At 30.9% G+C, this 120,225-nt stretch overlaps 11 protein-coding genes across 14 annotated transcripts; 3 read left to right on the top strand and 8 right to left on the bottom strand.

Moving 5' to 3' along the window:
* Nucleotides 1-15,965: 15,965 nt before the first annotated feature.
* On the bottom strand, nucleotides 15,966-34,323 carry LOC126846238 (lysosomal alpha-mannosidase-like). Its single transcript, XM_050585511.1, has 17 exons — nucleotides 34,061-34,323; nucleotides 29,693-29,795; nucleotides 27,103-27,184; nucleotides 26,730-26,915; nucleotides 24,396-24,601; nucleotides 23,980-24,119; nucleotides 23,751-23,884; nucleotides 22,473-22,693; nucleotides 21,935-22,124; nucleotides 20,665-20,849; nucleotides 20,387-20,601; nucleotides 19,865-20,081; nucleotides 19,682-19,799; nucleotides 19,264-19,534; nucleotides 16,677-16,910; nucleotides 16,450-16,599; nucleotides 15,966-16,325 (listed from the first exon to the last, which is right to left on the bottom strand). The coding sequence occupies exons 1-17, from the start codon at nucleotides 34,223-34,225 to the stop codon at nucleotides 16,125-16,127; spliced, it is 3,018 nt and encodes a 1,005-aa protein (XP_050441468.1). The 5' UTR covers nucleotides 34,226-34,323; the 3' UTR covers nucleotides 15,966-16,124.
* Nucleotides 34,324-39,578: 5,255 nt separating this feature from the next.
* On the bottom strand, nucleotides 39,579-44,393 carry LOC126846246 (uncharacterized). Its single transcript, XM_050585523.1, has 6 exons — nucleotides 44,156-44,393; nucleotides 42,834-42,883; nucleotides 41,415-41,479; nucleotides 40,253-40,328; nucleotides 40,054-40,162; nucleotides 39,579-39,756 (listed from the first exon to the last, which is right to left on the bottom strand). The coding sequence occupies exons 1-6, from the start codon at nucleotides 44,159-44,161 to the stop codon at nucleotides 39,655-39,657; spliced, it is 408 nt and encodes a 135-aa protein (XP_050441480.1). The 5' UTR covers nucleotides 44,162-44,393; the 3' UTR covers nucleotides 39,579-39,654.
* Nucleotides 44,394-46,348: 1,955 nt separating this feature from the next.
* Nucleotides 46,349-49,509, top strand: LOC126846243 (uncharacterized). The gene is made up of 5 exons (XM_050585520.1): nucleotides 46,349-46,475; nucleotides 47,712-47,883; nucleotides 48,094-48,283; nucleotides 48,752-48,912; nucleotides 49,033-49,509. The coding sequence occupies exons 2-5, from the start codon at nucleotides 47,770-47,772 to the stop codon at nucleotides 49,237-49,239; spliced, it is 672 nt and encodes a 223-aa protein (XP_050441477.1). The 5' UTR covers nucleotides 46,349-46,475; nucleotides 47,712-47,769; the 3' UTR covers nucleotides 49,240-49,509.
* Nucleotides 49,510-50,422: 913 nt separating this feature from the next.
* On the bottom strand, nucleotides 50,423-58,768 carry LOC126846245 (uncharacterized). Its single transcript, XM_050585522.1, has 4 exons — nucleotides 58,628-58,768; nucleotides 57,698-57,850; nucleotides 57,075-57,212; nucleotides 50,423-50,652 (listed from the first exon to the last, which is right to left on the bottom strand). The coding sequence occupies exons 1-4, from the start codon at nucleotides 58,700-58,702 to the stop codon at nucleotides 50,452-50,454; spliced, it is 567 nt and encodes a 188-aa protein (XP_050441479.1). The 5' UTR covers nucleotides 58,703-58,768; the 3' UTR covers nucleotides 50,423-50,451.
* On the top strand, nucleotides 51,770-56,139 carry LOC126846244 (uncharacterized). Its single transcript, XM_050585521.1, has 5 exons — nucleotides 51,770-51,895; nucleotides 54,452-54,610; nucleotides 54,821-55,010; nucleotides 55,474-55,637; nucleotides 55,765-56,139. The coding sequence occupies exons 2-5, from the start codon at nucleotides 54,497-54,499 to the stop codon at nucleotides 55,954-55,956; spliced, it is 660 nt and encodes a 219-aa protein (XP_050441478.1). The 5' UTR covers nucleotides 51,770-51,895; nucleotides 54,452-54,496; the 3' UTR covers nucleotides 55,957-56,139.
* A 2,667-nt stretch (nucleotides 58,769-61,435) lies between the features above and the next one.
* Nucleotides 61,436-70,810, bottom strand: LOC126846239 (ataxin-2 homolog). 3 transcript variants are annotated; one of them, XM_050585512.1, is made up of 14 exons: nucleotides 70,206-70,810; nucleotides 69,892-70,125; nucleotides 68,628-68,757; nucleotides 68,331-68,541; nucleotides 68,120-68,256; nucleotides 67,895-68,016; nucleotides 67,311-67,409; nucleotides 66,816-67,240; nucleotides 66,495-66,743; nucleotides 65,655-66,079; nucleotides 65,232-65,553; nucleotides 64,970-65,133; nucleotides 63,281-63,873; nucleotides 61,436-62,448 (listed from the first exon to the last, which is right to left on the bottom strand). In XM_050585512.1, exons 2-13 carry the CDS (start codon nucleotides 69,960-69,962, stop codon nucleotides 63,334-63,336), a joined length of 2,895 nt encoding a protein of 964 aa, XP_050441469.1. In that variant the 5' UTR covers nucleotides 69,963-70,125; nucleotides 70,206-70,810; the 3' UTR covers nucleotides 61,436-62,448; nucleotides 63,281-63,333. The 3 variants fall into 3 exon arrangements, with proteins under 3 accessions (XP_050441469.1, XP_050441470.1, XP_050441471.1); XM_050585513.1 differs by having other exon boundaries at nucleotides 70,453-70,810; XM_050585514.1 differs by lacking the exons at nucleotides 69,892-70,125; nucleotides 70,206-70,810 and adding an exon at nucleotides 69,245-69,842.
* Nucleotides 70,811-71,937: 1,127 nt separating this feature from the next.
* LOC126846237 (WASH complex subunit 2-like) lies at nucleotides 71,938-78,373 on the bottom strand. Its single transcript, XM_050585510.1, has 13 exons — nucleotides 78,148-78,373; nucleotides 77,949-78,068; nucleotides 77,445-77,621; nucleotides 77,033-77,175; nucleotides 76,627-76,774; nucleotides 76,334-76,508; nucleotides 75,985-76,254; nucleotides 75,822-75,880; nucleotides 75,670-75,752; nucleotides 74,054-75,570; nucleotides 73,789-73,949; nucleotides 72,656-73,727; nucleotides 71,938-72,462 (listed from the first exon to the last, which is right to left on the bottom strand). Exons 1-13 carry the CDS (start codon nucleotides 78,151-78,153, stop codon nucleotides 72,383-72,385), a joined length of 4,011 nt encoding a protein of 1,336 aa, XP_050441467.1. The 5' UTR covers nucleotides 78,154-78,373; the 3' UTR covers nucleotides 71,938-72,382.
* A 1,820-nt stretch (nucleotides 78,374-80,193) lies between these two features.
* On the bottom strand, nucleotides 80,194-90,243 carry LOC126846236 (ubiquitin carboxyl-terminal hydrolase 32). The gene is made up of 31 exons (XM_050585509.1): nucleotides 89,744-90,243; nucleotides 89,548-89,675; nucleotides 89,387-89,492; nucleotides 89,190-89,311; nucleotides 88,904-89,063; nucleotides 88,152-88,391; nucleotides 87,758-87,892; nucleotides 87,566-87,690; nucleotides 87,252-87,425; nucleotides 87,039-87,170; nucleotides 86,795-86,886; nucleotides 86,339-86,567; nucleotides 86,086-86,275; nucleotides 85,829-86,001; nucleotides 85,595-85,751; nucleotides 85,351-85,489; nucleotides 85,180-85,285; nucleotides 84,938-85,111; nucleotides 84,587-84,761; nucleotides 84,355-84,506; nucleotides 83,430-83,637; nucleotides 83,217-83,281; nucleotides 82,963-83,127; nucleotides 82,288-82,478; nucleotides 81,993-82,200; nucleotides 81,744-81,926; nucleotides 81,510-81,676; nucleotides 81,387-81,442; nucleotides 81,017-81,198; nucleotides 80,810-80,902; nucleotides 80,194-80,743 (listed from the first exon to the last, which is right to left on the bottom strand). Exons 1-31 carry the CDS (start codon nucleotides 89,799-89,801, stop codon nucleotides 80,573-80,575), a joined length of 4,656 nt encoding a protein of 1,551 aa, XP_050441466.1. The 5' UTR covers nucleotides 89,802-90,243; the 3' UTR covers nucleotides 80,194-80,572.
* Nucleotides 90,244-92,836: 2,593 nt separating this feature from the next.
* Nucleotides 92,837-97,531, top strand: LOC126846240 (TRAF-type zinc finger domain-containing protein 1-like). Of its 2 annotated transcripts, none has more exons than XM_050585516.1 (10): nucleotides 92,837-93,256; nucleotides 94,192-94,384; nucleotides 94,474-94,663; nucleotides 94,730-94,996; nucleotides 95,652-95,836; nucleotides 95,900-96,139; nucleotides 96,640-96,715; nucleotides 96,837-97,056; nucleotides 97,125-97,252; nucleotides 97,336-97,531. In XM_050585516.1, exons 1-10 carry the CDS (start codon nucleotides 93,210-93,212, stop codon nucleotides 97,371-97,373), a joined length of 1,584 nt encoding a protein of 527 aa, XP_050441473.1. In that variant the 5' UTR covers nucleotides 92,837-93,209; the 3' UTR covers nucleotides 97,374-97,531. The 2 variants fall into 2 exon arrangements, with proteins under 2 accessions (XP_050441473.1, XP_050441472.1); XM_050585515.1 differs by having other exon boundaries at nucleotides 92,839-93,256; nucleotides 96,640-96,775.
* Nucleotides 97,381-100,444, bottom strand: LOC126846242 (uncharacterized). Its single transcript, XM_050585518.1, has 4 exons — nucleotides 100,148-100,444; nucleotides 98,785-99,225; nucleotides 98,224-98,720; nucleotides 97,381-98,134 (listed from the first exon to the last, which is right to left on the bottom strand). Exons 2-4 carry the CDS (start codon nucleotides 99,223-99,225, stop codon nucleotides 97,873-97,875), a joined length of 1,200 nt encoding a protein of 399 aa, XP_050441475.1. The 5' UTR covers nucleotides 100,148-100,444; the 3' UTR covers nucleotides 97,381-97,872.
* Nucleotides 100,445-102,542: 2,098 nt separating this feature from the next.
* Nucleotides 102,543-106,276, bottom strand: LOC126846813 (TBC1 domain family member whacked). Its single transcript, XM_050586613.1, has 9 exons — nucleotides 105,895-106,276; nucleotides 105,545-105,749; nucleotides 104,829-104,928; nucleotides 104,533-104,747; nucleotides 104,282-104,462; nucleotides 104,141-104,215; nucleotides 103,954-104,068; nucleotides 103,708-103,871; nucleotides 102,543-103,516 (listed from the first exon to the last, which is right to left on the bottom strand). The coding sequence occupies exons 2-9, from the start codon at nucleotides 105,679-105,681 to the stop codon at nucleotides 103,394-103,396; spliced, it is 1,110 nt and encodes a 369-aa protein (XP_050442570.1). The 5' UTR covers nucleotides 105,682-105,749; nucleotides 105,895-106,276; the 3' UTR covers nucleotides 102,543-103,393.
* Nucleotides 106,277-120,225: the final 13,949 nt, after the last annotated feature.

Here is a 120,225-nt window from a genome sequence, read left to right as displayed (position 1 = left end):
AAACATATAATAATTGTGAGGTTGCAAATGATTTGGTTTGCGTTGTTATTGTTTTACTGGCAAAATACAAACCATGAAAAAGTTTCACAACGATAAATCAACACTCAATTAATTTTAGGAAAATATATTACTGATTGCAATTAATAGACATAAGAAATAGAACTTAAATAGTGCATAGACGTAATATGTACTTCGGGTGTGAGACTTATTTTTTCTAAAATATTTTGTTCAACGGTTGCCTCTGGACCATAGTGGAAGAAAACAGAAAAGCGGTTAAGAGAGATTAATGTAGAGGAATTTGGAGATAAGGTGTACCATAAAAAAGATGGCTGGTTAATGTTATATATACAGACATGAGTGTGTGTGTGTGTAGCTATGTGGAAATAAATAAAGAAATGCAGAGATAGGGTAATTGGCTGGCCGGCCCCATTTATGTTAAGGATCGAGGATGCGGCTATTATATCATTAGATTTAGTTTAAACTTTACAATATTAATGAGCCAAAAATGCACCAGACGTCCTACGGATAGAAAATTGATTTTCAACGTACACAATGATTATTTAAAGTTACATTGTTTTTTGTACACAATACAGTTTTATAAAAAGACAATAATAATTACACACCTAAACAAAAATTACTTTGTCCGCCAGTTAGTGAATATTGAATGAGTATATAACGCGAAATGAGGTCGTGATAAGACGGTCTTTTTTTTATCTTTGAAACAAGTCACGTCACATTAATAAGATAAAAATAAATGTTTGTTATTTATGAAAGGGCTTTGACTTTTTTACCGACAATTAAAATTGACCCTTGAGTGCGCTAAAAAAATGGCCTCTTTCAATTCGGTAATAGTTGTTTTTTTTTACTGCTAAAAGCCCACGAGGGCCTGAAACCCGGTAAATGTAAAAAAATAATTTTTTTTTAATATTATAATTACTTGAACTTTTAAATGGAGTAAAAGAACAATAGTTAGCTATAACAATTTTGATGTGTTCAACATGCGCGCTCTAAAGTGATTTAATTTTATTAAGCTACGATATCGAATAAAAGACAATTAGAACTAACACTAAATACAAGTGTCTTATCAATTAAAGGTTAAGGAAAAACTTTTTTTTTTACCAATTGCATTCTATTTTTAAGCTTATAGCATAATTAGAAATAGTTAAAATATCTCGTTTTAGTCAAGGGTAACTACACGGAATTCCAAGTCTTTAATATAATAAGTAATATTTGGAATAAAAATATTGTACTTTTGTCGCGTTAGTGAATTTTAAACGTAATCTCTGAAAGCTTTTAACTGAGTATTATTTAATTATAAGACACTTTTGTGAAACAGTTTAATTAAATTAGCGAAATACCGAATGTGTTCGCCTCCTATTTATACAATTATCCGATATTACATAGCGTTTTTATTTTACAGTTCGAGTATTATGTATTATAATCTCCAGAGAAACTCAATTAAGTAGAGCGACAAACTGTTAACACTAAAGTCTAAAAGTAAAATAATATTAACACTGCATAGGTAAATATTATTATATAGGTAATAACTTATAAGTAGTAAGTAAGTAATGTAAGTATGTAGTTAGTATGGGTAAAATCTTGTAAACGAAGTAACCACGCCGCTTTATAATTGTTACAACTTTGTTTGGCAAAATTTAGGGATTGCCGTTTCAAAAGTTTAGTGACAAAAGGTGAACGCCTGACTTACCACAAAACTAAATATTAATATTATTACTGTTGGCGTTATTCAGCAAATTCGGCTGTCTTTTTATTATTATTTTATTTTTTTGTACCTGGACTCACAATGGTTTTCTAAACTGCTAAACTGATTTTTCATATATCATTGCGTTCAAAAGAATATTACATTTTCCTCAAAAGCAAAAAACAGGTATGGTAAAAATTAATAATGCGTAAGTACCTACATTTCATATACAGGTACGTCGAAAACGAATATTGCTGTTGAGTTGGATTGGTAAACACAATTTTGATCACAGCCGCGGTTCTCGTAGATCACCAATAAGCATTCGAAAAATAATCGGTAATACGCGAAAAACTACCAACATAACATAAAAAAATTTATAAATTACTAAAAACGTTAAATTAAAAATAAACGTATTTTAAAATGTTTTATCGTCTTACAATACATATTTGTAACGGCGAAGGATAAAATATTTCAAAAGTTTTGCTATAAGAGTTGTCACTATATTTTAAAAAAAAATTGTTTTGAAATAATTTGAATTGCCTTGATAAGCCAATGGCCAGTATTTTCGAGAAATTTTACAACCGAGTTGTTGCCGTTTGTATATATTGACTAAGTGTGATTATTGTAGCTGTTATTTAATATTTTTTTCGCGAATACAAACTGTATCATAAACAATACATTTTGTTGTAAACAACTTTCATTATATTGTACACGTACAATATACACGCATCATTTTTTTGTTTTTGCGCTGTAGGTGTACACCTTACAAAAGTCGCGTTATGCAAATAAAACGTGGCCCCAGAAAACGTTACCCATTTCCCTCTCGTCGTGCAAAACTAATTCAACGTCGACAAACTACTAATATCGTTTTTTTTTGTTAGATACGCGACACGTAGGCGCGACATTGTCATATTTTGTCAATTTCATTATACATAAAAAAAAATTCGGTCAATTCGTCTAGTTAATCCGCATCAAACATGAAGTTCTCTTTAGATTTTTCGGCCGTACACTTGTCGTATGTGTTGTGTTTTATTGCGTTTTATTGCGCTGCACACCCCGCGGACACGATAAGAGAGCTGTTGTCGTGTTCCGGATGGATCGAGCTGGCCTACCCGAACGACAGTCTCCACATTATAGAGCGACGAGGCGATACCGAGAACCGATTGTCCGTGAACCAAATGCTGGCGACACGGGTGACCGAAGCAAACGCGGATGACAAAATCCGACAAGCCCATCATTTCTTGAGCTGTGCGTACGCCAGAGTGCTGATGGAGTTGTGTGACTACGAGGTAGGCATAGGACCTCAGTGCAGGAAGACGGGCGCGGATGCGATATTGTTCAAACGTCTAGAGGATTACGCGCAGGTAATCCGGAATAAACACCCGGTGGTTTCGCGCATGACCGGCGCCCTTTCGTGCCTACAACATTTGTCGTACACTCAAACGGAATTCCGCAGAGAAGTGTACGACATTTTGGTAAATTTGCAGAACTATTACAAACACAAGACCGTCGCCAGACCAGCCGGTGACCACGACCGGACAATCCGACAAACCGTGAACGAGGAGAGCCTCGACATCGAAAAGCATGCGCACCACATGTCCAGTCAGTTGCTCGCGTTTTACAATGCGTTTTGTACGCCAATTCCCGAATTATATCGAGGCAAATTAAAAGCTACGCATAATGTTAGGGTAATCGTCGAGCTTGCCGAAGTCGTCGACGATTTCGACGTTTTCAATAACATAGAAACAGAATTAGAAAAAATCATCAAACAATTTACTGAATCGTACGACAATACTTCCGGTTTTGAACACGACCCCGAACGGAACACCACTCGGATAATACCGTACGATCCGAACACTGCGGAACGGGTGGCAAAAATGAACCAACTTCTGGCCAACGACAAATGGATGCGGTTGGTAACAATAGACATCAAAGAACACGGTAGTCCCTATGTGACGCAGGTTGAAGATGTACTCAAGACCACAGACGGCCCCGACGGCACTACAATAGTCACCAAAGAAAACGTGTACGCCAAACTCAAACAAGTGTATTTGATTTTGAGCTGTCAGTACTCTTCAATTTTAAAGGAGTGTTGCAACCACGTGACGGCCATGTGGACTCATTGTCAGCACGGTCAGGATTCGGTTTGTTTGGGCAAATTCCTGCAAATATTAAAAGAAAACGATAAGTCGGTGGTGCGCATGATCGATGCGTTGACATTTTTTCACAAATTGTCTCCGGACACCGTGTACAACAATGGTGTTTTTAACTCGCTGACGAGTTTCAAAAGCTCCTACGACGACAGAACCGCACAGGATTATGAAAACTTGAAGAGTCGGTGTACGGCAATCATAACAGGTATTTCGGAAATCGAAGAAACTTTGCCCCAGTTTTATGAAAAATTTTGCTACCCAGATGATTCGTTTGATATTTGTATGGTTCGTCACAAAGGCACGATCGATGACAAAGGAAACATTTTCAAAAAAAGTATTTCCCAAAAAACAACCTCATTTGCTGTATTTAGCTCTAGAAATATTCCCAATATATTTCACACCTTATAAATCTATATATATATATGCGACCGAAATTATAATAATAATGATTTGTAAACAATTACATTTCAGAAATATATTGTCATTTAAATAAAAGCATAGTTATTTTATTGTTACGATACCTACATTTATACTTTTAGCCGTTTTACATCTTAAGCCAATAACTAATAAAATAACGTTAAACCAGATCGAATAGTATAAATGAAAAACATGGAAAATTATACTTTACCAAATTTACAATCCGTCCATTACTTTATTAATTTTTTTTTCGTAGTGTTTTTATACAATGTTTTACAATTTTTAATTTTTTTTCTTTACCCTCACCGATTTTTAAAATAACTTAGAAGTTTTATCTGATAAGTTAAGATAAATAAGAGATAAGAGAATATAGAGAAATGTTTTTACTTTGACACAAAACCTGAAAAATCGACAGTTAAAAAAACCTAAGGGATAATGTTTTACATGATAAGTTCTTTTGTAATTTAAATTTGGTTTAATATTTTTGTGTGACACATACATTTCATAATACTTGTGGCAAAAATTGAACGCCTGACTTACCACAAAACTAAGTATTATCATTATTGCTGTAGGCGGTATTCAGCAAATGTTTTTTTTTTTAATAAGAAAAATATAGTGCAGAGGAAATGAAGCATATTGAGGGGGGAGTCACAGGTTTTTAGGAATTCGCTTCGATGTGACACACGTGTGTTGAAAATTGTATTTTCAGTTTTAGAGTTAATTATGGTCGATCGGCTGTCTTTTTATTATTTTTTTATTTTTTTGTACCTGGACTTACGATGGTTATCGAAACTGCTAAACTGATTTCTTCACGTAGCTACTATATATATATATATGAGAAATCGTACCTGCAAGGTCATATTGGGCCAAACTGCAAACATTTAAAAAGTTCACTTTTTCCTGAAATCGTTAAGGCAATTTGAAAGATATAAAATAAAAACTTATCGTTGTAAAAACAATACCTTTTTAGCTATGCTTTGAGGCTAAAATGATTCTACAAAAGACGTTCGGAAATTGTAGAAAAGATAATACAACACATTAACGGTTATGTTAAATTACTTTAATTTTATTTAACCTACTCAATGGATACATGAACAACAAACATTCATGATGTAACATCGTTTTTCGTTTGGACGTTTCCATTCTTTTTCGGTTTATTCCAAACCGTTCCCAGCAGCCCAGTATAATTTAATACTTTAAGCTCGGAAATTACTCATTTATTGTTGTCCTATTTTTTTTTTTTTTTTTTGTAAATATAAGACGTCACCATTTACGGAGGACGATGTTGTGATTGGTTTAGTTTGAATAATAATATTATAAACAACAAAAAAAACTAAAACAACTGATGGGCTGCCGACTGCATTACTATCAGTACTGTGTTGTTTGTGATTAAACTTATAGCTATAACTCTTGTTGTGTTTCGTTAAAACGCTGTACAACTACAAAACAAATTTAATTTAATTTAAAAATAAACCCGACTGTAGGAAAAAATTTTAAACTAAAAAAGTTGTCTAATACACTTTGAATTTCTTTGATACATGTTAGAATATCGAATTGAATGTTGCTGAAAAATTCACTTTCGGTATTCTAATATATTTTTAAAAAATTTAAATTCATTAAACAATTTTTTTAATTTTTAGAGTTTTTACAGGCCCCATCTGCAAGGAGAAAGGAATATTTTAATTAAGATTTGAATTTTTCATTTTTTTGTAAGCAACATAATAATAAAACCTCACATAGAAAAGGTTATAACTCGAGTTTGATAATGCAAGTGATTTCTGTAGTTCTATATAAAACGAACTTGAGCATAGTAATGGCAAAAATATTCATTTGAATTTATTGCTCAATTTTTCTTTTATTTTAATAAAAACGTTGAATAGTCTAGATAAAATTTGACAATAACCGTTTTTTTTTCTAGTTACGACACTTTTTCTTAGCAGTATGCTTGTATAATAATAATATTTAACTAAGATCAATATTAAACTTTCAATTGTACCTGACCCACTCAAAGACTAAATGTAAATTACTAAAAAACAATTAATAAGTAATAATGTATTTTTAAAAACGCCTAAGTAGAAGTATATTGAGTTAAATTAGGTGTCTAAACTAAAGGTTTTTGAAAAATGTACAGTCTACCTAAAGCCTAACTGCTAAAATGATAAAACATGGAACATGCTTCAGCCTGCTGGCTCCTGAATAGTGATTATTTCTAATCTATAATCATCTTGCGATTTAAGACCATAGTATAGTGTTAATTATATGATCTAGCCAAAACGTTTGCATGACTACGACGACTTCAATGGGACCTTATATGTTATCTTATACATTTAAAGTAGGCGCGCTACTTTCGTGTCGCTATTTTGTGTCGTTTTCGACCTGGGAGGCCAAGGCTAAAGCAGAAGGAATGGGTGTGGGATTTTTTATTATGCTAATGATTTTCCGAAAAGTCCCTCTTATTACCCGGTCATTTGTAGTTATTTCCTATCTCGCATACACTAATTACATTTATTTAAAAGTTTTTTTTTTGCAACCACTGGATCATTTTACTTGATAAGCACACATCAACCACAGACAAGTTTTCCTTTCACCCTTTACAATGAATAAACCGGAAAAAGTAGGGATGCACTTAATAGTTTTTCATCTAAAAACGTACGGTGAACGATTTCTAACTTATAATATATATAAGTTACTTATGTATATACATGTATACTATAAGAATAAATAATCCGGCAGAAGTTTCCGGTGCGTCCTAACAAAACAAAACAAAAAGTTTTTCTATATTAATATCTCTAAACAAGGTTAAACCGATCACATTATACGGGTATAATTATATGTTAGGATAGTTTAACCCATTTAAAAACTACCGTGCATCACATATACCTACGAACATTTGCAGCCGATAGTCTTATGAAGTTGTATCAGTCCTCGTGTATACTATACTTACCAAGTTTCTTACCGAAAACCTGAGTTATAAGTAGATACGAATTGTCGTGTATTACGTTACCGATTGGAAAATATCGTCGACTTCGTAAAACACAGGTAAATAAACAAATTGATGAGTGACAGAAAAGAACTCACCTCCATGCATTGTAGTCATCAATAATAATAAAATTGTATTTATTAGTTTTAGTCTAATTAATTAAATGAAACATTTACAAAAAAAAAACACATTATTTCTCTAGAAAATATTTCAATAATTGATGTATCCTCGTCAAGTCGGACGCATTGAATATACAGTATGTCCAAAAAAATGTTCTTACTTGCCTCTCGCCCCAGTTAATTGTAGCCTATTCGTATAGGAGCCCTAAAATAACTATAAGTACTCACTCGTTTTCTTTTTTGCATTTGATTAACATGGTAAATTTAAATTTTACGTTTAAAAAGTCTAATAATTTTAAATATGACACTTCAAAATGACTTACTTGATATATCACGCGATATAAATTGTTTTTATCAAGTTACAGTCTATTGAAACAGATAAAATTGATAACTTGATAGCTTGCTAAAAAAATGCACGAGGAAGTACATAGAGTTGAGCTAGAGATCTGAAATTTTAGGAATCTCTTATTTGAATAGGCTACTATCGATTGAAAGGGTTAACCGTAAGAAAAATAATATAAATGTTTTAAAAAAAATGTATTATGATTTTATGTTATGTACATATTTTTATTTAAAAAAAAAAAATATTTTATAGTATTTTTACAGTAAGTAACATTTTTGTTTAGCTGATACATATGTTCACCATTTATATTATGAGTTAGAATTCTTTTAGTATTATTTTGTTTCTTATTTAACATTTTCAAATTATAGGGTTTCAGATAAAAGAAAACATTTTGGTCGAGTGTATAGTATTATAAAAGGTTCGGAATTTATAATTGTCCAATCGAGTACATCGGGTTCAAAAAAATTAAAATAGTACAGTAAATAATTTTACTTCCACAGTCCTTAACAGATTTCAAACTTGAATTCATTCTAAACCATATTTTAAGTAGGTTAGACTTTTTTCAACTGATATTAAGCAGTAACAAGAGTGAATATTTTTATATTTTCCATATTTTCTTCCGCCAAGATATCATCCGGAGAGGGTTCTTAATTTTTAATATTAATTAAAATAAGAAAAAATGAAATAGAATATTACCAAAACTAAATATTATTTATAGTAATTAAACTAAGGGTATGATAACCATATGGTTTCATTAAAGTATTAATTATGTTACCTATTTTGCATTGGAAAGCCATTAATAATTAAACAATTTAATTATTACTTATAGTTATTAAAAAGTTTTTTCTAATAACAAAATAATAATTGTTTTAATTATTATGTTGAAGTGACATATAATTAAATAATTTTCCTCGTCCTAAATCAATAAAAACTATCAACAATGAAAATTGTTATACTCGAAAAACTAAATTATGTCAAAAGTAATAAGTAAATATCTATAGTAAAAAATCGATAATGTCATTATAGTCATAATGTTTGTCAATGCAAAACCGACAAACATTACGACTATAATATCATATGGCTAGGGAATAAGGTAGTCGGATGCCTGTGGCTTTAAGTGCACCTAGTCCGCTCTTATCTATTGTGTGATTATATTTTAACCACGTGCCCGACAGCCGGCTTTCAGTATCCGTGTAACATTAGGATGTTGGACAAAAGCGAAGCGGTCAAATACATTTTCAACGTTCCTCTGGCCGTGTACACCGGTCAATACCGTGTACTGGATCCGAAAGGCCCGAAGATATTCGGTTATAACATGCTGCACGTCACGTTCATTGCGGTCACTGTGTTCATGATGACGATCACGGCGGTCACAGGTCCACTCGGGATTTACTCACTGGTCAACGACACCAATCAACTGGCCGTAGAACTATCGGTTGTGATTAACTACACGTTCGTCAGCTACAAGATCGTCTCCGTCATCAGGAACTCGAACGACATATGGAAATTTTTGGACGTCACCCGAGTGGACTTCACGGGCCACGTCGGGGTCGAGTCTCTTCGGAAATGTCGGACAAAATCCATGAACATCACCTACTTGTACGCCAGTGTTTGTCTATTGTCGGTGCCGGTGTGGACCATAGTGCAATCGGTTTTCATCAACGACACCGTGTTGACGGTCAAATGCAGAGACAACAGCTACAAGGAGTACAAAACCACCTTGGTCAACATCTATATGCCGGTGTCCGAAGAGACTTTCAACAACGAGTACTACATTTTTTTCAAAGTGCTCGAAATCTTTTTGTGCATGGCGTTTTTTTACTTCACCCTCGTGTTCGACACCATAGTCATTTCCACGTGTCTGGCTCTATGCAGCCAACTGGAGGCGGTCGGATGCGCGTTCTCATCAATTGGCCATAGCACCACGCAACAAGGCGGTAAGTTGTCAATCGTATCATAGTAAGTCAAATTTGCATATTTTGAGATCACTATTCTATCCGCTGCATACAGTTCTGCATATTCGCGTGTAGTAGGATAGCAAAAGTTAATGGCTCAAATGTAGTTCCAATTTAACAGCCCTCTGCTGCGACGTACATTTAACGAACAGAAAATTATAATATTATTTTAATTTAATTTATTGGTTTTATAATCCTAGCAATGTAGTATCTCAGCAGCTTGTACAAGAGCCAGCTGGTCGGTGACAGTATGCATATGAAGCCACACCCCGATTTTATATGTACTTTCAGAATTAATTGTTTACACACACACATATATATATATACAGATTCCACATATGATTATATAATATACTAATACTGCTCCAAAATAAATTATATATTTACAGAAATAAACAAAAACGATCAACTAAATTTAACGCCGATTAGTAATTATGAAGATTTAAAAAACACTATTATAATTCATCATAGAATATTCAAGTGAGTAGTTTTATTATATTAGACATATGATTTATATCCAAACTTAACAACAAATATTTTATTACTTTTATTATCTAAAATTACATAAGTATATAAATTAATAAATTAAATATAAATGAATACATTACATTTAAGAACCAAAAGAAACAAGCTCTTTTATAAGCCTCCATTTTTACTTCGACTTTCATTAAGTACAATCAGAACTAATTGACAGACGACAAGTAATACATTTAAGTTATACCATATAGCAATTATGTAGACTATGGAATAGAGTAGATAGAGTTATCTATTCTGTGGTAGATGTGCCAGTTTTAACCACCGTGCCAATAAACAAAAGCAGCTCTTTTGATTTGTTTAGGCTGAAATTGTTGCAGAAAACGGGGTTAAAATAGCAAAGGGTGTATATTTTTATTCTTCAGATGAATGATATGAAATGTTACTTAATTGTATATGATAACACTTTATTATCTGCTAATGCCTTTTTACAATCGTTATAAAGCAAATAATATTCTTTTTCATTTTTTAAGATAGGTACCTTTATTTATTGAGCATATTTTTAATATGTATTTATTTTAATTTTGTAGTTTTTTCAAGTTTTTTAAGAAACAAATTCACTGTGTATACGGAACGCGGATATCAATAAGAAGGACATGTAATTCACATTTTGAGGCTATAAAGGGAGTTAATCTAAGGATACCTAAAATAAAACCTAGTTACATAATATTTGGAGACTATTGAGTTTTTTAAGAAGTTTTACAGGTGGGACCGTAAATAAATGGACAGTAATCTATCATGAAGCCAAATAATTATTTTATAAATTAAGTATTAAGATGATTGAATGCGGACGGATTTTAAGAGGTTTTATATAGGCAATATTTAAGGGGGAAAAGGAGTGTTAAAAAATGCCGACCGTATTGATTTATTTTCAAGTTAATTTGTGTAATGCTCAGAGTTTAACTTACTTATTTGTAACTTAATATGCATTTTTTTATACGAGTTAAAGTCATTTTGTTTTCAAAAGAACCCAATTGAGACCTAAGAGTCTGACAAAATAACGCCTGCTTAGAATGATTGGATTTTAATTTTGCAAAAATAATTTAGCTGGTTGACGTTTTTTCCAATTCATTGTGGAAGACTGAATTCCAATTCATTTTTGAAAAACTGTTTCATTTACCTAAAATAGCCGATGAAGTGAATATTAAACATTTGATATGGGATTTAAACACAATTTCAATTGAAATATCAAACGTCGGTTCCTACAATAGCCGACCTCTGTTAGCCTGTAAAGCTAATGAAAAGGGTCATATCATATCTTTATGTTGTGAATAAATTACAAGGTCGTCTAAGGTCGGTAAGAGAATTTATAATAAAGGAAGACTACCTCGAAGAGATAACCGCTATAGCTAAATATCTTTTGATCTGATGAACTTTGCGAAGAAGACAAGATAGGGATGCGGTAGGATGAAACACTATTGCGAACGTTTTTACCTGTCATGCAACGTTGCCGTGTCGATGACTACACATTAATAATGTATTAATAACGAAACTAAACCATAAATATTTGTAATCTTCCATTATATTCCTATATCTCATCATACCGACAAAGTATTTTAGCTTCGATGCGAAGCACGGAAGGTATTGGTTCTCTTCTGATGTGGGCTTTTTTGTTTTATCTGTATACACTGTAACTTTTTTAATACTGGACCAATTCCTTCGGGTAGCAACTGTATAAATCACAAATTTCATCTAGTCGGTACTTTAAATCCTTCGTGGACGTCATTGGTAAAAAATAAAAATGCTTAGACAATCTGTCAGTGGCATAGGAAATAACAAGACGGTGTCTATTCGCTTAAAGAAAAAAAATTGATTTGATTTATAGAAATTTGCAGTAATTTGTTTGGTCGTCTCGCCCACCTTAAAATAATTATATAGTAATAGAACATCAAAACACAATATTTACTTAAACTTACTAGTGACCGTTACTCAAAATTGTCTTTATTCGCAGGAAAATGCAAGAGTTTTATAATATATTCGGTCGAATTATTTTGACACATATAGCCGTGGCTTCGTGTTCGGTAGTGTTTCTGTTGTCAATAATATCACTGGTAAAGATTATTTTAAATACATACTCTAGAGTCTATAATATATTTTTTTTTTTTTTTGAAAATTGTATGATTTACAATAAAACTTGTACAAAGAACTATTTCGAGGGAGGAATGCTAGACTTCATACATTCTTTGAAAATGCTCACGGGGCTTGCGGTTTGTGCGTTCCAATTATTCGTGATCTGTTACTTGTATGGCATTTTAAAAGATCAGGTAATTATGCATGTTGTTAAAATGTATGTTACATAATGTATTTGATTTATATCGTTTAGAACGAGTCGATCAATTTTTCAATATATAGCTGCAACTGGACAACGATGGATTTAAAATGTCAAAAACTGATTCTTTTATCAATGAAAATGAACAACGCGTACCGGTTGGAAATGAAAATCACCAACAAAAGGATCGTCAACTTGCATCTATTTGTTTCCGTGTGTTCCATAATATAATAATTAGATATTCATAATTTTAGTTTTATTACAAAGCCATTTGTTTTATTGAAAATTGTTCAACAGGTCATGCGCACATGTTACTCGATCGTGTCAGTGATTGTGAATTCGACAGTCAAAATACATCAATAGTTTTATATATTATTATTATAACTAAATATTAATTAAACTATTATTGCTTTCATTTAATATAAATAGTACCGTCGACATTTTTTTTTTTAGGATATGTATGTATTTTTTTGGTTTTTGTCTAAATCATAATATTGTAACAACAATGAAGTATGCACTATTTTATTATAATCGAGTAATGAAACTTGATACCGTCATGCAATTAATGTAATTTTTCGTTTTCCTAATTATATAATTATAATTGTTTCAAAAAAAGTACACGACCGACTTTATGTTATATTTTATTATTGCAGAAAGTACACAGAATATAACATAAATGGATATATATTATACATTATGTATGACATATATTGTATGATAATAATATCTACATAATAATCACAATGGAAGGGAAACCAGGAAGAGGAAGACCAAGGCAGTCGTTTATGAAACAAATTATGTTTGATATAGGAAAAGAATTCTACGAGGAAATTTTAAAAGGGAATCGCTACAGATAGAGAAGAGTGGAGGAACATTGAATATCATTAGACCAAGATACGGAATGAAAAAAAAAATGCAGGTGTAATGCGAGTAGGAAAATATTTCATTTCCTACGAATCCCAAGACATTTGTCCTCTCCAACTCTGATATCTATTTGTGTTTGCAATTGCAACTATTATAATAAAAAAAGGTATTTTGTTAACGAGCATCGGTGTTGCAGGACAATTAACTTTTACCCGTCTGCACAAGTAAACGAGTGTTTTTGGTCATAAATCCGTTGTTTTTGCAATCTCGTTGGTATTTTCTTACAACCGCTTTGTATTGTTTAATAGCAAAATTGTACGTTTGCCGGCCTAAACAGAGAGTTCAAAATGGTATCTAAATGAAACTGTTATTGTGCCGAGTCCGGAAAAATTCAAAGCTCAAACTCCTACTGCGTTGTACAGGCTTATTAATTGAATAAAGAAATTTTAAATTATAAAGTCTACGCCATTTAAAATTTCCAGTAAAATAGTGTTGAATTTAGAGCTGTACGTTTAAAGCTGAAATGTATTTTACCGTTTGCTTTAGGCGTGCTTTGCTCGAGTTATTTGATTGCAACCGAATATTGGAAAGCGGTAATGCATCAACAATGCATCCTAGGAACTCCGGGATAATAATAATAATGGATAATGGCGTAATAATATGAGTTTGTGATTTTGATATGTACAATGTGAAAAGGAAAACACAAGAATTTCCAAAGAAAATCACCGAGATCATATTGCAAATGCTTGTACAACTCCCGCTTTCGTAGTACCTATTTGAATAACAGTTTCCGAGTCATTCGGTCTCGGTTTACAACAACATTTGTCATTTCCTGTTATTTGTGTAGGTTCACATCCAAAGGGGGCCGTTTTAGTACGGTTTTTAGGAAATTTACGAAATTCGTTATTTTATTTTTATTTTTTAAAACTAATATTTCAACATAAAAAAAAAAAATATGATAAAAATCATTTTTCCCAACGTACCTAGTATGACGTAGTGTTATTGTATTTACTCAATAGATAAAAACAACTTTCTATTTGATAAAACAATTTTAAACACTGAACCGTCGAAGATGAAAATAATATTTAAGTTAGGTTAGTTAAAGTTTTTGAGTCCAAAATTAACTATTAGCGTTTTTGCAGTTGGATATGCCCCAAATAAAATATTTGAATAATTTTTCGGGACAATGCAAATGCTGTGCATATACCTACTTGAACTTAAAAAGCGAATTTAAAATGATAAATAAGTTTAAAAATAAAAAATTATTGGAGAAAAATTCTGGGTATTTTTTTTATTAAGCATTTTTTTGTATTTACCTATGTATTCCTTATTATTTGAATCTATCATGATAAATTAAAAATACAATTATTGATTGTTTTCCTAACGGTAATAATAGAGATGGCTACTGGTTTTGTTTCACTACCGCACTAGTCTGTTCACTAAGATTTTTAATTATGAAATGTATGATAACAGAAAAATGTAGTATGAATTAGTAGCTCATAGTGGTTTTACCCCGGAATGATTTTTTAGAAATTTAAAATTTATACATTTCACAACAGTCCAACAAAATAATGTAAAAATTATTAAAAAATTTAAAATATAGTAAATTATTTAGAAATTATTTATGTATATTTTTCATTTTTGTTTTTGTCGATGGAACTTATAACCCTATAGGATTTTGGCCGTTAACTGTCATTAAAATAATTGTCCTTCCTTTTCACTGACGTTATTATGAACATAATTTCATTCGTTACCCAGTAGGAAAATTAACAAGTAGTTTTATTGTGTTAACTAAATTGTCAGAATAAAATATTGATCGGGCATAAGTCTCGTGGCTATTTTTCTCTGTTTCCGTGGACTTCTGACCACTGTGGGCGAATCTAATGACCTATTCTGACCAAACTTTCTAATTTATGAGCCATAATATTGTTTAATAAATACTAATAAAAAATGGTTGAAAAACCTGAGAAATTTTTTTCCAGTTTTTCCTGATTTCAGGGGTGAAGGAACTGATTTTTTCCACTTTTGACCCACTAAATTACCAACCGCATACGATTTCAGATCTATAGAGGTGCTACACGAGTAATCCGGTCCACAGGAAAAATAATTTATCGTCTCTACAGACACACAAAAAAAAACACATCAATTGAAAACCAATAACTTCTCAGCTAACACATCAAAGCTATACAACAACTTTGTCGCGTTGGTTACCGCAATAATTGCTGAACAACATTTTATTATAGAAATATTGCTTCCATTTATTACATTCTCACTTCTCCTTATAACAATAATAATTATTGTTTCAAATACAAGAAATAAGATCGAATGTAATTCTGCAAATTTGTAAACATAATTGCAAGGGCGAAAACTCGTTTTCCACGGAAAACTCAATTAAAACGATAGGGTATTATTCTTGTTTTTTTTTTTTTTTTAAATAAATTACATTTTCGTCGAGTCACATTCCATCCAACACATACAACTACACTAAAGTGTCTGTACATCTGTGTTATGGCTGTAACTGTGTAATTTATTTTGGGCAAACCTTTAAAAAAAAAAAAAAAAAAATATAAAAACGTTAGCTCGATGTAACCAATTGTTTTATTTATATATTTCACGTACTATAACTCTAAATTTGTTGTTAGCTTATAAAAAAAAAAAAAAATTGTTTAAATAATAATCGTACATTAGTTTTTTAATTAAATAATAGTAATAAATCTATAATAATAATAATAATAATAATAGTAATAATAATAAAAAAATCAAATAATAATTAAAACAAACATGTACGTCATCGTGGTTTCACTGTCAGCAAATAAGTTTTAATGGCCATTGGTCTTAAGAGGACGACGTCTGGTGCGTCTGAATCTTGCTGCCGTGGCTGAGGCTTATTGTCGTGATTCCAACGGTAACGGTCCAAAGATTCCTTGGCCAGGTTCGCGCTTAGGGTCAACTCTTTGTAATCCGTCACGTTTAAATGAGTAAACAAACTCTGAAATGTTAAAAAATACCATACGAGTCCCTTGATGTATTGGAACGCGAGGGGGAAGGAGATCACAGACCTATAGATCGGTTAATTTGTGTAATCGAATAATACAAGCAAGAATTATGCTTACTCTGAGTTTGACGTATTCGGGTAATGATAAAAACCGATCTTCGTCTTTTTCGAAAACGTGTTCCAGTCTTAACAACACTTGATCTTTTCGCCAATGTTCCAACGTCAACACGTGAATATTTAACGGCAGAGTGACGTTCAACAGGGTAAACTGTAAAATGCATATATTTAGTGAGTGTGTTACCATATTATATACATACAATACGACCGTAGAACAAAATCCAATACCGTGGCGTTAAACTTGGAGTTCCATTCGGTCGACCACAGAGTCGTCGGAGCCAATGTAATAACAGGTGACATTGCTGTGTGCAATGCAGACAACCGATGTGCACTGCCAGCCTTGTCGAGTTCATTCAAGTGCAATACATGTTTGCCCCTCGAGACCATTCCTTCTCCAAATTGGTTCTCGTCCAACGGTTCACTGACTCCTTGGCTGTCATCGTACAAAAGTCGACGATGAAGCTGTAACGTACAAACGTCATCATTCACGTTTGAAAACTTTCAAAGTTCTCGTCTTCTACTGGAATTCTGTGTCTAGCGCGATTCAGTCATACAATTCATCTCACATTTCCACTACTTATTCCTCGCCTTTATACCTCAACTATTGCGGGTCGGCCACTCTTATCCTCGAGCCTACACTCGACACGATCTCCCATATCATATCATTCTCAAACCATTTCAGGGTCTTCATCTTCCCCTAGTTTTTCCTACGTTTATTTTCATTACCATTCTTATAGCTTCCGATTCCTCTCTAACCTCGTGACATTTCCAAACCATCTCAGTCTATTTCTCATTTTGTCCGCTGTAGAAGCCACGCGTTACCTCTTATGTATTCGTGTTACCTAAGCATTCTCATCACCGATATACTCATCCACCTATTCCTGTGTATCGCCCAACACTCCGAACCATACAACATAGTCGGCCTCATCGTACCCTTGTAGAGCTTACCTGGGTCATTCCACGTGAAATCACCTAATGGGTGTGCGACTATATTCCAAAAATGTTTGAAATTTTTATCATACATAAATTTTATATAAACAAAATATTTGTTTTTAATTTTTAACTTTTTGACCCCAAAAAATTTTTTTGAAAAATTCAAAAATTCTAGGGTTAAAAAATAATAATAATTTATTAAATTATTAAAACACTTAATTAGAAATTTAACTGTGCAGGTTTCATGTCTATACCACTTCTTCTTCTTCTTGAAGTTCCTCTATCCGTTTCGGATGTTGAAAATCATAATTAATATTGCTTCTCTTTCTAACGACGAACGAAATAGTTCAATTGTTGTTGTACTAAACCAGTCCCGGAGATTTTTTAACCAAAATATCCTTCGTCTACCAACATTTCTCTTGCCTTCTATTTTTCCTTGAAGTGTAAGTTGCAGCAATCCATATCTTTGGTTATTTCTCATTGTGTGACCCAGGTATTCTAATTTCCGTGTTTTTATAGTCTTCAGTAATCTGTCCATGAGATATTTAGGATACGGCGGTACAGCCACATTTCTAATGCCTCAATTTTCTTACTCGATGTTTCAGTTAATGTTCATGTTTCGGCACCATTTAATAAAATTGGAAAGATGTAACATCTTAATATTCTAATTTTAGCGCCCAGTGAAAAATCATGACATTTAAATATCTTAGACATTTTTACGAATGCACCTCTGGCCATGTCAATCCGGCATTTAACTTCCATCCCATGTTCCCAGTCCTCATTTACCCATGTACCGAGATATCTATACTTTTGAACCTTTTCTATTTGCTGTCCCCTAATTAATAGCTTTTCTCTTACATTTTGTTTTTTTCGAAATTACCATATATTTGGTTTTATTTATATTTAGAGACAACCCAAAACTTTCGCTTATGTCCATTATTCTATCTACAATTTTTTTGGAGGCTTGACATATTATCCGCGAATACAACTGTATCATCAGCGTATTTCATGTTGTTTATGCACTCACCATTTACTTTTATGTCCTCGTTAACTTCATCCAAAGCTTTTGGAAGTATGAATTCCGAATATAAGTTAAATAGTAGAAGTGGTGACAGGACGCATCCCTGTCTCACTCCTCTTTTTATTGGAATATCGTTTGACATTTCTGTTTCTACTCGTATAGCAGAAGTTTGGTTCCAGTATAAATTACTTATTATACTCAAGTCTTGATCGTCAATTCCAGTTACTTCTAGTAGTTTTATAACTTTATCGTGTGCAACTCTATCGAATGCCTTTTGATAGTCAATGAAACAAAAACACTCAATAGAACTGAACACGATAAGCTATACCACCATCGGCGGTTAAATTACAGAGTCGGGAACATGAGGTGTTTTTGAATAATTTTTTTTAAAAAATCGACCTCCCTAGGTCCAAAAAAATATTTAAACAATTTTTTTTTTAGATTTTTTGTTATTAAGGGCCTATAAAGAATGTATGATAACAAATTTTAAACATTTTTGAAGTATAGTCGCAGACCCATTAGGTAATTTCACGTGGAATGGCCCACCTATAACTCTCATTGGAACTCTCTTTTCAAATAAAACACTTGACACTACTCTCCATTACTCTCTACGTACATAATTCCTACATTCTCAAACATAACTGAACCCAAAAATTGTCTCAGCTTTATTAGCCACTTGCTCTTTAAAGATAGCAGGCTCCGTCTATCTCTGCCTCTGTTACTCTTACAACTAAACCTTTAGACCAACTTGTTCTCGAGTAATATCACTAAAATTCAAAAATGCCACAATATATAGTATATACTATATAAAATTACTTATATACTTTATGACAACGTTAGAATAATACAATGGAAACTTACCATTAGCTCTAACGTTCCGTTCACTACGCTGGTACCACCTTGTGCTCGGTCAGTTACAATGGTGGCCTGGTGCACAGAGTCTCTGATTGCTAAGCTTGAAGTTACTGGGTAATAATTAGACGCTACCGGTTCGGTTAGGGTCAAATTCCACGAAGAACGGTGATTTAACTTTCTCTTCATCCACCTTCTGCCATTGGAATCCGTGTAAAACGTACCGTTAGACGCTATCTTAGTCGTGTACCGAGTGATCACTTCTTTTCCAATCCATTCCCTGTGATCATTTTACAACAAAACAAGTTAAGGAAATAATAATATACAGATAACGTTTTATTTTAATTTCATTGCTAAACACGAAATAGATCTTACAACTATTCATCAATAGTTCATCAACGGTTTGACGGTAAATGATCGGACTTACATGATCGGCACCGGTCCTACGAGCCATTCGAATTCAATAGACTCCTGTTGGTCATAGATTCTGACTACTTGACTTAGCCAAGAGCTGAACGATTGGTGGACTTCGCTGACATTTTTTCCTACGTCAAAACTAATTCAAAATCCGTTCACAGTTTTACCGAACTCTAGCACAATAGTATTCTACCTTTGTAAACGGTCAATTGAACTTTTTCGGATATGGCGGTTGGCTGGTTTTTCGCCGGTCTAAATATGTACGCCCCGCTGGCGCGATTATCCGCATTAAAGTTGTATCCCTTCATGGCTTCGTAGTAGAAAAAATTCTGTTGCAGCGAATGTCTAGTGCCGTTTTTCTCTATCCATTCCACGAGCCCGCTGGTGCCGTTGAAACCGACGGTCAATTTCTTTTTAAAACGCAAGCAAAAACATGTAAGTAATATTTTAGTATCCAATAATTATCAAAATACTTTTGGGCGAATTCTAAGCGAGGGTACAGTCCGTACTTTTGTTCTTCGATAATTTATAAATTAAAAAGAGACAAATAGTGTGAGGGGCATATCAGTGTCGGTTGTCTGAGATTAAATAAATGTAGCGAGGTCATCAACGGCGCACGGAAAGTAAGTATCAAATGGCAGATGGGTTTTTTGAAAGCAATCGAGTGGACTTTCAGTTTGTCAATATTATTATTCTATTGGTTGATGCATCTCACCCCGTTGCCGATCGTCACCTCCTCGGTCGAGTTCAGCGGGATCGGTCTCGGTGGAGGGTCCAAGTCTTTGATTTTTTCCACATAATAGTTTTTAATGCCCAACGGCGGTACCGCGGTGGCCAGGAACACCAGTTCGTGGGTTGCGTTTGAAGTGCGACCACCGAGCCGGAAAATTTGCCCGGGCAACGTGACCAGCTCGTGTTCGATATTGGCTTCTGTAAGTCTAACACACGGTTATATTACCTAAAAATAAACGTATAGGAATTGTTTAGCATTACCGGCGGAGTTGGCGATTTTGTACTCTGCGTATTTAACGGGTATTCGCACTGGCGTGGTGACGTTATGCGACAGTGGGTTGTACAGTGTGATCACGAATTTCGAATTGTTTTCGGATATTTCACATTCGCTGATGTTGAGCAGCTTACAATAACGTTGTTCGGGATAATCGCTTCCGACCCATTTCCTGGAAAATAAAACACACTGTTTTTATGTTTTTGTAAAAATATACCGACGAAACAATACAATATTGTATTATTATTACTATTATTATCGGTTTGACAATCTTTGGCAGTACATAAAAAAAAAATTACACGTTAAATTTGAAATGGGGTTTTTTTTTTTGCTTTAAGGGGGCTCCATACAGACCATTTTTAAGGAGTTTTGTGTAAGCAATATTTAAGAAAAAATTGGTTTAAATAAATGTCGACCATGTCAATAAATTTACTGGTAAATTTTTATAAGCTTCAAGGTATTATTTTTAATTTAAATCATTTTGTCTATGAGTAAAAGCCATTTTAGTTAATATAACATACATTTTTTGTTCCGTCGCACAGGCTCAACCAGTGATCCGGATAAGTAATATGAAAACAGATTTGAATTCGTCATGAAATTTACTTGAGATCGGTCGGCGTAATTTTTTGATATCTTATTCCTACTATGTATAAAACACGTTTGAACATTTTATAAAATTTCAACATTTTAAAATAAAATTTAGAAAGGGTTAAAATTAAAAATTGATAAAAATGCCTCGACCGATCCTAAGTAAACTTCATGACGAATTAAAATCTGTTTTTAGATTGCTTATCGGATCACTGGTTAGGCCTGTGCGATGGAATGAAAATGATGTGTTTTGACTGAAAAAATGGTCTGTATGGAGCCCCCTTAACTTTTTAAAACAACCCTCGTTAGTCTAACCATCGCGTTCGTTCCATTTTACAATAACATAGGATTGTGACGATACCGATCTGAATCCAACTAAAACAAAGTAAATTTACATTTCCTACTCACGGGCAAGTTGAATTTAATTTAAACCCCTATTACAATATCACACCCAACATAAGCGTTACTCCTTACAGTGGGTGATTTGCATATTTGTATTATATGGCTTAATCTAATGTTAATCTAAAAAAATTTAAGATAGAAAAAGTTATACACAGATATATATTTTGCTATATGAAAAAATCGGTTCGGGGGGTTTGGAAAATACCGCGGGTAGTAAAAACAATACCTAGCGTCGAAGCTAAACAAAATTAATAAACAAATACCAACTTGTATGCAGCCGTAAGCACGTTTTTCGAATCGTTTATTGCTTCGTCCAAGTACAAGGCATAGTCATCAGACACGTGTTGTTTTTCCGTACCGGTAATAGAGTCGTGGTGTTGAGATTGGGCGACGACCATTGCAAGTTTCTGCATTTCTTCGTCGTGTTCTGTACCTAACGCCGAGCCCACTTGCTTCACTGCCTATAATTCCCCAAAAAAATAACGTTACGGTATTTAAATACCCAAAAAAAAAAAAAAAAAAATACTGCAATCGTTACAGCCGCCGATAAGGGTTTAATGATATTTCTACACGCAGTTCTAGAGTGTAAGATCTGAAAATTAACCATTGGGTAAATCGAATTCAGTATGCACCGAAACAATCTATAGTCGGCGGTGTTTGTTCACTCAGTCAAGTTCTTCCCCGAGGCGATTGTTGCTCCTTGTGATTCTTTTTTGGGTTTAAAAACAAAATTTTATCCCTTCTGGCCCGTTAAAAAGAAACGAGTTTGTCAAAAAACAAAAATAGAATCGAAATAATGTCGCACTCGCCTGTAATAAGTTGTTGGCTTTGGAAATCATATACTTCAAATTGGAACGGGACGTGAAGTATCCAGTCCAATAGGAGTGCTCGTCGTGTGCATATGGGAAAAAATCGTCGGTGTCCTTCACGGGCCAAGTGACGTTTTCGGTGTTCTGTAAAGCAGTTAAATAACACTCTGGCGTCGAGTACAGAACGTTTATTTTGGGCTTCATCGTGTTCACGTGTCTGGAAAAAAAACGCAGTTTAGTTGTGGTCGGTGATACTGGGTTGGCCGAGTTAAAAAAATATACATTACTACAATTGATTAATTAATTGTTTAATATAAGAACACAGATAACCACTAAAAATAATAATTATAAACCATATTTTTGAGCTTTAAGTATAAATTGAAATACAAAAAAAAAACCGTTTAAAATTATACATCATAATAAATTATAAAAATATATTTTTGTCCTTGAACAAACATACCAAAAATATACATTTATAGATTTGTTTCTATTGAAATTAAGATGGATTTTCCAATTGATTTTATTTTTTATCATTTAGTACTAATTGTAAAAAACCTATACAAGAACACAGTGGACAACAGGCTTTTATTTTCATTGTTAAATTGAGGATCGCCATTCTTGTTCAATATATCAGTTTGCATTAACCAGGATGGAAATAAAACAATGGTTTTGGTACGTTTGAAAATGGTTTGTTTTGTAACAAACAATTTTAGTAGCTTCGTGTAAACGTACTAATTTATATTTATATTTTTATCATAACTGTTGAACACTAAACTACGTCATATCTGAACCAAACATTCTTTGCTCAAAAACCAACCAATTTTCAGGCCTTCGGGGTGACAACATACCTAGAGTAATAATAGAAGAGTCGTTCCTAATATCGCCTGATCAACACGATTTAAGATAATATTATTACCGAATAACCAGAAGAGACAGTCAACCGGAACTTGCAATCAAGCAAATCATTGGAGCCAGCTATCGACGATAATTAAAATGGCTTGTTTGCTGCCGAAACTGATATCAAACATTTTCCTTGGTTATAGGAAATGAACAAAGTCGTCAGAAATAAGAGAGGAAAACAGTAATAGTCTCTTTATACTTCCTACCCTAATTTACCCGCGGGAGTTGCAAACCTATCCTCCATAGGAACCCACGCATTTCTTGGCACTTTTTTTACTTAGCGCCCCCTCTATGGGTGTGACTGTTGTTAATTTTTCAACGATTCAAAATTTTCAAATGAATTTTGCAGTAAAATGTTGCCGCTTAAATCTTACTTGATTAATTTGTCCATGTTTCTGAACCAAGCAGACGCCACCGAGTAAGTGAAATCGCCTCCCATGGGCATCATTATGTGGTTGGTCTTGTAGGCGGCCGCGTACCGATGCACGTGATTGACAAAGTTTTCTACCTTACCGGAAAAGCCGACAATTTTTTTTTATTAAAACACCAACGGAAATTTGAACTATTTTTATTATTATTATTTGTTAATCACAATCTACTTACTTTTGCGTCTACGTTGTACCCGTGCAGCTTCGGATTGTCCAAAATGGGATCGTCGTTGCACATATACGCGTCGAAGCAAAACCCTTCAGGCGCCACGTACAAGTTGTACAAAATGCTCGTGAACAATTCGCCCCCTTGACCTTAACACACAAAATGTAATACTTAAGAAATATATATATATTCTCAAATCGTACGACTCTAGTGGTGCACTGTAAATAGTATTGTTGTTCCCTCGATGTTAGGCAAAAGTTTTGATTTTTGTCCGGTAAGCTCACAAAAATGATATTATCCCAGCTCTCTTTTCTCGAGTCATATAAAACACAACAACAGTTTAGTGCATTGTGCACTAACCATCGGGAAATTACAATACCTTAAACCGGAATGAAAAATGCGCATCCGGTGTTTAGTATATTTACCCATATTTACATCTGGTCTCCACACCGTTTCCATCTTTTTTTCTAATTTCCTGAATTTCAGGTCTTCGTAATCGATCCGGCCTAATATCAGCCCGTCAAAACCCATTTCCGCAAATTCAGCCGCCACCTCACTCGAATGACCGAACGGGTCTATTTGCCAAGCTACTCGAGGCCGAGCGCATTCGCCAAACGTATCGTTCAGGAACCTATCGAACAAGTATAAAAAATATATACACATAAATATTATATCCTTATTGTTAAATTATTAAGCATCTATAATAATATAAGCGGTATACAAAAGCGCGGGATCGTATTCTGCTGAAAAAATACCACGAGAATATTCTCATGAAAACTAGCATAGTATTTTCTAAATACTTTACAAAAACAAGTGACTTGTAAAATAAACTTATTGTTTTGATAGTCCCGTCGGTTGGGAACCATGAAAAACGTGCCCTTTGAAAATTGTACAACGTTTAATGATGTTGTTTTTATCAATACATTTCAATCGAAAACTTTATTACCAATTTGAGAATTCACGATTTTGGTCGTCATCTTTAATTTGTTATAGGGTTGCAAGTCAACGTACCTGTGTGTTTTATGACTGATAAAAAAAATTGAAACGTTTCACAACCCCCCTCCCCCCCCCCCCCGATAACGTTATTCGAGACATAAAACTTAACGGCGCGGCGCGTTGTACAATTGTCTACATGACAGATCAATCTCAGTCCCTGTGAATTGGAAAATCGAGTTCACAATAACTTCTACTGTTTTGAAACTTAACGTACTTGGACAAGCGTTTTTATGTTACAGTGTTTTTTATTGGCTTCCGAATGTCGTGTCGTGTACTTTACATTTGTATTAAACCTCTCGCTCATGCAACACAGCAAAATATGCAAAATCGTTTTTGTCTCTGAACGCACAATTATCAGTAAAAACATCAATTGTGATGCAACGGAAATAAAACGTTTGGGAGGGGGGGGGGGTACCTTTTTACTCGATGATTTTTATAGATTACAGACAAGCGGTGCATCGCTTAACTGTGTATACTTTAAAATCAACGCTTTAAAGCGTGTACAAAAGTAGTTGTCAACTTTAAATGGAAAGCAAGCGCGCTACCGTAACACTGATTTATTTTGTAAACTCTGGAAGAAAATGTGTAGGTACTATTATCAGATGAAAAACGTACCCCTAAGCTATTGTGGCAAACAATAATAATAATGGGAAAATCAAGAGGTGTTTAACGCAGTCGCGCGGAAGGTACTTTTGTCGTGAGTTGAAAGCAAAAGCCGTTGAAAAGAACAATTATTATTTCCATAAGAACTTCCGGTTAACGACAATACCTTCTTAACGGATAATTATTATTACTGGCCGTATACACACTATAAGTACAAGTTAGACGTAAACAATGCAAGTCGAGTTGGATATAATGATAATAATAAGGTGCGCGTTAATTGTTATTCATTGTAATCAGTGGAACGGACGGTAAACTAGTTAGTTTTTCTTTAATTTATTTAATCAACCTTAATTAACCATTTTTATTTTTATTTCAGATATCATTTTGAATGAGGGGAACGGAAAGCGTTTACAAATAAGGACTAAAACGCGAAGTCACTTTCAGAAGTGTCTACCAAACCGATTTTAATCATTTTTTTGTTGTTTTATAGTTTAACATCTTCTCTATGGAGGGCTAAAAGGCTGATTTTTTTATTTTTGTTTTCAACAAATATTTATAAGCATTTTTATTTTTACTTTTTTATAGTATACAATACATCTAACTACTTTTTTAATCGCTAGATCAAAAATCGGCCTTTTAGCCCCCATAGAAAAAACAGTACTTATTTATAGCACAGAAACTTACAAAATTGTCTCAATTTAAATTTACATATTTTATAACATAACAATTATTCCAGTGTTTGCTTAGAATAAAAATACCAAAACCAGCGCCGAGTTAAAGCAGGCAACCTTAACAACAACCATAATATGTATTTTCGTTGAGTTTCCTAAGGAATACGTGACCAACATGTATAATGTGTGATTTTAGTGTGTACTCGATCAATGCTGGTAACTAATTACAGGACATTTTCCAACTGAAAAATTAGCTAATATTTTTTTTTTTAATTTTAATTAAAACTAATTGTATTTGAAGACATATTTATTTTAGGAAAAGGGTTTCTAGTTTTTGCGCGGCCTTAATCCCTCGAGGCCTCCCTAATTGGGTTTATGTATGCTTAATGTACTAAAAAATTAAATATTTGTTCTTAATTGGAATAGAACAAAAACAGAGGTTTTTTTTTTAATTGCTACGTTTTATACTGGCTTAGAAACGATACTCACTTAAGACCCAAAGTCATTTGATCAATGAGCGCCGAATAATAAGGCGAAGCTTCGTCGCTCATTACCCAACCGCCGTGTAACAGTTGTAACCTTCCTTCGTTTACCAAAGTCCTCAAGCTGTTTCTGTTCCATTCGTCTTGTTCTTGCCACCAACGCCATAAAAACGCGGTTTCCACAAATACGAATCTGATGAATCCAAACAAGAGTCGACCATTGTTATTAGAGCATAATATAATATTATTATAATTAGGTAGAAAATATAATAAAGCGATTACAATAATATCATGTGTTCGGTGGCCAGAGTCAATGCAAACTCGGTGGTCAATAAAAAAAAAATACATATTTAAATATATATTGTATGTTTGTTGTTTACCTCCGGTTTTTGTTCTTCAACAGTTCAGAAACCACCGAATCTAAAATGTATTGCACTCCAAACGGCGCGTGGACTTTGTTGCCTAGCCGAAAACAGAAAAACGAGAGATTTCATTATTTTTATAATAAACCCCAATCACATGCACCTCAATACGATGTGTCTTAAGGGGGGTGTATTAAAAGTGGTAGGTTTTTTTTAGGCCAACAAATCCGTATATTTTGTACAGAATTGCTTCCCTTTAATGGGATCGAAAGCGGACGGTTTTTTAAGGAGTGTCTCGTCGTGGCAATATTTAAGAAAAGGAGATTTTATTAAATTTCAATTTTGTCAATTTGTGAAAAATTATTTCGTTATAGCAAAATTGCGAGACTTTCGCTAATCCGATTTCAATTCTGTAAAAAGATTTAAATTTAAAATTCAAATTTAATGAAAACATTTATTTGCCTTTTTATCGGGCTACGTTGAAAAATACGTTTTTTTTCTTATTAAACAAATTGAATTTAAAAAAAAATGTAATAATAAAACGCATTTATTTTAGATACATAAAAAAATAAAAAAAATGCATTTTTATTTTAATTAATTAATAACTTCCAAGTAAGATAATGCAAATTGTATAGTTTTTTTGCAATAACATTAAAAACGACAAACTAAAATTCCCTTCCATCAATACATTAAGCAAGCATTGAAAAATCTACATTTATTTTTAAAATTGACGGATTAAGCGTTTCAGACTACGGTTAAAATTACAATGAGACAATGAATAGGCAATATTTGTCGAAACTTGATCTAAGACTCATTTTAAATATGTCAACCAATTATTAAAAGGTTAATAAATAAAAAAGTTTTTCATTTTTTTTGGCATATCTATTTCTCACAGATTTCAATTTTTTTTTTTTTTGAAGCTTAGCTACTACTTTTTCTACGAGGGCTAATGGGCCGATTATTGATTTTAGCTATTAGAAAATTAGTTAGATTTTTATTAGAAAAACTAAGTATAACAAAAGCTCATTGAGTTACAACTCTACAGCTTTGAAGTTTTTGTTGTTTTTCAATGACAAATTTTAAACGACCGTTAACTTTTGGTTTATTCTTCTTTAAGACATAGAGATGAACAGCTTAGGTTCCTTCGTGTTAAATAAAGCTTAGGCGTTATTTTTTTATCTGAATTTTCTATCAAAATGTGGAAAAACAATTTTTTTCTTGGTAACATTGTAAATGGCCACTGCGATGGTTTGACAAAAACATGACAACTACCCTTAATGAATCTTCGTTATTTTGTCAACACGAATATAATATATACAGCCACGTGCACTACAAGCCGTTTTAGTTTGGCTATTAAACGGTGAACTTCTTTCACCCCACGAAAATAGAGTTTTCACTAAAAATGCGAAGCCGATGATAAAAAAACGATTGTATCCATCACAAAAATAGAAGCCAATTTTTTCAGAAAAAACGACTGTGCAAACTGATAAACGTTTATTAAATTGAAACACGCTCTGAACTGCGTAGAAAATCAATAGCACTCTTCCAGGACAACATGATTTAAAAGAAATCATAATGAATTTGTGTTAAAACTCATTAGCCAAAATAGTTTGGACAAGCGAGATTTTTTTTCTCTTAACCTAAGAAACAGATTATAATACAGCTATAGGCTGCATAGCATACGAATACATTAAGCTGTATTATTTATTTTATTTAAACCAAGTTGAACTTTACGTGACCTATCGCCGAGCATAGGAATATTGGATCGATGGTTATTTAATTACTGTTTAATGAAACTGTTGTTGTTGGAAATTAAATTCAAATGCCCACATATTTTATTACTGATACACATATTGGCTGCTATTCTAAGATTTGCGATAATATCAATATATTTTGTACTATGACCATCGCATCGTCTACATTGAATCTATATAATATGAACTGTTCGATATTAAACATTATTACACAGATCCGCCGTTCACAATAAATTATACGTTTGCAAGTGCAATTACCGTTAGCTTAATTGACAATTTCTTTTTTTTTTCTTCATTAATCGATACGGTAACGGTGGCATTTCAATTAATTACCATTTAAAACATCCATGTACATTATCGAATTCTGTTTTATGTTTTTTTATTGAGTGCTAATTAAACGGCTACAAAAACCGCAACGTGCGAATAATCGAAATCATTATTTTGTTTTCGTTAATCAAATATTATAATATATAACAAGCCGTCGGCCAAATCATATTGTCTGCTAAGTGGGCAGGCAGTGTAAGTAATAATGAAACATGAATAAATAACTATATACAGTCGTTGTCCGTTTATGTATAAAATATACTACTTATCAATCGCCAATCAAAACAACGACGAAGGAAAAATTTATTATTCACTAAAATGATTTCTTTGTGAAACACGACCGTGGAAAATATTATAATTTATTGCTTCCATTAAACGTTGTATATATTATGGAATAATTAGTTTGAATAATATTGAAACATTGCCCTTAGATGACCTCTTGCCTTCGCAGAATTTCGCAGGTTTTGTGTTTAAACTGTGTAAAACATACTTTTTGGATTAAAAAAATATATTTTTTAAATAATACCAACTGCCATAATAATACTGGTCGACGGTTTTCAGCCATCCGACGTCGTCATGAGTGTGCGCGATCAGATGGACGTTTAACTTGTGTGGATCAACTGCATTACAAATCTAAAAAATCAAATTTACAATGGTTTTTTTAATCGAAATTTAAGTATATATATATTTAAGATTGGATTTGTATTGCACAATCTTTCACAATCAATTCTGGACAGTACCGAGTAAGGAGACAAATTTATTTAATTTTACATAATTGAAATTGGACCGACCGTAGTCTCACAATTTTGATTTTTTTTAAACAGGCGTTTTTTTAACCACTTACATGCCTTAGAAAAAATTGTATACGTTAAAAACACTACCCTAATGCAGTACATTGTTAAATTTTCTATTCCTAGTTTAAAACGATACTCTTCCCTCGACATTGGTTTTCTTCGAACTTTCTCCTTGGAACACTGCGTAATAAATTATGTCATTCACTCCTTTTATCTTTACTAAGGAAAACGAACAACACATAAATTTTAATTCCCAGTATACAACATACAGCGATTTTAACCTACTTTCATCTTAAAACTGTCTAATTTCAACAATTGTGACTACTGGTAGACTTAAGAAGGAAATCGGAGACAAACAAAACAGCTGATTATATCAAAAATAATACCATAGTATACCTAAACATGTACCAGATTATTTTGTTAATACATAGATAAATACAGTAGAAGCACTATGGAAGTCATATTCTAGTCTAAAGTGGAAGTTATATTCTGGTCGACCGCATTCTATTAATGTAAATGTGATATATTTAAATACATAACCCAATTATGATAATTTGACAAGAATTGAAAATCAAGTTACCTAATTCTGCTCTCATAAAAAAATTACACAAAACGTTTGAGGTTCAAGGTCTAAGAACCTAGAATCTAGAACCTAGGTTAAAAGAGAATGGAGTCCAAGCATAATTGTGTATGAAGTACTTACTCAAATTGTTAGTATAGGTTGTAGAATAAATTATGAGCATTTTATTTATGATCATGATTCCTATTAAATGTAGATATATTAACTATGTTTATGAAAAATCATGTAAAATAATTGATATTATTTTGTTACTTAATGTTGACAATTTTTAAAGTTTGTCTATTTAGTAACGTTAAAAAATGGATGCATTGAAAAAATAAATAAATTTGAGTATACTCGAGTTTCAGTGTAAAAAATATAAATTGTTTTGTTCATTGATTTAAAAAAAAAATGTTTTTGTTTCATTCAAACAGGTGTCTCAAAAAAATCAATCGAAAATAACAGCTGTGAATGAAATCTCTTAATAAATCTCACGACCATGGTTTACGATTATGATAGTCTTTTGTAAGTCGTGGCCATAGAGTCACAATATATAGAGGCACATGTTCTATACTAAATAAGTACAATTCGGTTAGGTTAGGCTGTAAAGCATTCGTATAAAATATTACTTTCACTTGCATTAAAACATATAGCATTCCTTCTCTATTATCTTAACTTTTATGTACTCTCAAAAACATGAACACTTGAATTTTATTTTAAAAAATATTCAATACTCCAAGGCGTTTTCATGAAGTCTATGAGTATAGGAGTACCTTCTTTTTACAGAGCAGCCACGTTGGATAAAACCCGTTTTAATACGAAAATTGGTGGTGACGCTACTACTTGTGTTATCATTTCCACGTTACTATCACCACGATTTGAGATAATGTTATTATCTTTAATTCTACTAGTCACATGTAAATTATGGGAGCAGGTTGTTAAACAATTAAGTATTTTTATGTCTGGTCAAATTTCAAAAACGTTGAACTATTATGAAGTAAGCGAAAAGGCGAGCTGCACGGTGTGATGAGAATGACGAAATAAGAAATTAAATTTTTCCAGCACATAACATATTTTGTAATTTGTTGCACTGTACAGCCATGTGATACACATTACAAAACATATTTAGTACATTATCAAATTATCATTTTAATTTACATATTATTGATAAGGATTATACTGTACACCACTTAACTGTATTTAACACAGTTTTATTTATTTCCATTTAAAGTGGGTATACTGTCTCGTGCATTTTACTTGGTTGGCTTCAATAATGTTACTATAAGGCTCTATACAATTTTATCCTATACGACAAGGTGCAGAACACTGTACACCGTATAACTGGGCACTGGCGATGGAAAGACGTTACTACGACGGACACGAACCAGTCGGTGGTTTACCTACGACCGAGATAAAAATAATGCATTTCAAATGTCAATTCAACATTATATTAAACGCCGTGCAAAGGTCGCCGCCAGTGTTGGTTTATCGGCTCGTTAGGATTATTGTACAAGAACCGAGATCCCAAGTCTGGCGAGTATGTACAATCGGTATTATCAAGCAACGAACAAAATATAAAAACTAATACACAAGTTAATTATATATAATAATATATCCGAGCTAAAAAAAAATTAAACCAATACTTTCTCGGCTAAGCTAAAAAAAAGTGCCGGCGTGTTCCCTACCGTCACACGTTAGCATTCTTTTGCGTTTCAATTGAGTTTTATTGCACAGACTCACCAGATGTACATAATATAAATGATATTATAATTGACACATAAAGGCAACTCGACCAGTAGACGTGGCCGGGTGACTTGAAAGTGTGACGACCCAAGAGATACAGTTAAAAAAAAAAAACACATCGTAATGTCAAAAATGTAAATAACGGCTATTACAAGTTGAAACGGGTGTGGACCTATTCGACCAAAACTCATAACCGATTTCCTTTTGGGCTACTTAAATTTAGACACTAAGCCAAACAAAAAAAAATATTTGAGAACCAACGGTGTAAAAATATATAAAAATTATAATAATTTAATATGAACATTCTATGTTTTTAATTTGTATTTAACTACTAAAGTTTTTGTGTGCTGCCAGCTGTGCAGCACCGGCCACCAGTATTCATTCGTTTTTAAAAGTCTTGTCTGATTCGAGCTAAATTATGGAACTTAGTTATTTAATAAATTTAATTTATTGTTTATGTTAATTGTACAATAAAAAAACGTTTAATAAAATCAAAATAAATAATAAATAATATACAAACTATACATGGAGGAGCATTGTTATTTGCCAATAAAGCTTATTGTAATGATTGGATTTAAATCCATGTCAATAGAGGAAGCAGTGAGACTGGTATTTGTTTGAACCGATACATATGTAGATACACCATACAGAAATGTTGCTTTCTCTACATTGGTAGCAAAAAAATAAAACGTCAAGTTTTACTTGATAATTATTTTTGAACTTATATTTATCGATTAAAAATACTAAATATTTTATTTGATTACAAGTTTTTATAAAGGAAATGATAACTTGCAACCAACACTGGCAAAACGATATTGAATGTTCTTTACAACAATATGCCATTTCGTCGATAAGTTAATCCAAATTTCAAGTTATACTTATTATAAAAATAATGTTCTATTAACATACGATTTAAACCGTTAAAATAGACCAACTAACAAAAATCTAATTAACTGACTAAAAAAAAAAAAACAATGACTGAGCGGATCTGCTTCCATCATCATCATTATCACTCCATTATAGATCTACCTTTAGCCTAATTTTCAGACCCTAAGTTGTTAAACTACTCCCAATAAAAGCGAAATAAAATAAAAGTTTCTACCCCTTCTGGGGGAAGAGATTAATGACAATGGCTTGGGGTTTTCACTGTATACCGGTAAAACTCAACAATATCTCACACAAGTTTGAAAGTAATTAAACTATTTTTAAACAAGTTCCGAAATTGTAACTCGAAGAATGTGTACATTTTTAGGGTGTTTTTTTTTAATTTTTCAAAGGGAAGGGGTGAACTTTCTTTACTTTATAACGTACCTTTCATATTTCTGATCTATAGACAAGTTACACGAATTGATGATTAATTTTATCATTCAAGGTTACCCAGAAAAGTGAATCTTCCAAAACAGGCATGATTGTTATAGATTACGAAATTCTCCTATCTTTGCGCGCATTTGCTCCAGTTATTGGAAAACGTTATCACTTATAATATGACAAACTAAAACGGTAGAATACTTTATTTTTTTCAAGTCTGGGGCAAATTTCCCGCGTGGTAATATCTAGCAATCACGCCTTTTATCTACACCCCTTCGAGCGTACCTAGTATTATATTTGTCTACCGCACTCGTCGTAAATTTTAAACTTAATAAATTTGGTTATTGTCCAGTTAAAAAGTGGAATAATTTAAAAAAAAAAAAAGGCTTCTATTGTTTGTTTTTTCCCCAAAAATCGCTGACGTCGAGACAGCAGCTCGTACGGTATTTTTTGGGGTTTTTTTTTTTTCTTACTAATATATCTGTCTTTCTCACCTTGTTGCCGCATTGGCTGTCGGCCGAGGACTTTTGCGCTTTTGCCCAGCAATTGGACGGCACACAGCCGCAGCACAACACCGTCAGGACTAACACGGCGAACCGGTACGGGGAAACACGTGACGACGAGGCCGGCCGGTCAGAGGACGACGCGCGAACAGCCATGCCAGTGCGGTACGGATACACAACTGATGCATAACTGACCGCGCGCGCGTTACACAAAAACACAACCAGTGTGTGTGCCTTATACCTATTACTATTATTAATATATTATTAAAATAATATTATATAGCTATAAAAAAATATATATACTTGCACGTATAAACGAACATACGCGGACCCAAACGAGCGTTACATGGAACAAACGCACTCCCGTATCTTACCGAAATACAACATATATATATATATATATATATTATATACCTACATAATTTTTTTTTATTACTATTATTATTACTGTACGTTTCTTTTTATTCTCATCGTCCCCGCCTCGACCGACGGCCGGCCGCGTTATACCCGTAACGTACTATTTTATATATAACAACGTAGGTACCACACAAACATCACTCTTATCGCCGGAAAGGCTCTTATTTTTATTATTATTGTTGCAGGGTGATTCACTAGGGAAATCATTTTTTTTTATCATAATTTACACGTCACCTTTAAGAGATAACGGAAAATATGATTATTTAACAATATTCCGAATCGGATAATGATTAATGAACTGTGCACTTTATTCTTGAACGACCCATGTTAGATTTAAAGCGGTCGTTTTGATCCTGAACATATTTTGACTGCTTCTTGAGCCGGATTAAGGAGGGGGAGAGCTAATAAGGTTATTGGGCTATAGCCCAGTCCTTCAAGAAAAAAAAAGAGGTCCGAGAAAAATGTTGGCTTTATTTTTTTTTTTTTAATTATATAGCTGCAATTTAAGAGTCACTCTAGGTGGTGTTGGTTGTCATCTTGGATCTGTAATAGTATTACTTATCAATTATGATAATATTATTAGATATTTGGAAAAATTTTAGTAATTATATTAATAAAAAAAAGTGATCAAAGAGAGAATCAGTATGAAAATTTGGCCAAAAATCAAAGTGCAAAAATAATGGATAACTATAAAGACTGGTAAATGGTAAAAAAACACATTTTTTTTTTTTTATTTTACAAAAAAAATATACAATCTGTACAATGGGCACAATAAGTATATATGATAAAAGTAGAGATAAATTGAATACATTTTGATGGAAGAAACCACTCATTAGTGACACTTCCAACAAAAAACACATGAAAATGAAATTAAACAGAAGAAAAATGTTTGAAGTTGATAATTTCTTTGTTATTAATTATTATAAGAAAATTGGGTCAAGACCTTGACAGAAGAGTGAAGACTGCATGCTTATAAGTTATAATCTGTTTTTTATCAATTTAAACTTTTGGTAAACTTAAAACTAACGTTGAAACAACCTTTAATTAATTTATTAGTTGTATTCGTTTTTACAGTAACGATCTCGATAAGAACTTGAAAACAGAAATGTCTCATTTGTATTATTACATTATATCGTTAGTTTTCTTAGATATTGATAATTATTGTGGTGCTATAGCTAAACTCCTTCACGAAAAAAACTTATTGATGTTTTTCCAGATGTACCAGATATATTGCATTGATATTATATTTAACAATACATTTACCAAATTGTGAAGCAGAACGCTCGTTTTTAAAGTCAGCTCTAATTTAAAATCGACTTAGATCTGCGTTGATCGCAGATAGATCAACGCAGATCGCAGATAGGTTAGATAAATGCGTTAACAATTATATCTATTGAACATGACATATGTAAAAAGCTCTCATTCGAGGGTGTTTTGAAAATTTAAATATTTAACAAAGCCGGAAAATAAATGTATAAACTATTTTTTTGTATATTTGAATTTTTTTTTAACACTAACACTATTAAATGTTATTTGCGTTTTCAAATTGAACAATTTTCAAACATTTTTCGATCCCCTTAGATGGTCTAACCCAATTTTGCCCAAATCTAGTATTGGCCTAAGGTACAGATCGGGGAGGGGTGCACTTTTTAAACTCGAGTCAATAGTCGAATAATGTATCATAGGTCGATATCGATTAATAATTTATGATTTAAGTTGATAAACTACAAATATAATAATAATTGAACAGTGAACTCTAGTCTGTTAAATTAATCAATCAAATTGTAATGAACGAAGTTAATTAAAAAATCACTTTACAGGGCGATCCATTTAAACGTAGATGCTCATAAAATCTCATTTTTATTTCCGGACACATTTTAGCTAAATATTATTTCATACTATTAAACAGTAGTCAAATTTGCATATATTTTTGGAGTTCTATCACTTTTTGAAACTCGAATGGTAACGGCAAGTTAATTTGCTATTAGAAAAAAAAAACTAAATAATATAGAAACAAATTGTGAACATATATAATCCAGATTATGAAAAAATCTGTATTTTGGTATCCGAAGCTCAAATTTTAGATTTCAGAATCCAAAAATTCAAATATTGGATTTTATTCAACCTGTATACAAACGCGCTGTGTGAGAGATACAACTTTTATTGAATTTAAATTTAAATTCAAAGTCCACCATGCGGGTTGCCAAAAGGCACAGCATACTATTCAATAAACAACTGCATAAGACAATTAAAATTGTACAATACAAATAAATAACAAAATCAATTATATGTTACATTACATAATGATGATGCTAAAATTTAACAAACAATAAAATATTTGTATAAAATTCACACGCAGTAAAAGAGAGAAAAAACAAACTTCTTGCTATGAATACAAGTGGTAATTTATCATGTATAATGTGTCTTTCAAAATAGATAGGCATATTTGGACAAGGTCATCTGTAGCGAGGTTATATGATCGGAAGCACACGCAGAATACAGTTAAATACAATTAATACACTATACTTAATACATTAGTACTAGACATTATTAGATAAGCGATAACCGTCAAAGATGGTTCTAAAAGGGGTATTTGCTTTTATCCGTAAAAAGCTTGCCAGCCATCACATCACACGACCCTAGCTTAAGTTAACGGTGACAATTTTTTTTTTTAAGGTATCGAAAAGCACACATGGTGGAAATTTTAAAAATAGAAATTATATTATCTTATTTCCCAAAAGACCCGCCTACTACATAAATAGTATTCTATACTTAAAAATGTTCTTTTCGTTGCATCGTTCAGCGTTATTCTTTTAGATGTACAAGAAAAAAACTGACCGAATGGCATTTTATTTACAACAGGTACATTACACAAGATCCAAAGTACACTATTGGAATTTCTACCTATCTAAATTAAATTAAATATAATACCTGAGCCGGATATTTTATAAATTGTGCAATTAAAAATGCATCATGTTATTCTATATATATATATATATATATATATATATATTATATAGCTTCTTTTAGTTATTAAAAAAAAAAAAACTAATTAATAAGTAGATATTGGTTTAGCTATTTTACACACGGTCAATTGATAATAGGTTCTATCGCATAAAAATGTTTTAACTATTAAACGCCTTCACTTAAAACTATTGCTCATTATAAAAACAGATAAGTTGGATTTTTTTTAACGCATTAATTGTAAACTATATTAAATAGTAATAATAATAATTATTATTATTGTATATTATCGTGAAATTTCTTTACGAAGTGCTGGTCTGATGTTTTGATAGGTTATTTATGTTTATTTTACTAAGGCCCAATTAACTAGTTGTTGCTTGTTAGTTTACATTAGCGGTTAGTATTTTATCATGTAATATCGATATTTACTGACAATATCATTTACAAACCCGCATTTAACTCGCATTAGCTACAGACTACAAAGTAAACCAAGTAGAAAATCATACGATTGAGTAATTTTACAATTTTGAGCTGACCTAAGAACAAATATCAAACTATACAATTTGATTTAGAGTGCACAATAATTAAGTCTAGTATTAGTAATTACTTCTCCAAGTATAAATTTCCAGTAATTTCTTCTACGCGTTTTGCAATGGGCAGCACTCCAAGCCGTCGTTGTTATCTGGCATGCACGATTATAAATTATAATCCCAAAGGGGTAAAGGGGATCTATAGGGGTCTATGTGGTTAGACGATTCTCCAACTTGCCGGGCAGACCATAAAGCAGCAAATAAATATTGATTAATCAAAACGCGATTAAATGCTAATATAAATTATGTGTGTATAATAGGGTGGTCATTATATGAGACATGACGTCGGATAGCCGTCATTCGGCTCCAAATGTTGAAAAATATATTTCCCTAATTCGTCCAGATTTTTATCTTACTCTCCTAGTATCCCTCTCCTTGTATGCACCTCAAGGTTTTATTCATAATAGAAAAATATACTAATTTTAAAAGTTTTTAATCGAGTGTACTACTAGGATAATTATTCTTAACGAGGTGATCAACATTTTTGCCGAATATTTATAGAAATCACACACGAATCTAATATTAAATATTCGACAAGTATATATGTATTTGGTTTTGTATCAGATTATACTGGTAGTAAGCTTAATTTGAAACTTATGTAAAATTGTATACTTTTCTGTGTAATAATAAATTTAAAGTGTAAATAGGGAGACTCGGAGTAGGATGGGGTGTATGATAAACATCTGCAGGATTAGGCAATTACTTTTTCAACATTTGGAACCCAACGTTAGGTATCCAGCGTGGAATTTCACAAAACCCCAATAAAATAGACCAACCTGTTTGATTGTAATGAAATCAGTTTCATGTTTAAAAGTTGATTTGACCGAACTTTGGTAACTTATACTGTATTGATTTGTATTGTACATGGTTTGGACAGTGATGATTTTTTAAATGTTTTATAATTGTGAGCTGTACAATGTACTCGCCCATCATCAAAATTATAAAACACTTAATACAAAGAATAAATACTCGAATAGGACAGCCTAAAATATTAAAAGGAAAAAATAATGTATTTTAAAAAAGTTGTAAAACATGAATAGGTTAATGTGTTTAATAACATAAACATTAATTTATAATTACGGCTAAAAAATTTAAAAAAAACTTCCACCCCTGTAGTGGTGTGAGAAATGGATGTTATATAATGTATATTTGAGACTATAGTAGTATAGGAATACACCAAATAAGTATTTCTAGTAAATTTCAACTCAATCCAGCCATTTTTTTTTCGAAATTCTAGCATGTCGAACTTGAAAATTGACAAGTTGTAAATTTGTTTTATAGATTTTAAGGGTGGAGTAGTGATTTTTATCAACTTTTACCCACCCCCCTCTCCAAAAGTACTAACTGGATCAAATTTGTAATCCATAGAGACGCTTTGTCCCGAATCTAAAATCAAAAAGAAAGAAGATACAGAAAAAAGATACATCTGCAAATGAGATATAGCAGATGCAAATAATTATGAGGGGAAAAAATATCGAATCAATCATCTCTCGACACATCTATGTTGTTATTATTTTATTTTACATCATTCGTACAATACAATTTTATATTACAATTTTTTTTTTTTTTTTAATGTTAAAACGATTATATTTTTTTGATGAATTAAATTGAGCATTACAGTAATTTATTATTGCAGGTTGAATCCATATTTAACATCAGTAGCTTCCCGTGTGTTTGTATCATTCGACCTATGTCGGGTCGTTCGTCGCCAATTACCTATCAGTTAAACAATATGTACAATCAATTATTCAAAAATTGACAAATGCGTAAACTACAACTTAACATACACAATTAAGCTTGAGTTTTAAACTTGAGCTGCACTATGTAAAAATAAAAGCAGAATTAATTTGAAATAAAACGAGTCACGGATAATTATGTCAAAATTGTGTGTAAATTTGCTTAAGTACTAATTTTGCTGATGATGTGAAATTTCACCCTTCCCCTTCCCCCGGGTATAAAAAACCACCGAACACAATTAATATTAATATGTCTAAGACATTATGTTGGTCTTACATCTTGCAAGTGTTGTTTTCTAGTCAAGTTACTACACAGCGCACTTAGATCAATGTCGTCCAACGTGACTGGAGGTTTTGTCATTTCGTTTTGGCTAACCGAATTCAAACTGCGTAAAAATAACACAAGTGCTTAATATTTGTATTAAATCGTATAGTTAAGTGAATTTTTTTTTAATAATAATAATTAATATATTTACGTTTGTATATCTATTTCGGTATTGAATAAAGCCACTTCATTGTTTTCATCTGAATCGGGCGGTGGTGTTGGAATGTCTGAAAAAAATCGTTATGATTTAAAAGACAAAAGTTGGTTTGTATAATATCAGTTACTATTTTAAATGGATTTACATTTTAAGTGGATGATTACATGCTGTGTAAATAACTATGTGTCTTAAGGCTCTCAGCTTCGCCAAATAATTATTTACATTCACTGCGATATTCTGACAAAAAATTGCTGAACTGACATAATCATTTTTTTATTCGAATAAATTGTTGTTTATGTTGTTGGTTAATTATTTTTTTAACCAGTCTATTTTTTAAATCATGTTTTAGTCGATATTCGATGTTTGTGTCGGTTTAGTGTTTTAAGGGGTTCAATCCTTTAAGGCGGTCAGTTCTTGTCAATTGGTTTCATTTTTTTTTTTTTGGTTTTGTAGATAGTCGTGTTACGCTTAATGCTAATGATTATTGAATTAAGAATGTTTATTAAAAAAACAGTAAAGGCCTTATTTTTTGCTAAGTAAGTTTCATCTAAAAAGCCATGGTCCGCTTATAAACTAAAAAAAAAATCCCTTGTCAATGAAGTACACCGGATCCTTTGAGGTACTATGAAAATGAAATAAATAATGTCTCGTCGATTGATGATTAATTATATTTTTCCTTTTTTTTATGAGGCTTACAAAACCGTTCAATAAACATTTCAAGTACATTAAACACAAATAATAGAAAGTAAAGTATATAATATAATACTAATCGTTTTCAAAACATATATTTTTTTATACTTTTTATATTTTACTTTTAAACGCCCAATAATTATGGTTTAACGATGAACTAATTTCGGCAAGAAAAACATATTGATAAATCATAATTTTTTTTTTTTAGAAGTTATTATGAAGAACATTATTGTACACATTCTACATTCGTACACATTGCTTGTACAAAAAGTATAAGCAAACGACCTTTTAACTCTTTTTTTTAAACCACATCGACAATTAACACTCATAAAGTGCATAAAAAATTGTTTAAAAAATATTTTATTTTCGTGTTCCATACATTATAAATTGAGGCACACTTGTTTTTGCGAAGTACTTATTTTTGCTATTGGTATGTCTATAATATTATGTTAAAGGTATACTTTACCATTGGTCAATTTCAAGTTTGTGCTGCTTTTCTTTCGCGATCCAACAAAATTATCGAATTTTCCTCTGAAACACAAAAATGTACTATTATAAGTCATTACAATAAGAAACCATTTGACAAGAACTGACCCACTTAAAAATGATTATAACGATAAAACGTTGAAACGTTATTTTATAATATAACGTTTAGCTAATTTTTACAGTTTAATTTTTCTAATGATATTCACCATTTGATTAATTTTTATTCGGCCAACTTGGTTATGATTGTTCTAGGAAAACGGAAAACATTTCAATGATAATTTGCCCCTCATGACATCAATAAAAAATAATTAGTTCACCTCCTCAAACCTCTATTTTTTAATAATCCACTTATCAGAAGTTATCGCAGACCTGATTACTGACTTTAATAGTGATTTTAAAGTAAATACGAGTATTTAGTGACAGATTTTATAGATCCAAGTTTGTTGTGTGACTTTGTTGCTATGGTTGCGAGTAGAGCGTACAGTAATAATATTGTTTGCATATTTTAAAAAATCGCCATTTCAATGTAGCCCAATTATTATTGATCTTAAAACGATACATAATTGTAAACCTGTATATTAATAATCTAAACCTAGAGGATCTAGAAAACGTTGTTTTGCGTTTTTACTCCAAATATTTTTTCTCAATCGGCCTTATAACTATTGCTTATTCCTAGTCAAAATTAATTTAAAAAAGAACGCACTGACCTTATTGAAATGTTAAAATTAGTCCATTGTATTTTACAATTAGGCAAAACAATTTTAAAAATATGATTTAAATATAGCTTAGGTCACGGTGAAAAGTTATTTTTAAGTATATGTTAATCCCAGTTTTGCTTGTAGTTCACACTTCTTTTCGAGAGTAATGATGATTTAAGACCACCCAAAATTGCATGGAAGTTTGATAAGACAATTTGTTTTACAGTTGCAATAATTTTGAAATTTCGAACACCATTATTTTATTAGATTATTAAATAAAATTACTTAGCTAAAAAAACAGCATAATATGTTATAAATATTTTTGTCACGGGCATGAGAGTATTATGCATTTTACTTTTATATATCACAATTCAAATTTTATTCGAATAAATTACTAGGTTTGCTCGAAGCGTTTGCCATTAGACAAATGCAAATTTAGCGAATTGCATCCTCACTATGAATATTATTTTCTACACTTAGGTTCATGTTAATATTCTGCGGTAGCAATAAAACCGTTTGTAATATACATATATATATTAAATTATATCGTATTTAAATTGCAAAAAATATGGTTTTACTCGACAAAAGACTGAATAGAGAAACAGTTAAAGCTTTACGAACGATTTTGTAAGTACTTTTTTTATTATTTCCGTACATCTTAATTACTACTTATAAAGGTAATGAAGTCCTAGCTTACTTACTTCATAGTCTCATCGACCCACCGACCGATTTTGGATTTCGCTCGTTCTGTCTAAAACACCACCACAATGTTAATTATTTTATTTTCCAAATGGTTTTTATTTTTTTATCTTCGTCGAATAAGTCAGTAAAAAATATTATCGAATAACTACTACCACAAGACTAGACTTTAGAGGGATGCCAATTACTAGTTTGTCGACATTTTGCAAACAACTCACCGTAAAGCCATACATGGGGTTTTTTCCATACACAAAAAAGACTTTTTTTAAGATTAGTAGAAAACAAAATAATAAGAATAAATACGGCAATGTCGAATTTGTCCATTCAGCCCATAACGGCTTAGACAAGCTGCCCACTTGGGACTTAACGTAGGTCTCGGCAAACCGATGATAAAAATAAACTTACATACACTTGTGTGAAGTTTTGCATATTATGCGTTAAGTCCATAACACTTAAGCCATTGTTCGACGAATTTCAAACAATTTCGCATTATGTCTTGAAATTAAGCTCTCCAACCAGTGCAATATAAACAAGCGTTCCAATAAACTCATATATTTTTTATTTGCTTTTCAAAGTCATAACAAAACATAATATTAAAAATTTGTTTTGCATTTTTCGTCGTTTTTTTATATATATATATAGATTTTTTTTTTAAATATTCTCGATATTTACAGAATATTTTGCATTGTTTAAATTCCGTCTATATAAAAGCACCAATAAAATAATGATATATTTTTTTTTAGAAAAATAAAGAATTATAGTATAACATAAGTTGACAATTATTTTATTTGTACAGTTTGTTTCAATTGTGTTTTTGAAAACAGTTAAATTAATCTTTTTAGTAAAAAAATATTGAATTTGTTTCAGACTTTGTAATTGTAATTTTAGTCTGGACAAATTAAAAAATAATTAAAAATGAAAATGAAAACAATGTTTAAATGCATATCTGGGGTTTAATTAGTGCATACTATATAGGCCATTTTTAGCTCATAAACGCATACATATGTCGGTTGATTTAAATAACATTGACTTCCCTGGTTTCTAATTATCACAATACAAAATTAGTCAGATATATAGGCTAAACCATTGTATTGATTAAAATGTACAGATGAGCAGATGTGCTGTACACTAGAACGACGACCGTTCTTGTGTACAGCACGGCGTATCTGTACATTTCAAAATCAATGATACTTATAATATAAATCAATGGCTAAACTTAATAACAGCGTGTGTTGAACGTAAAAGCAAGTTTTTATTATGTTATTGCGCGTAACACATTACAAAAAAAAAAAATTAAATACAATTTTCCATATTGTGTACTTACATTCATGTTTGCAAATCGATAAAAAATATATTATATACACAAACATAAACAAGACGAAACAATAAAATCAATTAACGCGGTGAACACCGAATTATCATAATAGTTAACTTAACCGAACACGGTATATATTTTATTTCTAACAATATTATGTATTATTCCATCTATACGGTTATCAATGTCTGACTACAGGTACGGATACAGGTACTCCGACTGAGCGGCACTTCCACGACAACGGTAGGTACAACAACAATCGTCCTGCTGATGGCAGGTTAACGACTGAAGAACAGGTGAGGGTGTTTCAAGGTCACCAAGATACAAACACGGCTTTGACCGCACGAAAACCACCATTTAATCGAATATAACCAATCGGTTCCCATTTAAACAAAACGGAAATCTGCGTAAGTGAATCCACCACAAAACACTGTCACTGTAGTTGCAGATTCGCATTTATAAACGTTTTTTTGAAAGCGATTTTCGAGCAACCTCAATATTGTTGGTTGAAAAGTGAACATTTTCGTTGGAACCTAAAATGTTTCTACTCAAAATTGCATCCAAAACCGGTTCCTCGATTGGTTTCAAATAATTGGTCAAAAAGGTGTAGTACTATTTTGTTTTTGTCGACTGTTAGTATGTACATAGTTTGCATTCTTAGAATATTATATCATATTTTCCAAACAAACATATTATAACCATCGACACGTTTTTATCTATAAAGCCAATAGAAAATGTTATTTTTAGTTTTTGCACTTATAAGTCCAAAAAAAAAATTGCATGTATACTATTTCGAAAACTTGAAAACTGCATTTGTTGTCTGTAAGCATAATATTAAATATGCAATATTTGTACAATTTATTGATTTGTATCGTTGCGTTTTTTTTATAATTTGATCACTTCAAGTCAAAATAATTCCCAAAAATCTGTGACCCCTTTGACCCGACTGCTCTATTTTTTGTTTACATTTTTATATCTACGTGCAATAATAATTCTGTGTTTTCAATTGAATAAAAAAAAATCTTAAAAGCATTTTTTTTTACTATAACGAATATATTTTAGTTTTTCTTAAAACGGCGATATTTTATGATCCTACGACAGTTCTGGATTATGAAGGATTGTAGGATTTAATAATAAAAAAATAATAAAATGTAAATAAACCACATGTGGTCCATATCTTAAGGAAGTCTTATTGCAAGCCCACATTTTGACAAATATTCGGCGGTTAAAAATGGTCGCTATGCGAGTTATGAGCCGTTCCATTATAAGATTTCCGATTTCTGTCAGGCGAAACTATAAAAATGATTTTTAAAAAATAACGTTCAAGTCAAAATGTCTCCTTGAATTTCGTTTCAAAAATATCATTCTACAAGAAAGGAATGGTATTTTTTTATTATTTTACTGACGTACATTTAAATTGTTTAAATTAAAAATTAGACTGAAGGAATCAAAACTGCTAAAGCTCATACTGTTTACTGTAATATATGTATAACTACACAAGTAACGACTAACAAGGTTATTCTAGCTAACTAGTATGAAACCACACCTTCATAAGTTAAATGTATTTTTTAGAACAGTCGTAGACCGAAATCGACTCAACAGTTAGTGTTCAATAATTCATAAAAGCAAAACATAACAATATTTACTTACACCTATATTTACCTAACAGGCTTTAACCCTTCCCCACTTTACGAATATTTTATTTTATCGGTAATTTTTAAAACTAACCAAGCGGTGAAGGATTTGAGAGTTAAGACCCATTATAAAAGCATCTTTTTGGATGCTTATAGCATTTTTGAAAGGGCTACTTACAATCCACAAGGCTCATCATATTTGCGTTATTTCTATTAGCGTTGATGCATGAAAATATGTAAACTTCTGTTTTCTAACATAATAATATAAAAACATTGAAAACAAATTGTGACTGTAGAATAGACAATTCTATTGGCGGATAGTGTTAGGGGCCTAACTACAAATATACATTTTTATTTTATTATTTATTGTTACTCAGACATCATTATTGTATCGCTATCTACAGCCACAAACGGATCGCTATTCTGTACTAAACATATAACCACCAGACCGAGCTGTGTATACGATTTTGAATATGAACTTTAGTTAAGTATCTAAAATAAAAAAAAAGTCGTGCAATATTATACACCAACAATATATTTTGTGCGAACGATTTGCAGACACGTGTACGACAACGTATTGTCGGATTGACAATATCTCTATACTGTGTAAAACTAATAACCAAAAATAATATGTTTAAACTCTGCGTAAAAATTCCGTACATCAATTTAGTAAGCTGCACTATCAAACAAAAGCCGTAAGTATTATTATAATCAAAAAATGGTAAAACAATTAAATAATTTGAAAAAAAAGCATTTTTTGATTTGAAACCTAATTATTATTTGGCTTAATGTGTAGTATTGGAATCAGAGTTGTGCATCCTTCAAAACATTTTTCATTTTAATAATTTTTTAAAATAATTATAAGAATTATTTTATTCGAATAAATTGTGGAAAAATGTTGGAATGAGAATTTGCATAACTCAGGTTGCAATATATATATGTATTACTTTATAATAATGGCCATAACTTTATTTCCAAGTATTTTTTTTAAATTATCTGATATTCTCTCTAAAAATGTTTTCTTCTTTTGATTATTTTTGTATTATTTTGCTTTAAATTAATAATGAATTGAGTAATAAGTATTATGATTAATGCGTAATACAATTTCAGAGGTTGAAATTGGGTTAAGAATAATATAATGAACAGTTTGATTTATTCAATAATCTTTTGATTATTTTTTTAAAGTTAGTAAAGTTAAGATGGAGGGGCAGTGAGGTTAGGTGTGGTTGGTTTAAACGTCTTTGCATTATTATTATTTTTTAAGAGCCATATATTAAAAAAATAATAATAATAGTAATAACAATAATTTTCTTCATACTAATTCCAATTAAGTTCTATGTCTAAACTTTTATCTAAACAATCTTTTGTCTATTATTTATAAAAACAATTTACTTATAAATTATTAAAAAAAACAATTTCAGAAACATTGAGCTAGTTTCAATTTTTATACCAATTTTTAATTTAACCCGACCAAAAGAAACTACTTAGGTAAAAAAATTAAAACCTAAAACTCGTACTACGCGTACTTAAGGGGAACAGAAAGCACTATTTTTTAAGGCGCAAAGGATAGGCAATATTCGCGGAATCATTTAGAAGTGGAAAAATATCATGGCAAATATTAGGGCTTTTTTTTTTTACACACTAGAGTAGTTTGAGAACTTGTGAGTATAACACCCGAAAAATTCCATAATAATAGGGCACTCTAGTATACATCATAGTTATCATAGCCTCTCAGCTATGCATCAAAGCTAAACATATTTTTTGGATGTTTTGTGTAAAAAACTTCAACAGTGGCCAAATAACAAATTTTTGTGGTTAAAAAAAGTCTATTAAGACCTAAAACTGTTACTACACGTTCTGAAAGGTCGTTAAGCTTACTGTATACATACGATGATGACTCAAGTAATTGAATTGATTTGTTTTTTTTTTAGATTTTAAAATTATTCAATTTACGCGTCTATATACGCGTCTATTGTACACGGTCGTACAATGAAGATCAATGTCTTGTGTCTTTTATCCGCGCTGCTAGTTAGTTCTATAAATGTCGTTTCGGGTCATCAATGTCTTGTTTTACAGCCTATGGAAGGTTTCGAAATGAAATATGTAAGTTCGTTTAATGCATGTTATACTTGACAGTATAGGTATATAATAACAAAATAAAACAATCGAGTACCAAATATGGATATTCCTAAACCATAACACTATGATTGTAATCGGATATGAGCTTAACTGTAATTTATAATATAGCTATATTAAACATATCGTTTTAATATATTCCTGTGTACTAGTATTAATCCGTCACTTTTTCTATAGTTTTTTGCATCATGGTACGCCCTTAAAACGACGATGCCATTTACGCGATGCGTAGTGTATGATGTATTCAGAAAGAATACTACAATTTTAATGAATAATATCAATTACCAAAATTATATTGGATTTTTGGAAGCCAATCCAAAATTACCATCACAAATGACTTTTGCTGAACCTACAAAGGATTATTCAAGTACGTGAAACTTAATCATTAAATTCTCAAGATTCGCCTACTCCGAAAATTTTCCAATGCGCTTTGCACAAGTATTCATAGAAAAATTACTACAAATATGTTTTTACCTTCGTGGGAATAAATCAAATAACTTAACCCTATTTAAACGTTTGTTTTAAAAGTATAAACCGGATATTTATCATGATTAGACAGCAAAAATTCCTAATTATGCAAAAACTAGCGGTTTAAGTGTTTAATTAGACTTACGTACTTACTAATCAAGTCTAATCATGATAAATACCCGGTTTATACTTTTAAAACAAACATTTAAATAGGGTTAGTTTATCTTATTTATTCCCACGTTGGTAAAAATATATTAGTAGTAATTGTATAATGAATACTTGTGCGTTTTTTTAAATTTTTGGAGTAGGCGAATCTTGATAATATATATAGATACCTAATTGGTAGTTTTTTTGATACACTTTGCAGATCCTGAATTTACGAAATCATCTTTTGTTGTGTTGAACACCGACTATGTAACCTACGCGACAGTATTCATGTGCATAAAAAAGCAATATGGCACTGGCTTCAAACATTTTGTATCCATTTTATCCAGAACAGATGCCTTAGACAGTGAACTCCTAAATAGTGTAAATACAAAATAAAAATTGCTTTGTTTTATTGATATTTATCGTTTTACAATAAAAATAAATAAATTAAATCTGATTTTTTGCAATTAAAAAATGTATTGTTTGTTTATTTATTTACAGTTGGTCTTAAATATAATTTCGTTAAATATTGGAAAACTCAACCACGTTGACCAAAAGGACTGTAACTATTGGACTCTCGTCGAAGATGGTTATGATACGAATGTCTTTGACAACGAGGAAGATGGACCACCCTACGTTTCTATCAAATGGTTGGAAGAACCTGCACCACAGCTTGCACCACAGCCTGCGCCACAGCAAGACGTTTAAGTTGATTAAATACGAATAAATTCGAAAGATTTATAGTTCGACAATATAAAGCTTACCCTGTTGCTAACCCTCATTTAAATTTTAGCAATGTTTAATGTAAGCTATACAAAATGTTCTCATAAAATCTTTTACTATTAATTATAATTTACACTCAATTCAAAATCAACGATACTACAAACATTTTAAATTCTCAATTCTGTTTGTTTAATTGATGATCTTTAGCTTAGTATAAATGTATTTATTATGCTTGTTTAATAAATATAAACTGTACCAGATAATATTTCAAAATAAAAAACTGTATAAAATTGGAAATTTCTGAGAATTGTTTTGTTATTAATTAATTAATCACTTTAAAATAGATAATATATTGTCCTACGCTCCGTCACCAGTCAGTACTGTGTTCCGACCCAATTGGGCTGGCTTTTGTTTTATAATTGTACGTTTAAGTATTTCTAAAACTATATATTAACTATAGTTTTAAGTCTACTCCACGTCTCCACCTCCACCAATATTTATTAAAGGCGTTTTTGACTACACGGGGGCCTATGCGACAAAATCATTGTTTGAAATGTTAAATAATGATTTTTTTTTTTTATATAATTAACATGCATTATTAAATATTCGTACTCGTATAAATACATAGTAGATCGCAGTATAGAATGAATATAACTTTTTTAGTCGACAAATAAATAATAAGTGGTGATATATTAAAAAATAAAATTGAAAAATATTGCAAACGAAATAATTAAAAAAAGTGAACAAGCGCCGTTGTACTGTTTACTGTCCGTAGCAGTTTCCTCCGAAAGGGGTGGAAACTTTTTCTTTTCTTTTTTTGGTTTTTTTTTTTTAGTTGTTGTTTTAGGATTTATAAGGACGGACAATTAGACTGAAGGTAGTTCCGGAGTAACTACTATATGGTATACCGTGAACGATTTTCTTGAAAATAATTAGTCAAACTTTGTTTTAGGATAATAAAAACGGGTAAACTGCACTTTGACCGTTATGCATAGGTTGTAGTAAACGCGAAGGGATCAACAGACAACAGGTATTTTTTTGCATTTTGCTTCAGTTTATTGTTATTATTTTTGTTCGTCGGTTTGACAACTACGACACGTGTATTAGAATAATTATAAGATAACAATTAATGTAATTATATTTTTTTTTGGTAAATTATGTGGTGTACTTTTTGTTATTTTTGGCGGGGGATGGGGGTTAACCGATGACCGGTATGTAATGTCGTCCGGGGATGGCTTTGGCCACGCGGTTGACCACGTGGGCCGAGAACTCTGTACAGGTTTTGCCGCCACCGTCGCTGGTCATCATCGATTTTCCGCTGATGTGGCCCATCAACAAGTTCATCCTCAACTTGTACTTGCTCACGTCCACGGATTTCTTGTTCAGACACAGCGTGTTCTGCGTTGTACACACACCCATCATCAGGTTAGGTTAGGTCAGATAAAAAATCAAATTATAATTCCAAGACATCACTACCTTTTTCACCGGACAATGCTGCGGTAGTCCTAAAAGTTCCACGGCGATTTCAAAGTCTTGCACTTTATCGCCCATTTGTTGGCATCCGTCCTTTTTGCCGGAACGCGATACCCCGTCCTTGTGAAAATTAGTCAAACTTTGCTTCAGTAGTTTATTGTAATTATTTTGATTTTCATCAGTTACAAATTTGGTGCGGCGGCATTATGACAGCGTCGTGTAGGTATTATAATTAGGTATACCGTATAAGATAACAATTCATGTAATAATATTGGTCGCTACGCGAATTATGAGCCATTCCATTACAAGATTTTCGGTTTCTGTCAGGCGAAACTATAAAAATGCTTTTTAAAAAATAAGGTTTAAATCAAAATGTCTCCTTGAATTTCGTTTGGAAAATATAATTTTACAAGAAAGAAATGGTATTTTTTTATGATTTTACTGACGCACATTTAAATTGTTAGAAGAAAAAATTAGACTGAAGGAATAAGAACTGCTGTAGCTCATACTGTTTACTGTTATATATGTATAACTACACAAGTACCGACTAACAAGGTTATTCTGACTAACTAGTATGAAACCCCGTCTTCATAAGTTAAATGTATTTTTTAGAACAGTCGTAGGCCGAAATCGACCTAAAAGTTAGTGTTCAATAATTTATAAAAGCAAAACATAATAATATTTACTAACACCTATATTTACCTAATAGGCTTTAACCCTTCCCCACTCTACGATTTTTTTTTTTTTTGGTAATTTTTGAAAATACCAAGCGGTAAAGGATTTGAGAGTTAAGGCTCATCATAAAAGCTTCTTTTGGATGCATATAGCATTTTCGAAAGGGCTACTTACAATCAGACATCATTATTGTATCGCCATCTACAGCCACAAACGGATAGCTATTGTGTACTAAGCTTAACCACCAGACCGACCTGTGTATACGATTTTGAATATGAACTTTAGTTAAGTATCTAAAATAAAAAAAGTCGTGCAATATTATACACCAACAATATATTTTGTGCGAACGATTTGCAGACACGTGTACGACAACGTATTGTCGGATTGACAATATCTCTATACTGTGTAAAACTAATAACCAAAAATAATGTGTTTAAACTCTGCGTAAAAATTCCGTACATCATTTAGCAAGCTGCACTATCAAACAAAAGCCGTAAGTATTATTTTAATCAAAAAATGGTAAAATATTCAAATACTTTGAAAAAAAAACATTTTAAGATTTTAAACTTAATTATTATTGGCTTAGAGTGTAGTATTGGAATCAGAGTTGTGCATCATTCAAAACATTTTTCATTTTAATAATTTCTTAAAATAATTATAAGAATTATTTTATTTGAATGAATTGTGTAAAAAATGTTGGAATGAGAATTTGCATAAATCAGGTTGCAATATATATATATATATATATATTTATTTATTACTTTATTACAATGGCCATAACTTTATTTCCAAGTATTTTTTTAAAATTATCTGATATTCTCTCTAAAAATGTTTTCCTCTATTGATTATTTTTTGTATTATTTTGCTTTAAATCAATAATGAATCAAGTAAAAAGTATTATGATTAATGCGTAATACATTTTCAGAGGTTGAAATTGGGTAGTCAGAAAACTTAGTTGAGTTGCTTCTTATATGCTCACTCTGTAATAATATTAAACGTCAAATTTTTCAAAAGAATTCTATACAATGCGTTAATTCGGGTTTTGTTTTAAAAAATAGTCGAATGGTTTGTTAATAATATCTTATTAGTTGAATATATATTATATTATTGTATACAGTGATTTTTTAAAAGTCCATTAAATATTACATAGGTTTAGTTAGAAAATAACATTTTTGTTTTTTGTAGTGTTTCTTTTACAATATAATTTCATTTGTTCACAAAGTTTTATGTGTTGAACCCCCTCAAAATGTTTTTATACGCTTTTTAAAAAAAGAATAATATAATGAACATTTTGACTTATTCAATAATCATTTGATTATTTTTTTAAAGTTAGTAAAGTTAAGATGGATGGGACAGTGAGGTTAGGTGTGGTTGGTTTAAACGTCTTTGCATTGTTATTATTTTTTAGGAGCTATATATTAAAAAAAAAAATAATAATAATAATAACAATATATTTCTTCATACTAATTCCAATTAAGTTCTATGTCTTAACTTATATCTAAACAATCATTTGTCTATTCATAAAAACAGTATACTTAAAAATTAGTTAAAATAACAATTTTAGAAATATTGAGAAAATAGTTAATATTGTTTTTATACCAATTTTTAATTTTACTCGGCCAAAGGAAACTTAAGTAAAATATTAAAACCTAAAACTCGTACTACGCGTACTTAAGGGGAACAGACAGTGCTATTTTTTAAGGCGCAAAGGATAGGCAATATTCGCGGAATAATTTAAAAGTGGAAAAATATTATGGCGAATATTAGGGCTTTTTTTTTACAAACTAGAGTAGTTTGAGACCTTGTGAGTATAACACCCGAAAAAGTCCATAATAATAGGGACACTCTAATATACATCATAGTAAACATAGCCTCTCAGTTCTGCATCAAAGCTAAAATATTTTGCTGGATTTTTTGTGTAAAAGACTGTGGACAGTGGTCAAATAACAAATTTTTGTAGTTAAAAAAAAGTTTATTAAGACCTAAAACGGTTACTACACGTTCTCTTGAAGAGGAGCAGAAAGCCCTATTTATTAAGGTCGTTAAGCTTACTGTACACGCGATGATACATGACTCAAGCAAATGAATTGAATTGTTTTTTTTTTAGATTTTAAAAGTATTCAAAATATTAAAACCTAAAACTCGTACTACGCGTACTTAAGGGGAACAGACAGCGCTATATTTTAAGGCGCGAAAGATAGGCAATATTCGCGGATCATTTAGAAGTGGAAAAATATTATGGCAAATTTTCGATAAAAAATTACTATCGCAGATGTCATTTTCTGGCGTACATAATTGCTCGATTAATTAAAGTGTTACAAATTAAAATTCTTAATAATTTTATTATTTAAACAAATACTTGTGGCTGTTGGAAATTTTATGTTTCCAAGGTCTCAAACTACTCTAGTGGGTGAAAAAAAGGCCCTAAAAGTTTCAATGCTCTAATTTATTTTAACCCGTAATATTATATGAAAAAAACCCGAAATTGTTTAGGAAAACTCTATATTTTGACCCTGCTCATGCGCAAAATGGCCGACTAATTTTTTTTAAAATACGTGTTAAACACAGGCAAATCACGTTGGTCTCATATTTTTAAGATTTTTTTTTTATGTCTTCCGAATATATTCAAAAAGAGTTACTAAATCCCCTGTTATTTAAATAAGTAACTTTACCAGCTCAGCGGCACGGTAAAAAAATGAGTTGGAGCATTGAAACTTTTAGGGCTTTTTTTTGACACACTAGAGTAGTTTGAGACCTTGTGAGTATAACACCTCAAAAAAGACCATTATAATAGGGACATCTAATACACATCATAGTAATAGCCTCTCAGTTCTGCATCAAAGCTAAAATATTTTCTGGATGTTTTGTGGAAAAAACTTCAACAGTGGCCAAATAACAAATTTTTGTGGTTAAAAAAAGTTTATTAAGACCTAAAACTGTTACTACACGTTCTTAAAAGGGGAGCGGAAAGCCCTATTTATTAGGATCGTTAAGCTTAAGGTATATACGATGATGACTCAAGTAATTGAATTGAATTGTTTTTTTTTAGATTTTAAAATTATTCAATTTACGCGTCTATATACACGGTCGTACAATGAAGATCAATGTCTTGTGTCTTTTATCCGCGCTGCTAGTTAGTTCTATAAATGTCGTTTCGGGTCATCAATGTCTTGATTTAAAGCCTATGAAAGGTTTCGAAATGGAAAATGTAAGTTCGTGTATTGAATTTTATACTTGACAGGTTAGGTATATAATAACAAAATAAAACAATCGAGTACCAAATTTGGATATTCCTAAACCATAACACTACGATCGTTATCGGATATGAACTAAACTGTAATTTTAAATATAGCTATATTAAACATATCGTTTTAATATATTCCTGTGTACTAGTATTAATCCGTCACTTTTTCTATAGTTTTATGGATCATGGTACGTCCTTAAAACGACGATGCCATATACGAGATGCGTAGCGTATGATGTATACAGACAGAATGTCAAAAGGTTTAAATCTATTACTAATTACGGATATTTTTATGGATTATTGGAAACCAATTCAGATTTACCATCAAAAATGCTTTTTGCTGATCCTAAAGATGATTATTCAAGTACGTGAAACTGAAACATTTAATTCTCAAGATTCGCCTACTTCAAAAAAAAATGCGCTTATGCACGCACAAGTATTCATAATAAAATTACTACTAATATGTTTTTATTACCGTGAAAATAAATCAAATAACTTAACCCTATTTAAATGTTTGTATTAAAAGTATAAGCGGGTATTTGATTAGATAGCAAAAAGTCCTAATTATGCAAAAACTAGTGGTTTAAGTGTTTAACTAGACTTACGTACTTACTAATCATGTCTAATCATGATAAATACCCGGTTTATACTTTTAAAACAAACATTTAAATAGGGTTAGTTTATTTTATTTATTCCCACGATGGTAAAAATATATTAGTAGTAATTGTATAATGAATACTTGTGCGTTTTTTTAAATTTTTGGAGTAGGCGAATCTTGATAATATATATAGATACCTAATTGGTAGTTTTTTTGATACACTTTGCAGATCCTGAATTTACGAAATCACCTTTTATTGTGTTGAACACCGACTATGTAACCTACGCGACAGTATTCATGTGCATAAAAAAGCAAGATGGCCCTGGCTTCAAACATTTTGTATCCATTTTATCCAGAACAGAGAAATTCTTAGACACAGAATTGCTAAATAGTGTAAATACAAAATAAAAATTGCTTTGTTTTATTGATATTTATCGTTTTACAATAAAAATAAAAATAAATAAATTAAATCTGATTTTTTTCAATTAAAAAAATGTATTGTTTGTTTTTTAATTTACAGTTGGTCTTAAATATAATTCAGTTAAATATTGGAAAACTCAACCACGTTGACCAAAAGGACTGTAACTATTCGAGTCTCGTCGAAGATGGTTATGATATGAATGTCTTTCACAACGAGACACATCGTAAACCCTACGTTTCAATCAAATGGATGTTTGTACCTGAACCACACGAAGACAATCAAGTTGATTAAATACGAATAAATTGTAGATTTTGAATTAAGTATAAATTATAATCAAAAGTAAAAGGTCACCAGTCAGTACTGTGTTCCAACCCAATTGGGCTGGCTTTTGTTTTATAATTGTACATTTAAATATTTCTAAAACTGTATAATAACAATCGTTTTAAGCCTACTCCACCTCCACTAATATTTATTAAAGGCGTTTGAAATGTTAAATAATGTCTTTTTTTTTTTATAATTAACATTCATTATTAATATTCGTACTCGTATAAATACATAGTAGATCGCAGTATAGAATGAATATAACTTTTTTAGTCGACAGATTAATAATAAGTGGTGATATATTAAAAAATAAAATTGAAAAATTTTGCAAATGAAATAATTAAAAAAATTGAAGAAGCGCCGTTGTACTGTTTACTGTCCGTAGCAGTTTCCTCCGAAAGGGGTGGAAACTTTTTCTTTTCTTTTTTTGGTTTTTTTTTTTTTAGTTGTAGTTTTAGGATTCATAAGGACGGACAATTAGACTGAGGGTAGATCCGGAGTAACTACTATACGGTATACCGTGAACGATTTTCTTGAAAATAATTAGTCAAACTTTGTTTTAGGATAATAAAAACGGGTAAACTGCACTTTGACCGTTATGCATAGGTTGTAGTAAACGCGAAGAGATCAACAGACAACAGGTATTTTTTTTGTATTTTGCTTCAGTTTATTGTTATTTATTTTGTTCGTCGGTTTGACAACTACGACACGTGTATTATAATAATTATAAGATGACAATTAATGTAATTATATTTTTTTTTGGTAAATTAAGTGGTGTATTTTTTGTTATTTTTGGCGTGGGATGGGGGTTAACCGATGACCGGTATGTAATGTCGTCCGGGGATGGCTTTGGCCACGCGGTTGACCACGTGGGCCGAGAACTCTGTACAGGTTTTGCCGCCACCGTCGCTGGTCATCATCGATTTTCCGCTGATGTGGCCCATCAACAAGTTCATCCTCAACTTGTACTTGCTCACGTCCACGGATTTCTTGTTCAGACACAGCGTGTTCTGCGTTGTACACACACCCATCACCAGGTTAGGTTAGGTCAGATAAAAAATCAAATTATAATTCCAAGACATCACTACCTTTTTCACCGGACAATGCTGCGGTAGTCCTAAAAGTTCCACGGCGATTTCAAAGTCTTGCACTTTATCGCCCATTTGTTGGCATCCGTCCTTTTTGCCGGAACGCGATACCCCGTCCTTGTGAACGGTATATTCCACCTGAAAAACACAATATCGTGTGGGGTGTGGTAAAAATCCTTTTTTTTTTATTGTAAATTTAGCCCCCCACCCCTCCCCCCTATACCAAAGTGACTTGTATTGAGAGAGACACAAAGGTCGAAAGAAACTCCCCTTGTATCGAGACGGTAAATATGTAATTTTATATATTTTTTTTAAGCCAATACACGGTTGATGCCTTCAACTGAGTTTACCATCAGATTTCAAAATTGTACAGCACACTCCTCGAGTATAGCTTTGAAATTTTATGAAAAGCGAACGACAGAGGGGCAACCCAATAGTTTTTTTTTTTTTTTTATCTAAATGAACGCAAGGAGATTGGCGTTAAGATTTATAAATTTAAATACTATTTTACCGCAAACGGTTGTAATGTAAAAAAACGTGTAGCACATTATATTAACTCTATTTTTGGAATATGATATTAAATTACTATATATATTATACTTGTATAGGTATAATTAACTCACTTCGGCACTAGTGATGTCTTCGTGTGCTATGACACAACCGTTAAACTCGAGCATACAGTCCTTGGACAAAGACACCGAGAAGTTGTTGGAAAGTTCTATGACATTGTTTGAGTCGCAGTTCCTCATGTAATCGATTTCCAAGTCGTAACCGCCCTAAAAAACATATCAAGGACATTAATCGGGTTTTCAAAAATTCGCTAATCTTAAAAAAATGTCTATTTTTTTGGGGGAAACTCTCCACTGCCTCTGCCTCACCATGTCAACCTATTCTCTCTCGTTTTCCCCACAATTGATGCACTCCTAGACTCGCCCTTATTTATTAATTTTTGTATTTTATCTCCCCCAGTCACTCTACTCGTCCATTTTAGCATTCTCGTCTCAAATCTGACCTACAGAACATTACTGGCCGCACATACATTACCGTCCTATAAAATTTACCTTCCAATCTAATAGGCATCCTCCCGTCATACAAAACACCTGACGCTACCTCCACTTCATCCATCTACAATTTATCCTATTTTCCACGTCCTCCTCGTACCCACTATTTATTTGTACTTAAGCCTATCAACCTCACACACTTCATCATCAATCATCTGCATTACACGTGTCTTGCCCTATGAGTTTCTCCAAAATCAAACAAGATTTTTCTTGACATAAGCGATCAGACTAAAAGCTAAAATCTATGATTGATGTTGAATCTTTGATTTTATGTATTTTGCTATTTCAATAAAATTGTAAATTTAATAAATACTTACAGTTCGTCAGTATACTTGGATTTTATATAACCTAATAGTGTTTATAAAGTTTATAAAAACTATTAGGTTGTAAGATGAATTATAATATAAGACTTTTTACTATGGTTGGAATCAGCTTTGATTTTGACAGTTATTACATATAAGACATAGGACAATAATAAATATAGGTACTTACACAGCTTTGGGCCTTTTCTAAGAACATGCTGGCAACGCCCAAGACCAACACCAATGCGGAAAGCACGTTACACATGGTTATATTTTTTTGTAAAAATTCACCAAAATAAAAAACCAAATATTGTGGTTGTAATATATTGCAACCACAACGATTTTATAGGCAGAAATAACCGCAAAAAAAAAACAGCGCCGCCTTTGTTCGTTTAATCAGATTCGGAAAAATCGGAGGACAATATATAATTACATTTTACATAGATTTTTTTTTCAGATACTTAAACTAATGTTTTTTATACAAGGACGGTTCAAGACCATCGCGCACAAAATCGACATCATTTTTATTTTTTATATTGTGCGGGGAATGAATTGTAAGGGAATTAATAAAATATGTAGGTTATGTGTATGTACTATGTAGTTTATCATTTCATGTATTTGTATCGAAACAAAATAAATATACAAATCCATAGATTCATAGAATATAGTTTATAAGCATATATTGGTATTTATTATTTTATAATATAGTGAAATAATAGACACAGAATATGAACTACATACATTGCCATTATAATGTTTACCGATTCGCATTGGCAGATGAAGAGCGACCTCGAAAAAAAATTACATTTTATTATCTGTTATCCATTTTTTAAAAGTTTAAAATTGTACTCTAATTATGTGCAAATCAACATGCGACCTGCGGATATACTGTGACGCTCACATTTGGATATAATCTATTATTTATTTGATACACCAACCTACTTTTATTTATTACCTGTTTAGATATTACCTGCTATTACAATATTATAAATGAAATACTTGTCGAAGGTACCTAGATCAAAAGATAGATCAAAAATTAATACACATTACCCGCCTAATAGTTTAAAAAATAACTTTTTTAATTATTTGTACTGGAAACTTTATTTTTAATTTTGCATTTTTGTTTATAAAGAAACAATCGATCAAAACGTATTACCAACACTCATAAAAATGCATTAAAAATATAATTTACATTTAGGTGTTCTGCAATTTTTTTTTTTTTAATGTACTCCTTTTAAAAGAGTATATTAAATACTATAAATGTATTCAAAATATAATAATATTTCCCAAGTATAGCTAAATCATTTGCAGGATAATTTAACGTGATTTTGTAAAACATTTTTAAATACACACTTATCTAACATAAATCACTATACATAATTAAAAACTAATTATTATTTATTTTATCTTCAACGACAATCGTTGTAGTGATTTCGACTGCAGTCGTCGATTTCGATTGAAGGACAATTCAATGTTAGATTTAAATGTTTTTTTAACGTTAGATTTTTTTTTTACTTACAAAAAAGGATTACCAATGGGTAATCCTTTTAATGTCCAATAATGATTGGACAGACTTTTTCATTAAAAAAAAAAACAGGGCCGAGTACATAAATATTGCCCATTTAAAACGTTATAGCATATAATTATTGAATAAAATATATTATAGCTATATTATGGACTCAATTTTAAGCAACAGAAGGGCCATAATTTTTTTTTTAAAATTCGAGGTCAGTGACGATCTGAGTGTTCCAATAGAAAAACGTAAATAATTCACGTTTCCTATTCACTGGGTTATAATATCAATATGGATCCATAAATTCATAAAGGCCATAAGTTCAACAAATATTTCATCCCTTTCACATGAAAAACGACGTCATAAACTTTAACAGATTTTTTAAAAATGTCACCTTTGACGTTGGAAAAAACGTTGCAATTTTTCGGGGTTACTCTTATAATATGTCCACAATATGAAAAGGTTGAAAAAAAAAACAAGACAATTTATTAATAAAACCTTTTTTCCCAGAAGGTATAGAAGACATATAGAAGGTATATTATGTTTTTTTATCTCCAGCCAAAAATCTGAAAATGTTTACAACAAAAAAAATTGGCTTTTTGAAATGCCTAACGGACAAAAAATAAAGAAATGATCGACGATGAACCTATTCTTCACTTGGAATAAATTCAACAATTATAATCACAATCGAAATGACAAAAATCGCATCATATCATTATTTTAGTTTACTGTAAAAAAAAAAATAATTACTCTCAACTTCTTTTTTTTTTTCATTTGGGTAAGTTCCCAATTTTTTTAATAACTAAGAATGTCAAGTATAAAAAAGTGACCCGCTCAGAATTTTGAAATTTAAATATTGCATTGAATGTTCAGAAAAACGTATTGTTCATAATTTTACACTCTTCGCAACAATCACAAATAGATTTTTCGAGATAGACGATTAAAAAAATTGTTGAATTTTTTACATGTTCAATAATGAAAAATAACTGAAATTTTACAGAATAATGCCCTTTTTTTTTATATTTATATATACATGGGTGATGATTGGTCTCAAGGTTTCTATGACACAAGAATACTGTGCAAAGAGAGTTTAACTAGTATTTAAAATTTTAGTAGTTTTCAACATAAAAAAGTACATTGGCAGTATTGGTTAATGCATCAAGATAAATTCATACCTCTTATTTAAAAAAATTAATTCCGAAAATTCGGTAATTGAAAAAAATCATTTGTATTTTAACGATTTTTTACGTTTGTAGATTATTTCTTCGTGGTAACATTATCGGTCATTAGTCGTAGGTATAAAAAAAACCATATTATTCATCAATTATACACAAAAATAGTATCGGGAGATAGCTTTATAATTTATTTTTTTTTTTACTGAACGTGGCATTACAAAATATACAAAATAAGACTTTCATATAAAACTTTAACAAGATCTCACAGCATTTAACAATTTTTTTTTTTTTTTTTACCTAGTTTTCAATACATTAATTTTTATTTTTTTAGAAGTCCTAGATTAGCCACAGTACGTACAATTAATTTATTTGTTAAAAAAAAAAAAAAAAAATAGTAAATACTTTAATTACGTACATGAAATACTCCCGAATGTATTTTATAATAATATTTTGTTCGTACTGCGGCCAATCTAACAAATCCGTTAACACTAAATAGATAAGTCGAGCAAATTCATATACCACGAGGGGAAATTGTTTATAAAAATATTGTACCGACTCGAGAAAAAAAAATGTAATAATAATAATAAAACGAGAGAAGAAAAAAAAATCACAAAACATAATTGGGTAAATAACACTTTGTAACGAATCGTCGGTGATACGAGGTTTAAACAAATCCTCGGCTCACCGGCGATTCTTCACTTACAAGTTTTGTTTTTATATATTATATATATATATATATATATATTCAGTCCCTTATTGTATTTACTACAAACGACACGGTTTTAAAGACAAAAATCAGTCGGTCAGAGAATACAATCCGGCACTAATATAATGCAATTTTTTTACTAATTTAGAGACGATTCTAGTAAGTAATTTTAATCACATGAAACATTTTTTTCTTCTTTTTTTACCGCAAAAAAATGTCATATTTAAAATAGTGAATGAAAATTGAAAATTACATTTTGGGTCACAATGTCGGCTAAGGTATATATTATATATTTTTATATATGAATTACATGTTCGTATTTTTTCTCTCTCTTTATATTGGCATAACAAATAAATGTAATTTACCTCGGAAGGATTCAATGAAAAAAAAAAAATTATAATAAAGGTAATAATAATAATCATTTTAAAAAGAACGAGAAAATAATAATAATAAATAAATTATAACAGATACTGAACAACATTTAGCTAAAGCTAACACGTAGTTATTATATCATTATGTCGATGATGGCGAATTTATTAGATCTTGAGGCAGATTTCGATCAAGATTTTCGGGTAGAACTGACAATTGATTTGCAAGACTTGAATAACGCCGAATAACTAAAATTACATATAACAAAATATCAGTAAGATTTTTTTTTTTTTAGTTAAAATTTGATGAACACATTTTGTATCTTCTACATCCTAACCATTTGGGGACATCCATCCTTGTCCTAAACCTGTAGAGGACACAATCTGGTAGTCCACATATCATTCTCAATAGCATCAAGCAACTTTTTTTTCGGTCTTCCTTTTACACTCTTTTTCTCCTACATTTATTTTCCTGCTTCTGATTCTTCTTTCCTCATAACATGCCCAAAAACAGTTTCAGTTAATTTCATCTTACTTTTTGTTCGCTATCATAATCACGCCTAAGCTACCTCTTAAGTGTTTGTTGTTTTCTCATCTTCTCTCGTCACTCCAATCAACTAAGTACTAAACTAAGAACGTACTTTCTGATCTCCGCTTCACTCATTTTCTGTACTCCAAATTACACAACATAGTCACCACACTTTTGCAGAACCTATGTAGAAAACAGGTAAGGGATCAATGCAGAACCCTTGTGCACACCTACTCTAACCTTATAATTTTCAGTTATTTCCCACATATTGTTGATACTCGTATATGAACTTTCATACATATCCTCTATCAAACTAATATACAAACTCGTTTTATCATTAACACTCACTTCAAAACCTATGTCAACACTCTGTCATATACCTTCTCTAAATCTATAAAAACCATACATATGGTCAATTTCCTTGGCATACAACTGTCTCACTTCCAATTTTTTTTCTATATCATCATGAATCTTTACATTATGACATTAATTTTATTTTCTCTGTAATTTCCATTCTTGTATAATCTCCATTGACAAATAAATAATACTCACTTTATTATTGCTTTTACTAAACGTGGACTAGGATCGTATGAGTTGGCTGTGTCTCATGACTCCCGAATGGTTGAATATATATGGTACTGGCCGTGTTGTGTGGGCGCCGGCGTTGTTTGATGTGGGTGCGGTGGGTGGGGGTGCGAAATATACTGTTGGGGATGCTGCTGAGGCGGCGGCGGCTGTTGCATTGGCGGCGCCGACCCTGGTGTGTTAGACGTCGGTGGTGGTTGTGACGTGGCAGTTGACGGCAGAATGGGACACATTATTGTAGTGCCCGCGGGGAAAGGGGGTGGCTGCGACTGCTGCGGTGGGGGTTGTTGGAAATTCACCGGGGTCTGGGATTGACCGGGCGTTTGTGGCGGACCACCAGGCTGCGGTGCCGGCGACTGCGCAGTTTGTTGCTGTTGTTGGTTTATCATGTGATGCTGCGATGCCTGGTGATGATGGTGATGGTGGTACGATGGCGGCCCTTGAGGTACTCCATTGTCTATTTGGCCAATTTGACCGGCGTTGGCGGGATGGTAGCTAATCGAAGTTGGCACTAAAGTAGGCATCATTCCTCCACCCTGTTGCGGTACCATACGGACCATCTGCACAATAATAATACAACACAATTTAAAAAACAGCACAGTGGGGTAAGGCAATAGTTGGGGTGATAAGGTTGCAAGCCTTCAGGAATTCTTTTAACTTAAAGAAAGTGATATAATCGTTTTCAAATAAACAGTTTGATGCAAAAATCCCAGATTGGCTATTACTTGAGAAAAAAAAAAGTTTGATGCGAATATGTAATAATAAAAACTATATAATATAAATAATTTTAAAGACAAACAATGTGTTGGAAGGGGGGAGGGGGGGTACAGATCAACAAGAATTATTATAGCAAATAAATGCTTCGATGCGAGTCTGTAAACAGTAAAAATACAATTTTGATAAAAGCCACAATGTCAAAAATGCGCTAGAAATTGTATTTTTAGTATAAGCGTGATTACAATTACGGTTGATTATCAGTCAATAATAATGTGTTCCTGTTGTTTCCCATATATCGTAATTAACAACATAATAAAGTTGTTTAAAATAAATATTCATTGTTGATTTACTCACTCAACAACCTAGAAATTTACTAGTCAATTTAATTTTCAACTTTTTATTTGGTTTATTTTTAATAAAGAAAAAAATTTGACTACAGATTTTTGAGAAAATTGTAAATCAACCTAACCTAGCCCCTTTCTAAAACTACCTTCAATCTAACTTTCAGAACTTAAGCCTTAAAAACTACACCTAAAAAAGCGAATTTAAGAAAAAGTCTACCCTTCCTGTGTGACAGTTTTTATCTTTATATTTGGTATATATTTAAGAGGGGATGGGATGAAATTTTCGGCATTATGTACCTTTCAGGGACTTCTGATCCATGAAGAAATCGGTTCAGCAGATTAAAAATGATTGTGGGTCCAGAGAAAAAATAAAAAAATAGAAACACATTATTGTAAAATCAACTTTTTCAACTTCGCATCAAAGCTAAAAATATGAATACCAACAAAAATCACAATAAGTAAAAATCAATAGGAAACACAACATTTTATAAGAACTATTGTTAGCAATTGTGTTTTTAGATATAAAAATTGAATACACAGAGTTTCGCATCAAAACTTAAATGATTTGTCATTCTTTACTATAATATATTCGTACCTGAACTTGCTGATAAGCTTGTGGTGTAGGCATCGGTTGTGGACTATAACCCGGTACAGCAAATTGAGCTTGAAGAGGCGCCGGAGCCAAAAGCGGTTGTCCGGTAGCAGCGGCTACTTGTATTTGAGAAGCTATATCACCTCTATGGGACATGCCTACGGTCACTGGAATATAAAACCATTAAAAGAGTTAAAACAATGGATTAATTAGATATATATTATATTTTGTTGATGTTTTTTTTGAAACTCTCAAATATACTTACTTTTACGGAATCTACCAGCTTGATTTGGGGGTTGCGGGGGCATTGAATGCGGATGATGATTGAATGCAGAATTTGACGTCACAAACACAGTAGGTAACATGGTAAATGCTGGATGGGGATGTGGCGGTGCTTGATGTGTAACCATTTGTCCGCTACCGGGAGCATTATGATGGTGATGATGATGGTAAGCTGCAGGAATAGCAATTGCCGGCCCGTGTTGTGCTTGAATCATTTGCTGATGAGGTCCAGACGTAGCAACAATATTAGTCGTAGGTGTTTGAGGAGTCATCGGCCTAGACGAATTCGGAGTACTCGGTGACCTCTGCAAAAGGTTAAAGATTTGTATTAATTTGAATGAAATAATAAATTGAAAACATCATAATATCCAGTTACAGCCAAATTATAAACAAATATTTTATTTACTGGAATGAAAGGTTTTGTATTTGGATTGAAGACAAATTCTTTGGCGTTGGGGTTGAGCTTCGAAGTTTGTACAACGGATTTATCTGGTGACTGATTAGAATTATCTGCTGAAGGTTTTTCGAGTTTGTCTTTTATCGGTACTTCTGCAACCGTTTCAATTTGTCCTTCCGATTGAGGTTTAAATACTTGTTGTGGAGACGCCACAGGTTCAGTCGTTTCTTTAGGCAGTTGTTGTACTTCCTGTGCAGGCTGCGATGGTGGCGGCTCGGAATGTGGTACTTGAGCAGGATGTTGCTTCGAAGACACTTCAGGCACAACAGTGGCTGCTGGAGATGATACTCGAGGATCGTTTTGAGGGGGTGCCGTTGATAAATTAAAATCGGTACTAAATCGTTTTAACTCTGATGAAAGACTCTCATCTCTCACTAAAAAAAATGTATACCAAAAATTAGTATCTTTTTAAATATATTGACGACACATTTCATATAATTTTATTAATTTTTCATGCTTATACTCGAAAAATTAATTTATTCTGGATTTTTTTCACATTAATTAAACTGAATAATATTAATGGGAAACAGTTTTAAAAACAATTTCAAAATTGCAATTGACTGAACAAAAACATTCAAATAAAATAGATAAATACTTATTCAACATTACTATGCAGATTAATATTTAATAATTATTTTTTAGGGCGAATACAGCCCCACTAGGCATTAATCTGGGGTTGTATTCGCGCCACCATGTGAGATACAGTAAGAATCATAGCAAGATAAGTAATAAAATCATTAATTTTAAAATGTAAAATGCAAAAATGCAGTGGTTCTTTTGAAAAAATACCTCGGGGGGGATGTGGTGGGGGTTGTTGAGTTTTTGACATAGATTTATCGGCCGCAGCAGCATATGACGTGCTATGGTTTGGCCGAGAATTTGCAGCGTTGGTTTGCTGCGTATATGTGCTCGTCTGATACCGAGACGGAGGCATATTTGTAATTTGATTGTGATGTCCTTGGACAGTTGGAGGCGAAGAACGAGACGAAGGAGGTAATGATTGATTGTCGTTGGAAGAGTAATTACTTCTACCCGTTGCTTAAAGGGGGAAAAATATTCAATTAATAGTCATAAAATCAATTATATTTAAAAAAAAGCAAAAACCCCTACCATGCCTAGGCCCAGACGAAGAAGCGGGAGTTTCTCTTCGATTACTTGCAGCAACCGAAGAACGTTTCTCAGCTTGACCATTTACAGACAAAGACGACTCGCGATTGTTAGTCGAATACGACTGATTGGTATTACTGTTGTGATATGGTGGCGCTGTAGATTTGTTTACATTACTATTGCCGTTTTGTTGATGAGTGTGTCCTCGATTCTGGTTACTGTTTTTAACTCCTGAACCAGAAACATTTTCCCATCGTTCATTGGACCCACTACTTGGATACTTTTCCGGATGCTTACGATTTCTATTGAACAAACCGTAAGCATTTGTAGATGACTGTTGTGAACTCGGTTTGCGACGACCAGACATATATTTGCTATCATTGTGGCTGTTGGACATATCGTTATTAGGTCTCGACACAGCTGCAAACCTGAAATAAAAAATAAAAATGTTGTAATAATATTATACATCCATCAGTAAGGCCAAATAAAAAATAATACCTTTCTTCTTCGTCTCCATTTTCAAGGTTAGCTCGATTTTGTGAGTTGGGATTACTTTCTATTTCTCGAGCTAAACGTGCAGCTTTTGCTTCTTCATTTCTAAAATATTTTTTTAATTTTATATATATACTATTATAATAAATAAATGTATCGCTACATATGAATTTCGAGCTGATGTGCCAGATTATAACAAGCTAAAGTACTAAGTATATATATATATATATATATATATATATAGCTAAAGTATAACGATACGGGTCTAAAAAAATTGTTATATTTCTTCCACACCTTACCTCTTGACAGATGGGGCCGACCAGCAAAAACCTTTTCCTCCGCATTACTCTCATACTATTTCTCAGTCTACCCCAAATTCCTCAACACCTTTAATTCTCTATCTACCTCTACTTCTAAATCCTTATTAAAACCATGACCATCTATTGTCACTCATTTTTTCTGCTATTTGCGCAACCACAACTATTTCTTATACAATAATTTCTAGTTATATTCAGCTTCGCTCCAAAAAATACTTTAACTAAAATGTAACATGAACAATTACAAATAATTAACACAGGTAGGCCTCTTACTTGAAATTTGACACATCCGTTCGCAGTTCTGTTGTGTAACCGCTTAAATTTTGATCAAAAGAAGATGTGACACCATGTTCTTGCTCATTGCGTCTAAACATGTCATCTGCATCCCAACCATTCTACAATAATGTTCAACGACATTATTTAAAAAATGTTTTCTATTTGTATATATATATATTTTTTTTTTTTTATTGTTATTACAAAAAAAAACACGTTACTTACTGCATTAGTATTTCCAGAACCTAAATCAAATTCTTCTAGATCACCGTTGATCGTTGGCGGTTCCCACATTTCTAACACTTTTTCACCTAGAGGTTGGCCATTATATTTACTAATTGTAGTATCTGTTTGGAATGTGTCTGAAATATTAGATTAGAAATAAATAAAATGAAAATATCTCTGGATTTAGGGACGAAAAACTATGATGCATTACTTCGAGTCATACTGTCTAAGTCTGTATCGTGTGCAGTAATTTTTACTATACTGTCATATTTAAATATCATTTTGTCAGCTATAATTTGTAAACCAACGGTTTGACTGGATGGTGGAGGATCAGTCCTATGTGGTAATTCTAATACGACATCGAAATTGCTAGAAAATGTGCGTAATATACCGGAGTACATTTCTTTTGAATGAGTAAATATCTAAAGGAGGCAAATAAAAAAAAAGACGATTAATAAGCTTACTCATATAAATATATATTGTTCCTCTAGAGTTATATTATACTCACTTCGACTTCGAGTCCAATCAAACTTGTAACACGATGCATAAACGTTTCATTTAAATATATTCCATCAGCACCAGTTACTTGGACGTTGACTCCATTTCCACTTGAAGATGAAGCTCTGGCTCGGGGAGGCCTGTAAAAATTATTTCACGTTTTACATTAAACCAAAAATATCAGTGGGTTTATACAAATACATACAGGCTACAGATGTATTTGATTAGTAACAATACCCGAGAAGCCTATTATGCATTGTTACTAGCGTACACCTTACGACTTCAAAGAGACATGAAAACACTAATGTACTACTGAAGAGAAAAGTCGAAAAAATGTAAATAATGTATTCTTAATCTGAAGATTTGGAATCATAATGATTAGGTACTTTGACCGTAACTTGAATCTAACTATATACTCACAAAACAGTCTTATACCGATTTGTGAAAAGACGATATAATAACCTAACAAAAGAAGAGGCCTTCAAAAAAAAGTGTAGGTACCCAATGTTATGTCCGGCACAATCAAAATTTAAAAATGTAATCGACCCACAACAATAATACTCCTACTACCTATATTAATAGTCGTAATATAAAATAGCCAACAATAATTAGGTAGGTAATACATACTTTATCAAAACCATTTTTATAACAGAATCTGCAAACACAGCACTCTATCTGACGAGTTGGTACTGCTTGAATGAAACCGAGGAGAAAACACTAGGCGTTTCACAATAGCCTCGGTAAAATATTATTAATATTCTGTAATGATGCAAAACAACACACACAGATCCTTCAGCATTTCCTACGCGACGCCTTCTGTTTTAAGTTTGGCAATGTATTATAGGTAATAGTATAATTGTTGCTAACCTAACACACGCGAAACTGATAACGCCCAAAAGCCACAAGAAAAAACGGCGTCGAGTGAAAAATATATTATAATATTTCCGTGTCGGCAGAAAAGTCGGCGAACGAGAAACGCGGATGAGGAAAAATTCGGAAAATGCGTGTAAATAAAACTGGGGTACCGCTTACGGTAAAGGTAGGCGCGTAGATAGTGGGAAAAAATTCCCGACAAAATGGCGACTGTTGACATTGATTAGCGAAAAACAATATAGCCGTCGTAGGTTTTTATTTTTATTTTTTTCAAACGATAACGTGCCCGTTTGCGTTTTGGGCATGGTTTTCGCATTACGGCCAGAAAATTGGAAAATTCGCCGTTTTCGGTTTTTGTTTTAACATGTCAATATTGAATTGCACCGAGAACTAGTTTTTACCTGGAACCGGCGGTGACGGCCGTGCCGCTGTTGTTGGTGTTGGCGCGACTTTTTCTTTTCGTCGTGTTCATCCTGCCGTCGTCGTTTCGGCCGGAAAAGGCGCAGTTCTTCGTCGGGACCGGAATTTTGAAAAGAATTTTCTATGAATTTCTAACGCGAAGACAATAGAGGTACCTCGAACGGCCTTTGTTCCCGTTTTGTGGTTTTCGATTGGCGGCGGCGGCTGCGACAAACCTAGTTACACACCGAGATACAGACCGTAAAAAAATAATTTTTATGAATATATATATAATAATAATAATATATGTATATACTCGTGTATTGTATGTGTGTATTAAAACGAGTTTCGTTCAGAAATGTCCGCCCGCTGACGAGAGCTTTTCTTCAATTTTACTATATTATTTATTTATTAAACATATATATGGATATATATATATATTTTTTTTTTTTTTTTTTCAAGAGCGTAAAAAGATTAATCGTGTAACGAAACGAAACAAATTCGGCAACCACGACAAAAACAACAAATAAAATCTATAAAAAAAAAATGTATAGGGGGCGAACCGAAAAAATAACGCCCTGGCAGTTAGGCTGTGCACGCGCTGACGTAATCGATGTGAAGTTCACTGCACTCGGTGTCGGCCCAAGTGTGTTGTGCACGGAGCGCGCGACGACCGCCTTGCGCTGGTGCTGTAACGACCGGGAAAATGCGGCGGCGGCAGCAGTGGCGGCGATCACAGTAGACACGGCGACGGACGACGCATCGACCTGGCGAGATTTCCACGACAACTTTCTGCCCGACAAACGGCCGACGGTCTATTATAATAATATTACTACTATTGTAATCAATATACGCGAGCACGATTTTCAAAAGATGCAAACACCTCGACGGGCAAAACGTAATGTAATAATGCAACATATATGCTTATATATAAATATATATATATATATATACGGTATACATACGTACGGCGTGTAGATACATACATATATGTATGATGTGTATATATATATATATATATTTACCACTACTATATTATTATGGTATATATATACATGCACCCGACTACGCTACGCCACAGTGTACGATAATAGGTACGTGTATAATAATATACGAGAATAGTGTAACCGTGTGCGCGACGACGGACGAGTTTGCGCGAACGACGGTACATCCGCTAGGCAGTAGGCTAGGCGGTGCGGCGCGTACGGTGTAGTCGGTCTGTTGGTTGGAGAGAGTCGAGCGTACCGCGTACGGTCTCCGTAAAGGACGTGTCCCACCAACAAAAACGTTTCATGGAACAACCGAGCGAGCGGCCGCCGGTCATGGAACAATATATGGTTTGCCCGCCAAAATATGTGTAACAAAATAAATTACAATAATATGTCAAATCGATTTTTCGTTCAATGGGCTAAACCAATTCGGTCGATTTCCCTTAAAAATCGAAAAAAAAATACCAATACAGTGTGTAGTGGGGGGGGGGAGGTCACAGATCTTCAAAACTGCTGATAATAGTGCTGTAAAAGCTATGATGTGCTTAAAATTATATTTTGAGTATTAGGGATGATAAGGTTAGGCGATAGATCGTCTGTGCACAATAATTTGTTACCGGTGTTTCTCATATAAATCGGAATCAACAACATAACAAAACTATTTTTTACTGTTGACTATCGATTTACATTTACTCTCACAAAGCAATCTAGAAATTTTAGTACGGTCAAAGTGTAATTTTCTTCTCCTTAGCTTTTAAACCGCTGAACCGATTTAATCGGTACTGACTTACGATATGTATAAAAGATAGCTTCCCGATTCCTTATTACGACTGCTTATCAGTTTACTCCGCCATTCAAGTTTAATATTTATAATTGTTTTGAAAATATGTGGCTCTCAGATAAGGTCACAAGGTACCATAGATAAAAATAATATAATATTATACTGAACGAATCACTTTTAAATACATTAAGTGCAAGCATCGCAAGTGTATATATTTTAATCAATGATATTTTATGTAAATAAAACAAATTATCATGTTTAATGTCGATTATGATATTTTGACAATAACACTTAGATAGATAATGTGGATAACAACAGTTTACATAGAAAAAATACAATAATAAAAATATAAATGTAACCATGTATAAAATAGTATTGAATATAAAAACAAAATAGTTCTATTATAATACATAAAAATAAAATAACAAATAATCATTTACAATAAGATGACTAACAAAATATTATACTAAAAAAAAAAACCATATAATAAAAAACATTTAACTGGAATATATAAAGCATGCAACGGTATTTTTTTTACTATAATATTTAATACAGAAATGACAAAAAATTAAAATATATTATAATTTTTATTTTTTTGGTAAAATAATAAATCTATAATTTTATATGTAAACATAACATTTGATGAAATAACATTGTTTTCAACCTTTATTCACACTAAAATTTGTATATGGCAAATGCTTACTATAGTTTTTTTCAGTTTTCTTACAATAAAGGATTGTCGGCAACGCTTTCAGCAGTTAGTTTTACGACACCGGCTCGACTAGGTAGATTTTTAACTTGCTCTGAAATATTAAAGTATATATCAATAAAACTATACATACTATTGTTAATTTATGAAATAAAATTTTAAAAAAATTGTTTGACAACCATTTCAACAAATTAAACATTTTAGGGAAGAAGGGAGGCTAGAAGCTAAAATTAAATCTAAAACATTATATAAGTATATATTATTATGAAAATGTAAATTGAACAAACCTGTTGGCTTTTTTGAGGTAAATTTGCTAGGCGTAGTTGTTTTATTTGTAAACAAATCGTCATCACTGTCATCTCCAAACAGCGATTTAGATTTAGCTAGATCTTTTTTCGATTTGCCTGGTGCTTTCTGATCAAAATCCAAATCATCATCGCTGTCAAACAAATTGGACGTAGTTGGTTTTACAATTTTTGATTTGGATAAAAATATATTGTCATCATCGTCATCAGCCGATAATAACAAATCATACTTTTTTGTTGTACTTTTAGTTTCAGATTTTTTAACATCTAATTTTTCAATTTTTTCTTCTTGAATAATTTCACTTTGTTTATTTGTTTTGTCTGTATTAACTATATCATCATTTTCATCGTCCGATATTACAGAGCTGACTTCGTTTTTAGGCGTCTCTTCACTGTACGTCTTTGGTTCGACTTGTTGTACTTTCGATTCAGTTTCACTTTCATTTTTGTTATTATTTGTATGTTGTGTTTTCGGCAATCCAAATAAATCATCACTATCATCGTCATCAGCCACGAATAATGTACTGGCTGTATTGTTGATTGTATTTGTGGCGTAAAGTTTACTATCGGAATCATCAGCTTCTCGTCTTGATGTTTCTGACTGATCAAATTTAAAGGTTTTTTCCACTTGGCAGTCATGACTGATCGATAATTTTTTTTTTGATTCAAATATATCGTCATCGTCATCATCACCATCGGACAAATTTAAATAAAATTGTTTACAGTTGTCTTCACTTAATTTAACTAAATCGCTGTTTGATGCAACTTCTTGTTTATCGTCTTTTACATCTGAAACACTCTCATCGTTAGACTCTATCTTATTATCACTTATTACTACTTTAATTTTGTTTTGATTATTTTTTAAATCTGAGTTATCGTCATCGAGCAGTGCTGGACTATAGTGATAATCGACCAAATCAGATGCGGAACCAAACATTCTAGACTGTACTTGTAAATTTTGTTCGTAACTGTATTCTACAGCCGACATTCGAGCAGCGGCTTGTCTGGCTTTACGACTTTGTGGTCTTCGTTTTACCTGTATTTTAGCTCGATCCTAAATAAATAAATTAATTAATTAAACACAAGTTAAATAAGTTTATATATAGTTAATTTACTTTTCCAGCACTAAACAACTTTGCTTCATTACTCGGTAAATCATTTTCTCGGGTACTTTCTTCGGTGTTCGAGGAAACGTTTGATAACTTTGATGGTTTCTTAGAATTTGGTAGTAAACTAGCTACATTTATAAAAGCACCTGCATTTTTATGCAATTTTCCTAAAAATAAAAAACCATAATCACTTAACAATTTATTGAAACTATCACAAAAGCTGATTATTATAAATAATAATAATGAAAAAATAATTCATAAAATATAATACCTGGCAATTTCACTGAAGATTCATCTTTTAATTTTTGTGAACTCATAGATGAACCATCTGGAGAATCGCTATTTGATGAATCTTTGTAATCTGCATTTGAGATTGGAACAAAATCAGTTTCTGTGGTTTTTTCTACGTTCTCAGAGCTCTTTATGTTGCTATCGAATTTGGGTGTAGAATATTGTTTGCCGTCACTGTCTGGCACCCATGACACATTATTATCATTAGGCTCAGTTGCCATTGGTTGTTCTCGTTGATCATTCTTGTCCCTTTCGGTTAAAACACATTCAATGTCATTTAGTAAATCTACAGATATTTGCTGAGGAAGCTCTTTTTCTTCGCTGTTTTTTTCGATTCGTAATACTGGACTAAAGAACTCATCAGACGAAGAATTCATATTACTTTTTATCATAACCGGAGTAGTTGGACTAGAACTAATACTATTGTTAGATAATAAATCTTGGTTTTCACTAAATATTGAATTGGAAACAGAATAACGTTCTATTTTATCCGAGTTATCATCAATTATTTCTGTATATTCAAATTTATTATTCACATTATTATCATTTATATGAATATTGGCAGTATTTTCAGACTGTGTTTTTTCTGGTAATGGAGTCTTTTTTTTTGACTTACTCATATTAAACAGGTCATCATCGTCTGATGACGAATCAAATAAGTCTAGTTTTGATTCATTTCGTACATTCGACAGTACATTGCTGGTAATATTCACTGTATGTGATTGAGACGGTAAAACGTTGTTGCCATCAATGATTTTTGTAGACTTATTAACATTAAATAGCGCATCTTCTTCGTCTGAAGAAAAAAGAAAACTAGATGTTTTCTTTTCTTTTGTTGTTGTTGAAATTGTGTTACTTATTTGTGGTTTAACACTTTCCGCATCAGACGACTTTACTTCATTATTTAATACACTGTTATTATCTAAAACAATAGGTGAACTATTGACACGACAATCTTTATTATTATCTATTATCTTTTTTTCGGTTCGATTGTGTTCACTAGATGATTTTAATTCTCCATGTGCTTTAGCTTTTGAGTTTTCAAATACATTTTTATCAGTATTATTGGACAAAGTCAATGCGGATTTACTTTTAGAAGGTTTTACATTAAACAAATCATCATCGGACGACGAGTCTAATAATTTTATGGTATGACTACTTGCAACATTTTTTTTGCTTGGTTGCGATATAGGTAAATCTTCATCGGGATCAGATTCAGAGAATATTCCCACGACATTTCTGACATCTTCAGAAGTCTCTATTTTCTTTGAATTTACAGGTTTTCCACTAGTCACGTTAGCTTTTTTAGCAAAGAAATTTTCTTCGTCCGAGTCGGTATCGACATCGAAAAATGATCGCACTTTTTTGGTTTTGCTAACTTTATTTATAACGGGAAGCTTTTTATCTTCCGTCAAATTATTGGAAATCATTTTTTCATGATTATCGGCTGCTTGATTTGATTTAGTCGTATCCTTTGATAACGTCTCCTTGGGTGGTCTTAATTAAAACAAAAAAACAAAATTGGTTTTCTATATTATTTATATTTTTAGTTACAGTTAATACTTAAATATTGATAAATATTGATTTTGGACATACTCAATTATTGAAGACAAGTTATCAATATGACGTACAACTGAATTAGAAGGTCCGCCAAGAATATTGACCGCTCCTTTAGGTATCTAATAATTAATATTTAGATTTCAAAAAATGATCATTCATTTTTAACATTCATAACTTAAAATATTTACTTTTTTTCTGGGGAGTTCTGATTGCGATTCGTTTATATCTTCTCTTGAAGAAATGTCTTCTACATAACAACAATTTACATAGGACTCATGAGTACAGTTATAATAGTATAATAACAAGCACATCATAAATCTTTTTTTTTTTTCAATTTAATAAAAAATTAACCTTTATTAAAACGTTTTCGAAGTTCATCATTCAATGATTGTTGTACATCAGATATTATGCTTTTTTCTTCTACATTAGGTTGTGGAATTGGTTTAGGAAGATCGTCTGGACAAACGGGCAAAGGTGGCTCGTTTGAATAATCATTTTCGTAATCATCTTCCCACAAATTCTGTTCGCCGTACATGTCATTAGTGCTAGGGCCAAACATATTATACTCATTATCATCTTCGTCGTCATTATCATAGCTCAATGGAGGTGGACTGAATATATCTGTTGAAAAATAATTATCCAATTTAGTTATTATTAATCATAAAATCATGACAACTACAATTAACAAAAAAAAACATACCCTCATTATCATTATCTGTTGTCTGTGGAATAGATACCGGAGTCTTCGGTTCATAGCTTATATTTTGACTGTTGACCTTTTGAGCATTTTCATTATACGGCTGATTTATTGGAATATCTTTACTAATTGACTGAATGTCATCAACAATTTCAGCATCACTGCTGGACAATGACTCCTATAATATGTCATATTGTTAAGATTTGTTCTAATATATCAATTGCTTTTTCAATATCAATTTATTTTTTGGAATTTTATACGTAACCACTTTAATCTAAACAATATGCTTGATTCACCTCGTTTTTCGATGATTGTTTTACGTAAGATTCTGAATCGGAAGACATGTTGTTAGTTTCTATCTCCTCAGGTTGTACACTTCCAGTTATTGTAGGTAGTCGTAATTTCTTGTAAAAATGTCGTGGTCTCAAAATAGTTTCTTCGTGTCTAAAACAAATCAATCAAATATATTATACAATAAATGCATTTTATTCGTATTTAACAAAAGTTGTATTTTTCTCGACTAGGTTATCGACTTGTTATTTGGCGGATTGCGAATACGGCTGGCTACCAAAAGAATGAAACAATGATTGCATTAACTAGCCAAACATGTAACTAGTGCTGTTTTTGTGTATTTTACATCTATAGTTACAGTATAATAATTGTTCAAAAAGTATATACATGAATAAAATAAAAATAACATACTTTAAGTCATCATCGTCGGAATCACTAATAACAACAGTGACTTTATCAAAATGTGTTTCAATCACATTAAAACTATTTTTCACAGCTGTCTTTAAGTCGTCAACTAGCGTATCAGCACCATCAAATTTATTTTCGACAGATTTCTAAAATATAAACAAATGAATGCATAAAAATAACATTGAAGCTAAAACCATTTGTAGTTAAAAATTTAATAATGAATTTTTAATTGAATGAGACTTGTGATGTTTTGGCTATGACCACAAAATACTAAAAATTCAAAATTCTTTAATTAGCAATGGAAGTTTAATTTCTTTCCCTGTACATTTTACATCTTCCCCGAGTTAGATAATGAATAGTAAATATTACTTGGAGTAGAGTAATAGTAACACTTAATATTTTGACTTTGTCATACCTCAGGTAGTTTTTGAACTGTCTCATCTTCTTCTTGGACTTTATTTTCTATGAATTGTTTATCGGCTAACAACTGGAATTCATTATTAATATTTGCTACCTTAACTGCTGTATCATCTACACATGCTACCAAATCATCTAAATCATTCAAGGTTGATTTTGCACCTTGAGCAATTTTCTAAGAAAAAAAAAATATAAATGATTTTTAACAAAACAAATTATCATTATAAATATTCTATCTTAATATTATTTTGATTTTACATATTGTCTTTGATATTACAATACAAATTATGTTAAAATAGATTTAAAACATTTCCATAATAGTAGAAAGTTAAAAGGTTACATAATATTAAATAATTTACTCTTTTAATTTGAAATAAAGCAAAATAATTTAAATGATTCATTTTTTTTTTTTAGAAACAAAACGTAGGATTCTTCAACTTTTTTGGTATGTTTATAACTTATAAGATAAATTAAAATTCAAGAATGCAGAAATTTTTATCACCTTTGATAATTGTTCGAGATATTTTGCTAATTGCACTTCATCTAGCTGGTTCCAATTGTTACGTCGTTCGATAAAATCACCAAGCGTCCATACATGTGAGTCTACAGATTGCACTTTATCCTAATAAAAGAAAAAAAACCAAATAAAAATTTGTACAATAATAGTATTGCAATTAATATTAATTTTATTGGACACTTACATCCATTAGAGCTGATACTATTATGTAATATTATGTTCATGTACAAAATCAAACACACAAATTTCGTTAGTGTTATTAGATTAGTTTTAAATATGTTCGTAAAACGTCAATACTTTTTTTAACATTCCGAGCTGTGATTATAATTAGTATATTTTTTAGAATGTAAATATCTTGTAAATTTAAAAACATATAATAGGTAGTATTATGTATAATTTATTTATCATTATCATGAGTTATGACAATATTACACAATAAAATATCGAACTTGATAACAAATATTCTACTTTTTATCAAATTTTTAGACGCATGCACAACATAATAAACAAGTATGTCAGCATCTTGTGTTATCAATTTTTAAAATATGGTAGCCGGTTCTCTCACATAAGAAATACACGGCCGCCCGAGAAAATCAAGTTGACCCACCTATTTACCTTGTCGTATACAGAATAATAATATATTATTTTGTATTATATTATTATTGGCAGTATTTTACAATCCATGTCGGCGTGTGTGTGATATTATCAACCGAATATAATATTATGATACATAATATTTTCTTAAAACGGAGTTGTTCAAATTTTAATAATTATTTTGCTTTAAGAAATGTCTATTTTTCTATTGTGCGACCACAGTTGGAATATGCCGCACTTATTTGGTCTCCACACTCCTTAATTATTTTAAATCAAATACTAGATTCAACTCAAAACTCTATTTTACGTTTTTTATCTTATAAATGCAATGTTGAAAGACTTCCTCGTTCGGGTTATGAAGGAGTTTCTGGATTTTTTAATATTCCTACTTTAAGAAATCGTAGAAAATATTTAAATTTCGTTTATTCTTTTAAAATTATTAAACAATCAAATTGATTGCCATCAAATATTCTACGAGAAACAATGATTTGTTTACTTTAAAAAATATACGTACTGATTATAATTTATCCTCAGTTGTAAATATTTTAATGTCATCTGCAAATTCAGTAAAATTAGATTTATTTTCTTGTAGTATAAGTGACATTAGCTCAACATTTAGTGTGTAGTTGTAAAAATGTTTTTGTTAGTTTGTAAGTTTTTCTTATACTGTTCTTTTTTTTTTTGTCTAAACTGCTGTAATATTATATATTGTAAATGGAATTAATTCCGTAAATAAATAAATAAATACATTTTATATTTACATAATTAAAAGCTTACCTTTGAATTTAAAAAGTAGACTTGAAGTTAAATATACGTATACAATATCTCATGATATTACTGTACGGTAGTATCGGTTGATTAAAAACAATTAATTGTTATTTTTGTGTGAGATAATAAAATATGTCAAATAATCGCATGGAAATTTAAAAATGCATACATTTAAAAATGTTTCATTCAACTTTATTTTTTTACGCATTGATCTTTAATACTTCAATTAAGGGTAGCAATTTAATTTAATTATAATAACTAAATTTTATTTAGCACATGTACAATTAACATGTAACACAAAAACAATATTAAGAATGATGAAAGAAAAAACAAAAAATAATACTTTGCGGTATCAACTGTTATATGTATTAAAAAAAAAATTATAATATAATATATGAAATACAATGTATAATATTTTATTAATCATACACAAGACAAAATTACAAATATTTTTACATTCACTTCGATAATGTATAAAATACAAATATTATTTATCACTGAAATTAATAATTAATAATAATATAAAAATAATATGATAACAATATTTAAGTCTGTGTGTACCATAGTCAGTAGATTTATATTACCTACGACTACAAGTAATCGAGTATTTTGTAAGTAGTTAAAATAGTTATCTTGCATGTTTAAAATAACAAAAAAAAAAAAACACAAAATCTTAACAAATAATAAAAAATTAAATGTATAATATTCCAGAAACATAACATAAATAAAATAACAAAAGATGTATATCTATGTATATATACATATATTTATGTATATGTATATATAAATAATATTTATAAAAAAATTGTGGGGAGCACTAATAGACTAGAAAACGATGTAAACATACAAAGTTAAAAGCAATAAAATATAATATGAATAATAATATGAATTGTTCCAATAATTTTGATCTTTAAAATTTTACTTTTCTTAAGTATAGTATATAACAACTATTGTAATAGTTTCAAAAATGGAATGTTTTATCAAACAAAGTACAAATAAAAATGTGTAAACTGTAATATTATGATTGGTAACTTTTATCAAATGGCAATAAATAAATTAAAACAAAGAAAATAATAAATATCATTTCAACATTTCAAACTGTTATGGCAACTACTGTTTTTTTTTTTTATATGGATACAATAAAAATTTGATATAAATAGAAATAATAGAATTAACGATGTTTACACTAAAAAAATTACCAAGTTTATCTCTCTTTTTTTTGTTTATAAAATATATAAGCTCAAAGATCACATCATGGTACAAACTTTTTTCAAGTCGGAGTCAAAATCCTGATCAAGGTCTTTGATATCAACAGGAATTCGACCAGATACATTAGGCATATACTGATCATGAGACAGACCGGCTCGCTCGTAAAATAACATATATGCTCCACTCGTATCCATTTCACCTGTGACCTCCTGTTATTCAAAAAAATTGGAATTATAAACAAACAAATAAAAAATATATATATATATATATCTTACCTTACAACTACTATCATTGTAACAATACCACTTTCCGTTCGGATTACAAGCATAGGATACATAATGTCCGCCTCCAAGAATTCCCGAGTGACACTAATTTAAAAAATAAATTGTTTTTAATGTTGAATCTGCCATTTGTCATAATTCAGGAATTTTGTAAATATAATATAACTAATCTAATAGGGAATGTAATTTCGTGTGACTTACCACAACAGCATATAGGTTATACTTTAAGTCTAAAGGATTCCATTCGTGGACTAATTTATGTTGATGAAAGTCTTGAAGCGCAGTATCATCAATGGGCGTTCGCATAAGTGACGTCGACTCTAATCTTTTACGATGAGAACCTTCTATTCCCCTTAGGCCACTTACACTCAATAAACCATTGTCTATAATTAAAACAACATCTAATTTTAGTGTTATATTTTTCAGGTGAAACGAACAATACATAAAAAATAACACTAATTTTCATAATTAGATTAAGTGTTAATATTAAGTGTTATTAGTGATTAATAGTTTATTATATCTGGCCTAATACACAGTCTTACAAATTAACGTGGTTACAATGAGTTTTTACCTGTAATTACAGTGGAATCTGTGGAGTGTTCATCATCATTCTCTGAATATTTTCCCCTGTAAAAAATAAAAATTATCAATTCTAAGATTACAACAACCATAAAGCGTGCATTATTTAATTTACCTGGAACTCTCAGACTGGTCATTCAATTCTTTACTTCTCAAAACTGTGTGCTTTGGAACCGATGCTAAATAATCCGTTGGATCAAACGTATTGAATGGGAATTTTACGACTTTGTGAGATTTGACCCATTTGCCTTGTAGGTATTGAAATCGTTTGAGATGTACAATCTAGAAAAAATAAAATAGTAATATAAATGTTTGTATAGTGTATGGTAACAGGCTATAGTCCACTCACTAAAATGGGAGGTAACCTCCAAATTTCTAATTTTTTAGAAGCTAGTTGATGTTTTTGACAAGCAGAACAATAATACTTTTCAGCTTCACTAAGGTGTTCTTCTTTAGTGAACGCGGCGAGACATGATTCTAAACTAATTGGTTCTGTGTGTGAACTCTGAGGCTCCCCAACACATTCATGTTCCTTAATTTAAAAAAAATGATTGCATTATAACATGTAACTGTTTATTTATTTTGGTACATTGCATACCGATTCTTGCGAGGTCTGATATCGTAAATGTAAAGCCGTCGGATCCCAATCTATTGCTATATGATTAGCGGCAAAATTAAACTCGGTATCGCAACATAAAATTGTGCATCCCCTACAAAATCGATACCATGGGCACCATGCACACATTGTGCCTTCCCGATTAACTGCTTTTAAAACAAACGGAAACTCGTAGCCCAAACTATCATCACTAAAACGAATACAACAATTTATAAGACCAAAATGAATAAAATGTATTTAATGTGTAGTATTCATGTATGATCTATTGAGTTTTTACCAGTCCATAGCATGATTAGGTACTGTCGATTCGGACGGTGGCAACGGTGATACCAATCTAGCCACTTGAAGCCAAACAGCTTGATAAAGATCTTGATTCGATGTAGACTCGTTACAAGGCAGTATTATGGGTAAACCAAAAATACTGGGTTTACTTTTATGAGCCGATATAAAATATACATCTTGTCTAATCTATAAAATTGCAACAGTTCCGTAATTAAAATTGACGTATAATCATGTTTTATTAACAATGCAGTAATATCTAATAACTAGTGAGATAGCGCAGACCATGTCTGCGTGTGCTAGTGACTTATTTCTGTTTATCAATGAGTTAAATAATATGTTACTTAGTTATGGGAAAAAACGAATGATTTTAATAATAATCAAATGATAAGTAATCGATATAAAAGATAAGAATGATCAAATTAATTAGATTGTTAAACAAAAAATCTATAACAGTAAGCACTATACGTTATTTTGCTGGACAAAGTAAATCCAACTACATAGTCTATAAGTCCGGCACGGCGGTACCGAAAGGCATCCCCCGGTACCAACCGCGTTTAAAGATTTTCGTTCCGGTCAATTGCCCTACTTGAAGTCGGCTATTTTTCCCGCTAGAATCACGATTTTAGTATTTAGATAACAAAAAAAATAAAAATATATATTTGAACAGTACCATTTTTCTATGTAATGCAATGACATAGTTGGGCGTTTGATGAATCGTCTCACCACTATCCGTTAAACTAAAACTGCTGGCGCTACCGTTTCCGCTATCAGCCATGATGGTGTTTAATGGTTCTTCTAAATTTACATCAGCGTCTATCTGAGATCCTCCATTGCTCTAAACAAATTAAACAGAAGTTTTAGTAACATCCTTACATTATCTATACGATTTATTGTATGTATATATATATATATATATAAATTTACATCAGTATTTTCATTCGTATGCGTGTCTTCATTTAAGCTTGTCGTACGATTACCATTTGTTTGAGCTAAAATACATTTTATGATTAATATATTGTAAATAATATTAATTAAGGTTAATAACTTTAGATACCATTTTACATTTATAACAAAATATTTATATTATTAAAGTATGGAATACAATATAACAAAAAAAGAAGTATAATATACTCTTACTGTTATTACATCCTGGTCTAACTGTTCGTTGTATAGTTGTAAATGTTTGGGCAGCTTCTCTTTGGGTACCCGATCTTGTCGATCCAATTGACAACCGTTCTTCATCACCAGACATTTCTGAACCGGGCCCAACAGAAGTAGGTGGTGGTAACTCATAGGCGTACAATAAACTTCCTGGCTTTACTTTTTGTTCATCGATAATAATAGTCTTCAAATTAAACAAAATATATTTAGTATGTTATTAAAAATCAATTAGGCAGAATTAAATCTGATCTAATCCCAGGTTTTCATATGGAAATATATTTTTAAATGATAAATAAAAAAAAAATATATATATATATATATATAAATCTCATATCTATTTTACACATTAGTTATTACAGTTCAGATTATTGTTTATATTTATTAATTATTATTATTTATTAGTGATTTCAATTTTTTAAGAAATTACCTAAAATTGAAGTTAGCACTTCTTGTAATTTTGTATTAGTTTATCAACTAGGTATATCACCCCATAAAAGAACAAAAAAAATACAATCGATAAACTTATATAAAAAAAATATATATATAAATTAAATTATACTAATATTAACAATAGTAACAACTAACAATCTATTGTCTATATACTTCTATTATATTTTTACAGGGCATCAAGGGTCGTCCTTGCCTCCTCAAGAAGTAGACTTATTAACAAATTTACTATCCAACTTTTTCAAAGAGAAGGGTGTTTAGAACTAGGTTAGGGAAAGCTCCCTCTAAGGGTTAACCAGATGTCTGCTCACTGCAACATCCGGTAAGTTGCGGATGCGAAATAAGACATTTTAAGAGGATTTGGTTTTATCACTTTTAAACTAATTTATTACCTCAAAAACTGCCATTACACATGTCATAATTATAAACACTATACAAATATGAAAATAATAACCTTAATTTGTGCGCCTATGATTTCGGTAAGTTTGAGATTATTGTATGGAATCCCGCTTAGCGAGGAAAGTTTAGATTTAACTACAGAATATTTGTCATCGGCGTTCATCCTCAAGCCATATTTAACAGGAACTGTTCCATCCAATTTTATCACTAAAGAGAACAAAATTCAATTAGGTAAGTCAAATACTCAACCTAGTATTGATAAATATTATATAGAGCCAAATAGTTACCAATGGCTTGGAGGCAAACATATGATTCCATTGGTAATGGTAAAGATAAGTAATTAAAAGGGTCGAATCTAACAGATTCATGGCCACATTCTTTACAAGTAACTTTGGATTTTAACTGACCATGAAACAAATCAACAACAATAGATTTATTTCGAACAATATGGTTTTCCCAAGCCTGAAAAAAAATTATTATTAACATTATTGGTGATGTTGCCATCAATCTGTTCTCTATGACGACAAGACCGTGAGGAAATCAAACTTGGTATTTTAGCACCAAAGCTTGATATCACAAAAGTCGACAATTTATTATTAATTAAATTTATTAAGTTTTTAATTATTGTTTACACAAACCTCTTCTGCAACGATTACATCAGGGCGACCTTCGCTGTCTGTTAATTCAGAATATGGTTTACCGTGAACTCTATTCAAATCTTCATGTAAACCATCCAATAAAAAGGCAAGTAGTTCCTGGGAATCATGTTGTTGGAAACCATTGAAACGTGGAGCATACTTTCCAATGGTCCACTATTTAAAATATAAGTCCAAATTAATTTTTTATAATGTACCAATAAAGTGTTTACAAAAAGTTATACTCTTAATTTCAATGGTGCAATGGTTTTTGCAGTTCCTCTCCAAATTTCATGAATGAGGTCTCCATATCGCTTGGCTATACATCCTTTCATGCCCAATGGGTTATGTCTAAAAACAAAATATTGAAAAAATTAAGTTTTAACCAACACAAGGTTAAAAAATTAAATGCATACCGATTGAGTTCATAAAGATGCATATCGTTTATAAAATATTGTGTCAGAAGTCTCGTGTTACTAACACACTGTAACGCAGCATTCATAAAACAAGTGTTGCCCAAGTTATTCAATCCAGTGGCTCCTTTTTCAGCTGGTACTGTTATAAATTGTTAAATTATTCATAGAAATATTATTACTCTATTGACTTATTAAAATTAAACTTTAAAAAAAAAATTAATAATACAAATTTTAAAACACTAACATTGTTTACACTTATCGCTGGCATTTATAGAAAGAGAACTAATTTCTTCAGGCCAAGTGAGGTCTTTGTTTCTGATTTCAATTATGATTTGATCTTCATCGCATACACCCAACTCTTCTAATGTCTGTTCTTCATCTTCAATCAATACCATATTATTCTAAATAATTGTTGTAAATTTAAATATTAAACACAACCATTTAACTTTATTGATTACACTGAAAATACAACTCAAACCTCATCGTGAAAATGCCAAAGTCTCATATCTTCCGGTTTTAATTTTAGTCTAATACAAAGGAAATCATACACATGTTTCACTGTTGCCAGTTTGCTGAACGATGCAGTGTACGCAAGATAGCGCCGTGGCATTGAATTTACTAAATTCGAGACATAATTATACCCAGTTGAACCTAAAAATAATATATACATTATAAACTCGTAATAACAAATTTTTTTTTTAAAAAACTTTTAATATAAACTTCTTGTTTACTTACTTAATGCTGCAGCTCCATACCCACCAACTAAACCGGACCAAGTTCCCGTATTGGTTACTTGTGTTCTTGTTGTACTTGAGTTGGATCCAGAGCTGTTGTTAGAGGTTCCGTTATGGTGTTTCAATAATTTTAGATTTATCGGATAAAGCTCCAGTTCTACATCGGTCGAATTTCGACTACGCTGTATAACCTTATCAACAAATTGATGTTTATTATCAATGAGAAATTTCCAAACATTACACTTGTTTTTTACCTGTCTAGGAAGAGCAGGAGAACCCCTATACCATTGAACAAGTGCTTTCCACAAAGAACTAGGAATCAACTGAAAATCTCTACCCCGTGATAGCATATTTCGTTTTAATTGCCCTCCTTCACCGGTGAGTGACGTTACTTTAGTCGTCGACGTAGATATCAGACCAGAGTTGTTAATTGGTCCTGGTTTACTGAGACTTTTTCTACTCAAAATTGGAGATTGCGTGGGACTAAAGTTAAAAGTTATTATTAATAAATAAAAAAAAATGCACTAAAATTCTACACATTAAATTTCAGACGTCGACAGAAATTAAAATACGAGACATGTATGTATTATTAATAATATTAATACTACTATCAAGTAAAGATGACAGAAATTAAAAAAATGTAAATAAAATTGTTTGAATGAAAATAAAAGTAATTTACTTAATTATAATACGTCAGTAAAAATACTTACGATTCTTGTAATGACGTATAGGACGTGAACGACCCAACTCTCCGATGACCACCTGTACTAGGGTCTAGAGGAGTAATTCCAGTAACAACCACCTTTAAAAGAAAAATAACATTTTATTTTTTAAGTTTTAATAAGTACACAAGTACTATTACACAATTGTTTAAAACCCTTCATTTTATAAGAGTGTGTTTAAGAAAAATGTAAATAATGTAAATCAGTATTTATTTAATTTAAATATACTTACAGGCGAGTTGTCAAGAGCAATACTGTTTTCTAAAGATGATTGAGATTTTTTCGACGTAAGTTTTAAACTTGAAGTTTTTGAAAATGAACTGGTACTTTCAAAAGAACAGAAACTTGACATTTCACCACCATTCTAAAACCGTACACGCAAATATTATACAAGCGAGTAAATAAAATAAAATACAAAACCTAATTGATTGTGTCACGCAAATACCTTTGAAGTATTAGAAACATATTCATTCCAATTTCTCCACCAATCCATAGAAATTAAGTACCAGAGTTGACCAACAGCTAGGCCTCTGCGTTCTTCTCGTTCTAACCATCCTTTGACGATATCGCCTTCTTCGGTACGGGATATTGGTCTCAATCCAAAAACGATATGGCACACCTAATTACATTTATTTAAAAAAATTGAAAAGTTAACTTATACTATCAATTCAAATTTCATAATTACATTTTATTATTTATTTTAAACAGAGACAATTTATAATATATATAATTTAATTATGCCATGGACATTTAGTTTACCTGAAAAATCAAGTTTAAAAAATCCATCGGCAACGAGTTATGTACAGTCCACATTAAATATTCTCCGATCGCTAAACCTCGGTCTGTAGATCTTTTGATCAAATCAGATACAACCAGTTCTTTAACTGAAAATGATATTAAAATTTAAATTCATAAGAATGTTGATTTTGTTTCGTATTAATTTGTTTAAACCTGATTCGTCTGAAGCCGATTTGTTTTGAGTAACTATGTTGTCATCGCAAATAAAAAGCATTACGTCGACCATTTTTGAAATTTCATCTTTTGATAGGTAACCATCTTTATCGTTGTCGAACACTTTAAAGCAAACTGTAAAAAAAAATTTAAAGCTTTTAAATAAAACAAAATTTGCTAAGTATTTCTTTTTAAAATTGTTTGTCTTGTTTACTTTTAAACAATTACAATAAGGGGTTGGAAAAGTTGTTTTAAATTTGAATCTAACAACTGTACAAACATTTTTTACTTGGAGCTTTCAATTAACTTTGTTTGAAATATTGCAGTATTACTTAATCGTTTTTTTATCATTTTATTTATGATTTTTTATTATTTTTATTATTGATTTATTTACATTTTTGTCGTTCTGTTAAAGGTCCCCTACACGCAGCTGATATACCACAAGCCATTTCTTTGAAATCAATATGCCCGTCCATATTCTCATCGAAAGCTGCAAACAATCCTGAGCAAACATTTAATGGCATTGGAGGGCTGATTAAGGGAATCAATGTTTTTAAATCCAATTTTCCAGATGAAGATTCTCCTTTCAATGTCCAATAACATTTCTCGAGTTCAATTATATCGGATTCTTCCACTGAAATAAAAATATTTAATCGGTCATAAATAATAAATAACCTATTTGAGAAATATAAGTTATAGTTTGCATATTTATCAAATTTACCTAAAATATAAAAAGAATTTAAAAGAAAAAAAGTTTGTGATAATAAATTATTGTATCCAATATGAGCAGATATTATAATATTTATCTTTTGCCTATTTAGCAAATTTGTAACTCCCAAAAGACAAATTTAGAAAAAGACAAATTACCTACTCACCAATTATTTTAATACAACTTGTAAAATAATTGTACAACAAAAATTATAATATTTTAACTATGTGAAAGTTTTTTCCAAAGTAAAATTTGTATTGAATTTCCTTTTAGTATGATTAATTTACATAATAAATAATTTGGACAACAAAAAATTGTTTAATTTAATTTTAATAAAATAACAATAACCCTATACTATATAAGTAAAATATTTCCTGGAATATTATAATTATAATAGTTTTATAAACGGTACATTTCTTTTTTTAATAATTACTTACAGTGAGTCACACCAGCAAGTGTTTGATAAAATGTAGGCATTTCCAACTCATTACTTAAAGTAACAGAACATGGTTTGGTCAATAACCATCTACTCAATGATGTAGCATCAGGATGACAAGTCAACCAGGTTCTAAATTCATCATAGCTAACCCGATCTTGCTAAAATATTAATATTTATAATACCAATTAATTATATTATGACGATTCTACCACAGATAAGATAAAATTATAACATTAATCTTATCTGTGATTCTACTAGTAATAAAAAAAAAATTATTATCTTACCTCGAGAAATAGTGTAGTGACATGTTCTGGTACGAAAATACACTCAGACACTTGAATGAGTCTTTGAAAGTCTTCCCGCAAAATAACATTTTCATTTTCATTGGCATACAAGTTAAATAAAACTAAAATTAAAGATAATTAACACTTCATAAGGAATAATCAACATAACAGTTATACTCGTATAGTTATCAACGTACATTTATATTTCTCTTCGTTGGTGCCAAGTGTTAGCAGTACCAGGCCGCAAACTAAATCTTTAAAGCTGATCCCCTTGACTGCACCACCACAGGCAGAATAAATATACTGAAACAAATTGGCTGTAAGTTTACTGAACGAGATGAACAAAAATTAAACCTACATCTGCAATTGACAACGGAACTCCATCACCAAGAACCTCTTTAATAAATGAATGTTTAGAAATAAATCCGTTAACCGGCGACAGTCTTTTAAATGCTTCTCTCAGCCTCTTCAATTCGGAGTCGCTTACTAAAAACGTTGTCGAATTATTATAACACAATGCAAGCAGGTAAACAAGAAAAGCAACTCAAACATACTTCTTTTAATTGCTTCCTCGTATGTTATGCAACTCGGTTTAGAATCTTTTGCTCCCATTATGTAAGTCACGAAATCAACTTTAAATAAAACATCAAACCGTTTTCTGAGGTGCACATATTACGAGGGTTTTTTTCAATAATTTTGCTTCACCACGTCGTTTTAAAAAAAAAAAACAAAAATCGCAATATTGCAATACGAATGTAACTACTAACTGATAACAAAGTTAAAAAACAAAACGCCACAAATTATCCGCCATTGCTAAAGGTGATAAAAAAAAAAAAGAGAGTAAATTTCTTTTGCTTTTAAATTCAACTGAATTCATTGAATTCTAAGTTATGACGTATAAAACGGATTTGTACAATCACAGCTGTGAAATATTTACGCACTCAAATCGAGTACAGACAAAACGACGGATTTAATGGTATTCATGTAAAACGACAAAATTTGTCCGCAGAGCCTAAACTGATTAATGTATTATTATTATTACTAAATATAACTAAACGGGGGGATAGAAACCTGTAATAGATAACAGTTAACATTATTATGGTTTCATGGTCAAATATTAAGGCAGGAAGTTATCGTCTTTATAGGTAAACATGCCTGTATAAATGATAACAAATTACCATAGTGAATGAACCTTATTGCGGCTCAGCAGGCACCAGCTGCTACTTAATGTCGCTAAAAGTTGTAACGTGGAAGAAAAAATAAATTAAACGTAAAGACGTGCTGTTCTGTGTAATTACCTGAAACCACTATATTATTATTATTATTATAGTAATTATTATTTTACGAAACGAGTGCCTCCTGTATAATACACTCGGTGGTAATTTATACATTTTTTATATACAATATTTCAGAAAAATCTAAATTACCACCACGTTGTATTCATCATCCCCTTCTGACCTACAAGCTTAGTTTAGCTACCTACAGAAATGCCCCAAAATATAGGGGTTACACTAATGGTTTTTTTTTATTGGTCGCTCGAAGGACAACCTCCGAAATGTGCCATTAAGTTGACTAAATTATAAATGCTCGAAATTGGTAATATCACAGATTTTGTTAGTTAAAAACAATGCATATAATTTATATTATGTAATTATTAAATAAAGCCAATAACAATTAAATTTCAGATCATACGTCCAAAAACTACCTGCCCTTCGCCTTCAAAACAAAAAAAAAGGAAATTAAGATAAAACTAAGAAAAGCATGATATTTTTCGGTTTTTATTGTATATCAAGTAGTGATAGGTAAATCTGCAAAGTATTTCAATCAAATTTGAGTCTGATTCAAAACATTTTTGTAAAGTTATAATACTGATTGTGTTATTTTCAAATTGAAAATATGGACATGAATTTTCATTTTCCCCACTTGTATCGCCTTCATACAACTGTCCACTATCTTACTTTTAATATTTTCATATTCGACACTCGTTCAAATGCAAGTCTCGATAATTGATAATTTATTGATTTCTGCTCAAAAACATAGTTTATTAAATAAAGTATTTTAAAAAATGTCGAAGTTCGACAGGTTTTGCATAAGTATTTTCACGTTTGAGAACATATTAAATTCGCCTATGGCCAAGATACATATTATTATGCCTTTGAAAACATTTACTAGTAAATCCTATGCGTTGTCATTTAATTGTAAATACCTTCTAAAAAAATGAGAATTTTTAAAATATTGTAAGACTGAGGTAATTATTTTGAAACTAAAAATATTATTAACAATTTACGTAGTAGAATAATTATAGTCGTGGGAAAGAAATAACTATTAATACTAATATAGAATTATGTTTGTCATCGTGTTAATACTTAATATCTAAGAATAATAATTTTAGTTCCTACTTTCTAGTCATGCTTTAGCGAAAAATTGCCTATAATTATATTAGCTGTATAATTATTATTAGTGAGCGGTTTCATTTGACGATATAATATCCATTACGCATGACCACGAGAGACCAAATACTATATATTATATAGATTATAGACTACATAGTCCCTATATTCTATAATAATTAAAATACTGATATTGTAAAATAATAATAATATCCGACCGTTTAAAAAAATCCGACCTGCATTCTGCAATATCGTGTTGTTTTATTTTCGAACTAAAAATTGTAAAATTGATCACTGGTATTAAATATTATTTCTTAGTTTTTTCATAACGACTGCTTTTTATGTGAAAATAATATTTTGTTTTAAAACTACACATTTTTTTTACACGTCACTACTGATTGCAGACATTGTAGTTTTTGAATAATAATTTCGTTGTGTACCTACATGTAAAATTTACTCTTGAATTACTTATGTACGATTTTTTTTTATTTTATTAATCGTTTTATTTTTTTACCCAGTGGTCTTTTACGGGGTTTTTTAAATATTTAGTCTGTCCATTTTTTCCTAAACCATCTGCATGTGCCCTAGATGAAATGCATCATTCAAGTATAACCTATTCTACTTTTCCATTACTACGTTTAAATATAAATGAAGCAATTAAAACGTTTTGAAGCTAACAAAGAGTTTTCTAGCATGTATTTCCGAAAGGTTTGACATTTTTAAAATACTTATAACAGTGCGAGTATTTTATCTTTCAAAACGGTTTAATGGTTTACAGTCAATATCTTGTTTTTATGCTAGTTTACAAAATTGTTTAGTTGCATAACGTGTTTTAGTAGGTTCATAATATAAACGTAGTGTGTAGCAATCAACCCAAATCACGCGGGTAATCAGTTTTTTTTAAGGGAGAAAAAAATATGCATGGATGTAAATATTTATTTACTAGAATTGATTCTACTGTATTTGTTTTTTTATAAACCGTCAAATCAAAACATGACCAATATAGCATAGACGAGAAAATACAATAGCGATTGGTTCATCTTATAAAGTACTGCGCATTTAAATTATTATGAATGAAAAAACCTTCATAATAATATTATTATGATTATCCCTTGTGAGTAGAGACATAATGTTTATGAGAATATTATTATCTACAAGTTAAAAACATTGCTCGCAGCTGTTCGCTTCATGGAACGTTGAATGAAGTTGCCTCCAGGCTCAACATTCTAATTCTTATCTAGCTTACAACATTTATTTGTAACACGTCGATTTTAATATTGAATTTTTCAGAGTTTCAACCGTTTAATTAAGTAGAAATGAACGTTATAATTTATCGATAAAACTGCGGATTCAATCACTGTTATTAATTGGTATGGCCTAAATCGGAAAAACAATTCTAGAGACTTTGACTGTTTTTACTACGAGAGTCAACTTGAATATTGTTATCATATCAAGCGGTCATAATATTATTATGACGGCCGACCATTGCCGTTATCAACATCAGCATGTAAAAATCTCAAAAGATAACTTGTAGCGTGTTGTGTACTTCTCTGACTTTGGATTTTCATTTTATACATTAGTCATTGCCTACAGCTAAAGTTATATTGTACGGTCAAATTATTTGTATAAAATGAGTCAAAATGAGAACGAAGAAGACACTAAATTCTGTTTCAATTGGTACGTCTTAACCATAACCGTATTATTATTATACGTTCAAATGTATTTTTTTGTTGTACCGTTTTCCCGATACAGAATACTGTGTCAATGCTCCTTCTACGAATTACAATTATTATTGTTACGACTTGCCATACTAGGATTTTAGAGATTGCCATTACTGTTTGGTTTTCGTTAGTCTTGTGTGTGTGTAATACATAATACAAAGAAAAGTATTGTGCCATTATTACATGACCTAATCTGTTAATGCGTATTACATGATGTACTAACAATTATATTCTCTTGTGGTAGAATAATGAATATCAAGTGCTTAGTATATAAAAACTAATAGGATACGGTTTCATAGGTGTGGGTGGACTAATGAGCAGGTAGTGCTAAAACCAAAAATTGACAGGCAATTCCTATAGTAGGGTTCCTCAGATGTATTTCATCTCTGCTCGTCTGGACTCGCATTCTAGAGGGAGCCATAAATACAACTTAGCTAGACTTACCCAGTCATAAGTCAGATTTTACATTTAATGGGGAGCAGACAGGCCTTGATAACAATATTAATTACTAACAGTTTACGTTTCAATAACAAACAAAATATTGTTTATATTTGAAGCCCTGGGTGTGGAATGCCTAGTAGTATAGTGGTGACCAGCGGGGACTCGGGTTTTTAATTTTGTAGTAATTATACTGAAACACGAATAGCAATATGAATGTTGCTGTATATATTCTAATTATTATTAGAATTCTGAAGTCAATACTGAGATTTTGATTTAGGTTACAAATTTTAATTCTGTGGGCTTGCTGACTTAAAAAAATAACTCCCGTTATATTAACTTTACGCCTAGTGTGGCTAAATTTGACAAAACTGAGAAAAAAGTTTAACATTTTAAAAAAAAAAACAAAAATTGATATTAATGAGTTTAAATTTTATATTTATTATGTTGCAGTCGAAGAAATATTCCAGTCGTTAATTATGTAATGCACTCTGCGTACTGTCACCGTAACTTGACATTGTGTCCAGAGTGTGACGAACCTATCCTTACTGCTGAACTTAATGAACACAAGAAAACTATGCACATCGAGACATCTTGTGGCGGCTGTTTTGAAAGGTTCCAAGTAATAGATATGGAATCACATAAAGTATGTACTTAAGATTAAAACTAATCTGTTACAATACAGTTTATTTTTGAATAATTTTAATATTAAATTAAAAATGTGTTATGATTTAGTTAAACAATTGTTCACGCCGTTTAAAAACTTGTGACTATTGCAATATCCAAATTGCAGCGTTTGAGCTAGCCGAACACGTAGATATGTGTGGTAGTCGCACTGAACGGTGTAATGATTGCGGACAGTTTATCATGATTAAATATTTAGAAACGCATAAAGAAAATCATAAACTGAAGAAAATTCCAAATGGTCGGTAATAATAAAAAACTTAATTTATGTACTCTCGTAATACATGTTTCATTTTTTGAATTTTAGTTACAAATCAAATACTGGATGACAGCGCTGAAAGTTTAGCAGCCTATCCACAGTTAACGAAAAAAGTGCCAAACACTTCAAACAGTGCAACAACGAGAACCACTAGTATGCCCTCGTTGCGATTTAATGACCCTGGTTTTATGACGATAAACAGAGTGTCCCCTGTTAAGCGCAACAATGATCAGCCACAGATAAATACACTCAACAACAACCATGATGTAAACAAAGAGTCTGTAAAAGACACAACCTTGATTAATTTACCTAATGGTATTTAATATTATATATTAATACTGTATTATGCATAATATATAATGACATTCGGAATGAAAAACGATATGTGGTAAAGTCTAAAAAAAACATTCTCTGTCTGATGACGTTTTACACAGATTTTAAAACTAATGAAAAAAGCTCACATCTCTTGTAAAAAACTAATTTTCAACTCGAGAGGTTTTGTATGCTAACCGACAATATTGATAATTTGATACAATATCAGTGTCACAGTAAATGTGCAATTACTTACTTGAAATAGAGGGCCCAATGTGATTAATTATTAATGTAAAATTTTAATTATTTTAGCCGAGCTGTGGCTGAGTACCTAGAAACGCATGTTTCAGTCTGTGAGGTCACATTTTCATCAAATTATATTTAATTGTGAACATGTGAACGATTTTTCAAACATACCAAATGTTAAAGGATCAATATTTAGTTTTAAGATTTGATTCGTATTTTACAATCCAAGTGATAAATATTGTTAATTATTATTTTTAAAAAACACCAAATTATGTAATGTATGAAAACCAAATCGTTATCTTTTAATATTTGGAACGTTTGATAAATTTATTAAATTTACTTAACAGTATATTTTTTATATCTCTCGTCTTCTCATATTTGTTTTAAAGGTTGTACTTGATTTATTTTTTAGATGATGATTTTTATATACCTGGAGCTCAGTCTGACCATAACAATCAACCGAATAATTTAAATGATTATGTAAAAAATACAGAAGACTATAACAATTTTCCAGATGTAAACGTACTGCAAGGTGTTCAGCTACCTTGTGAATTTTGCAGCAAAATGATTAATTCTGAAAATCTTGTGTTGCACGAAGTAATTATTATTTAAAAGTATTTTTAAAAAAAATATATAATTAACTTTAATAATCGATTACAGACAGGATGTCGTCCAGATTTGGCTACATTTCACAATATTTTACACCCCAAAAAAAATGTCAATAATTTAAACGAAAAGTTTCCAGTTCCACCATTAGACCTGGAAAGTAGCAGCGAAAGTGAAATGAACTTGAATAACCTCAGTTTAAGTTCAGACGAAGATGAAAAAACAAATGTTGAAAAACTACCTTGTGAATTCTGCGAAGAGCTAATACCTCTCAACAAATTGATCGGCCATCAGGTTAGTTAAAAAATAAATTAATGTTTCTTACCCACAAAAAAAAAAAATAATAAAAAGAATTTAGTTGGATTTTTAAAAACAATATCACACATACAAAATTAGGTATGTTAAATGTCATATACTGTGTGAGGATTAATTTTACTGCAGCCATTAACACATTAGACACAATTTTGATTTACTATTAGTCGCAAGATTTATCACCCTGGCGAGACTAAGTCTCCGGTACGAGCTAACTATATTTAGTGTAATGTACAAATAGTCCATTATTAAATTATAAGCTTTTTTTTGAATAAAAACAGTCTTCGAAAACAAAATGTTAAGAACTAATTTTAGGATTAGGTTGACTGATCGATTTTTATTATTGAAAAAAATTATATTATTTTACTTACACATTTCTAAATGTTTGTACACGAGTACAATATTACGTTACACTTATTATTAATGTAATTGTATACTATAGTAACTTATTTTTAAGGAATTTTGTATGGGTTTTTTTTTAGATTATGTGTGAAAAAGTACATTTGGATCTACCCAAGATAAATAATTTTGATAAAAATGTCAATGCACACAAATCAGGTAAACAAAACACAATTTTGAAACCAGAATCCAAATGCAATTTGTTGAAACAGACGTCAGGTATTAGTTTTTATTTAAAATATTATTTTAATAATTAATCTACATTTAAATTTGCTTTTAGGCCCCGTCAATGTTTCTGCTGCGTCAACACTAGTGTTGAGAAGACCCGAAATGACTAATAACTCACACTTACCTGCCTCGTCTAATTTTGAGCATTCGGTAATACCGAAATTACCGAGAGTCAAGCTACAAAAAATGAATTCCAATACAGTGGGCAGTTCAGATAATCGTTTAGTAAACAATAGTTCTGCGAGAAATAATTACGAACAGTTTTTATCTAAGTGAGTTGTGAATAATCGCATTAAGTTCTAATAATTAAGTGATTAATTAATTGTGTCGTGAACATAAGTTCAAGGTTAAATCAGCCAGAAACTTATACAAGAGAAAACCCGACACTTTATTTAAATCCGTCGGGTGGAGCTATACCTAAACAAAAAACCATCAAAGGAGCAAATAATCGTCGAGTGTTAAATAACTGTAAGTTCACTGCTCTACAAAAACAAAAATTTTTATTCAATTATTAGCCACATAGTAACTGTTCACCGTTTATTTTATCCTAGTTTCGAGACAGAGAGATTCAGGTTCATCAAGCGATTAAATGTCAATTTAATTTTAATACCAGATTTATTCATCATACATAAATTATAATTACTTTATAAAATAAATGAAGAAACAACACTATAATATAACATTTAAAAATAACTATTACGTATTGTATGATACATTGTTTGCAAATAAAGAATACTATTATTATTATATAGTTGTACTTTTTTGGTTAAGAAAGGACTAGTGGCCGAGTGCGGGCAGGCAACAGTGTGTTTGCGCTTGTTGTCAGTGATTCAACACTTGGTCAGGCTGGGAAACAATCTAAGAGAAGTATAAGGTTTCCCACACTTAATTGGTTATAAACAATATCACTTGTCTCTTAGTTTATTGGACATAATATTATAAACTAAATCGACTCTTCAATATCAACTAATAATAATTTAAAGCTTAAATAAAATGTTTAACACATCCAAAAAACATATATAAATCCTTTAAAATAATATAAAAGAAATATCTGTAACATAATTATCTTTGGTATATCTGTAATATAATTATATAATATTTTTACGATTTACATAGAGGCGGAATAACCTTAATCTCCACTGATCTAATATGTTCACAATCTTCAGAGATTCTGATAAACCTGATGGTCTTGCAGCAGCACTTAGAAAATCATACATAAGACTTAACTTTTCCTCGTTTTGATATAAATCAAAAACAATTACAACGTGTTCAAGCAAATGAACAACATAGCTCAATAACTTTTTTGGATGTAGGTTGAAAAAATCTTTATTGATCATGTCTTGCACAAACCTAGAAAATTTAATTTAAAAAAAATTATTTATTAAATAGAGCATCAAAAGTGTTGCAGATTAAAAAATGTTTATAGAATCAATACATACCAGTCATCAACACTTGTTGGAAATACATTTATATTGGTTCTTTCTAATAACTGTTTATACAACTTAAATGTTAAATAGGAATAAATTTTTTTTAAGGAACGTCCTTCCAACGGTAAAAACAAATCGACTATTAATTTGAGCAAATCACTCTTGCTGTGCGAGCTGTATACTTCTTGGGCAAATGCAATTATAGCAGTTTTGTCGTCTTCGTGTAAAGCTGCCTCGATGCAAGCTCCAAACATTTTTTTAATTACATTTATCATTTGTCCACAGTAGTAGTCTGATGAAATACTGATAGTATATTTTGCCAAAGTTATCAGCTCTTCGTTGGTAAGATTGTGATTATTATTTAATATACTTCTAGCCATAAAGTCCATTACCAGTTCAAAATTATGGCGTCCAATTTTTTCATATTCACTTATTGGACTTTTTGACGTTGGCTTATAAAGAAGACTTTGTAAATCTGCTCCCCAGTTAAAGAATATATTCTGAAAATCCTATAAACATGAAACAATATTTAAAAAAAAAAAAAACTCGTTATTAATTTTGGTTTATACATACTTCCATGGTAGGTGACCAATTAGCTGTTAGTAAATAATTATACTGAATGGTCGCTTCTAGTTCATTTTGTTCAACTGACAATTCTAGTAGCTTCTGTGAATGTGTTTCAACCTGGTCATAATTCAAATTAATATGGTTGAACTTGGAACGATCAAATATAGCCAATCCTCGAGCCGGTAATTTGTTATTGTTCTGGGTTTCTTCCAATAAGGCCGCTGATTTAGTAACTTCTTCTTGAAACAAATCGTCAACAATTTTTATTTCTTTATCAAGTTGTGCGCTCTGCGTCCAAAATGCATTATCAGCTTGTCTCTCTTTCAATATTTGTTTAATATCAAACTTGAACGGCTGTTTTTTTGGATTCTTTGTTCGCCGAACTTTTGGCGAACCTTTTATTTTAGGACTTGCATTTTCATCATTTGTTTTCTTTATTTTCGGCATCTGAAATGTAAACAAGTTTTAAATAAAGACTTCGTTATTCAAAGCTTATATAATATTATTATTTATTAGTAATATATATATATATATATATTTATCGGGTACTTTGCAATAATAAAAAATTGTTTTAAGAAGTACATGTTTTAGAACACTAAATGTAATTTTTTTTAATAAAGATCGCTTTGCAGTAGGACTGCAATTGGTCTGAAACGTCAAAAGTTAAAATATGCCAAAAAAATAGGGTAAATTAAATATATTACGTTAGTTTTAGATTTATTTGTCTAATGTGATGCAACAAATTATCGATAAAAAAATGGTTGTTGCAGTCCTTTACTAAGGTTTTCCTATACCTAGTGAACAGAAACAAGTTTTTTTGGAAAGCTAGTTGTTCTTTGTGGAGATACAAAAAGGCTATTATTTTGCCAAGCGATACAAAACTAGAATTTATGTAACATGTACTATACAAATTATAACAAAAAAATTAAGATATAAATGATTATAATTGTATTTAAAAAATAACATTGTTTGGCCACTGTTAAAATGAAGTTTTACAAAATCATGTCATCAAACCTCATAGTACATTAGATCTCAAACTTAATCTCAACATACTACACATTGTATAAGCTTGACATATTACGATAACCGTATCAAACTAGGTTCATTAATATGTATGATAAACAGTATAATAATAATGGGTCAAGCGAATCTTAATTTTTTTTAATGGCTTTTCCGTTTTCCTTGTGACTGAAATAAGGACTTCAAACAGTTTCAAAGTCAACATGACTTAGAAAAATGTAAAACTTCAAGTCAGTCAACTAATCTGATTAAAGAAAGTCGTGTAATCAATAGCTCCCTTATTGGTTCTGTATTTATACACAAACTTATATACATATAAATAAGATAAAATTTTAGTATTATACATTACCTTGTGCAAAGGTGCACACAAAAATAGTTTAAAGACAAGAGACAATTGTTAATGTTTTCCAGTTACAAGCTGCAGCAAATGTTAGAAGCAAATAATGACAAATGACGATTGGAAACAGTTTAGCGGGAAATGTCTTCTTTTATTCGTTTATTTTGAAAATTCTAATCACAAACAATATAACATAAAATTATTATGTTATCCAATAAAAACGTCCAATATTTCGATTTTAATGCCTTTGTGCCGCGAAAAAGTTATCAGAGTTCACAAAATGTCGGATCCCGATTTCCGATCCGTCCTATTAGATTATGAAGAGTTGATAAATTTATCAATATTTACAACGCGTCCGTCCATTTACAATTTTCATTGAGTTGGACACACTGTAAACTAGATTACTGGTGAACACTGCAAGAAACATATGGTTTGTGTTAATCGAATTGAGCATTTTCAGCTGATGCTCGGTTGCTGATAACTGCACGGTATCATCATTTTGCAATCACCTTGAAGCTGAAATCTGGAAGTTTTTTTACTATAATCGATATTTGTATCCTCGCTATTCAGTCTAAAAAACTTACACAAAAGGAATTAATTTTTTTTTACGAATCTTCGAAAAAGGTAATTGTATTGAATATTAAATTGACTACGTGCCAAACTATAGAATTTAATATAGAGGGTATAATATTATACAGTGGTGTATTTGAGTAATATTATGACCCAAAGTTTGTTCACAAGGAGCCTGACAATATAATACATTCCTCATTTTTATTTTCCTTTAACAATCTGTGTTTAATCTCTCTTTTCTAGATATTAATTTGGCAATAAAAACTGTCCGTCTAAGTATGGGGCTTTACTATTGCTTTTTATAAATAAAGAAGTGGGGTATCTACCTGCATTGGACATCTATCCTAAAATACCTATGTTGATAACTAATTTTAGTAATTTTAGTATTAAAATAAGTTGATTTAATAAAATCGAGCCATAGATTTGTTTTGAAAATATTTTTAATCGAAAACCGATCCCAAATAATTCTTTGTCGAGATGTAAGCATTTATTTGTGTTGGAAATAGACGAGTTAAATAAGTTTTATAAACGATCTACTTAATCATACTGGTATTATATAATAATTATTCTAATTAAAAGCGAATTACTTATTATGTACTGCTGTAACATTCAAGTATTAAAGCTCTAGAAAAAACTCAAGTTACATTATGTTCTTGTTTAGGAGAAAATATTAAATTTACATTTAATTTCTATAATTTTCTCTTAAGTGCTGTTTCAAGTACTATTGGATGTGTTAAAAACTTCCTATGGCCATTATGCGATCCTATAGTATAGAAAACAGTTGCCAAAGGCTTCAAAGTCATAATTATTTATTGCATATCACATAATCGTGAATTATACTGTTTTATTAAACAGCCCAAGTAAATTTTTACCGATTATACATTAATGTTTGTATACTTCTTTGAATTTACAGAATACCATGTCTGTTGTAAAAGTATTATATCAATCAGTTTTAAAGAGGCCGTCTCGCTTCTTTGCTGTTATCGCAGTAGGATCATTGTTCTTCGAAAGAACTTTAGATGTTGGCCTGGAAGCTTTATACGACAATATGAACCGTGGAGTAAGTAGAGTTTTTGTAGAATTTAATAAAAACCTCAAAATAACATTATTTTGAACATAAATGTACTTACTTTATGCTTAGAAACTGTATCTGATGTGTTTAAATAACATTGTGTTCTTAAAAAGGAAGCTTTAGTTGAGTTAGTCGCTTCTGTTAGGATCATACAATTAACTAGTTAATGTTCTCGTTACAACATTTGAGTAAATTTATGAGAAAAAATAATTGTTCATTAATATTAATTGCTTTTTAATTGTGATTTTACAGAAACAATGGAAAGATCTTCGTGACAAGTATGAAAATTGAACTAAAAATGTTACTTCATGTTAATAGCAATGTAGTCAAAATTTCAATATTCTCTATAAATGTAAATTAATTTTCAATTTTTGTTCAATAAACTTAGGCTACAAATCGTTTTTTTTTTTATTTATAATTATACTATGTAAAAATTAAATTCACGACTAGTGTTTTCTATAATAAAATGTATGTTACAATGTAATAATTTTATTAAAAGTGAAGTATTATTTAAAACGAGCCGCTATTGAGTATTCAATTTTCAATAAATTGAATATTTTTATTTATTGCTTTTGATAAATTGAACAATAAAGTTAAAACTTTCTTCACTTAATGCTAAACATATCTATGTTTATTGTTATACTAGCACGTTCATTTGTAAACTAGATATAATTTAAAAGAATAAAAAGAGTCAAAAAGTGTTGTACATTTTGTGGAATTATTTACCAATGCCACACTTTGTATGGATAATAATATACATTATAATTATATGGTGCTTAAAAATATTCAAAATTTAATAATATTAATAGCAATTATAATCATTAATTAAAATAATAACATAATTATATTTGTGGTTTTCTGCAGTCAAAAAAATTAATTATGATTATGAAATGAGTATAATGGAATATTCTTGTTTAGATATTTTATATAATAAATTACAGTTGTCTTAAGAGGACGTCACACACCCGTTATTTTCTTCGGCGTCCTCCTAATAAAAGTTCCAACAATCTAAATCTTATCATATGCCTACAGCTGCCATCTAGATTATTTTTATCTCGGTTACAGTAATAATTGCTTCATAATTAACATCTAATAATACTAGTAAATTATAATTTTAATAATAAAGAATAATACTTTCCAGTGGGTATAGAAATGCGTTCGATAAAGTAAACCATTGCTCAACATATTTGAATTGCTTACAATGGATTTTTGTTGGCAGTTGGCTGTCACTGAATATTAATTATTAACTTATACATACATACTATTACCTACCACTTAACTAAATGTAGTCTTTAACAACTTGGTATGACAAAACTCGAGAAAAGTTATTAAGGGTATAGATGATAGTTTAACAAAGACATCGGACTAGATGTTATAACATTATACTTATTTAAATTTATATTAGTTTAAGCACCAATAGGTTCGAATTTACATAGTAACATAAAATAATAAACAATATTCTGTATACTCAATAACTATTATTTTTGAGTAAAAAGTAACAAATTATAACAGCACGGAAGACTGACAACAATAATGCAAATGTCTTAATGTAAAATAGTAAATTAATAACCTGTTTTCCTATAGGTAACTTTTAGTTAATAAATATTTAGTTTTAATTAAAAAATATCCGACTCTCGCGGTTTTCTCACTTCTTCTGTGGCCATCTTTCGTTTCATCAACAACACTTGTCGTTCATGGTGGTATAAGAACATGTCTTCAGATATTTCTAATTGTATAAGCTGCAAGACAAATTGAAATATAAAGATAAGTACAAACAATATTCAATACGAAGAATCACTCGATAGATGGAAGTCAACTAACATATTTTTAAGAAACAATGTATGATTTTTTTTTTAAGTCAATTGAATTCTCATTTTAATATATTTTAACAAAAGTAAATCCTTTGATACCAAGATACCAAATGCAGTACCTTTTTTATAATTTTGTTTTCTTCAAACAAGTGTAAAGGTGGATTTCTAAGAGCTTCTAGGGTTTCACACATAGTAGGATAACGTTTCTTGAGAGCCGAGTACGATTTCCCTTGCAACGATATCCCAGTTAATAACAGACCCATTTTGAATAATGTTTTCACACCTAAAACATTTAACAATTTTATTAAAATTACAAATGAGTTATATTATTCCAAATTATTAATGTAAAATATAAAGGATTTTACCATCAAATAAAAATATGTCCCAGAATCTTAACAAAGTGGGCCACGGTAGCGATCTTGTAAACGCACATAGAAACCATTCAGTCATATACAAAATTGGATCGATGCTTTGTTTTTTCTATAAGACAATTAAATAGTTATTATCTGAATAAATACACACACACATACATCCTTAATATATAGAACTCACTAAAAGTTTGTAAATATTTGGTTCTTTTTCTTTTAATAAGGCAAAAAGTATATTGCCATCTAGAATAAGACTTTCCTGAAAGATAAACAAAACGATAAAAAAAAATAAAAAAAAATACCGATTGACAATTTGAATGTTTACCATTCCCGGACTGTAGTAATTTACGAGGTATTTATCGCACACGGCTACCAAACACCAAAATGATTGCTCAGCTGGCATATGCATTAAAAGAAATGCTGCAATAGGTGCTTGAGCTTGACAATACCCAATTTTGGGCCTATATATTGTGTACGCTTTGAGAACATTGAATAATTCTTTTTGACTGAAAAAAAAAAATTAATACTTCAAAAATAGTGTATTTATAAATTTTAACTCGCCATATTATATTTTACCCAGGTCCATCTTGACTGACAAACATTTCATGACACGGAAACTGCCTGTGTAGATCTTTTCGGATATCTTCAATCCATTTCCGATCTCCAGGCTGATTACAAAGTTCATAATATAACAATTTGTTTTCCTCGAGTAGTTTGTAAGCGTCACTTAAATACAACCATGCTCTGGGTCTAATCGACTGTGGAATGCCCTTTCTACATCTGTTCTGCACCTATAAAAAATATTGTTTAGTTAATAGTTCTTAGACATTTTATAATTTATATCTTGTATCCTATTTTAAAATTCAAATTACTTTTTTAAAATTTTTTTTAAGCTGTTTTTCCCAATTGGCTGTCATTTCAACCCATTTCTTTTCTCTTTCTATAGTAGTTTTAGGCGATATCAAACGTTTTCTAAAATTAAAACCATTGTTTAAAATTCACACAATAATTATTATAATTACACCGTACTATGTATAACAATCTTTATTATATTCCTAGCATCGAATTGTGCATCTGTCAAGTATCTTGTTAGAGTTGTGAGAAAGGGGAGGGGGGGAAGTGAATGTTCAACTGATGTTTAAAAGAAAGTCAAGATATAGTTCTCATAGATGTAAACAAACAAAAAGAGTAAAAGAAATCGTAATCACGCTGCCTAAGTGTCGATTTTCTTCATTCTCATTGTATTCTAGATTCGATTTGTGAACTATTATAACAAATACATTAAAATGTACAACCGATCACTAATGCTTAGCTAATGTGAATCACACAGGAAGTAACCTACGGACATGGCATAGCATACCAACCGGTTAATTGAGAACACTGTTTCCTGGGTTTAATTTTTAATTTGAAACTCAATAATTTTATATATTGTTACGGCCAAAAGGACGTCATTGCAAAATCTAATCGTTCTCGGCTCTGTACCAAAGCTAATTATTTAAAAAAAAAAAAACAATCCTAACACTCGACAGAACAGAAGTGACGACACCTATTATTAATGATTTTGGATAACGAAACGAAATCAACTTACGAGTCGGGTAGATATTGAGCACCTCCGAAGAATCCGTGTTTGTCGGTAACATTAGAAACTACAGAACCGTCGGGCGCCAGGGACGAACTGGCATTGGAGATATTGTCGCCATCCTCCTCGTAGTGGCGTCCGTCCATTTGTGCGTGTACCGCACTATTATGAGGCGGTGGTGGATTCAATGCCGGGTCGGTGGTTTATCAAAAGCCTGCACAATATAATAGAATGCGTGAAATGATAAATACAACAGATTGCAGACCAATATTATGTTGGCCATATGGCCCGAATAGGCCTGAATAACATTATTAGAAACTTGACGCCCACCGCGTACACGCTGTCCTTTTATGAAATACCTGATATTCGCCTCGAGGAATGCAAGAAAATAATATGTTGTTGCCGCCGTTCATCGCCTAACTTGTTGCCATCGTCTCGCGGACAACTCGGTTGGTCGACGGCAATCGCTGAATATTACACATTAGGCGTCGATAGTTTGCCGTCGTTAATAATTAACGATTATTATTATTATTAATCCGACGTGTACGACACAATAATTATATTATCGTTTATAATCTCGGACGACACAAAACGAAATATTTGAAAAACTTGAGTAAATAGAAAAAAAAAAATGTAACGCGTTATCATAACGCTTTACACACACACACACACACAAGCGCGCGATGGGCAGAGATAATAATACGGTACTGACGGCTATAATATACCAATGCCGATGATACCTACTCCAACAGTGAACTGGACGGTAAGTTTTTCTAAAATCACATACGTCACACACACAGTACACACACATATTATTATAATTGTACTCCTACCACTATGGACTAGGTCGCGAGTGTCGACCCCTGCCGCCGGTCTGGTCGCTGGTTCGGTTTCAGTCGTTGACTGATTGCGGTTGGAATACCGATTGTGATTTTTAAAAAAATCAAGCGAGGTGTTTGAATTGAAATTACAAAAAAAAGTCTAGACTATGTAACTTTAGAGGTGCTCTTGAATTTGAAAAAAGTCGGCGTAGTATAACTTATGACAAAGCCAAATCTGTAATTTTATGTTGCATATTTAGGTCTTTTTTGAGACATTTTTAAGTTATATATGATTTTTAGGGGGGATTCTTTGAATATTTTCTTTAAAAATAATTTATCAAAACAATAATCAGTAAAAAAATTCTAAAATATTGGAAATTTTTTTTTAAGGTCAAAAGAATGAGTATCAAATTATTAAAATATAAAATCAATTATACAATATACCTATCTTTAATAAATTATACATTAATTACAGTCTAATTAAGTCAATAAATAGTAAAAGTTTCATAAAGCCAAAGTTTTTACGCATTTATTGGTGGTGAACTCGTAGTATAGCATATAAATATAGTTTAATTTAATCAGTAATTGTTTTTTTTATTTTAAATGTTTTAATTAAAGTAATTAAATCGCAAAAATTGTTTTTTAAAGCATATATATAGTGCATATTTTAGGGTTTTTAAGTGCATAAGTGCTTGCATGTTTAGTGTTTTTTTAGAGCTACAAGTCCTCTGCCCTACTTATAACTATTCATTTTCAATATAAGAGATAGAAAATCGATTCTAAGCTCTTTAGAGAGAGAGCTCGTCAATAAGACCGCCAAGATAAGAATTTAAACAATTAAAAATCAATTATTTAAGTTTTTTACAATTATTATTAAAAAAATTGTCAATTTTAGCTTCAATTTGTGTTCATTTTGTTTCCATTTACAGATAGGTATTCGAAACCGATAAACGGATTTTGTTGTTTAGGACCTTATTAGAATTCTCTTGGCATGTTATAAGTGCAATGAATAGTTTTAAAACTTTATCCGATATAGTTAACTCACTACAGAGCTTTAAAGTTGTACATCATAAACAGGTGGGTTATCACAGGAAATGTTTTGGAAAACATTGTTGCTTTAAGTGGCGTTTTTGCAAATCGAAGGGGCGCTAAGGGCGCTTACTGCTCAGCACAGTGGATTTTAAAACTAGCACACCGAATTCCGTGATTATAGTTATACCTATCATAATATTTCCATAAAAGTTAGATTTAGTTATGTTTAGTGTTTTATTGTTTAAGTTCCTTCAATAAGCTATACAGGTATATTAGGTATTTGTGTAAGCATTTTTTCTTACAACGTTTGTCACGGCCATATCAAGTAAGTCTGGAACATTATTGGCCACTATTTATTTCAGTAACACCAGTTATAGAAATCGCACCTAAATAAAAAAATAACTTGTTTTAGCTTCGATGCTAAAAACTGAGAAGGTATATTATTTCTGATGATGTGTTTGCACTTTAATTAAAATTTGTTTGGGTGTCTAGACCCACGATAATTTTTAAACTGCTGAGCTAATTTCTTCGTGTAGCAACTGTAAAGATCAGTTTTCATCTGTCATGCTGTCCGTTTCCACTAAGCCCTGACCCCGCTGTACTGGCTTTTTTTGAGTATTAATGTGCTGCCCCTATGTTAGTATTTGTCTGATGTGATTCCTAAGTATTTGCTTGTAATGGTATTGAGTTCTGTGGGCATTATTTTTTACCTAGGCTGAAGCCTTATATTTATTTGTGATGATTTAGTTTCATTTATTCTTAGTGTTCACTTTGATTGCTTATGCTGATAATGCATTAAGACTTTGTGACACAATATTTGGATGTTCGTTACATGGTAGAATGGCGGTGTCGTCGACAAAAGTCGCCAAAGTTGTTTGATTTGTTGTAAAGGTCTCTGTTGTAAACATATTGTACAGTACGGAGGAAAGACTATTCCCACAGGCATTCCACCTTAAATTGTATGAATACCTGATGTAGCAAATCCATGACGTACTGTGAAAAACCTATCTTCTAAGAATAATTAAGTATGATGGTGCCGGTAAGAACCTCTTTATTTTAAAAACCAAACCCTTATTTATGCTATACTTTATCGAAAGCTTGTGCAATTCTAAGAAAACACCGAGACACTATTTTTTTCTTTCTTGTGCTTGGTGTACAGTTGAGTAACTGGAACGGAATCCGAATTAAGTATTAGGTATTAATATTTTTTTTTGTACGATAGGATTTATTCTTCCCAGTATTATTTTTTTTCAAAAAGTTTAGCTCAATACCAAAGCATTAAATTAAGCAAAAAAACATTACGAATAAAGAATGAAATAAAAGATAAATACATTTATATGAAGCAATTATAAATGTTATAGCCATACTCTAAATCTACCTATAATGACATTTTTAGAATTTAAGTCCTAAAACTACTAGCGAAAAAAGAGAAATAAAGAAAACGTTTTCATCCCATCTAGGGGAAAGGGTTTATAACATATTTTGTTTGGTTTCTCAACGTTTGTCGATAGCATATACATAAAGAATATTCCATAAAAATTTGCAACGAATTTAACTTTTTTTTTTTAAAGTAGTAAGACAATATTAATAATAATATAAAAATATCATAGTGCGATGAAGTACAAGCGCGTGCTCCAAATTCCAGTGCGGTGAGTGCGACAAATTAAAAAAAACAAATAGTTAACAGCTTAAGTTCGAATGTGTATGATTCAAGAATAGACGCCACGTGACAAAGCTATACTTAACACATCAATGCCAAATTTTTTTAAAATTTTATAATTTACAATTTTTTTTATACGTAGATTAAATTACTAGGAATTTGGGAAAAATAGATAAACAAAAAAAAGTGTATATCTAAGCAAATTACGCTTATAACATCTGACAGACAGTAATTTAGTTTAATAACTTTAAATTGTTTTTTTCTAACATGACAAAAAATTATGCAAAAAAACATGTTGAATTTTTGCTATGTAACTTGTATGTATATTGTACAATACAATATGTGACAAAAATAAATTTAACACTTAAATGACTAAATCCATGGAGTTAATTCAACGATGACAGGCGTATTGTAATAAATAATATGACGTCATCGGTTCAATCGCTGAATTTTTACGCAGTCCACATAAATGTGTCCATTTTTATCTTACAAATTGTAATTGACGAAATTATAAAAAATATAACACACATATTATACAATAAAAAAATAATACACGTTTAGTACATCGTTATAATTGTTATTATGTGTTATTAGTTGAAAATTACGATTAAATCAAACGAGACTATATTGTCGGTTAGCAACACGATTTAAGATACCACACCACGTTACAAAAATAATACATTGTACTATTGTGGTGTTAAAAAATATATCAATAATAAATATATATGTTTACAAATAATAATAGTTTATTTAAAACATTTTTTCTGGCTTGGCTTGATGCAAAAGTGTCCAAAACCGTCCTCGAATGAAAGTTTTTTTTTTTGCATATTATGTAATTTCAACAGACATTTAACCTATCTTCGACTGCGTTGATCGAGGCGATTTTCGAATTCGAGCCAACTTTAAAAAATAAGCGTTTTGATTCCCAATTTGTTAAGGGTATTGTCAGACGTAATCTCAATGCAAATTGCAATATATACATATGGTAAAAAATCAAAATGATTTCGTTCGTAAGGGAGTTTTGCAATAGCACCCCAAAATACAGCCTTATATTTTCATAGAAATGTAAAAAGGGACATTGTGTGGTGCAGTGGACACCTCAGCTGTCACGTGTCACTTGAGGTTAAGCTGTCTCTAGCACACAAGTTCCATTCCTGCCCAAAATCAATTAACCAACAGCTAATGGCCAAAGTTGCCAATGCTTAGGGGGAAAAAATTTATAAAAACCGTCAACATCTCTATCACAGTTTATAGAATGTATCCAGTGTTGTGGCTTTTGCCTGGCCCTAATTAATTTACCTAGTCCTTCGACAACACACAATACTTAGCTGTAACTCTTTAGTTGTCTCTTAGTGACCAACAGAATGAGCTGACAATTTTGTGAAATTGATTTGATGGGGAAACCTTCGCGGCTCGGTTATTATAGACATGCGATCAACCCTGTATAATAGTATCCATAAAATAGTCAATTTTTTCCAGATTACAGAAAATCCTTTTACCACCCGTTACTAGGACCGCAACAATATTGGAATATGAGGAATACTTATAAAATGTTATTATTCCGTACATAATATGCCATGAAACCAATAAAAATAAATTGTACAAACATGGTAAGAATACGGTAAAACAAAATAGGCAGCTTTTCGAAGAATCAACGTTAAAAAAGAAACCGGATAAGGATTAAGGACGGGCATGCGCAGTTGATGTGCATATAGATAGTTTAGATTTAGGCAAGCCTACCTACCACCAGTCATCTACTTGATCAATTGAATTCTATGTCAACTTAAACATGACTATTATAACGAAGGTAAATTAAATCACTTTTGAAATATAAAGAGTATAGACACTACAATGTTGTCAATTAATATTTACACTGATTAAACTAGTTTTTGGAAAGTTCCTTGAATAAAGGAATTAGTCCACGCCCACCTTATAAAAGAAGACCAAGTTCTGTTTTAACTCGATGCTTGAACTAATGAACTTCTCTAGTTCTTACTGACAAACAAATTTCGTCCTTGAATTAACATAAGCTCAGATAAACAATGCATGTGTTTATAATCGAAGTATATTAGTTAATTAGTTTTTTCTCAATAAGAAAAAAGTGTGTATGGAACTTGAATTTTTGTTTATATATTTTATACGTGCACATTAGATCTAGTATCCTTTCAACTTTCAAACCTTAAGACCAAAAACTGCCACGAAAAAATCGACATAAAGAAATAGGGCTGTTAATAAATGTTTTTTGACTGCAGATCGGTAGGGAATAGGGATATATCTAAAAGATACCTCAAACATATTTAGAAAATTTTTTTCTTCTTTTTGAAAGTTATTGAATGCCGTATTTTAAACAGGAATAGATAATTTTGGTTCAGCATTACTCGTTTTCAGGTCTATGCAAATAATAATTCAACCTTTTTGTAATTTTTCTTAAAGTAGAAAAACATAAGAAAGATATTGGCTTTAATATTACTTTTTTATGCATTAGATTATAGACTATAGACTACAAGTATTTAATTTTTGTTAAAAATAATAACTTAACATTGTTTAAAATGTTTAAAAGAACTGGTCAAAGAAATACATATATTCCATTTTTAACATTTGTTTTGTTAAAAAAAATTCGACTGGGAAGTAAACTGCTTTTGTTCCGAAAATATAACACAAAACCTTGAGAGGAACAGCAATACCTTTTTTATTTTTTTTTTAAATTCACCGCGTTTGTCAATTATGTTAATTTGACAATTGTAGTTTATTTTATTATACTATAATAGTCTAACTCAAAAAACAAATTAAAAGTAATGGAAAAGTTGAAAGGATATTATTAAAATTTAAATGTAATGACCAATAAACAAATAATTTCTCACGGGACAACCAATAAGTTTATATCATCATCATTCACAATACTGCATAATATTTTTCATTTCCTGCTATTTTTCCGTAGTGAAGAAGCATTAATTTTTTGTATACTTCAAGTCCCCGGAGACAGACTTCGAGTTATGAAAATTGACAGGCCTATAACGGGCTTTAGCCTATAGGTTTCTATAAAAAAAGTAAATACAAATTATAGTGAGTCGATTCGTTGTACATTTTAATCGGATTACTATATATATATATATAGTACACATACAGCTAAGTATTAAAGATTTTACTAATTAACTAGGAATCTCAAACTAACTTTGTAATAAATTCTACAAATGCTTCCGGCACAGATCAAATAAATCTTACCTTATTGTTAATTACCTATGTGGCGTGCCGTTCGAGTGATTTGCATACTTAGACATTTAAATGGCGGAATAGCAATTTGTATCATTAAATATGTCACGTTTATATTTTATATCTAACTACATTGAAAATACCTGTTTAAATGTATTTTGTATAGCATTGTATTAGGACTTTTCATAATAATTTATTCATCTAGAATCTAGATGAATTATGAAATATTGATTTTTTTTTTGTGTACGAATAATTTCCAAAAACTTATCCAGAGAAGATAAATTATGTTGTGTGTGAGGTGGCAAAAGGGAATAAATTCAAATTACGATTTTGGTGTGAGGTCCACTTTTTTTGTATTAAAGATATTCATTGTAGATGGGCAAAACGCAATAAAAAAAAATTCTTATTCCCAAATAACTGTGTTTTTGCAGATTTTTTTTTTATTACAGGGATTGCATGCGGTCTGTTTTTAAAAAGTTTTAGAGGCAATTTTTAAGAAAAAAGATATTTTGATAAATTTTGACCATTGTATTTTAAGGTATTTTTAATATAAATAACTTTTTCTATGAGTAAAAGCCAGACAAAATTTAGACTACAGAGGATGGTCTGTACTCTGTAGGACGCCAATTTTCAGTTTCTTGAAATTAAATAAATTAAATTTGCATTTTTTTCATTACTAAAACACAATTCTTTTACAATAAAAAAATCAAAAATCGGTATCCTACATAACCTAGTAAAATGGCCAAATAACTTATACATCTTTACAGAATTTAAATCGGACCATCATAAGTAGTAAACATTTTGTTGACAATCCCCTTTAAGTTTTTTTGACTGGGTAAAATTAAAAACTTATATCTAACTCTGGATAGGAGTATAGAAAATCTAGATAATTTTATTAGATCATTTTTTTTTTTACTTGGGAGAGTGGAGGTAAAATATTTTTTTTATTCAGGTTTGTATTAGTGATGGGAAACCGAAAAGCCATATTAAAGAAAAAAGCCCCTTACTAATCTTATAAATATCAAATAATATTATTACAGTGTAAAGCTGTGTACCTAAGTAAAATATTTTGACGAAAATTTCAACAAAAAAAAATACACATAACTTTGCTTAACAAAAACAAATCCGAAATCTAAAAGCAATTTATCTTTTTGGTGTAGTGTTTTTCTTTTACATATTCATCGAAAATATTTATCTTAGGTACACAGCTTTACATTGTAATAATAATTTTTTAGTACCTACTTATACAATTTTAAAGTTTTTTTTTTTGTGAAAATCCGGATTTTCGGATTCTCATCACTAGTTTGTAACCTAACATCGAGATGCTAATTTTGTGCGGTATTAAGAAAACGATTTCGAAAATTGCTTTTTTTTTTACTACACCTTATGGCATCGGATAATGCGTTATTCAACCAGGTAGCTAATAGTAGCTGGCGAATAACTTTAACGGACTACATTCGTTGTGGTCGATTGTATTATAATAATATCATCAGACATTGCAGACCAGTGTAAATACCCGCAGCCCGTCGTATCAGCTGTAATAATATTGAGTTAATCTCACGAAATGATCTCCTGTAGAATGGTCATTTTCGGTTGAACGAATACGATCAGACGTGCCCAAAGTGAAGTGCATTTAACGTAATTACTAATTGCCGATAACTATCAACAATTTTGTTCTAAGGTATTATTAATTCCGGGCTAATTGTACCGTGAACTTTTGACGGTTACTAATGGTTGCTCTTGATTTTACTGATGAACAGGTATTTCACAGTAGAACAAAGCGCCTGGAATTAAACAGCGCGTGTAAACCCCTTCAGCGCATTGTTTAGTACATAATAATATACCGTCTAAATTACACACTTAATGAACCGGCGGCCCCACAACTTTATTGTACGATATTAATTATTAATTAAAATGTGAAAACCAACGTAGGTAATCACTGTAAAAACCATCTCCAAATTACAATTATTATTATCCCAACGAAGTCCTCTGTTCGCACTCCGACACCCGCTGTGGCGGCAAAAGGCACTGCTCGCTTTTTACAAACATTTGTTAATCTGTCAGCTATGAAAACAAACGCCTATCAACAACTAACGCTGCGACTGTCATCTCCATTAACTTTTTAGTACAGCTTTTTAGTATCCTTTTTTATTGATTTATATTTGTATTATATATGATTATTTGTTGTGTACTTATCATTTTTTTCCAATATTATATTGTACATTGCTGTATACTACTTTTATGACCATTTTAAATATAATCTTCATTTTGCATACTATATTAATTTGTTGCAAATTATTATAAAAAAGCCAGTACAGTGGGGTCGGGGCATAGTGGGGACGGAGAGGTCACTGGTCTACTGATTTTATTGTAACTGAAAGTGATAAAATCACTTTTAAATAAACGCTTCGATGCGAATCTGTGGATAGTATGTTCAAACCAGTAATAGCGGTTTATATGATATCGTGGGACCAGCAATAATGTACTTAAAATTTAATATTTAGTCTTGTGCAGGGTGTATACGATAAGGGTTGATCGTCTGTCTATAAAAATGTACTGTCATAAGAACCTATATATCGTAATTAACAATATAATAAAAATATTTTCATTACCTGTTGACTGTTGATCCACTGGCACATAGCAACCTAGAAACTGACTATGGCCAAAGTGTAAATTTACCCTATTTTTGGTGTTTTTCCTTAATAAAAAAAAATTTTACTACAGATTTTTGAGAAAATTGTATATGTTATAGATCCATTTTAGATCTACCTTCGCTCTAATTTTCAAATCTAAATCTCTAAAACTTTGCTTGAAAAAGTGAAATAAAGGAAAAAATTCTATCCCTTCTAAGGGAAAGGGTTTATGATATTTTGTTGGTTTGTTAATGTTTATCGGTAGTACTATGTTTGAAGAATAATTCATATAAATTTGGAACATTTCGACTATTTTTAAAAAAACTATAGAGCATCGTAATTTTAAGTTGAAAAATGTGTACATTTTTTGGGTGTTTTTCTCGATTTTGATGGGTAAGGGAAGGGGTGACCTTTTAGTGTTGTTTTGTTTGTAATTTAATTATTTTTTTTACCTATTGTTCGAATGAAATTTTGTTTCAATTATTCACAGTTAGTTATCGATTACCACCAACTCGAACACACGTTAGCAAGTCGTGCCTTGATTTGCCGTTTAAACTTTATTGTCAACGACTTTGATCTGAAAACATGTACACAGGTATATAATATGTACGTTTGGTGGTAGTTTAGTTATATTGTTTGCCAGAAGTTTGTCGCTGGCACCAGATGTTCTTTTAGATTGATGGCTAGGTGGAAAACTTTCATTTCGGAATTACTGTTGTCATATAAAATCCGTCTATTTTACGACCACGTCCGCAAAATCGATTTCACGTTATTACGTGTTGTCACAACAAGCAAAACGTTTAATTCGATCGGCAAAAATGAACGTTGAAAACTTCCAATGAGTTACATACAAAACTTTATAAAGGGACACACAATAATTTGTTGCGTATAAATAATGATTAAAACTGTAATTTTTAGGCGAATTCGCACAATTTGTCGAAGATATAATAATTTTTAATTTACTTCCAAAATCTCAATAAAAAAAAAAAATAATAATAATATTAATAAAATAAACTTTTTTTTAAAAATATGTTTGTGAAAAAGTGCCTATTTCAATAAACATTTTTTTTTTTTAGATTTATAAAACTAACGCATTTTATTTTTGTAGATGTCATGACAATACTGTTTTTAATTAAAAAACAAGCTTAACGTTTTTTAGAATTTCTAAACAATTTAAGTTTTGATACCTTTCCATGAATCATGTAATAAAAAAAATAAATAATAACATTTATTTTTATTATTTAATATATTGGTATGCCGACTTAAATTGTTACAAAATATTAATCCTTAATATGGAAAGAACTTGTTTTTTAATATCAAAAATGATTTAAATAATACTATTTGTTTAGGTTGGTCACGGAAAGTTATAGAATATAACACGAAAGTATCTTTAAAGATACAATGCCAATGCATATCTTAGTATTAGTTTTGTCTCGACTTTCAGATGACAGACACATTTCTTCCATATTCTGTACATAAAATGTTTTTGTATACTTAGATAAAAAGAAAATACATACATTTTAACTTAAAATTTTCGCTAATATGGTATAAATAGAAATTGTTCTCTGTGCACACTATGTCTATGCAAGTATATAAAAATTAACTACTATATGAACAACCGTATTATCTTATGAGATAATCTTTACCCGATCAGCAATATTTATAAAAAAATATAGTATAACTAAATTTATAGAAAAACGGTTCTTAACCATAAACATTTTAATTAAATTTTAATACTATACCTATTTATTTTTTCAACGTTACCTATGGGTGATTTGATAAAAATATTCAAGTGTACATAACAAAAAGTCTATATTAAGCTTGAATATGCATATTACATGTATACAAATTGAAGTTTATCGTCGGAGAAAAATAAACAAGTTGTTGTTTTTTAGTTTTATTAGATTATTATGGAATATAAAGTAAGTGCTTGTTTATTTTCGGCGAATACGTCACCAGAGTTAAGTGAATTTTTGCTTCCCACGAAGTGAATTCATTAAGTTTATAATTAACTTACTGATTAACTCACATACGTTAATATTGTGTTCAACTGAATTGATTATAAAAATTATACACAAAAAAAAAGCGGTTTAGTGGGTTTCGTTGACTGATAAAGTATAACGATAAACGATTTAATTCTGTTCATAATATCGGGAAACAGTAGCTTTTTAAATCATTTAAACAAAAAACAGATTATTAATATATATACATAAGTATAAACAATTTTAATTAAAACAGATTAACTTTCCAATAGATTAGTTAAACATTACATTTTATATTTTTATCAACAGTATTTGTTTATGTACATTTTTTTTCCTTATGCCCTTGATAATGTCATACTAAATCACTTTTATGGGGTAAATTAGGGAAAGGAACAGTCTTAGCATCCCTCCAAAAAACCGATTGAGAAATAATAAATATGGTCAATACTTTTATGAATATTTTTAAAGTAAAAAAAATAATTCAACATTTTTCACAAATCAGTCATTATATCCTTTAAGCAATATTTAAGTTTAAATTTAAGTACTTTACCTAGTTCAATGCGTCCACTAGTTATACGTTATTAATATATTGTTTTGAGATCATTGTATTATTATCCTTGTAAATTGTTAGTTTAAGTTATTTTATAATTAATTGTTAGCTACTTTATATAGTATGTACCTATAATATATACTACTTAACACTAGAAATCAAATATTACACATGTGATTGGGTTGTTAAACCCGTCAAATTCAAATAAATAAATAAATTAATTAAAACATAAGATTAAAAACAAAATATCAATTAACTTTACATGTGTAATTTAGAACATATTATAGGTTTGGTGATTGGCTTTTCATAGAAAAATCTAAGCCAAAATAAATCTATTGTCTGTGTTCCGGCTGAAGCCATAATTCGTTTCACTATCAGAATCGATGATTTAGGACCCAACTTACAGCTTACAACTAAGGTAACTAACATTTAAAAAAGTACTTATTAATTTTCAACATATTGTTAGGACAATTTTTTAATTTTCATCACTTGTTATCAGTGTTTTGCGAATTGATATTCAAACAAAAATGATTCAAATACAATTTTATTCAAATATTTGTTGGTAATTTATAAAAAAAAAAAAATTATTCATTGTATTTTTAAATTAAATATCATATAAAAAAAATTATTCGAATAACTTTTTCACAATTTATTCTCATAAAACATAATGAATAATCATAGTAATCAAGTTTGTGTAGCAGATTATTACAATTAGGTAAAAAACAATTTGTATTGTTAATTGTAGATTTAAATTCAGATATTGATAATGTAGACTGTAGTAAAAACTACATTATTTAATGTGTTAAAAAACACTTTATATGTATTACAACGAAAATAACTCAATTCTAGCCGAGTTGTGGTAATATAATTTATATATACGTCTTTAAAATGTTAACCCCCAAAAAGTTGCACTGAAGCTGAAGCGTAAACCATTTTCTAAGCTTGTACGACGTAGCAAATTCTGTATTTATCAAAAAAAAAAAAAAATAATAATAATAAAGTTTAGACAGAGATAAATTTTCCGAGTTAGTATTTAAGTACTACCCTTCGGCGTAAGTAAGAGTGTATAATATATAAGAGCATACACATATTATTTATAAGTTTCCGTACACCCTAAACTTAACACATTATTTTCAATAACATCATAACCGGCCACGTCGACCGTATAATGTACGACGGGTCTAATTGATGAATGATGATGATATAAAGTTACTATTTTTTTTTTCTTTTACAAATATTTTATTATGTTTATTATTGAGGTCCTGAGAGGATTGTAAACGGTCGATTTTTAGATGAACATGTCGACTACACTAATTAGAATGGTCTGATTTCAATGTTTAAGCTTATAAAAATTCATTGAGCTTTATAAATTGACATGGTCGAAAAAGACAACTTTTTTGCTCAAATATATTGCCTATATAAAACTCCTTAAAAACCGTCCGCTTTCAATTCCCTTAGTTATAATATTATTTTAATAACAATATTTATATAAACTACTTAATAAAATTGTATACCACTATTAATTACTATAAATACATTATTTTATATGAAATATTTTAGCAAACGGTAATGATTGTCTGAATAAATCAATTGATGAATAAGACTACGCATTAAACATATTATACAATTACAAATTTGCTAATAATTTTGAATCCATTCGTCAAATACCGTTTTTTTTCCTTGAGTAATTGCAAAGTAACAAATTTCTTATGGGAGATAAATGCAATATTTTTTTGTTTCCTCATCTTAACGTGGCGTTATCGGGTAGTACACGTTTTCGACTTTATGTGTAAACAAAATTTTGGTATTCGTCTCGCATGCGCTAGCGTGAGCACCACGTTACACATAACGGTGCAAAATATTGTTATCATTATGTTATATTTTACAAGTATAATAATTTGATCTACTGTGGAACTCGTAAATAACAATTTTAATTCTCACCCCGTTCGTAATACAAGCATATATATACAGGTGTATTTTATTTGAACAATGTATTATTATTCTGTTGAAAAACACAATACAATCTGTTCTCCACATACTGTTTCGTTGGTCATATATATTATATACCACAACAAATGTTGATTAAAATAATTGTACGATGATCCGAATGCTTAACTGGACTTCAACTTGTAAAAAAAAAAAAAATCAATAAAAACATTTTGATTGACTCAGATTATAGTAATTATTTTTTTTTAGAATTTGAATGTTACAAACGGTTTTTTTATCCAGGCATTTTTGTAAGTTTTGACGATGTTTTATTATTAAAAGTCACCAGTATATAAAGTCTATAATATTTATGACCTATAGTGAAGACATATTCAATTAACTATTAATTGATATTATGTTCCAACTTTAGTTTCCTCTCCCGCTAATTACATATTGTTGGATCGGCTGGATCACTTCTAGGTTTCGGTTAGGTTACTACCAGTAGGACTAGGTTAGGAAAAGCGGTCAAAGTTTCCAACGTTATTGTCTTCAAGTAATTTAGGCGCGTATCCATAAACATTTTTTTTTTTGTAACTACAACACTTGTTTAGAGTAATTAAAATTCACATAATTTTAAACGAAATTTATTTAGCATGCCGAAAAAATTGCAGGTCGGTTAACATTTTAGGTATTTTTTATAATTGTTATAATTTTGTATTTATAAAGTTTAATTTCTATGTTTTTAGATTCCATGTATTTCAAAAGTATATTAATTACAAGTTATTCAATTTATATATATATATATATATAGTGTTAATTTGATTTGAGATGTGAAACTGGAACCGATGAAAATGAAACAACTTTTAAATAAAATAC

This window comes from Adelges cooleyi, unplaced genomic scaffold (genome assembly GCF_023614345.1).
Source record: "Adelges cooleyi isolate 19-005CV unplaced genomic scaffold, UGA_ACOO_1.1 ACOO_flye_CR_arks_rails_tigmint_CR_PRNA_9, whole genome shotgun sequence".
Taxonomy (NCBI): domain Eukaryota; kingdom Metazoa; phylum Arthropoda; class Insecta; order Hemiptera; family Adelgidae; genus Adelges; species Adelges cooleyi.
Note: the sequence above shows the minus strand (reverse complement) of the source record. Positions and strands in the feature narration are given on the sequence as shown.

Excerpts from the sequence above, each read along its gene's own strand:
- LOC126846246 (XM_050585523.1), bottom strand. Across the intron at positions 41,480-42,833 it reads TGGGTCGATGAGACTATGAA|AGGAAAATTCGATAATTTTG; the intron begins GTAAGTAAGCTA and ends TTTGTGTTTCAG. Across the intron at positions 40,329-41,414 it reads AAACTTGAAATTGACCAATG|ACATTCCAACACCACCGCCC; the intron begins GTAAAGTATACC and ends GATTTTTTTCAG.
- LOC126846242 (XM_050585518.1), bottom strand. The coding sequence starts at position 99,225 with ATGCCGAAAATAAAGAAAACAAATGATGAAAATGCAAGTCCTAAAATA. Across the intron at positions 98,721-98,784 it reads ATTGGTCACCTACCATGGAA|GATTTTCAGAATATATTCTT; the intron begins GTATGTATAAAC and ends TCATGTTTATAG. Across the intron at positions 98,135-98,223 it reads CCAACAAGTGTTGATGACTG|GTTTGTGCAAGACATGATCA; the intron begins GTATGTATTGAT and ends TAAATTTTCTAG.
- LOC126846240 (XM_050585515.1), top strand. The coding sequence starts at position 93,210 with ATGAGTCAAAATGAGAACGAAGAAGACACTAAATTCTGTTTCAATTG. Across the intron at positions 97,057-97,124 it reads TACGAACAGTTTTTATCTAA|TTCAAGGTTAAATCAGCCAG; the intron begins GTGAGTTGTGAA and ends CGTGAACATAAG. Across the intron at positions 97,253-97,335 it reads TCGTCGAGTGTTAAATAACT|TTTCGAGACAGAGAGATTCA; the intron begins GTAAGTTCACTG and ends ATTTTATCCTAG.
- LOC126846245 (XM_050585522.1), bottom strand. The coding sequence starts at position 58,702 with ATGTGTAACGTGCTTTCCGCATTGGTGTTGGTCTTGGGCGTTGCCAGC. Across the intron at positions 57,851-58,627 it reads TAGAAAAGGCCCAAAGCTGT|GGCGGTTACGACTTGGAAAT; the intron begins GTAAGTACCTAT and ends TATGTTTTTTAG. Across the intron at positions 57,213-57,697 it reads AAGACATCACTAGTGCCGAA|GTGGAATATACCGTTCACAA; the intron begins GTGAGTTAATTA and ends TGTGTTTTTCAG.
- LOC126846237 (XM_050585510.1), bottom strand. Across the intron at positions 76,775-77,032 it reads TCCGACGATGATGACTTAAA|ACACGAAGAAACTATTTTGA; the intron begins GTATGTTATTTT and ends GATTTGTTTTAG. Across the intron at positions 75,571-75,669 it reads AACTTGTCTTCAATAATTGA|ACCACCCAAGGAGACGTTAT; the intron begins GTATGTCCAAAA and ends GTTTTAATTAAG.
- LOC126846239 (XM_050585512.1), bottom strand. The coding sequence starts at position 69,962 with ATGAACACGACGAAAAGAAAAAGTCGCGCCAACACCAACAACAGCGGC. Across the intron at positions 66,744-66,815 it reads TTCGTCTGGGCCTAGGCATG|CAACGGGTAGAAGTAATTAC; the intron begins GTAGGGGTTTTT and ends TCCCCCTTTAAG. Across the intron at positions 65,554-65,654 it reads ATACAAAACCTTTCATTCCA|AGGTCACCGAGTACTCCGAA; the intron begins GTAAATAAAATA and ends AACCTTTTGCAG.
- LOC126846238 (XM_050585511.1), bottom strand. The coding sequence starts at position 34,225 with ATGGCTGTTCGCGCGTCGTCCTCTGACCGGCCGGCCTCGTCGTCACGT. Across the intron at positions 26,916-27,102 it reads TTGAAGAACAAAAACCGGAG|ATTCGTATTTGTGGAAACCG; the intron begins GTAAACAACAAA and ends TGGATTCATCAG. Across the intron at positions 24,120-24,395 it reads GAGACCAGATGTAAATATGG|GTCAAGGGGGCGAATTGTTC; the intron begins GTAAATATACTA and ends TTGTGTGTTAAG.
- LOC126846243 (XM_050585520.1), top strand. The coding sequence starts at position 47,770 with ATGAAGATCAATGTCTTGTGTCTTTTATCCGCGCTGCTAGTTAGTTCT. Across the intron at positions 48,284-48,751 it reads ACCTACAAAGGATTATTCAA|ATCCTGAATTTACGAAATCA; the intron begins GTACGTGAAACT and ends TACACTTTGCAG. Across the intron at positions 48,913-49,032 it reads ACAGTGAACTCCTAAATAGT|TTGGTCTTAAATATAATTTC; the intron begins GTAAATACAAAA and ends ATTTATTTACAG.
- LOC126846236 (XM_050585509.1), bottom strand. The coding sequence starts at position 89,801 with ATGGGAGCAAAAGATTCTAAACCGAGTTGCATAACATACGAGGAAGCA. Across the intron at positions 86,002-86,085 it reads GTATGGAGCTGCAGCATTAA|GTTCAACTGGGTATAATTAT; the intron begins GTAAGTAAACAA and ends TATTATTTTTAG. Across the intron at positions 81,677-81,743 it reads GGAGGTTACCTCCCATTTTA|ATTGTACATCTCAAACGATT; the intron begins GTGAGTGGACTA and ends TATTTTTTCTAG.
- LOC126846244 (XM_050585521.1), top strand. The coding sequence starts at position 54,497 with ATGAAGATCAATGTCTTGTGTCTTTTATCCGCGCTGCTAGTTAGTTCT. Across the intron at positions 54,611-54,820 it reads AAGGTTTCGAAATGGAAAAT|TTTTATGGATCATGGTACGT; the intron begins GTAAGTTCGTGT and ends CTTTTTCTATAG. Across the intron at positions 55,638-55,764 it reads ACACAGAATTGCTAAATAGT|TTGGTCTTAAATATAATTCA; the intron begins GTAAATACAAAA and ends TTTAATTTACAG.
- LOC126846813 (XM_050586613.1), bottom strand. The coding sequence starts at position 105,681 with ATGGACGGACGCCACTACGAGGAGGATGGCGACAATATCTCCAATGCC. Across the intron at positions 104,929-105,544 it reads GCTCAATATCTACCCGACTC|AAAACGTTTGATATCGCCTA; the intron begins GTAAGTTGATTT and ends TTTTAATTTTAG. Across the intron at positions 103,517-103,707 it reads AAAACAAAATTATAAAAAAG|CTTATACAATTAGAAATATC; the intron begins GTACTGCATTTG and ends TTTGTCTTGCAG.